A 144,179-nucleotide genomic window follows, 5' to 3' on the forward strand; every position below is an offset into this window, starting at 1 on the left:
TCCCTAATAAGGGAGGGGTTTGCTCCTTCCTCTCGTCCTGAAGCCCTGAGGATCGTCCAGCCCTGCTGAGCTCTCGATGGTTCCCTTGGCCTTGGCTTCACAGCCTATCACGTTTCCCACTTCTGGTTTGGAAGAAACGTGCCTGCGAACATACAGCCGGTCTGGGCTTGGCGAGATGCCGGGTGAGGCCAGTGCAGGGTCTCAGGAAAGGCCATTTTCCAGTTACATAATTTCGCAGAGTTTAATGGGACATTGGACCATCAAGTCTGACTTTGGGAGAGTCATTTGGCCTCTCTGTGCCTCAGTTTCACAGTCTGCAAAACACGCCTAATACAAATCCGGGGAAGTGTGCTTTATGGGTCAGGTCCCAGGCAGGAGAGGGGAGAGCCGCACTGAGAAGGCCAGAGGTTGCCGTTCTCTGCAGCAGAATCACGGGGCACAGCAGGGGCTTAGCGCTCTCCTTGGCCTACAGGACTCAGACCGGGGGTCATGCTGGCGTGTCTGAGAGCTGACGATGATCAGGAGCCACATGGCTCAGAGAAGCACAGAGATCTCATGGACCAGTTTCCAACTGGCCAGGCTGCGCCTTCACTCTCAGAGCCATGAGCCAGGCCCACTGTGTCATTAAGGCAGGGTGGGCAAACTTTTTGGCCCGAGGGCCACATGGGGTTGTAAAACGGTATGGAGGGCCGGGTAGGGAAGACTGGGCCTCCCCAAATAGCATGGCTCCCACCCCATCCACCCCCTCCCACTTCCCGCCCCCCAACTGCCCCCCTCAGAATCCCCAACCCATCCAACCCCCTGCTCCCTGTCCCCTGACCGCCCCCTCTGGAGACCTCCGCACCCTAACTGCCCCCAGGACCCCAACCCCCCCACTCCCTGTCCCGTATCCACACCCCGGGGGAGGGGAGGCAGCGGGGGAGGGGCTGGGGATTGGACAGGACGGTCCTGCGGGCCAGACGTCGTTTGCCCACGTCCTGTCCGGCCGCCTGAGCTCCCGGCCGGGGAGCGAACCCCGGCCCCTCCCCCGCAGCCGCTCGCCCTCTGCCCGGGACCGGTTCCGGCGAGCGGGGAGGCAGGATTGGATGAGGGGCAGGGGTTTGCAGAGAGAGTCAGGGAGCCGGGGGAGTTCGATGGGGCGGAAATGGGGGGAGGGCGGTCGGGGGAGGGGCCGGGGCTCGCCTCCTTGGCTGGGAGCTCAGGCGGGCCGGACAGGACGTTTGCGCGTGTTGGTCGCAGGCCGGGACTCAGAAGTGAGGGTTCCGGGTGCAGGGGGAATGGGACTGTGCAGGGGGTCCAGATGAAGGTGGTTGGGGGTCAGCAGGGGAGGCTGGGTGCTGAGGACTCAGCATGGGGATCCAGGTGCTGGGGGGTTCAGTGGGATGGAGGACTCATTTGGGATAGTCCAGGTGCAGGGGGCTAGTCAGGGCATGGGTCTGGATGCAGGAAGGAGGAGCTCAGCACAGATCCAGACGCAGAGGGGGCTCTGTTGGGGTAGGTCTGGATGCAGGGAGTCTCCATCCCTGCTGAAGGCAGCACAGAAGTAAGGGTGTCAATCCTGCAATGCCCCTAGAGCAGCCTTGGAACACTCCCCCATCCCCAGTAATAACAGAAAGTTTATCACTGCTGTACTCAGTCTCATAGTGTGCTCCATCGCAAACGTGACAAAACCCAATACAAGGATACACCACCAATTATGGGTTTTGCTCACAAGAGTGAAACAAGCCTAATCGAGGAAAGCATACACTCATGCCCACACAGCAGTCTCAAATAGATAGATTACTCTGCGCTTCATCCCACATGTAGTGAAGGTTGACGGACATGTTCCATCCAAGGGCTGGCTGCAATTCAGCAAAGGATAAAATAATACCATGTGTAAAGCACTGAAATCCTTCTGGATAAAAGGCACCAGATGATCATAAAGTGTTATCAATAGTCACAACCACACATCTAATAACCAGAGGACTAAACCTACCAACCAGAGTTTGCTTCAAATAATTCCTTTCCTACTCAGTGGAGTCCAAGGGCTGTGTTATGGTGGGAACGCCAAATCCCACCCCCTTTACTTCACTACTGATGGAGGAGAAGGGCTTCCTGCTCAGGTATTGTCCCTGAATGTTATTTGAGACTCATGCATTTTTCTGTTAGACTTGGCTACAAAGTGCCTCTTTAATTTGATGGTTTCCCAGTCTGCTGAGAAGAATGGAAACCGTCTTCTCTCCAGGACACAAACCCATCCCTGCTGTCTAGTTAGAGGGAACCAATACCATTCTCTCCATCCGTCCATCCCCATTCTCTCCCATCCCTATCAGCTGCTTCTTCCCTTCTCTCTGAGTTTTCTTTTTCAGGCTATAGATACATTACAGCTTAGTGCAGATGGGCAGAGTCCTTGCGTGTTTCTGGAGAGGCTCAGCCCTGGCACTGTGTCAGGGTCGGGTGCAGCCTCACCTCTGAGTCCATGTCTCAGGGGAGGCGGGGGGCTTCAGGGTGATCTCCCACCTCCATACAGCCAGTGCGCGACTCTTGCCCCTGTTGCTGCACCCACACTGCAAAAATGTGGGAATGACACAAGCAGCTGTGGGGAAGCCGTGGGAGCCTTGGCCAGGACTGCCATTTAGGGAGGGTGGAGGGGCACCCCCATCTCGAGTTCCATACCAGAGGTCTGTTCGTGGTACATAGTCAGAGCTCTTACCTGCTGCGCCATGCAGGTGCCCTCCTCCAGCTCCTGCGGTCTATTTCCTCCACTGCACGAGGGTGTCTGGGGGTGGGCAGGCAAGGAAGAGGTCAGATGCTGAAGGAGTGGGGATCAGTGAGTTAGATACAATTGTTGTTATTGGGTCTCTGCATGAGAATAAAATATATGCATAGACTGTAACCCAGTTCTTCCTCTCCTTGAACTTGAGCCTGCTATGGTGTCATTATCCTGCGTTTGTGGCATCACACTATGGTCATGGAAAAGCAACTGGAGTAAATTCAGCATTATTGTGTAACGGCAGCTTCTACCTCTTCTACCGCCACCTCTTCAATTCGTTCTTACTGCCTGTGACGGTCGTTGGAGCTGTGTGTCTCTCTTGCCTCCGCAAGCAGTTTCCCCAGTGATTGGACTTTCTGTTAACCTGTAAATAGTTAATTAGTTAGGGTTAGTTTTCAGTAATTAGTTTGATAGAAGTGGGGGGTTCCCCCAAGCCCAATTCCCTCCCCTCTTGGGGTTTGGCACATGCCTCCATCCCAAGAGTTTAAGCCATGCGGGACCTGCTACAAGCTCATGTCAATGGGTGACCCCCAGGACTCCTGCCTAAAGTGTCTGGGGGAGGCACATCAAACAGCTCGCTTCAAGAGCTGCAAAGTTCTCCGCCCGAGAACAAAGAAAGAAAGGGACTTCAGGCTCAAAGAACTCCTTATGGAGGCAGCCCTCCGTCCCCTGCCGGCTCTGGGCGAGCAGGACTTGGCATTAAGCACCTCTGTGCGCAGCGCTCTGGCCTCTGTTAGAGAAACTACGGCTCGCACTCACCGATGCCACCTAAGCAGCACAAGAAGACGACTAGAGGGCACTCACCCATGGTCAGAGCACTGAGTCTGACAGCATAAGCGGTATGCGTCCTACGCAGGGATCAGCACTGTCGACTCTGGGCCTGCCGAGGGATCCGTCAAGTCTGGTGCCACTGGACCCTCCTGCTAGAGAGTGCCAGGTGGAGGAGCAGGAGCTCCCTTCCATCCTGGACACGTTTGAGGTGGCCAGGGACTTGATTGCCATGATGGCACCGCAGTTTCCCACCAGGCAAGATAGACCTCCGGCACCACAAGGCACGGCGCCGTCCAGAAGCAAGCCCATGATGATGAAGCTCTGCTCGCCTTCCCCACGACACCATCCTCCGACACTGTCCTGCTTGGACCACCCTGCCAGATTGGCTGAAGAAGTTAGCTGTCTGGTTCTTAAACTCAGCAGCAGCAGTCGCTCGCTGGGTGCTCAGTGATTCTCTGCCTCCCTGGGCTCAGTTCTGGCCAAGCCCTGCTTCTGCTCTGTTCCTCCACAGCTTCAGCCCAGATCCTGTCCTACACCTAGCCTTGCTCCTGCCTCAGAACCAGCCCTGCTCCCTTCTTCCCTGCCCCCGGTGATCCGGTTCTGACCCTTGGCTCTGATTCCTGACTCCAACTCTCTCTTGATTCTAGAATGACCAGGTATCCCCATTTGATAGGAACAGTCCTGATCTGGGGGTCTTTTTCTTATATAGGTTCCTATTACCCCACCCCCATCCCAATTGTTCACATTTGCTGTCTGGTCACCCTACTTGATTCTTGGCTCTGGCATTTGGATTCTGACTCTAGTTCTAATCTTTGGACCTGCTTCTTGGTTTTGGCCCTGTCTCAATCCCTGCTTTTGGCATTTGGACACTCACCACGAGGCATGACTCCCAGTCTGACCACTATGCCTGACCACCTACAACCCGGTCTCCTGACATGTGCTCAGTCTGGTTTGTGGTTTAACCATCTGATGAGTTCCATGTAACCTTGTGCATGTCTTTGTGAGGAAACCAAGTATCACCAATAATCAGTGCATGTTACTGCACAGCGATTCTCAAACTGTGGGTCGGGATCCCTTTTTAATAGGGTCACCAGGGCTGGAGTTAGGCTTGGCTGGGCCCAGGGCTGAAGCCCAAGCCTGAGCCCTGGGCAGCAGGGCTGAGACTTGGGCTTCAGCCCTGGAATCAGGTTACAGCTCCCCCCACCCCCTGCCTGGGCCTGAAGCCCTTGGGTTTTGACTTTGGCCCCTTCTGGCCCGGGGGAGCTAGGGCTTGGGCGGGCTCAGGGTTTGGTTCTCCCTCCTGGGGTCGCGTAGTAATTTTTGTTGTCAGAAGGGGGTCGTGGTTCAATGAAGTTTGAGAACCCCTGTTATAGCAAGTTCTCATCTTTCTCTATTAGCGTTTGCCATCCTAATGCCATGTGGGAAGTGGTTTTGTTTTGCTGTATGGGGTGGCTTGCTGCATCAGGGCCTCTAATGGTGGAGCACGTACGGGCTCTGGCTGGGAGTTCAGATGTGGGAGGTCAGTGGGGACACTGGGGCACGGCCACTAGGTATCTCGAGGGGATGGAAGACCACGAGTGTCGATGAAGCCCCCTCGCACTACGCCCAGGTGTCCTTGCCCCCCCGACTCCGGCCTGGAGGCACTCGCAGCAGCTCTGTGTACTAGGCCCAAGTGTCCTTGGGCCCCGGCCTGGAGGCACTCGCAGCAGTTATGCTGAGGATCTGCAACAATATGTTGCAGAGTCAGACTGCCTGAAACTAAACAAGGCCAAACAGGGCAGATATGGAAGACCAATGCTGAATAAAGCAGCTTTATGTATGGTTTAACAAATGATACAGAGAACAAGGGAACTAGCTGGGAACTGGATTGGCTGGCTATATGGATACTTAGGGCAGCTTGCTATTGGATAGGTATGCTGGGAAAAAGGACGTATAAAAGCCGGTGTAACTTCCTGCTCTGGGTGCAGGATTGGAGATTTTATTCTCCCTGTACCTTTTTGCAGCTGCAAATAAACTTTTCTGCTTCTTCACCCCGTTGTGATTATTGGGTGTAGCACACCGGGTAGCGAACCAACCTCAGCTGTTGTTTAGCCTCTCGGCACTGGGTGCCGGCAACAATAACAATTATCAAAAAGTGTCATGTTTTCTCTAGTGACGTGCTAACATATTTTGTCACCAGGATAAATATGGAATAAGTCTAATGAATTACCACAGATTTACATTGGTGTAACTGAAATTATGCATTCAATATCCTGTTTCAGGTTAGTAAAAATAAAAGAATGCTGTGGGTTTTGTGGACATGTACAAGATACAGATTTATAAAAACAACATGAAAACAGGTAGTTACGCTGGGGAAAGGGGAAGCCTTATTGAAGCTGTTGGGCATACCAGTTGTCCTTTATTCAGGATCAATGTAAAAACAATCAAGCTCTTTTGTGGAATAGATGGCTGACTTAATAGAAGTCACCATCAAGTAAAGCTGGAATAGGAGTTGAGCCATACAGTGGAAGGGGCTTTCACTGGGGTCTGAATGCAAATGCAGGGGGATGGGGTTCAGGGCGGGAGGGGGGAGGAAGAGAGGGAGTGTGACACCGCAGAAGCACAAAGGAGCCCCAGGGAAGTATTTGTAGTGTGATCTCAGAAAAAGTTGAGAGAGAGAGAGAGAGAGAGAGCATGCGCGCTTTATGATAGACTGCTGGATAGAAAGAGGCTTGGAATTGTGAGCCAAGAAACTATTCGTGCTGTCGTTAGGGAAATAGAACTTCGTGTACATTCTTTGTAAATAAGCAGGATTGTGTCAAAAAAATGCCTGACTCCATCATCCATTTCTCCCCCTAATGGAAACAACTCACAAGACCCAAAATATTCACTAATTGCTCAGGTCAAAAGGGATAACAATATTGTGAATTCTTTTGTTTTCCTGTTCTTAGATAAAGAATAGACCTGCTTCAGTAAAGAACCATAAACACTGAAAATACTGTTTTGTTCTCTCAGAGCTAGCTCACAGTAGATCTAGAAAATAAGAGTGTTTGTTGTTATACAATCCTTAGAATTCAATTATTTGCACAAATCATTTTAATTTTTCTCTGATTAGGATTCAAAAATAAGCAATTAGATATTCTGTATAGTGTTTAGGACATTTGTAGGATTAAAATCAGCATGTATTCTGTATACATGGCTTTACCATATGTGCAACCTCACATCTACACTTCTAAGAGGACCACATTTCCTGAAGCAGTTTCAAACCACTTCAAGCTAGGACAGTTTGAAGCTACTTTATGTTTCAAATGTGAATGGTGTCCGCTGTGTCCATTAATTTTTTTAAATTATGACCATGATCTAAGATCCACATTTTCAAAATTTTCTTACATCATTCATATGCTTGGATGAATAAGGCTGCTTTCCTGAACTGCGGTCCATATTTGGAACTGTCTTTATAGTTTAGACTCAACCACCCTCCTTATACAGTTTGGAAGTTGTTCGATACACTCTCGGGACCAGATTTACTCTTCTTTACATAGATTTGGGCCCTAGTCGGGGAGCGACGTACTCATGTAACCGAGCAGCAGAATTTGGCCCTCCTATGGGTTCAGTCTCTCAGTTAGGCCTGTCTTTTTATCTTATCTATTGATATAGCATCCATCCCGAGAGTAGAAGAGCAGCTGTCCCATTTCAGACAAGATACATCAATACCTATATTGATTGTTCCTTTTGAGAAATAAGAAAATAGAGTAAAAGTAAAATGTACTTTTTCTCCCAAATCTATGTGCCATTCCTGATCTTGATTGAACAGGGGAGAGCGTCTTTCCTCTGGATTAAGAATCCAGCTGAGACAACTACCCCAGCCCCACACATTCTACAAGGGAATCCAAAGTCAGAGCAGTGGCATTCAGTGAAGGGTAGCTGCTCTCTTTGAACATCCTGATAGATGAAATAAAGGACTGGGGGTCATCATTAAAAGTACCTTAAATGGGAGCTCAATCCCCAGAGCTAGGATTGCCGAATCAGGAAAAGACAAGAAAGTACGTCCTCTCAGGGATTGGCATATTCAAGTTTACAAGAGAGACGATAAAGACTGGCCATGACGTAGAAAAATCAAAATTCAAGTTCGCCAGTAAGAAAAGAGCCTGAGTAATAGTCAGCTAAAGAATGGAAGGGACCAGTTGACCCAGGAAGTTACAAGAGCCTTTATTAAAATGGAGAGCTACTTTTGTCCTTCTGTCTGCTTGCTTCTGGCCAAGGTTGGCTCAGGAATAGAGGGGGAATCTCTTGGGGTCCAGCAACTCTGCTGGCTTGGGAAAGTGTGCACTGCATCACCCACTCCTCCCTGTGTGAGACAATCTCTGTGCCTCTGTTTCGATAGTTCAAACCCCTTAAAAATACCTTTCTTTACAGCTCAATACAGAAATTGCCAGAACCTAGTCCTGTACTTTTTTCTTGAAAAACAAACAATGAAATGGGGATGTTTGCACGACAATGATATGAATCCATGTCTGTATTTTTATATCTTTAGACGCCCAACAAATATACAAAAATCTGCATTAAAATAACAATTAGTAAGTTTGCAAAACTGAGCAATGGAAAGTTTGGAAATGCCAGGATTCAGGGAGTCTGAGTACTGTGCACGTGCATTTTGACACAGTCTTTAATTGCACAATTGTACTATTTTTTTTTCCACAGGCCCCTCATTCAGTGACCATTGAAGTGTTGTTTGTTGCTTGCCTTCAGATGCTGTGTACATACTTCTGCAACGTGAACACATCAAGTCAGGTTCCAGGTCGCAGTCCTTCTCTTCCAGGGGCTCAGTGGCCAGGGCCCAGTATATCTAAAATATCAGGTAAATCCCTGGGATTAGGGTTGTGGCTGACAGGGCCTATTTCTCAGGCACCATGAAGTTTTCTACTCGAAGGATGAGGCTTGTCTGTGCAGTAGATAGAGCTTTCTCAGGGGACAGTCTGTGACAGGAGAACAAACTCCCATGTCATTCCGAGGCTATTAGAGAGACAAGGTGGGTGAGGGAGAGGGTGACCAGATAGTAAGTATGAAAAATCATGATGGGGGTGGGGTGGGATTGATAGGCGCCTAAACCCCGAATATCTGGACTGTCCCTATAAACTTAGGACATCTGGTCACCCTAGCTGAGGTAATATCTTCTGTTGGACCAACGTCTGTTGGTGAAAGAAATAACCTTTCAAGGACCTGAAGGAGAACTCTGTGCAGTCCTTTCACCAACAGGAGTTAGTCCAATAAAAGATATTACCATGACAGATGTGAGTCATATTATTAATGTACTAGAGGAAGCTGCTCAGATACTTCATTGATGAGAACAGTAGAAAAACCTAGATAGAATAAAGTGAAGGAGAAAGAGAGAGCCTCTTTCTGAGATTATCCTTTTCCTTCTCCCTAATTTGCTAACAATTTTCCTTCTCCCTATTTGCTAACAAAGATATACATTCTTAGTGCTGTTGTGGCTTTGTGCAGAAGTGTGAATTGTCTCAGTAGATTCGGATGTATTTTATCTTTTAGGCAAAGATATCGAAAACAGGGAATACAAACAACACATGTTATGCAAACCCGCACCACTAGGTGGAAGCAGATATTTTGAGTTGTCATTAATTGAGAAACCATTTCAAAAAGCGAAGTAATGTTCTTGGAATTCTGCTTTAAGCCACAAGGCACACAGCTAAGCAGAGTCATCTTCTGAGTGCTGGATCTTTAATTTTTTTTCCATACGAGAACCTGCTTAAAATCCCATTAATGAACTGTGTTCTCTTCACTCTCCTATTTGTCTGTGCTGTGACGGAAAAAGATAATTGTCTGTCAATAATGGCTTTTATTTGAAGCAGAGAGTGAGAAAACATGTGTGTAAAATGCTTTGAAGAAGAAAATCTCTCTAGAAATGCAAATTGTTATTATTATTGTTGTTATTGGGTCAAATTCTACAGTAGGTATTTAGACTGATTTCAGTGGAAGTTAGGAGTCTAAAGACCTTTGAGGAGCTGGGCCTCATACCCTACTCAGACAAAACTTTGACTGACTTTAATTCAGCCTAGCCCTGCGTTGGGTTAAGCCCAATATCTTACTGTACATTGTACAGAAGCTTCTTGCTAGCAGGAGTCAATCTGCAGCTGTTTTTTCAGTAATGCTGTCAAGGTTCCTTCCCCACTCTGAACTCTAGGGTACAGATGTGGGGACCTGCATGAAAACCTCCTAAGCTTACTTTTACCAGCTTAGGTTAAAACTTCCCCAAGGTACAAATTAATTTGACCCTTTGCCCTTGGAATTTCCACTGCCACCACCAAACTTTAACTGGGTTTACTGGGAAACGTAGTTTGGATACGTCTTTCCCCCCCAAATCCTCCCAACTCTTGCACCCCACTTCCTGGGGAAGGTTTGGTAAAAATCCTCACCAATTTGCATAGGTGACCACAGACCCACACCCTTGGATCTTAGAACAATGAAAAAGCTTTCAGTTTTCTTACAAGAAGACTTTTAATAGAAGGAAAGGAATACCTCTGTAAAATCAGGATGGTAGATACCTTACAGGGTAATTAGATTCAAAACATAGAGAATCCCTCCAGGCAAAACCTTAAGTTACAAAAAAGACACACAGACAAGAATAGTCATTCTATTCAGTACAACTCTTCTCAGCCATTTAAAGAAATCATTATCTAACACATACCTAGCTAGATTACTTACTAAAAGTTCTCAGACTCCAGTCCTGTTCTGTCCCCAGCAGCACACAGGCAGGCAGACAGAGAGACCCTTTGTTTTTTCTCCCTCCTCCCAGCTTTTGAAAGGATCTTGTCTCCTCATTGGTCATTTTGGTCAGGTGCCAACGAGGTTACCTTTAGCTTCTTAACCCTTTATGGGTGAGAGGATTTTTCCTCTGGCCAGGAGGGATTTTAAAGGGGTTTACCCTTCCCTTTATATTTATGACAAATGCATTTTCTGTATTTACCAGCTTTGTTTTCTTGCACCCTCAGTCATTTTGGGCCTTGTACATAATGTGTATAAATGGAATATTTATCATCCTCTCTGACTGTAATGTGTTTTAAGTGATGGTATATTGTCAAGCTGCATTCAGTATGGGTTGATCTGTTGATCCTCATTAGTGAGAGAAGTGTATGAATTACGAGCCCAAGCAGGATCCCGCTGCTCATTGCTGCAGCTCAACTTGCACTGCTGCAGAACACTATTTGTGTGTGTGCACAAGGCTTGTGTTGTGAAAACCTTGCCCCCTGTAAATACACTCAAAGTCAACCTCTGATCCAGCTCTTGTCAAATGCAGCCAGTTAACATCACAGTGACCACGGGTGTAAAGCTGTGGCCTCCTCCTTTTGAGGGTCTACTGTTGCCCAAGCTCTAAGTCAAGCTGAGGCAGTGTTGGGGTGATGAGGTGCTAATTTATGAGCTCCTTGATGCCTGCACAGTGTTTGTCATGGCTTTGCCACACATACTCTTGTTCTGTTCTTGATCTTAATTTATTCTGTGGCATTACATAGTTCATGGTGTTACTTGTCACATGCATGAACACTCTTCCCATCACTGGTCCATCCGTAGTGGACTTATATGTGGATGCCTTGCCCGGATGGTAACAGCTGCAATGAGCAAGCATTGTTACAATTACCTGTGCTCCTACCTGATGCTGCATTTTTGAAAGGCCCGACTTTATGGAGCCAGGTGTAGACAGTGAGGGGTGCAGAACACCAGCACAGAGACAGGCAAACTCTCTGTGCTGACCATGCCCTTAGCTTCTTGCAGAGTGGCCTGCTGTTTATGTACTAAAACTGGAGTAGGCCTCAACGGTGTGCCACTGGATACTTTCCATCTTGTGCAAATGTACGAGTCCCCAGTTTACACAATGGCATGGAACAGGGGCTGAGTCACATCAAACCCTGAATCAGGAAGAAAGTTCCCGAAATAGGTAGCTCTATATTAGTTATTTGCTGGTACCTGGTCAAAGGGGGCTTTTTTGCTTGCTTTATTATCCTCTTGTCTGTTTGTTGTGCTGTTAAGATGTGTTAATTAATTAATGACAGTTAAGGACCATCTTGTTCTCTGTTTCTACAGGTCCGAGCGCAATGGGATCCTACTCTGTGACTGGGACTGTGAGGCAGTACTGCAATACAAATAATCACATGCTGATCTCCAGAAATATTTTTATACCGTGGCCATCCTCACTAGCTTAAGAGATTAGTCACGGAAAATGGAAGTTTGTGAACCTGACATCTGCAGTTTAACTCAGTCCCCTTGTCTCCTGCACTGAGTGTTCTTTCTGCTCAATACACACTCAATGGTAGGCATGCCCACAGAATAGGGTTATGAAGATGGGTCTCTGGGAGGCTTTGACTTCCTCTACCATGGGATGCTATTGCAGGAAGGAGGTTTGCTGGGAAGAGATGGGGTCCGTCTGACCAAGAAGGAGAAGAACATCTTCATGCACTGACTCACCAACCTTAGGAGAAGAGCTTAAAACTAAGTTCAGAGGGGGCAGGTGAAAAAAGCCACCAGGTAAAAAAAGGTGGCCTTAATAGAGGACTAGCTGTGTGGGGAGAAGTAGATGTGGAAAATTGCAGTAGAATTATAGGAGAAACAAGAGGGAAATCCATGGGGGCATCTGCTTAACATCTTAGATGTCTGTACACACAAGCAAGGAGGAATACTAATGGGGAATAAACAGTAAGAACTGGGAGTTTTAGAACATAAATCTTAACTGAGCTTAACTGCATCACGGATACTTGATGGGATAAATCTCATGACTGGACTATTGGTATAGAGGGCTATAGCTTGTTGAGGAAGGACAGGCAGAAAAAAAAAGAGAGGACATATTGCATTGTAAACCTGTTCTGAGGTCCAGAAGGAGGTGAGAAGCAGACCAGTTGAAAGTCTCTGAGTAAAGATAAAAGAGGGAATAAACAGGGGTGAGGTCCTGGTAGGGGTCTATTACAGACCACCAAATCAGGAAGAGGAGGGAGAGGAGGCATTTCTAGAACAAACAACAGAAATATGCAAAACAGAAATCCTGATTGTAATGGGGGACTTTACCTACCCAGACATCAGCTGAAAAAGGAATATGGTAAAACCCCAAATTACCCAATAAGTTCCTGGAATGTACTGGGGACAATGCTTTGTTTCAGAAAATGGAGGAAGAAACCGGGGGGACAGCCACTGTAGACTTGATTCTGACCAGCAGGGAGGAGCTGGTTGTGAATGTGAAGGTGGAAGGTGATTTGGGTGAAAGGGATCATGAAGGATAGATTTCATGATTCTAAGGAAAGGAAGGAATGAGAATGACAGGAGAAGGACTGCCAAAAGCAGACTTTAACATCCTCAGAGAATTGGTAGGTAGCGACCCATGGAGAAAACGTCTAAGGCATAAAGGAGTTCAGGAAAGCTGGCAGTTTCTCCAGGAGACAATATTAAAGGCACAACTGCCAATGCAAAGGAAAGAGAGGAAGAATAGTAAGAGGCCAATGGCTCCATCAGAAGTTTTGTAATGACCTGAAAATCAAAAAGAAATCCTACAAAATGGGGAAACATGGATGAATTACTAAGGAGGAGTACAAAAGAATAGTTTGTCCGTGTAAGGGCAAAATCAGAAAGGGTAAGGCACCAAATCAGTTATACATAGCAAAGGACACATGTAATTGTAATTCTTTTTCCATATGGTTTACTGCAAAGAGTGTCATCACTCTGAATGCTTTAAAGGCAACATCATCTCCAAAATCAAGTGTGGGCTCTACATATGGCCATACAGATGACACCACACTGTATTAAACACAACAAAAAATAATTTAGTTGATTTGTTTGGCAGGACATGGAAATGAAGAATAAATTTCAATTCATTGTAAAACAATATAAAAATCAAGATTTGTAATACAGTCCAATAAGATTTCATCAAGCTTTTTAATCAACCGAATTAAAAAGCAAAAGAAACCAACCACCCACACTCAAGTGTCACTGTGCATTCTCCAAGGCAGTTTCTTCTCTTTCTTTGTTCGGTGCTTTTATTTTCTATCCATTCAACCAGGAGCAGATTTTCCAATAAAACCAATATTGGAAAGTGTGGCAAACTGAGAGAGGGACGGAACCAAAATTCAAAATGATTTAGAGCGAATGAGAAATTCTACACTGGAGCAAATTTAGCCACCTATTGGACTGCGTACATGGATGGGCCCAGATATTGAAATGTATTTAGGTTCCTCACATCTATTGATTTCAGTGCGAGTTAGGAGCCTAAATACCTTTGAGGCTCTTGTCCATGTCATCACAGCACCTACCTGATCAGCAGCAGTTTATGTGTTATGTCACAGTCACAGTGATGTCATAATAGTGCTTGCATAATCTTAACTGGCTATTCCGGACAGGACAGCCTGAGAGGCCAGCTGCCTATCAGTACTGGAGCTCTTTGGAGAAAGGACTGGAGGAAGTGTTGAGGAAAGATTAAAAGATGAATAAATTTGTGAGTGATCAGGAGGTAACCGACAGAGGTAAGGGTCAGCATTGTATTCTGTATATCCATTCTATATTCACACACACATTTAGAAAGCATAGGCATACAGATGAGCTGTAATGTTCTCCATTTGTATGAGCAGAACCTCAGCTGCTGTAAACCAGTGTCCCTCTGTTGACTTCCTTGTAGCTGTGTTGATTTACACCAGTTGAGGAGTTGGCCTACAGCCTCTGGACCTGGAAACTTTCCTGAGAATCTGAGTTTCTAGGGAATGTTATGGGGGAGGTCTTCCTTCTTTTCTCCCAGTTGTTTTATGTTTGTTATGGGTCCTCATTTTGTGTTTTCTGCATCCATGGAGCCAACTCCATCAGCGATAGGGGAAATTAGAACAAAAAAGGCAGAAGGACTTCTCCTCTAGCTGTCTAAATGAAGCTCTGCTAATATCTTAAATGCAAGAGAACAAAGCATGGGGTCACATTTCTTAGCAACACTAGTGCTCCTCATCCCACACAGATGGGCAGAGTAGGTTACAGTTATGATTCCGTTTGCATCTGGGTGTTACAACTGAAGGATGCAATTTGCATAACGGATGGGCAATCACCTAACCTCAAGTAGTCTTTCCTGGGAAGGGGAAATCTTGTTAGTTCCTCCTTCATGCTTGGAATGCTGTTACAATGGAGACAGATAAATACGGCATTTCAGATTTCTTGTGAAATATTAAGTCTCCTGGAGAATTTCTGCCCAGAGCGAAGAGATACATGGGAGATCAAATCCTGATTTTTTTCATACACCAGCTATTTCATTGTTTCCTAGAGTTTAAGGCCAGAAGGGACCATTAGATCATCTAGTCTGACTTCCTGTATTTCACAGGCCACTAAATTTCACCTAGCAACCCTACACTGAACCCCAAAACTTGTCTTGGACAAAAACATTTCAGTCTGTAGGAGACAAAACTGTTGTGTGCCGTCGGCAGAGGACAGGAGAGACTGAGGTTCCACCAACGCCTGAGGCCCTTGCAATGGTCGAGAATTGATTGGGTCAGATATACTCAGATTATCCTAGCAGGTGATCAGTGCCCCATCCTGCCACTCAAAGGTCCCTGCCAATCCGACCAGGGGGAAATTCCTTCCCACCCACAACTCTGGAGATCAGTTGGACCCTGAGCATGTGAGCAGGACAGCTAAGGAAACAGATTCTCTGAACCATTTTAGAGCACTGGTCCACCCTACCAGGTGTCCCATCTCCTGCTATGGTCAATCCCTGATGCTTCAGATGAAGGTTGGAGGGACCCACCCCACCCCACTCACAGCGTACACCCCGCCAATTGTGCATGGGGGTGGGGGTGGGGCTTGGGGGCGGGGGAATTCCTTTATGACCTCTACAGGCAACTGTACAGGGGGGAGGGATAGCTCAGTGGTTTGAGCATTGGCCTGCTAAACCCAGGGTTGTGAGTTCAATCCTTGAGGGGGCCATTTAGGGATCTGGGGCAAAAGTTGGGGATTGGTCCTGCTTTGAGCAGGGGGTCAGACTAGATGACCTCCTGAGGTCCCTTCCAATCCTGATATTCTATGAACTGGATGAACTCCGTTCCATGAGTCTTCTCTGCAAGTATTTAAACGACAATAAAAGAAGATTAAAGGCTTTCTTCAAAACAAGGGGCCTAAAGTTAAGCTTCTAAATTCATACTGAGGTCTCCAACAGTGGCCTGATTTTCAAGAGATACCAAGCCCCAAAAGTTCCCAGCATAGCTAACAGGTACATCTGGGTGCTCAGGATTTTTGAAAATGGGGCCCTGACTAAGCAAAACTCTTCAGCATGTGCTTAACTTTAGCTCTATTTCTTGGCTTAGAGTTAAATTATTATTCTGTATGCTATCAAAACTCATCAATTGACAGTAAAGAGGGAAAGGAAGATTATTTTACGTGGGGACCTACTTGAAAGGAGCAAATTTGCTTCATTATGATTTCCCCCCAAGCACACTGGGCAGTTCAGCAAACAAACCTGGTCATGAGGAGGAAGGAAGAGGATTTCCAGGATTCCCAGGTCTACTTCTCACAGTGTTTGGGCTCCTGCAGAATCTTGACTGGATAGTGAATTAAAGAGGCCAGCACCAATTTCTGCTATCAGTGGTAACCAGCTGAATCCTTTTATTTAATTTCAGGTGTTTATAATGAGGTTGTTTCCCTCCTGGCACATATGGATGACCAAGATAAGGGCAAAATTGCCCTCAGGATTGCCTTTATAGCCGAGACCAAGTTGGCTATCGTTCTGACAGTTCTGCTCGAGAAACTGCAAAAGGATGAGGTAGGGCAGTTTCATGAAATTACATCCGCTTTCCAGGTGTCCACACCAAATTCTGCCTGACTTCATGGGGGTACAAGGGACTGCACGGGGGTAATTCAGTGTAGAACTTGGCCTGGCGCACCATCAGGAGAATCAGTATTCGCCCTTCTGTCCTCAGGCGTAAACTCATCATGCAAAATGCTGTTCTTACAGATCAGGATGATATAATGCTCTATAAAGAGAGCATTGTCCTTTTACACACAGTGGAGTACATGGGCTGTAGACAGTAAAAGTACACGATCGGACTAGCAGTAATCTCTTCTAATAATACTTTGCCCTTCTTTCACATCTTCATCCAAAAATCTCAAAGCACTTCCCTAATACTAATGAATTAAGACTCACAGCACCCTTGTGAGAATGGGAAGCATTATCCCCATTTACGGATGACTTGTGTCACAGGGAATTAAGTAACTTGCTCAACACCACTTAGCAAGTTAGTCAAAGAATGTGAATAAAACCCAAGTGAACTGACTCCCTGCTCTAAATCCTAGCCAACACTCCTTTGTTATGATGACATATTATTGAGATTATAGCATTGAAGGGACCCTTATCTATATATTTTCTACTGGGGGAATTCTGCAAGAAAAAAATAAAAATGATGCATACAATATTTTAGAAGTTCTGCAAAATTCTGCATATTTTGTTTGTCAAAATAATACAATATAATTACACCCGTTAAAATGATTTTTGGTTATTTATTTCAAAATACCTGTCAGCAAGTATGTCTGTATGAATACAGTCAACAAAAAGGATTCAGGAAATGTTTTTTGACAAACCAATTCCTTAGTCTGCATGTTAATACAGAACTCTGAGTAATAATTCATTTAAACTCAATACAGAACCATATTTCTTGCACCCCTTAGGCACAGTGCAAAGGCTTGGTAGAGTCAGGGGTAATGGAGGGAAGTAAATTGCTGGGAAGGAGCCTGGGTGTGAACTTGGAGCGTTGCTGGGTATGGGTGGGAAAAGTATGGAACAGTTTTTTTGGGAGGGGCAGGGAGGAATTGTTAGGCAGCTCCCCCCATGCAGACCCTGTCTGACCCCTAACCTCTCCCATTCAGTAAGGCACATCTGCCCCTGTCTCCATGTGTTCCTGCACACCCATGGGTCCTTGCACCCCCGTCCACATGTGTCCCTCCACCCCCACTCAGAAACCCACTCCCCCCATCCCCATGTGTGTTAGGGGGCTTATTCCTTCACCCACTCACTTCCCTGGTCCTTCTCGCATGAACAGAGAGCAACAATACCCGAAGTCCAAAGGTGCAAACAATTCCATGTTTATTGGGTGAACTTCCAGCAAGCATGATTTCAGTTTCCTTCCTTAGTGTCCCCCTTCCCAGCTCTGACACCACAGAGCCTTATAGCTGTGTCCCTGTTCCCATTCCTGCCCTTAGCCAAACATGATTCCAATTTCCCCAGCCCCATTCCCTGTTCCCATTTCCCCCACCCGCACACCCACCCCCTCACTTCCTGATTGACTGCAGACTATATAGTAAAACTTGACTTCTGCTTAGCTGTACCTTAACCAATCCTTTTCCTGAAATTTAACTAACCAATCCTAACATATTGTAACATGATTATGTAACCAATTATATCCCACCACCTTAATTAGTTTACAGCCAGCAAAATTAATGATACAGCAGAGAGAAACAATCACAGAACCAGACAGAGATTATACAGACAAACAATGGGGAAATGGGGACTACAGTGATAGAACAAACCCAGAAATGAGGATTTCACATCCCTGCTAGTGATAAGTGAGTTCTTGCCAGACAGGATGCTATCAAACTAAGTTTCCTTTTACATCTTCTAGGCCCTTCCCTTTCTCTGGAGGCAATAGGCATTATCAGGACAGGATTGTGTTCCGAACAGCCCAATAGCACCTTATTTCAATGTGACTAGTTGGGAATGTGAAGAGGTGACTGGTCGCTTCCCAGCTTATGGCTGCCTCTGCTGCTTAGCCAGAGGCCTTAGCCTAAGAACAGGGCCTCAGACTGTCACAGTAAGAGAAGGACCTTACACTGGCAGACAGTGATTTTCATTCTTTCTTTTATACCTCTAGAACTAGCCAAGTGATAAGAATACACCTAAATTCTTAGCTGATAGGCCTTTACAGACAGGCCTGAACATCTATATCCTAACAATGTGTCCCTGTCCCCCCTCCCCCTGTCCCCATGTGTCTCTGTGCCCCCAGCCAACCGGCCCCTGTCCTTATGTAGCTCTGCACCTCCTCCCCCATCACTATGGAGCCCTGAACCTCCCTCCTCCTCTAACTCTGTGCCTCCACTCCCATTCAGCCCCTGCCCCAGTCTGTCCTCCCCCACTAGCCCTTATGAGCCCCTGATTGACCCCACCCCAGCATCCCACACTGTCTGTCTCCCCATAGCCCCTGTCTCCTGACCTGGCCTGCTGTGAAGAAGACAGGCTCTCTCTCTTCCTTCGCTGATAGGGAGTTGCTGCTTTGTTCTATTGCCACAGCACCCTTTGGTGGGCAAGAGATGGAACGGCAGCAGCATTTCAGCAGAAGCTTTTTACTGTGCAAAAAAATAAAACTATGCGGGGCTCATTAATTATGCACGTGTCTGCAGTAGTGCAGAATTGCCCCAGGAGGAATATTCAGACCCCTTTTTTTCCATTGATTAATACTTGCATCCAACAAAGTCCATTTCCCTATTAAGGGCCAACACAGAAGGCATTTTAGTTTCCATTAAAGTACTAGGAGGCCAACTGAACCGCTTGTCTTGGCCTCCGACTCCTTTAATTATTTGAATTACTTGATTAATTATAAAAAGAAAAGGAGTACTTGTAAGATCTTGTTTTCATAGAATATCAGGGTTGGAAGGGACCTCAGAGGTCATCTAGTCCAACCCCCTGCTCAAAGCAGGACCAATCCCCAATTTTTGCCCCAGATCCCTAAATGGCCCCCTCAAGGATTGAACTCACAACCCTGGGTTTAGCAGGCCAATGCTCAAACCACTTGTGGCACCTTAGACACTAACCAATTTCTTTGAGCGTAAGCTTTCATGAGCTACAGCTCACTTCATCGGATTCATTCAGTGGAAAATACAGTGAGGAGATTTAGATACACACAGAACATGAAAAAATGGGTGTTATCATACTCACTGTAAGGAGAGTGATTAATTATGTTAATTCATGTGATTAATTACTTGAATTACTTGAATTATGTAGTGCTTATGTATTGATAAGTTGTCAGTGACAATTTTCAATTAAAAAAATCCTCCTTACATTTAAAAATGAATGGAAGGGCTTCTCCCCAGTGGAGCTGTCTGTTATGATTGCAGTTTGCAGAAGCATGCCTTTTAAAGCAGAACCACTGGAACGTATAGCCAGTCAAGAGATCTGATGCAGACCCTGTCTGACCCCTAAGCTCTCCCATTCAGAGATCTGATTGGCTTTGAACCTTCCAAAGTGGGTTATGACCTTGGCATGCAGGTCACACAGATGTCTAGACTCACAGGAGACCGAGACGGAAAAGACCTATTGGATCATCCAGTCCATTTCCCTGCTAATGCAGGAGCATTCCCAGCAGCCATTTTCCACTGTTTTGGCCAAACTAATTTGAAAAGCCCCTAAGGACCGAACTTCCGCCTCTTTCCTAGGAAGACTATGTCATAACCTAATAGCCCTGTCTTACAGTTGGGGCATTTTTCCTGTTATCAAAGTCTAAATTGAATGTCCTTTTTTAGCTTAATCCCATTACTCCTACTTTTACCAAAATGTATTATCCTAAAAAATTCCTCTCCCTCCTTGGTGTTCACACCCTCCAGGTAGTTGTATGGTATTATCCTCTCTCCTTCAGAGTCATCCCTTGGCCGCATCAGACACAGACAGCTCTTTCCGTCTGTCTGCAGAAGCAGGGGTCTGCTCGGGCCCAATTTTTAAGCCCGACCTGAACTGGCCCCCGGCCCACTCACCTCACCCTGAGAGGGCTGAATCATTTTCCATCCTGGTCCCAACCTTTCCCCCCAAACCGGATCCTGCCGCTGCATCCTGCTCATGGGGCTGGTGCAGCGGCCACTGTGTGCAGCAATGGCTCCATCCTCTGACACGGCCCCTGCTGCGCTGGGTCTGTGCTGCAGAGAGAGGGAGATGCTGTGACTCCTCCTTGCTCCACAGCGCATGCAGCGCAGGAAGGAGGTGGTGGCTGGCAGGAACACGCAGTCCCGGTTGTGCCGATCCCAGGGGCTAAAGGAGGAGAGCCGACCTGACCCCACCCCAAGAGGGTCCAGTTGTTTTCTCACCCAACCTGACCCGGACGCCTGTGGTCAGGTCCCCTAGGATTTGGGTCAGGTTGCAGGGCTCTATCCAGAAGTCACTTCTGCCAGCCCCCTGCATTCTTTTTTGCTCTCCCAGGAATGACTTCCATTTGTTGATCTCTCTGGGAATGTGGTGCTAGAAAAGGCACTCCTCCAGATGCAGTCACAGCTCAGCTGAACAGAGAGGAACTGTTATCTTCCTGCTTTGTGCCATGATCCCTGTGTGTAAAAGACCCGACCCACATGGCTCTTTGTGGTAGCCATCACACCTTGCATATACCTCTTGACTTTGTTTTCCACTCTCACCCCCAGGGCACTTGTTGCTTCCCACTTTTCTCCCTCCCATTCTGTCAGTTACTTCTACCTCCTTTCCAGGGGTGCTAGTTTGCAGTTTTCTGAAATGAATCTTGGTCTCTCCTCAGGCTTTTAATTTCTCAGTGTCCCGCTTTATTTTTTCTCGGTCCCAACTGATCCTACAACTCCTCCATAGTTAGTCTCATCTGTGAAGTTCTACACTGATGGGCCACATAAAAGACACCTTCACGCGTGCTACTGTCCGTGTAGATCTAAGGGCTGAGCTCATTGCCCCCGGGAGCGGTTGAGGACTCACTGCAGGAGTTGGGTATTTTATATTCCACATTTACAAATTCTGCCTGGAGTGGCTAGAGCAAGGGCAAGGTGCTCATTTTTATTGTTTGTTCTGAATAAATGAAACTAGAGAAGGGGGCAGTGAAGGGCGCTTCCTCTGGCTCTTTTCTCTCCAGGAAGATTAAACAATGTCAGTTGCTCGGCTGCTTCTGAAGCGCTGCTGAATGCGGTGCTTGTGGAGGGCAGGGCATGTTTTACGCCAATTAAGCCACCAATTAGGGCAGGGGCTTATTAGCTACAGTACTGTCTGGTCGGCAAGAAAAACTTTTCCCAATTCTTCTCCTTTATGTTTTGTCCCCAGCAAAACAGAATAGACATTTACTATGTCCTGGAGAAACTCTTACAGCAGGACACCCAAGGCCTAGAGAGACGGCTTCTGAAGAAAATAATAACCCTAGCCTCAAACCACATGACAGAGACTCAGGTAAGTTAGTTCTCCCGAGATACCAATCAAAGGATCCAAAGCTTTAACTCATTCAAACTCTCTTTTGGGGGGATAAACTATATACTGAAATGAAAATGTATTCTTCTGTTAGAGGTCCACACCTTCCTCCAGACCAAAGCCCAGGTCCTAGACAGCACTTGTGCACATGCATAAGATGGGACAACCCACATGCTGAAAGTTACACATGTGCTGACGAAGCAGCTTGCCAGCAACTCAAAGGCTGAAAACTGTTTAGCCAAGTGACTCAAGTGACTCAAGGAATATTTATGACGAATGACTCTACCCTCAGAAAGTTGGGTTGGTTCATTCACAACTCGTGCACAGAAATAAGGACTTGACTCATGTAAACAACTCTGGCTAGTGCAACCGGCTTCAGTCACCTCAGTCTCTCTCTTTTGGTTTTTGGTTTTAGGAAGCAAGAAATGAAGTAAAAGTGGCAGCTAGCAACACCTTAGTGACTCTGGCACGCTGCTATTTCAGTGATGTCATGTTAGAGCTGGTGTATCATCTGGAGCTGCCTGAAGAGTTTATTTTCATGACATTGGGCAACCTGTCATCCGCCTATGGTATGGTCACTTCCCTCTTTTCTTTCAAAGTGATTGTTTTTCATTTAAGGACAGGGGATTATCTCTCTACCTAAAAATGTTACCGCTAAACAGAGCTCTGTTTGAGTGTGTGTGTGTAGAAACACAAGATTAACTGCTGTTGCTAGTTCTGGCCTCCAGATCATGAGCAATCCAGCTGGAGGTGCAAGCTCTAACCTATGCCCCTGAGTGAAGTACCTTAAGGATGGGAATGAGTGGAAGATCAGGTCTAGTGGAGCTCTTCTCCACCCCACTTGCCATCCCGCCCCAGTGCTCTCTCCCCTTGCTCTGGGAGTGAGTTGGGCATTGGGCACAGCTGTACACCTGCGGAGGATTCCCCTCTTCAGGGTGAATCCCCCACTAGCTTTCAATGGCTGCTTTAAAGCCATTCTGCTCTGCTTACGCAGCGCCAATGGCCTCGGAACCCATAGCATCCTGCCCCACAGTGTTTCTACGTGTGTTGTAAGAAGGCAGAGAGCAGCTGATTGTCTGTCTTCCTTCTCTTCTGGCCTTTCTCTGCAGCACTTAAGTGTATCCCTTTTGTGGGAATGATCCTGAAGGACATGATCTCCATGTTGGCGTTAGTCAAGGACAGCAGGATGAGACAAGCATTTTGCGGTGGTAAGTGCCAGCACTTCCTGTAAGTGCCCCAAATGGATATTTAGGGGGTCTTGGTACAGATTTAAGTGACTGACCAAGTTTGCAAACAGGCCCTGAACTGTGCTCCCTTCCCTGGATTGCACCAGGTGCTGCATTCCTTGGCTCCCGTAGCACTCAGTGAAGTTGAGAGTGCTCCTTCCTTTGCAGGAGGTGCTGAGCATTTGTAAGTTCAGGCCCTTTATGACTCATGCATATCGTTTAAAATAAACAGACACAAAGGCTGAAGCTGCCCCTCTGCCAGGAGGCTCCTGGGGGAGGAGGTGAAGGGAGCAGATTTCATTACTGTACATTTAAAAATCCCCTGTTTCCCACTCCTCCACCCATTCTCTCTCCTCAGTTTCTTCATCATCATCATCATCATCATCTCCTTTCACCCTCTTTCTCTGTCTACTCCACTTCTCTCTTCCTTTGCTTTTCAGGTGATGCTCAGTAAGGGGTTAATCCTGCGCCCTTGAGGGAAATGGGAATTTTGCCATCCACTTCATAGAGAACAGGATTGGGCCCTAATTCGTCTTAGCAAGGACACTAGATGCACCTACTTTTAGGGCAAAGTGCTCCCCACTACCTTCAAATCCCACTAAAGCCAATGGCAGTGAGGAGCACTGAACATCTTTCAGACAAACTGTAACTCAGGATGAAATCATACAGTGTTCGGGTTCAATAAACAATAACTGCAGGGGACGAGAGTCTTCAAATGATGGTAATTGAAAAAAGATGGAGAGATGTACAAAGAAAAAAGCCTTTTAAGAAACAAGAAATGGAATGGGGAAAAGAGAAATAGCTCCCAATTGAGATGGGATTTCAGCATCTAGTCCTGATAGTAGCTGCCATGGTACTGGAGTAAACGATAGGCCTGGGTGTCTTCTCTGAGAAAGCAACTTCTCCTCATTATTACTATGTCCTTTTCACATGGCCTGTCTTCTCTCCTTCTGTGCAGTTCTGGAAAAATGCTCAAGGGCAGTGAATGTATATTTTATGAACTGGGAAAAGTGCCCATTCCCCAGAATGGGTGAATCACAATTCTGCAAGAACATTCTTCCCTTATATAGTCATGTGACCAGCAAGTGGCTGAGCTGTGAGGAGCTGGAGGTGAGAATTGCTGGCTTTCTAAACCTTTAGCGGAAATTGTGATGTTACATTCTGTGTGTCTGGCACTCTTTGTGATGATGGCATTTAATGGTAGGTCCTTTTGGATGGAACAGATTGTCATGTAAAACATCGAAAACCCATACGTTTCTAATGTCACCACATCATGGAAATTCGGTCTGTACCCAGTGTACATGGAGTCTAGTTTTGTGCACCTAATGTGCAGATGAACCCGGGATAGTGGGCTAAATTAATTCCTGGTCTAAGTCCATTCAGCCCCAGTGGAGTTACAGCAGGGATGAGTTGGCCTAGAATGCATACTAATCTGGGGAAATATTTTACCTGGTCTAGTTGTGAGGTGCATTAGAATATAATCCTGACACCAACCCTACGAGTCCTGGTTCTTTACCAGGAAATATTGGGATAGGACCGTTCCGACAGTGGAACAAGGGAAACTGCACTCATTAGAAGTAGGAAAGGTGTGCCTATTGGAAGATATTGAATGAATTCATAGGAACATAAATTCTGTGTCTCATCTATGCAGCTCAAGAAGGCCGTCATCAAAGCCCTTGGTCCCATGATGGGCATCCTGCTACACAAAAAGGAGCCGCAAAATCCAATATTTAAAGAGATCTCATGGCTCCTTGAGCAATATAAGGAGGAAATTGATGTTTTTCACGTCACCAAGGTGAGGTACCACTCATGAAGGTAACTGTCTCTGTGTGTGCCTGTATGACCTGCAGGAGGAATTTGCTGCCAGTGGGGTTTCCTGGTCTAGATAGTGACTTGTTAGATAATAAATATGCACACAAGTTCTGGGTTTATACACATGGTGACCCAGGCAACAAGATTTGTAGGTAACTGCCTCTTCTGAAAAGCATCCTCTGTTTCCTGGGGAGGAGGAGAAGGAGATAAAAAACAAAACACCTGCACAACAAGATACTCCCTCCTTGTGATTTCCCAAAACATCCTGTCAACTCTGTGTCTCTCTTTTAGATCATAAGCTCCTCAGAGCAGGGACTACCATATGTTGTCTCTGGTCGATACCAAGCCAACTGTCAACGGTTGAAAATTAATAATAAGGAGGCTTGAGGGTCATTGCTTTGCATTGCATAACTCAATAGATATAAAATCATTGCCTGTCTGTTTCATCTACCATTCTATGCAGTGCTGTTGTAGCCATGTTGGTCCAAGATATTGGAGCGACAAGGTGGGTGTGATAATCTAATTGAAGATATTGTCTCACTCACCTTGTCTCTCTATTTCATCCCCCCTCAGTACCACATGAGCAAGAAGTAAGGGGCCATATTCTGTCTTCAGTGGGGCTACACAGTTGTAAATGAAGTCATGAGACAGCTCTAACTTCTTGGTAGTGATATTTACTCACCGTCTATGTTGGTTGAAGCTTTCTAGTACGAAGTATATGGTCACTTTGGGGGTTGAAATACCCATGATTTGGAGGGAACCAATGCATCATGGACTTCTTTGATAGCATCAGGGCACTACACAACTGTGTAAACATAGTAAAATATGTAGATGGCATCCGAGACATTCTGGAAGCTTCAAGCAGCAAAGGAGAAAAGTGTGTTAGATGCAGGAAGGAATTCGATTTTCATCTTTTTTTTAATCAATAACCTGGCAGAGGACATAAAATCATCACTGATAAAGTTGGCAGATGAGATAAAAATGGGGGAGTGGTAAATAATGGAGAGGAGAGCTCATGGATTCAGAGTGATCTAGATCACTTAGCAAACTGGGCGCAAAGAAACAATATGCCTTTAAATACGGCTGAATGTAAATGTATGTGTCTAGGCACAAGGGATTTAGGCCACACATACCTGATGGGGGATGCTGTCCTGGGAAGCAGTGACTCTGAAAAAGATTTTGGGGGTCATGGGGCATAATCAGCTGAACATGAACTCATGCTGTGGCCAAAAAAGCTAAAGCTGGGGTGCATCAAAAGGGGAATCTCAAGGAGGAGCACAGTGGTTATTTTACCTCTAAATCTGGCACTTGTCTGACGACTGTTGGAATCCTGTGTCCAGTTCTAGTGCCCACAATTCAAAAAGGGTGTTGATAAATTGACAGAAGAGCCACAGTGACGAAAGGATTAGAAAATGTGCCTTACAGAGGGAGAATCAAGGAAGTCAATCTCTTTAGTTTAATACACAGAAAGTAAAAGGCTGTGTGATGGGGTTTACCTACCCCGCATTGGTTCAGCAGGGGTTAATCCTGCTTTGTGGGCCGAGGAGGCCATGCCCCCTCATCTCTGCTCGGCATGCTTCAGCTGGACCCAGGATACAAAAGAGAGCCGCTCAGCTCAGGCTGGGATGGCTGCCGAAGGGAGCAGAGGCGCATTGCAGGCTCCTGCAGAGAGACTGCCAGTGCTCCAGGATTCAGAGGCCAGCTGGACTGTGGCTGCAGCTGACCCCCAGCCACCCAATGCCAGAGATGGAGGAGAGACCCCAGAATCCCTGAGAGTCCCAGCTGCGGAAGAACGGGTGGGAAGCAGCCTAGGTGGACGAAGCATTGATCCAGTTGAGGTAGCGGGCTTGACTCAGCATGCTTTGGAAGGATCCCCGCTGAGTTGCTGGCAGATACCCCTGCGCCCTGGGCTGGGACCCTGTGGAATAGGTAGGACCCAGTGGAGAAGGGCTCACCACTAGGTAACACTTCCCTGCCACAAAAGGTGGTTCTATCGACTCTGGCCACTAGGCCACATTGCCCTGCAGCCAAGGGTGGGTCTACTGACTTTGGCCACTAGGCCGCACTGCCATCCCTAGAAGGGCAGCCCAAGTGACTCAGGCTGTTGGGCCGCGGTCCCTCACCCAAGGGCTGCTGCACTGATCCCGACCATTAGGTGATGCTGCCCTAGGAGCCTGGACTGCTGTGGTGGCTAGGGAGACTAGGCCAGTTGGGCCACTCCAGATCTACTTCAATTCCTCCTCAACCTGATACCACCCTGATGGGGTGGACCTATCCTGTGACAGGGTGACTTAATTACAGTCTATAATATCTTACATGAGGGACTCCTATTATCTAATGGGCTCTTCTGTCTAGCAGAGAAAGGTGTCACTTGATCCAATGGCTAGAAACTGAAGCTAGACACTTTCAGACTGGAAATACGGCGTACATTTTTAATGGTGAGATAATTAACCATTAGAGCCATTTATCAAGGGCCGAGGCGGATTCTGACGATTTTTCAATCAGGATTGGTATGTTTTTCTAAAAGCTCTGCTCTGGGAATGATTCTGGGCAAGGTCTATGGCCTGTGTCATACCGACCGGAGGTCAGACTAGATGATGGCAAGAATCCGGTCCGGCCTTGGAATCTAGGAATCCCCTGAATCTGCTTCAGTCACTACATATGGCTCCTTTGTGTGCCCACCATCTGACTTTCGCCCTCTGTTGCAGAGTCTGAGCCAGCTCTTGGAGGTCTCTGGTGAATATAAGATCCCTCTACCTAAAGCGAAGTTTCAAGCCATCTGCAGAGCTCTGCACAACCAGGTGAGGGGTGGTTTTGCTTGGATCCCTTGAGCTTAGGCACAGCAGATCTGAAGCATATTAACACTGAAAAATCGATGGAATGATCGTGGAGAGCCTGGGGACCTCCTCATGCCTTACTGATTTCTGCAGGCTCAAGAGTAAGCAGGGAGCGCTCTCATTTTCTTAGCTACTATCCAGCTCAGTTTGTAAAGCAATTTCACCATAAGCCGATTACCAGGGGGAGTCAGAGTTGTAAAGTAAAAACTGTGGCTGTGTCTTGATTAGGTCAGCTCTGCTGCTCAAAACACTTTAGCTTCTCTTATCTAATGTATTGGTCATTGTCTTTGAGTCTTGCTGTGCATGCAGGACCATCTCCCTAGGGTTCAGACCTCTAGTTGGACAAGCAGGAAGCAGAAGCTTAGAAATTCATTGAACATTTTTCTTTTCCATTGCTTCTGATTAGCTTTTCTTTGACCATTTCCCTTCTTCCCACAGATCTGTTCTCCAGCTAAGCAGCTCAGCATTGAAAACCACAAAGAGCTGTTCCATTGTGTACTTCTGCTAGGTAAGGGGAAGACACTCTGAGTGACACTGTGGTTTCTTTGTAACTTCCTTACCTTTGTGAGGTACGGTAAGAAGAAGAGTTCTGCAGGCAGTGAGGATGTGATTTCTTCCCTTGCAGCCCGTTCTTCTCCTGATGACATGCTAGCATTTCTACACAAGCAGCAGGAGATTGAGCATGAGGCCGTTCGTGTGATGTCTTTAGAGCTCCTGAGGGCTATTGTTGGGGCTGACTGTAAGTAACACAGGAGCAACTGTGCCAGCTGCCCTCTTGGCCGACATGCTGAGGGTTGAGTTGAGGACATCCAGAGCTAATAGCTTGAGCTACTAGAGATTGAGCTAAAGAACCAAGGCTGTGTAGGCCCGGCAGGGCTGCAACAGACTCATCACCTCTGCAACTGGGGCACAGAGGCTCTAGAACACACAGTCACCAGTGGTTTGGAGATCCACTAAGGGACCAAATGCTGCCCTAAGTTACCCCCATATGGCCCCATATGGAAATCAACAGGTTCAACTAAGTGCTGAATGTAGCCCAAGATATTTGTCAAGGTCTTTTTCAACTTCAAATACAGAAGTTAACTTGGGGCTAATGCACGTTAACAATAATCAGATAAAAATAGAATAATACTCCTGACTCGAGAATCCTAAGTATTATACACTCTAGACTAGATTCTGAGTCCTGTTATGCCGGTGTAAACACAGATTAACTTCAGGTTTCAGAGTAACAGCCGTGTTAGTCTGTATTCGCAAAAAGAAAAGGAGCACGAAAGCTCATGCTCAAATAAATTGGTTAGTCTCTAAGGTGCCACAAGTACTCCTTTTCTTTTTGCAGATTAACTTCAGTCACCTCAGTCTATCAAACTCCTTTATAATATTTCCATCATGGTAGTAGGATGGCACTATTTAGAGAAATGGAATTACTTTAGATTTACACTGGTGCAACTGAGACCAGAATCTGGTCCTATGTTTTCCCCACTGATTCTGTAGAGGAGAGAAGCTTGGTACTATTCTTAACTAGGGCCCTTTGAAATCCAGGATTAATTCCAGTGTGGAAAGTGAGTGTGTGTGGAACAAAGAAGTACTGTACACCTCTCCTTATCTTTCAGTGCCTGAGACAAGAGTTAAAAAGCTTCTGATTGTGAAATCCACTCTCAGTGATCAGAATGCTACGGTAAGATTGTGTGTGCAACAGTGAACTATTTCAATTTTTTCAGTGTTATGGGATGAATGGATATCTGGGTGGAGCTTTCATTCAGATCCAGATGGGAGACTGCAGAATAGAGAAGGCATGTCATTCTCCTGCCGGTGTTAAATGTATCCATGTTTCTAATCCAAGGAGACAAAATCAAAAGCATAATGGCCCAACTTGACTACCATACACATTGTAAGGAGAGTGATCACTTTAGATAAGCTATTACCAGCAGGAGAGTGGGATGGGAGGAGGTATTGTTTCATGGTCTCTGTGTATATAATGTCTTCTGCAGTTTCCACAGTATGCATCTGATGAAGTGAGCTGTAGCTCACGAAAGCTTACGCTCAAATAAATTGGTTAGTCTCTAAGGTGCCACAAGTACTCCTTTTCTTTTTGTCTTGATACAGTGGAAGTGCCTCTCGTTAAGTTATTATGGGTCATACACAGGTTGCCTGGTCTGCCAGTGTCACAAATGCATTCTTGGTTCTTATGCTCCCAGGGTGGTAAAGGAAAATTTCTATTTAACCAGCTAAGAACATAAAACATAAGACTGGCTAACCTGCCTCCCGCAAAAGAATGGTTCATCTGGTCCAGTATCCTGGCTTCTGACTGCATTGTGTGAAGAAATGCTTCCTTTGGTTTGTTTTAAACCTGCTGCCTATTAATTTCATTGGGGGACCCCTTGGTCTTGTGTTAGGTGAAGGGCTAAATAACACTTCCTTATTGACTTTCTCTACACCAGTCATGATTTTATAGACCTCTAGCATATTCCCTCTTCGTCGTCTCTTTTCCAAGCTGAAACGTCGCTCTTTTTTTAATCTCCCTTGGGTGAGAAGTTATCCCATAGGCCTAATTTGTGTTGCACTTCTCCGTATTTCTTCCCATTCTAACACATCTTTTTTGAGATGAGATGACCAAAACTGCATGCAGTATTCAAGGTGTGGGGGTCCTGTAGATTCATATTGTGGCATAATGATAGTTGCTGTCTTCTTATCGATCCTTTTCCTAAGGGTTCCTAACATGTTGTTAACTTTTTTGACTGCATGTTGAGCGGATGCTTTCAGAGAACTGTACACAATGACTCTGAGGTCTCTTTCTTGAGTGATAACAGCTAATTTAGACCCCATCCATTTGTATGTACAATTGGGATTATCTTTTCCAAAGTGCATTACCCAGTACAGTACAGGAATCAGGGGCACAATGTTACCAGATGTGTCTGTTACTTTGGGGTAGGCTCATTGATTAGGGTTACTCTTCTTGGGGGAGGGGGGGAGGGTCTGTCATTCTATTAATGTGCTGCTTATGTCACTTGTGTGGAGCTCTCCTCCTTCCTTCTGCAAGTCCCCTCCCAGTGTAGCTACCCTGCAGGACCTCGGTTCCCCAGGGCTGGGTCCCTCCAGCCTAGAACGAGATGAACACGCACGCACGCACGCACTAGCAGAGCGAGTCTGAGCGGACCAGGTCCATCAGCCCTCTCCAGCTGATCCTCTCATATGGCCCTGTACTCAATGGGCTGGGTTAAGCAGCACTTTCAGCTGCTCCCCTCTGACGTGCCCCAAGTTTAACACATCCCTGTCCCACTTTCACGTTACAATTGTACTGGTAGTAACCCACTTCATGAGCAAACCCCACAGTATTTTTGGGCACTACTGGGATCTTTAGCTTAGGTAAAAGAAGGGTTGCTGCAGAGTAAATGGGGGAAGCGGAAAATACAGAGTATAATTTGGAGGGAGAGGGAGAGAGAGAGAGAGAAGCAGCCAGCTGAACCATAAAAGTTATTTGCTGAATAATAGTGATAACTACACAAGGAGGGCTAAACAAACATAATGGTTACATTTGAAAGGCTAATACCTGAGGAAGAAAAGAAAATGGAGGGGCGGGGGTGGGGGGGGGGATATCTCACCCACTCCATGAGGCTTGAACTGGTTGGGGTTCCCAGGTGGTGGTGGTAGCTCAGGGTCCTGAGTGCTGGAGACAGGCAGAGCCCCCCGCACGATCAGTCAGGAGATGGAATCCCAGTGGAACTGAAGCAGAGGTTGGGTCTATACATCAGAACCCTTACTTGGGCATAGGTAGGGGGTTTTGTAGAGAAAATACAATGGTTCAAGGGAGAACACTAGATTTGTTTATGGGTAAACTGATGGGTTTTCAAGGGTTTTCTTTAGGCTAGACAATAGGAGCTGATCACTCTTGGCTATGGGTGGTGGTTTTTTCCAGGCAGCTCACAAGGCAACTAGGCTGCTTCAGTATTTTAGGATAATAAAGATTTATTACTAGAATTGGTCTGATAATTGCTGAGCTAGGTGTGTGCAGGTGTAGGTTCATTAGCATCTGGAGCAGGGATTCCCATGATGCAGTGTGTGCCTGCTTTTCTGGTCCCAGAGTTCAGTGCGGTTCTCTGTTCCTCATTCTTCATGCTAATTCCTATCCCATCTTTCATGCAGATGACGCTAGGGGAGTTGTCTCTGTTCTTCATTTTGTATGCAAATGGAGATGTCTTAATCTTGTCACCCTTCTCAGGAGGGGTCTAGGTGTGACTCCCAACACCCTTCATTGTTCTCTGCAAGCCTTTTCTCTGATGGGTTTTGGTTCAAACAGAGACTGGTGGGGGCGGGGGGTGTCTTTCATGAGTCAGACAGGCTAGATACTGCGCCCTGGTTCCCCAAAAACAGAGCTGACTGGTCTCAACAATAAGGATGGCAAGTGAAGTCTAGTCCAACTGGAAACCATTCATTCTTTGTTCTTTCTTCTTTTTTCATTGGACTCAGGGAACTTTTGATCGGTTTGGATCTCTGATTGGACGAATAGCACCATACAGCTGTGATTCGCTGGCCACGTCCCGTCAGTGGGTGGTTGACTGTATCAGCTGCCTTCTCTGTATACAAGGTGAGGAGACCATTAGCAGGCATAAGGAATTCTTCACCTTCTTTCACTGTTGTAATGTCCATTTGTCTGCCTATCTAGTTCTTTCTGTCCTGTCTGTTGTCGCTTAGATAACAGAATGGTGGGCATCTTGTAAATACCTCATTAGAAGAGAAGATTCTGACGTGTAAAGAGCCTAGCACACTTTTGGGAACTGTACAACTAATAAATGGATACCTGCATACAGGTAGATAAGCACTAAATTCCTTAGGGCTTTTCTACACAGGGACACTAAGGAAAGTTAATCCAAATGAACTAAAGGTGTACATTTAAAGTGCATGAGGTAAATGGCATTAAACACATGTGTGGATGCTCGGATTCTGAATTAAAATGGGCCTTATTAATTGTAGTGAATTCCGTGGATGAAACTAACCTGAATGAAGGCCACTTTAATTCTAAATAAGTGTGTCCCCATAGGTGTTTAATGAAGTTTAACTCATGCTTTTTGAAAATGAATGGGGATTAGCTTTCTTGAATATCTCCATGGAGACAAGCCCTTCGTACTCAACATTTTCATTCTCTTTACCCTGCCACTGGCTGTACTGGAGGGGTTTCCTGGAATAATTCTGTAAACAAAAAGTTCTTCCAGCAGCCCTCTGGCATGAGCCTTCAGAGCTATTGGAGTAAGTAGAGGCCATTTTTCCCCTTTGTGAAAGAGTAGGATATTCTTTTCACCTAAGGGTTAGATGATAAGGGATAGAGCTTGGTTATCGTTTAAAGCCATTTCGAATGAGGGTGACCAGACAGCAAATGTGAAACCTCGGGACAGGGGGTGGGGGGGAATAGGAGTCTATATAAGAAAAAGACCCCCAAATGGGGACTGTCCCTATAAAATTGGGACCCCTGGTCACCCTATTTCCAATTATTATTAATCAGTCCTAAAAACAGTGTGGGTGATTCAGAAACAGAATAAGGGACTCCAGCCTTTGAATGTACGACATAGTAATCCTAGCATTGTTTAGAAGTGACTGATGAGCCTGGGTTTCTTGCCGAAGTTTTTTGTCTATCCCAGTCTCTTTTACAAGGAGAGTTTGGTGGAGGGATTCACCTCTAAACTGGAACCTCTGATCTACCTGCATGAGTTGTACTTGAATAGGAGCTTAGATGTAAATAGTGAGAGCAGAGAGACTACTGAAACCGGACACACACAGAAAGACTAGGGACCGAATGGCTAGGCAGCAGTTCTGCGGAAAAGGACCTAGGGGTGACAGTGGACGAGAAGCTGGATATGACCCAGCAGTGTGCCCTTGTTGCCAAGAAGGCCAATGGCATTTTGGGATGTATAAGTAGGGGCATAGCGAGCAGATCGAGGGACGTGATCGTCCCCCTCTATTCGACATTGGTGAGGCCTCATCTGGAATACTGTGTCCAGTTTTGGGCCCCACACTACAAGAAAGATGTGGATAAATTGGAGAGAGTCCAGCGAAGGGCAACAAAAATGATTAAGGGTCTGGAACACATGAGTTATGAGGAGAGGCTGAGGGAACTGGGATTGTTTAGTCTGCAGAAGAGAAGAATGAGGGGGGATTTGATAGCTGCTTTCAACTACCTGAGAGGTAGTTCCAGAGAGGATGGTTCTAGACTATTCTCAGTGGTGGAAGAGGACAGGACAAGGAGTAATGGTCTCAAGTTGCAGTGGGGGAGGTTTAGGTTGGATATTAGGAAAAACTTTTTCACTAGGAGGGTGGTGAAACACTGGAATGCGTTACCTAGGGAGGTGGTAGAATCTCCTTCCGTAGAAGTTTTTAAGGTCAGGCTTGACAAAGCCCTGGCTGGGATGATTTAGTTGGGGATTGGTCCTGCTTTGAGCAGGGGGTTGGACTAGATGACCTCTTGAGGTCCCTTCCAACCCTGAGATTCTATGATTCTATGATAGCACATGGATCCTCCCATATGAAGATCCATGCAGTAGGGGTTCAGTTTCCTTAATCGTTACAGTACTTTTTCTCCTTTTCTCCACTCCAGGCCAGTCCATAAACCTGGGCTCAGCAGAGGAGGAGCTGAGATGTCTCCGTGAAGCACTAAGAGCTCCAGACCCCGAGGCTCTGTTTCAGGCATCTTCCAAAATGGCCAGGGTAACTGACTCAAAAAGCTTGTGCGGATGTGCGAGTGACCGGGCACCGTTCATTTGACATTTGCTCTTTCATGATGCCTTTCCGTACTCGGAGGGAGCTGTGGGAGTGGGGCGTTGGTTGCTAGTAACCAGCAAGATGCTTTTCATAGATGTGTGCTCTGAATGCCACGTAAAAACCAGATTCCACAGAATGTTGCACGCCCATGAAAATGCGCACGCGGATGCACACGCATGTACCTATCCAGCAGGGCCGGCTCTTGCTTTTTCACTGATCCGGAGCGGTGAAGCACAAAAAATAATGAAATAAAAGACCCCCATGCCGCCCCAAGCTTGGCTGGAACACCGCCCCTTGCAATCTGCCGCCCCAAGCATGAGCTTCCTCGGCGGGTGCCTGGAGCCGGCCCTGCCATCCAGCCATCCAGGAGAAAAACTATGTTAGTGGAACATCAAGCTGAGAAACCACCCAGGATTCATTCTGTCACCTTGTGGGTTTGCCTTCGCCGATATTTGTGTGCACGCCTCTCTTGACTGACTTCTGTGTGCTGTAAAAAGATGCAGTGTATGTCAGAGACTACAAACGGGAAACTTACCTCCTGCGTATCCAGTACAATGTTGTGCTAACTGTGCAACAGAGTCTTTGCCTCTAACCTGATATCATTAGTGTAGAAGACAAAAATGTAGTCTAGAGACTAGAGAGAGAATTGTAATCCCAAATGGCGAGCTAGACAGGAGGCTAATTCACCATTTGCTGATGCATGTATCTTTTTTTCCATTTTTAAAAGTGCTGGAGCCAAACATCATGGCGGTCTCTCCTCTTTTTGATTTGTTCCCAGGTTGTTAGTGAGTACTTTCCTTCGGAACAGGCCACAGACTTTATTGAGGCCACATTGGGTGGTCTGCTGTCTGCTAGCCCCACCTGTGCCACGGCAGCTGGACTGTGGATGAAGATCATCCTGAAGGAGTGTGGAGGTGCCATGCTGGACGAGGTAAAACTGGGAACTGGAGAGCTTTTCTGCCTGAACTCTAGACTTTTTGATCTTTGCCCTCATGTGTAAGGAAGAAAAATCTTGCTGTTTCTCCCCCTCGGACATAGAGTCGATTCCATCTCTGTTTCTACCCTAAGATAGGCAATGGCAGAATCAATAGCAGTAGACCGAGATAATCCAAGGGAAAAGGAAGATGGTTGGTTGTTTATTGGTCTAGCTTGTTGCCAAAGTATTCAGCCAAGAAAGGCTTGAGAAAACAGACTCTGGGGAAAAGACAAGAAGACAGAATGACTGGCACTTGGAGGCCTCCAGGTATTAGGAGGCCTATGGTTAAGGGCTACATGGATTAAAAAGAGCACTGGGCTATTGCCAGCCTCTTGCCAGGTTTCTGAGCCTGGGCTCCAGCCCGAGCAGGAACAGCTCCACTTTTAGCCCCATGGTGCAAGCCCCACAGGCCCAGGTTGACCTGAGCTCTGAAACTCAGTGCTGTGGGATTTTTTTGCTGTGTAGACCTACCCTTTAAGAAGAGAAGGAGGGAGGGAGAAAACACTAGTGTCTTTGGGATCCACTATTTATATGCCTTATTCTGGCGCCCAGTGCATTAGGGCTAGATGAAAGGAGCACTCCACAAATCTTCTAACAAGGCCGGTGAAAGGCCTCGGGAACAGGGAACCCTCGCAGCAGAACTGCCATGTTTGCACAGTGTTTTGAAGATGTGAAGGGCTAGGAATGAATATGAGAGGTAGTCCCCTGTTCATAGTCCCAGGCATTTGCACACTGTCTTTAAAGCACTTGCATATTTTGTGCTTGTGGTTGTTGATGAGCTCTGCATTCTTCGAGGCAAATGCTCAGATTTGGCTGCTTAAATCACACCTGCAAAATCTGGGCAAGCAAAGCCGCCTTTTGTGCATGTGAACTGTTTATGTAATGCATAGCTGGGCACCACCACATTAAATTACCTGGTGTGTCTGTGTGTGTGTCAGTGTTAATTTTTACAGCCGTGTGTGGGCAATTTGTGTGGGTTCAAGTTACGCAGACGTATTTGAACATTTGCTTCTTGAAGTGAGGCATTTCTAAAAAAGCAGCAGATGGTTAAATAAAGGTTTTGATTCTGTAGAGTGAATGGAGAGAAAGAAAAAGGGACATTTCTTTCTGGTTTTGTTCCTTCCAGGTGCCAGATATCCTGGCTATACTATATCGCCACATGCCTACGATCCAGGAGGGCAGCTTGAGGCAGTTCCTGGTGGAGGCAGTGTCCATTCTAGCTCACCATCACCAAGAGGCAGTGATCTCCAGCCTCCTCAGCAAACGTCTGCCGATGGACAGGTATATACCGCTACCTGTTGCATTCATCTTGGTAAAACATGGATCCCACAGCTTTACTAGGAGATGTAGGGCTTCATTTAAGCCACAGACAGTTTGGGATCATTCTTAAGGGTTAAGAGCCTGGCTCTTTCTGCAGGAAGGTCCAAGAACACGTTAAGGTGGGGTGCGGAGAGAAATTAAGTGTCATTCTGTTTCCATTCATGAATAGCTGCTTTGACATCCTAAAGACCTATCTTTACTGGTATAACTGGAGTGTACTGTTGGAAACATCTACCTCTCTAGACGCCTGAATTGAGCTCACTCTGGAAATGAGCAGTGGCTGTTGGTTTCCTGGTAGCATGACAGCTTCAGGTGCAAATCCCTGGCTGATTGCAAAGACTAGGGCCAATATTATCATCAGACCTCTGCTTGGTATCAGTGAGGGTGGGGCTGCTAGAGCAGTGTTGCCATCCTTGGTACTTAAAAGTGGACTGGAAGCAGATCCACCATTTCATTTAAAGATCCCTAACTGAGTTATCAGTGATCAGTGCTGGAATCTAAGACCATAAGAACAGCCATACTGGGTCAGACCAAAAGGCCATCTAGCCCAGTAGTCTGTCTTGCGACCGTGACCAGTGCCACATGCCCCAGAGGAAATGAACACAACAGGTCGTTGTCAAGTGATCCATCCCCTGTTGCCCAGTCCCAGCTTTTGGCAAACAGAGGGTAGGGACACCATTTGTGAAGGGGACATAGGATGGCCATGAATATTCATTCTCATAGTTGTATGTCCATCGAGTAGGAATCTGGCTGTTCTTTCATCCACTTGCCTTCCAAACCCTAGATCTTTGGGAGCCACATGCTCATGATTCCAAATTGACTGGGAAGTGGAGAAAACAGGAAGCGAGGTTGGCGCTCTGTGTCCTGTCCTTCTGAAGTCTAGTATTAATGGTTAGGCTGCAGGAAGACTAGGTCACTTAACTTAGTTCTGTACCTGGAAACTCCATATTTAAACACAAGGAGAGTTAAAGGAGGACAGGACTCCTAACTCTCTCATCATAGGCAAGGAGAACATTTGGTCTTTACTAAAATATGACGCATTCAGGGTGAGCCACAAAAGTGTCCAGGGCTCACCTGTAACTTCTGTTAAACTGCAGTGACACCGCTGAGCTGTGGAGATCTCTGGGGGGAGACCCCTTGCTTGCCACTCAAGTCCTACGAGCCCTAATAGAGAAGATAAAGACTCCAGCAAGAACAGAAGGCAACATCACCTCAGAGACAGAAATTGACAGGCATTTGGCAGCTGCTGAACCTCTCTCAGTAAGTTAGATGACAGACACATCTTTCAGGCTTTCCTGTGCCCTGTGACAATCCTGCTGATGGAAAGCGGGAAGTGTGGTATAATATTGCTGTGTGGGCACTTCTCCTCTGATGGACTGTTTCCCTGAGTCCGGCTCTGCTGTCTGTGGAACAAATACGGCAGTTTTAGCTACGTTACTGATTTCCTTAATACTGTCTGGCCATTAGAAAGTCTTTGGAGCAGGTTTCTCACAGTGCTTTGCAAATCTTCCTTTGGACTCACAGCATGCCTTGGGAGGTCATACACATTTATACGGATGTGGGAAAGTGAGCCACGAGTTAAGCAAGTTGCTCGCTGTCATTCAAGTTACTGGCCGAAGGGAGAATTTAGTACAGCAGATATCAGAAGGGGAGAGAGGGAGTGATGGTGTTGGGAAGAGATCTCCTTTTTTACCATGCTCTCCTTTCAGGCAACATGTGCCATCTTTGAGGTGGTGTCAGCCCTGCAGTCGAGCAAAGCTGTGCGGGAACTGCTCCCAGAGTTGTTTCCTGTTCTCCTGCAGCAGGTCAGCCAAACCCTCGGACAAAAGCTGCCTTTGCCAACGAGAAGCAGCCCGAGCGAAATCCGAAAAGGGCTACAACTTCCTGAGGGCAACCCTTGCCGGTAATTAGAAGGAAGGGAGAGAAACAAAGAGAATTCCAGGAGAGTTGTGTGACGCTCCCCAGGAGTTCCCAGGGTTACGAGGCACCTTACCATCACATGCCCTTCGAGTGAGGAAGTCTTGTCTGTGCCTGCTGTGGGTCAGTTCCCTGAAACTACCAGGCTCTGGCAAAACAAACCCTGCCACCCAGGCCTCCTCAGACCTCAGTCTCTTTGTACAGGTTAATGACAGGCACCCACCCACCCCCGAGTCTTCTGACCATTCCGTATAGTGTCCAGCCCTTTATCCACTGAACTCCCACAGAATTGTCAGGCCTGCTGTTCCCAATGGAACAGTACACACCAGTTTATTACTTCTTCTTTAGACTCTGTACTCGATACTTATACTCTGTACTGCAAAACACACAGCACTTAGATATATTTCTAGTGAAAAGAAGAACCGAGATTATCAAAGAACAGAGATTCCAGTGACCATGAGTAAGAATGCAAGCAAAAAATGGTTACATTTCAAATGAAATCATAACCTGCTCCTAGAAACTAAACTTAACCAACAGGTTAACCTCCTGTCTCAAGATGTTTCTCACCCAAAGTTCTCAACCAAGCCTGATCGCGACCCCTCTTTCATGAAGCAAACTCGCGGTCCATCTACTTCCTAAGTGAAAGATGTCCCCCAAATAGACTAGAGCAAACCTTTGATGTGTACCCCAAAATTGGGTCCCCACCCCCTGTCTACTTCCTGCTACTTTTCTTTCTTTGAAGTTCTCACAGTCCTTCTCAACTGAATGTACATTAAGCATGTAGGGTTCACATGTAAACAAACAGATGGATAAACATTTCTTGCCTGAAAGAAAACCATTTTGTCACCTTTCCTGGTGACTAGTTCCGAGACACAGATCCGAAGAATGTAATTTTCAATGCATATCCATGACTCTTGACACAGCATCTGTACATGCGTTTCACAATGATATTGGTGACATGGGCTTTTATTTGAGACTCATGGGGCAATCTTTTAGTGAGCTAGAATGTATGTACCAGGCCCTTCGGCACCCACTCTGTGCCCCTCGCCAGTTAACACTAAGATTCCTGAGTCCTCAGTTGACTTCAGCTCTGGTAGCACATTAATGTACATTTCCCACCAATCTCGCAACATTATTAGTTTCTCTTCTTGTTGTGTTTCTTTATTCCATGCCAACAAGGTGCTCAAATTACAGACTTCATGGTTTTATAATGTCTCTGAATTTTCCTAGGAAACCAGGATCTCAGCTCTGTTCACGGATGGGCAGCAGGTATCAAATAAACATAAGGAAGTACTACTTCACACAACACACGGTCAACCTGTGGAACTCATTGCCAAGGGGTGTTGTGAAGGCCAAAAGTATAACTGGGTTTAAAAAAAAAAAGAATTAGATAAGTTCATGGAGAACAGGTCCATCAATGGGTATTAGGCAAGATGGTCAGGGATGCAACCCCAAGCTCTGGGTGTCCCTAGGCCTCTGACCGCCAGAAACTGAGACTGGACAACAGGGATTGGATCATTTCATGATTGCCCTGTTCTGTTCATTCCTGCTGAAGAAGCTGGCATTGACCACTGTTGGAAGACAGTGTACTGGACTAGATGGACCATTGGACTGACCCAGTAAGGCTGATCTTATGTAGTGGCCACAGTGGGTCAGGTTTGCAAGATGGGTGCCTCAGTTTTGTCCACAAAACTTGAATTTGTTCAGATGGATGGGTACCTAGTTATGTGATTGCTGGCGCTGCAGACACGAGTATATATTCTGCTCATGCTGTTGGCCCATGTGCAGGCCCATTTTAGGTACCTATGTGACAGGGTGGTAGGCTGTGCCCCGGCCTCTTCCATGGACACAGACTGCTCTGAGTCCCTCCAAAGTGTTCTAGGGATGCCTGCTCCTGAGATCCTGGTGGTAAGGGCTCTGATGACTGTTTGACCCCACTGGATGATCTTAAGTCACCTTTACACTTGACCTTTGTTTTCTTTCTCCTCCCTCTTGTCTCTACTTTCGTGTCTAGGTTCCTCCAGCCCCTTTACATATATTTCCTCTTTACCTGGCCCTTCAGGTTTTATTTACACCCTCCTGGGCCTCCATACCTGCCTTGGTGTCCCTGTTAGAAAGGGATTCCAGTCCATGCCCAGTAGAAGGCAGTGGGGCAATCCATCCACTACCCCTACATGTTTCTGCCTAAACTTCCCCTTAATTTTCAGAGTCACCTCTGCCATTGGGCAGAATTTATTGTCCCCATGGACCTGGTATTCAGTTTTGATCCTACCTCTGGGAAGTATCCAGTGGGGTTTCCCTAACTCCTGCCTGATTAGCAAACAGGATGAAGCTGTGTCCATTAGTCCCTTTGGTGGCTCCTCCCTACCCAGACCGATACGGTAGGTACTTTCTTTTTTCTTCCCTGCCTGGGAGTCTTGTCCCAACCACAAAACTGGGCAAACCCACAGTCCATTTTCGGACAGTCTCTTTTTAGATGTCCTTCAGGTCCATGTCGGAAGCACGCCGTAGGCCAAGCTCCCACTACAGTTCCTTGAGGCTCCTCCCTCTTCTTCTTGCTGCCCTTCCCAGCTGTAGGCATTCTGGTCCTTCTCAAATCTAGTCCCTTAAGCCACTGACTCACTCTGGGAATGTCCGCCTCTGCAAATTCCTCTCACTTTAACTGTGGGGTCCAGATGAACTGGCTGGCGCCACAGAACCCATACTCGGGTATGCTCAGGGAGACTCTGAAGAAACTTCCAGAACCATGCAGTCCATGATCTCCCCCACAGTCTGAGTATCTGGCCTTACCAATGAGTGGCCCAATCTTTTAATTTCTGTCCAAATGCACAGAGGCATAATCCCTCAATCCATCTTTCAACTCTACATTTCTGGCAGTACTTTTCTGTAGACAGGCCCCACCTCGTCCAGCATGGCTGCCTTAATCATGTCATAATCTCTTGCCTGCTCATCACTAAAAGCCCTAGATGTGCTTCCCCGGTTAAATAGGGTGTCAGTTGAAGGGCCCACATTGTTCTGTCCCTAGGAGGTCTCACTGCTGCTCCTTGAAGAGTAACCAAAAACACATCGGGGTTGTTCACGGGTCCCATTTTACAGTCTGATCTCCTGTGCCTGGTTTCCATTTCCTGTCACGGGACTCACCAAACTTTGGGGGAGTTGTTGCTAGACCTGGGCTTGTTCCCATATAAATTCCTGCCGACTCCTTTGCTGTTAAACCTACCGGGCGAGGAAAGGCTGTTTTTCTGCCTGCTGGGATTGTTGGAAGGTCTGTCGGGTCTTCTACACCAGCGGTCTCCAAACTGGGGTGCGCGGGATGATCCCGGGGGGGGCGTGGCAGCAGTAGCGCCGCCGGACGGCACTCCACCGTTTTTTTCCTTCGGCGGCAGCTCTGCATGTCCACGGCTGGTGCTCCCCTCTGGCGGCCCGCCTGTGGCAGGTCTCCCATCGGTGGCGCGTCTGCGGCAGGTCACCCTGGGGGTGCGTGAGCCAAAACGTTTGGAGGCCACTGTTCTACACCAGCAGTTCTCAACCGGGCCGGTTTTAGGGGGTCTGCCAAGCAGGGTTGGCTTTAGACTAGCTGGGGCTCAGGGCAGAAAGCTGAAGCCTTGAGCCCAGCACCTGCACTAAAGCCTCAAGCCCCTGCACCCTGTGGGGTTAAAATCTGGAGCCAGGAGCCCCAAACTCTGATGCCTGGCAGGGCAGAGGCCTGGAACTGGGCCATGGAGTATTTCTAGCATGTTGAGGGTGGGGGGAGGCTCAGAAACAGAAAGGTTGAGAACCCCTGTTCTACACTTCTCTTTGCTGCTTCATCACCCATTTCAGTGTTCCCTCCATCGCCTGGACTGCCAAACCTCTACACCGGCTTCTCCAAGAGGCTCTCCATTTGCATAGATAACAGGGAAATCCCTGATGAGCCCCCAGCTGTGACAGAGAGGGGTGTTGCACCCCCACATCTTCCACAAACACAGACCGCGTTGAGACTTTTTTGCTTGTAAACACCAATGTATAGTCTATTTAATCCCCCTACCAATACATAGCACCTTTATATTGTATCTCAACTTTCTAAGCTCTTCTCCAAAAGTCAGGTGGGGGGTAAGGTGTTTCCACTCAGAGACCTCACTTTGTCAGGCTCTCCTAGCTTTTTGTTTTTCTGTTTCTCTTAGGGTGACCAGACAGCAAGTGTGAAAAATCAGGACAGGGGCGGGTGGGGGGATAGGCACCTGTATAAGATAAAGCCCCAAATATTGGGACATCTGGTCACCCAAGTTTCTTTCTCTGTCTGTTCCCCTCAAAGGGCTCCTGCCCATGTCCTTTTATACAGTTTCCCTGTTAATGGAATGATTGGTTCCTTGATTCACTAGCCCCAATCTGACCTCCTAATCAGGTACACCTCTATCCAATTAGGCCTTCTGTGAGGAACCGAATTAGTACGAATAGTGACCAGAGTGCTGACTCAAGTGCAAACCCTCAGCACTCTGTCACCTCATATCTGGAGATATGACCCCAAAATGTCCATTAGTGATCACCACACTCTATGCCCCCTGTTTCTGGGTCCTGATCATGTATCTTTTCCATATCACTGTACTCTGCTAGTGCCCATACTCCTTGCAGAAAGAGAAAAAGCCCTGGCTGGGATGATTTAATTGGGGATGGGTCCTGATTTTGAGCAGGGGGTTGGACTAGATGACCTTCTGAGCTCCCTTCCAACCCTGATATTCTATGATTCTATGATTCTATGAAAAAGAACTGCAAAATTTTGTCCCTAGCAAAACTAGTCCTATGAGATGTATGAGACTGAAACTTACCTCCCAGCATCAAGTCCTTCCAGGGACACTGGTGTCCAGGACATTGCCAATGGGTGAACTGCCGATTGAACAGCAGACCTGAGAAGTAACCGGGGCTTCCTGACTCTCTGTTCAAGCTGCACCTTCCTCCTGATTGCTGCAGTTCTGTGCCTCTCTTTCCCCAGGCTTTCTATCAAAGCATTAGAATCTGTGCTTTTCAAGGGTGGGAATGAGAGACTGGTGAGAGCGCTCAGGAAGCAGAGGACTTGGACTCTTGTGGAAAACCCCAAGACACACCATGAGGGAGTGTGTCTGCTGGTGAGGTAAGAGATCTAGGAGGCATCATTTTATCCTTGGGAATGAGTAGCCAATAGAGTGGCTGAGAGGGAACCTCCCGTTTATAGCTTTGTGGGCGGGGGGTGCGGGGGTGTCCTGGGTGGAAACACACAGCTCCCACTCCTAGATATCAGAGCTGTATGCTCAGAGCAGCTGAGTTTTTGAAGTGTGCAATCTAGCCCATGAGCGGTTTCTTTTGTCTTCCAGGCTTCTGCTAAGATCTGGACTTATAACACCTGAGATCATACAGAGCCTCCTCCCCTGGGTGAATTCCCCCTCAGAAAACCACCGAGTCACCAGCACAGCTTTCCTTGCCCAGGTAAGACACAGGGCTCTGAAGAGCAGTTTCACCATTAGACTCTTGTCTGCCTTTCTTTCGGGAGTTGTACAGTTCAGTTCATAGGAGTAATTGTCATTTTAGACAGTAGAATAGGTCCTCCTTTATATGGAAACCTCACCAGGAACTTCACGATACCTTTCTGAGTCCTTCTCTCTCTCTCTCTGTGGTTTTTATTGCCGTCATTGCCTATACTAGCTACACAACCACAGGTGCTGGCTGAGAGAGATACGGACAGAGTTTGGATGACTGGACCTCTTCTGCCAAGTCCTAGTGCTGATCCTAACCAACACCTCCTGAATTTGTTTTAGCTCAGCACATCATCTGAATGAACTGAGTGTCCTAATACTACCAACCAAGCAACCTACAACTACATTAATGTCTATCTTAGGTTCTCATTACTCTAGTATCGGAGTACCTCTAAACTCTTTAATGTCTGTATCCCCACCACACTCCTGCGAGGTAGGGAAGCACTATGTTTCCTATTTTACAGGCAGGGAACTGATGCACAGAAGGGCTAAGTGACTTGCCCAAGGTCACACAGGAAGTCTTTGAGGGAGCAGGAAATGAAACCTGGGTCTCCTAAGTCCTAGGCTAGTGTGGGGATACCTGCTGGAGCATCCTCCCTTTCCACAGTCTTCCTCCAACATCTGCATCATATTTCCCACTTATGCTAAGCAACTATCTTCGGGGCTTATCCGGTTCTAAGAAAAACAACCTCTCTGTGCCTGTGATGGGCTGTACCTGGGCTTTAAGGCTCCTTACAAGAGGCCCCATGGTCCTACTACACCCTGCCCCAGGAAAAGAGCCCCCAGTCTGGGTCTGTCTAGAGAGGCCTCATGAAAGCAGCCAATCCGAGCCCATCAGGCTTGGCTAAAAGGAGCTGAAGGGCTTTAGCAGGTCAGTTCCTGGCAGGAACTGGAGGGGCAAGAAAGGGCGCTGCTCTCTGGCCACAGAAATTCAGGGGACAGCCAGAGTTTGATTCTGGCAGCCTTTACTTAAGCTGGGTTTTCAGGAAGAGAGTCCCGAAGAACTTTAACTCTGAGGTGAGGGTGAAGCTAAAAGTGGCCGGTAGGAAGAAGCGACAATGACCTGAAATCAAGCAGTGCCTAGCTCCTGTTTATAGGATCCATGGTTTGGAACCCAGAGTTAGGGGCAGGCCCAGGTTCCCCTACCACCAACAGTGGCATAAGCCCCATGGAGGGGACAATGCTAATGGAGAGCTTGAACAAAGGGCAGAATGTAAAGGACCCAGAGTTGGGGCTGGAGACCCTAGTGAGGACAATGGGACTGTTCTTGACTACCCCAGAAGGGGTTCCTTTGGACTTTGGGACTCAGCCAGAGGCCTGAGCCACAGAAGACTCACTGAGGACGGCTGGCAGGATGCACCCGGGGTGAGAAAAGGACTGTGATACCATACCCAGCCACTAAGAGGCTCTCAATAGGTGAGTGGATCCCTATTCTAGTGCCCAAAAGGAAAGCTCCATGTTTTGTAGACCTTTCTCATTTGTGTGGAATTTCTCATTTGTGTTACAGTGTATTATGTGCCAAGTATCAGAGGGGTAGCCATATTTGTCTGTATCCTCAAGACTGGGGCTGTAGGAGGACTCCTTGTTGTTTTTAGTGTATGACATGTCTGCTCAGATTCTATTCCCAATCTTAATGATCATACTGGGGCTAATGGACAGGTTGATTTTCTTTCAGCTAATGAGTGATCCCATGCTCAGGGAGAAGAAGTTCCTTAAGCCAGTCTTACACATCTTAGAAGAAAAGTCACATGATAGGAACAGCATTGTCCGGCAGATGGCTGTAAGAGGCCTGGGAAATTTAGTCTATGGGGCGCCTGAGAAGGTAAGAGAGAATACTGACTAGAATGCAGCATAACGAGAGAAACCAAGGAAAATAGTTGTTCGGAGTTTACAGAGGCTGCACACAATGCACTAGGCCAAATTCTGCTCTCTCACATACCCGAGTAACCTCTTTGCAGTCAATACAGAGCAAGCTAGATCCTTTGCTAAACTGGGCATAAGCAAACAATCTGTGCACTTTAATATGACCATGTGTAAATGTCTCCATCTAGGAACAAAAAAAAATGCAGGCCATACTTACAGGATGAGAGACTCTATCCCAAAAAGCAATGATGCTGAAAACCACTTGAGTCATGGCAGAGAATCAGTTGAACATAAGGTGTCCCAATGCGAAGTTGTGGCCAAAAGGGCTGAAATGATCCTTAGAGGCATAAAGAGAGGAATCTTGACTAAGAGTAAAGAAGTTCTTTTCCCTCTGAATATGACACTCATGTGAGCACTGCTGGAATGCTGTGTCCAGATCAGGTGTCCACAATTCAAGAAGGATGCTGATAAATTAGAGAGGATTCAGAGAAGAGTCCCAAGAATTCTCAAAGGATTGGCAAAGATACCTCTAGTGATAGACTCAAGGAGCTCAATCTATTTAGCTGTACAAAGAGAAGGTTAAGGAGTGACTTGAGGACAGTCTAGAACTACTCACATGAGGAACACATTTTGAGAATGGGTTCTTCCCATTAGCAAACAAAGGTATAAGAAGATTCAATGGGGGAAAATGAAGCTAGACTAATTCAGACTGGTAATAAGGCATTGATTTTTAATGGTAATTTTAATTAACCATTGGAACAATTTACCAAGGGTTGTAGTGGATTCTCTGTCACTAGCAATTTTAAAATCAAGATTGAACGTTTTTCTAAAAGATACACTCTAGTTCCAACAGAGACTATTTCGGGGAAGTTCAATGTTATGCAGGAGGTCAGACTGGATAATCACAAGGGTTTCTTTTGGCCTTGGAATCTAAGTAACTAGGAATCTAATAATAGGATGACACAGGTGTATTATGGCACCAAGTTTGGCTCATTGTAGCTCGAACCTGGTCTGAAATATAGCTATAGGTCTCCAGGGAGAGGGATGGGGGGGTGGGAGGGGGAGATGAAATTCCCACAGCTTCATAACTGCTAAAGAAAATGTATTAGAAGTGTGATCAGTGATCAGTGTTCTTTTATGTCGTATGTTTGTCCAGCTGAAAAAGCACAAGAAGTTTCTTATGGTCATCCTGATCAGGGCCTTAAGTGACCCTTTCAGTTCTGAAGTCATTGGCGAGAGCATGAAAGCAGTGGCCAAAGTCCTGAAGGAGCTGAAAGAGAAGGACATAGGTTCTTCCTTCAGAGACCTCACCCAAGAGATCCAGACCTACTTTGACAACGTATGTGACCAGAACTCTCCAGCCCCAGTTCAAGCGATCTTGATTAGACTCCATTTACTCCCTGGGCATTGCTCATGTCAGAGTGAAGAGATGTTTCGGCCCCAGGGAAGAGAGGTGTTTTTCGGAGGAGGAGAACATTAGGAGGATGGGGATGACATCCCTGCTCCCACAGTCTCCCCCTTCTGTTCTTCTTTCTTGCCACTGAGAAGCTCAAAGAAAGTCTGAATACTAGATTAGGTAGCTAGATAACCATGAAAAGGGGGTTCCAAGGTACAATAGAGAGCGTTGGGCCTGCTCTATACCATTTCTACGTGAGAGGGTTGGAATGATTCCGTTTTGCAGAGAATTTTGAGATGTCAAATTTTGGTTTTGTTCCTATTTGTGGCAATCCCTCTCCCCAAACTTCAAAACTCTTTGTGAAACAGAATTCCTATTCTCAGCTGAGCTCTATTGAAAGCCTTGGGTCCGGGCAGTCTGTTCTCAGACTATCCCGGTGCTGGGAACCCAGGAAACTGTGGGAGCTAGAAGTGCCAGGGAGTTGCAAATTTGAGAGCCAGGGTCCCAGACGCTGGGGGTTTGGAAGCCCACGATCCCAGTCAGCCTGCTAGATCGGCTTCCAGGGAGCTGAATGGGTGCACTGGCAAGACAGCAGGCAGGTTTCTAAGGACCCCTGCCTAGCTTCTGGAGGAATTTCATCAAAATGGAACTGTCGCTAAAATAGTTTGATGAATCAGCAAATTCGAAACAAAAATTAGTTCATGAAAGTGTTCCCGACTAGCTGTAGTTGGAATCCCTCGACTTTAGCGTAGAAGAGATGGCTGTGCGAGGTTCGTGATGCGATTGTCCCTTAGTTACTAACTTGTGGGGCTTTCTTGGCTGTAGGAGGATGATGCTCTTCGTTTATGGTCCTTTGTCCTATTTGGCATCCTGGCCCGCCTGACCAAAAGAAAATGGAAGGGCTATTTCGCCGAGCAGGTTCGACAGAGCTGGGTCACACTTCTGCTGCACCTGCAAGACCCGAACCCCAGGGTTTCAGTGGTAAGACCGAGAGTGACTTATTTACTAAGCCAAAGGAATCTTCCTCCCAATGACAGGGGAGCTCTGCTATTCCTGCCTGCTCTGGAGGCCCAAATTCCCCCCTCAGTTCATTGCCCTCCTGCTGAGTCAGTTCCCACCAGGTTGGTCCATGGCTGCCTCACCAGAATCCAGGATAGGTCATGGGTCTGAGCCCGACAGCTCTCTCTTCCTGTCTGTCTCTGCACCCCAGGCCCCTGCCTCCCCAGAACAGAAGAGAGACCTGGTGAAGCAGCTTTCGTAGGTAGATCTGTTCCAAAAAGACATTGATGCTACCTCCAGGTTGCAGTGGAAGCTCTCCCCTCTATTAGTCATTCCTGCATGTTTTCTGCCAATTACATCCAGATGAATCCCTTTTTATCCCGGAATAGATGAGCAGTCAAGCAGATGAGTTCCCTTTGAATGACCAAAGCACTCAGTAGGGAACAATTAAATGGTGTGACACGCTTCCTTTTTTTCAGGAATGCAGAGCTACGTTTCACCTCTGTGTCCCGTTTTTGGGACTGAAGAGGCTCCAAACTGCCGTGAATGAACACCTTGATGGCACAGCCGAGCTGAAGCCTGAAGAGCTCCAGGTGGACATTTGCAGACACCTTGTGAGTGAGCTGTTGAAGTGTCTGAGATTCTTGACTGGAGTGGTATGTGGTGGTGTAGAGGTGTGGGGGGGATGTGTGATGGGTAATGGAAATAGCGGTCAGAGTGGGATATATGACTGAGGGTGATGGGAAATGTAAATCTGCCACAGATCCCCATTTTTCCCACGTCCACCCAGTCACCTGTTCTTTCTCTGATTTATCTGTGGCTCGTAAAAGCATGTGCTGGCAGTCAAAGGGCACTTCTAGCCAGAGAGAGCTCATGTGTCCTTGATTTCCTCTAGGCCAAAGAGAATGCCGAGCTGCTGGAGAACTTGTACAAAAGCACCATCATGTACTTCTTTAGCAGATGGGAAGAGATCCGGGCAGTTGCAGTCAAGTTAGCTGGTGAGAGATGATGCCCAGTGTCCCTTTTGGTATTCCCATTGAGGGAGAGAGAAAAAAATCCCACTGTGCAGCACTGAGCTGCCATTAATCTCTCTATGCCTCAGCTTCCCATACATAAATGGGGATGTTAATATCCCTACCTCTCCAGTGTGGTGGTCGGAGGAAATCATGACTCGCTATAAAGTGCTTTGGGATTGTTGCAGGGAAAGCACGGTGCAGTCATTTAGTAGTAGAGGCTGGGACACTGTCTCATAGGGCATGTTTACACTTGGAGCTGGGGGGCTAATTCCCAGCTTGATGAAACATACCCGCACTAGCCCTGAGTGCTAAAAATAGAGAGTAGCTGCGATGGCAGGAGCAGGAGGAAGTTTAACCACCCCAAGTATGATCCCATCCAAACCCCAAAGTCGATTCTCAAGGTGGCTAGCTCCTCCCACTGCTCGTGCTGCTTTTGCTACATTCTAATTTTAGCATGCGAGCGCTGTCCGAGGTAGTGTGGGCCTGTCCCATTGAACTGGGAGTGATCCCCCTTGCTCAAAGTGCAGACCCACCCACAGTGTTGCTCAGTGCTCTTCACTACGACTTCATCATTGGGAGGCATGCAGCCCACCTGCCCTCAGCACCTGCTCTTTCAGGTTCCTGGCTACACCACCTTGTCAAGGAGGCAAAAGGTTCCTCCGCTTTGGCCCTGTGCCCTCTTCTCCCAAGCATACCCAGGTGAGACAGGCAGGCATTGTGGCCTAAGTCCCACCTGTCAGTCACCTTGTGGGATCCCTGCTTAGAACTCGCTTATTCCTGGCCCCAGGCCTTTGCTCAGACCACTAGACCAAGACACTAGCATAGTATGTCTCCAATAACTGACAGCAGTGGCAAGAGGAACACAGACTCTTTAAAGCAAATGGGTTTTGTGTAAACATTCTTTAAAAAAAAGTCTTTCTCATTCTCTTCAGTGTGGACTCTAAACTGCACTAGCATCCTCTTGCCCACAGCTCACCCTTAGGTCCACAGTAGGAGAGGCCAAAGACCTGTCTAGGGGCTGCTAATATCACTTTGCACTCAACAAGGGAAGGTTTTATTGTTGTTGTTTGTTTTCCATTGTGTATTTAGGCATCATCCTGGAACACACAGACAGGCAGCGTATGAAATGGCCAAACCTGGACCATCTGCTGATGTGTAAGTAATAAATACAGCTGAAGTTCTGCTCATCCGTGAGTTCTAAAGGAATTTAGCTGACAAGCAGCAGTAACCGATACCACTGGTGCAAAGTGCATCAGCCACACATCCAAGGACAAATTCAGTCTTGCCCAGTAGAAAGTCAGCTTTAATTTCCCCTGAAGGAGGCAGCTGCAGGAGGTGTGATGTGAGTCCGTGCATCTCCTGGTTGTCCTGGCAAGGCCCCCTCCGCAGCCAGTGCTATCCACTCTTTGGGCGTTATTGGCTCTCTGTGGACTGCCCAGGTGAGGAGAAATTGTAGCCACTTTCTGCTCCCCCAAATTTCCCACCAGCAATTTTTCTTCCAGTAGGTGCCCTGCATCCTGCACAAACCAGCTTGGACCTGGTCTCTGTTCAATTCCAGGGTTATTGGAGCTCAGACCGTGGCTCCTGAATAGAGATGGAAAATAAACTTAAAAGTGGAAGCTATTGAAACAATGGACCTTCTTCCATTTACAGCAGAGTGGATGACTTTCTGGTCGAGTCAGGGCCTCCCCACTTGTTGGGAGCATGGAAGGGAGCCAATGGAGGAACCTAAAGCTTTCTTTGTATTGGAGAGCTTCTGTTGCGTGCTATTCAGAGATAGTAAGTCTCCAGCTAGTTCAGGCACATGTGACAATATGAAAAGTGAGGCAGATTCATCTCTCATGTATTTTCCATCCCAATAGAAGGACTGAGCCCAGTTTCACATTTTACAATGTGATCATTCAGCTCTGGTAGTTCAAGATTCTGTGATCACGCTTAGCTGTGATTTGACAGTCTGTACACTAGCATGTTGTCCTCTGTCATTTCAGCTCTCCAGTTCCTCAAGAAAGACCCAAGTCCCTCTGTCCAGCTGGTGGCAACTGAGGTCCTAAATGACATCTGTCCTGGCCGAGTGCTTGGGGAATGAAGCGGGAGACAAACAGAAGAAGGCGCTCCAGTAGTATAACGGCCGTACCATCAATCAAACGTTAACCCCACCCTTGGCCCTCGTAAGCCTTGCCCACCGGTCACTGGAAGTCCCAAGCCATGAGGTATTACTTCCAGGGTCAAGGCAGACAAATGACCGGAAGCAATGTGTGTCATGTGACCCCTCTAAGAACTCCTCCCTTTGTCCTCTACCAATCGGGATGGGTTTCGCCCTGATAGGAACGCCCCAAGAGAAGATTTGACCAATCAGGGGGAGTTCCGGGGCAGGATGACCTGTCTGGAAGTGGTTCGTGTGACCCCTCTAAGAATACCCCTCACCACCGTCTACCAATCAGTAGGGGTTTGAGCCACTGGGGACCACCCCGAGAGGAGGTTTGACGAATCATGGGGAGTTCCGGGGCAGGATGACCTGTCTGGAAGTGGTTTGTGTGACCCCTCTAAGAATACCTCCCACCACCATCTACCAATCAGTAGGGGTTTGAGCCACTGGGGACCACCCCGAGAGGAGGTTTGACCAATCATGGGGAGTTCCGGGGTGGGGTGATCTGTGTGGAAGTGGTTTGTGTGACCCCTCTAAGAATTCCTCCCACCGCCCTCTACCAATCAGGAGGGGTTTCAGCCACTGGGGACCACCCCGAGAGGAGATTTGACCAACTGGGGGGAGTTCCAGGGTGGGGTGACCCGTCCGGAAGTGCTTCGTGTGACCCCTCTAAGAACTCCTCCCACCACCTTCTACCAATCGCGATGGGTTTCGGCTGCAGAGGACCGCCCTGAGAAGAGATTTGACCAAAATGGGGCAGGTTCTCGGATTGGGTGAACCGTCCAGAAGAGGGTCCTGTGACCCCTCTAAGAACTCCTCCCAACGCCCTCTGCCAATCAGAGTGCAGCACCATCACCCCATAAGTCCCAGCGCTGGGCAGAGGAAGCCATCTCTCACCAAGAAGACATGTTTTAGAAATTGTGGAAAGGCTGAGAGGAAACATGGACTCCTTTACCACCCCCGTGAGACCTTCAGATTTTGTTTTAGCTCCGAGGACCTTTGGAGTTGTGTGGAGAAAGCGCTACGGCAGTGACAGTTCCGAGGAGGGCCCTTTGACTCAACCGTTGATGGATACGTCGGAACCCGACCCCAAAATCCAAACCTTTGTGAGGCATCCCGATGAGTGTGACAGCCTCTCATTGTCCAGGCCCTAAAGTTGGAAGGCGATTGTGGCTTGGGGGAGTCACAAGGTGAACGGGAAAGACGGCGCTCAGGTAAATGAATGATTAAGAAGCGACGGTCGATCATGGGGGTGTAATGGGGTTAGGAATCGACCTGGCATTACATAAATGTAAAAACAGGCAGTGGGGTGCTTACACTGTTTTTTGTCTGAAAATCTCTCAACAGCTCGACGATGCCTTTCTAGAGGCCTTTGAGAAGTTACACATCGGTAGCCCTGTGGGAGTAAATCCATCGCGCATCAGCTGTTTTTGCTCCTGTCTGAGACCCAGATCTCAAGAGGAAAATCCAGAAAAGGACAAAAATGGAAGAATGAACCAGCTCAGACTCCCTCATGGTAGGGATCATGACGTCCTTTGTTTCAGGCGGCTGTAAAAGATTGTGTTAAACCAGGCGATTAATAAAACTTATTTAAATGTGCCAGAATGAACGTGTCCTCCTCCATACTTGTGTTCGTAAAAGACGGTCCCAGGAACAGCCATGTCTCCACAGACGGCTCTGTTAAAGAAAATCTGTTAAACCCCCAGGAAAGTTGGGGGCTTTGACGGGGTCAATCTTCTTTTTCAAGTGGCCAAAAAGCATCATAAAACTTTAAATTGAAGACAGGTCAGAGCTTGGCTTTCACACCAGGATGCTTACGCTTTACACAAACCAGCTCAAATACGTTTTAAAAGAACCAGGACCGTTGTTTCAGATGTGGACGTGCAATGGCAGGCAGATTTGGTCCGTATGCACCGCTTCTCCAAGCACAACAGCGGTTTTAAATACATCTTAACAGTGATAGACATTCTATCCAAATATGCCTGGGCCTTAGGCCTAAAAGACAAGATGAGCGGTGAGGAATCCAAGGCCTTGGAAGCTATTTTTAGCCAAGGTCGCGTGCCTCAAAAATGACAAACTAATCGGTGGAAAGAATTTTGAAACAAACCTTTTAGCAGATTGTTGAAACGGCACAGCGTTAACGCTTTTTGTTACTGATAATGAAGTCAAAGCAGGGGTTGTGGAGCGATTTTAACAGAACTTGAAAAAGATGTGGAGGATGTGGCAATATTTTACAGCCCATAACGCCTTTCGCCACATTGACCTGTTACCTGACTTTATGAAGAGTTACAACCAGAGCTTTTACAGAACTCTACGTACCAGACCCGCCGATGTTAACCCTTCCAATTCTCTGAAGATATGGAAACCGGTTGATAGAGACGGTTTTAAAATAAAACCGGTTGTTGCCCCTTTTAGAAAAGGCGACCACGTGAGACTATCTAAAACCAAAGGAGCTTTTGAAAAAGGTTGTGAACAGACGTTTACCAATGAGATATTTATAGTGGATGAAGCCTGAACCAGGAGCCTGAGACCTGTATACCGATTAAAAGATTACGAGAGTGAGACAGTTACTGGATATTTTTACCCTGAAGATTTACAAAAAGTAAACCCCAAACAAGACAAGATTTGCAGGATCGAAAAAGTTCTAGCAGAGAAAGGAAAAGGGAGAAAAAAGCAGCTACTGGTGAAATGGTTTGCGGGGGGGGGGGGGCGGGGGGGAGAAATTTACCAGCTGGGTGCAAGCTTCTCAATTCTGACGTTTAGACACAAACAAACAAAAAGATTCCTCCTGCAAAGACTGAGGGAGCGAAAAATGAGCGACAGCGGGTTTTACATGACTTTGCCCAGCAATGCCAGCTCTGCAGTTTTTCCTCAAAACACCAGCTCGAACTTTACAATACAGCTAATTAAGCCCTTGGATCTCCCGGGTGCCTGGGAGGTGGGGTTAGTGGAAATACAACACCCGCACAGCTGGAACGCTATCAACGAGGACACCCCTTTTGAAATCACCTTTGAAGATACGGCATAGAGTTTTATCCTACGACGAGGTTATTACTCGTCCATACCCAAATGATTGGATCATATGAACAGTACCGTGGCTCGTCATCCCCCACCACCTGAGGTGGTCATGAACGATGACCCTGTGGGTAGAAAAGTTAGCCTTAAATCCGCTGATTTTACTTTTATGTTTTCTACCAGCAGGGAGCTAGCTAACATTCTAGGTTTGGGCCCCAAGCGCAGCGTCCAAAAATTCCCCTTCTGGGCAGACATCACAGGGGGAGTTAATTCCCTGTATCTGCACACAGATATTGTAGTTTGTGAGGGACTTTTCTGTTCCCCTGTTACACTGTGTCCCTGTCTGAGGAAGGAACAATGAGTTTGTCACCATCACCTACGATAAACCTCATCACCTTCCTGTCAGAAAACACCACATCGATACCATTACCATTGAAATAAAGACAGATCAGAACAGATACATCTCATTTGTTGAACGGAGTGGATGTGAAAATTTAAACTGACGCGCAGATAAGATGCTTTCTGTTTAATGGGCAGTGCAGCCGAAGGCTTTAAATTGCGCATTGTATCAGCATCCCATTTTATGAAGAAAGTACATAGAAAGAGTGGCCCTGAGCGTTCGTCTGGGGCACGCGGAGTCCCTGCTTGCCACAAATGGTAAATATCCCGTGGACCGTGTGGGAATGAAAGTGTTTAGCATCCCCGTGGGCAGCAGGGTCAATAACCAGGAGAACCTGTTTTTTGGGACAGTTACCCAAAATGCTTGTCCTAGGGTTTGTCTTATGACTTGAGTGGAAGTTACACTAAAAATCCCTTTCATTTTAAACATTATGATATTAATTTTGTGGCCTTGTATGTGGATGGTGAACAGATACCAACCAAGCCTCTGCAACCAGACTTGGAGGCAGGATGCTGCGTGAGAGAATACATGAATCTGGTACAGACACTGGTAAACACATGACAGATCGTTCTCTGTTAATCGACCGTGAGGAGTTTCCACAGGGTTACACCTTGTTTGCCTTTGACCTGTCTCCCGACCAGGAATGCACCGATGACTATTCCCTGCCTAGCCTTGCTCATTATGTGTTTCAACAAGCCCAGACATGTGTATCTTGCAATGCTTTTTATAGCCATGTTATCCAATATTCTCAGGCATAACAGACAATGTTTTGTTTGGCATTATCCAACACATTTTTTATAAAGTAACTTTTCCCACAGTTGCTAGGCCCCGCGAGAATTGCAGAAAAGGGGTGTTTCCACCTCGTATCCATTTTAAAATCCGTGGGGCAGGGTTTTAAACCCTTCTCCTAGGACCCTCTTGTTGTAAATGACTTTCTGTGTTTTCTTAAGGGTTTTGGTCTCTATTTACCACTGATTTTTGCTCCTTACGATAGAGGGCTGCTGCACCTCTCTCTCTTTTGAGGTGTTTTCTCGCAGGCCCGTGCAATAGTCCAGGACGAGATCTTTCAAACTGTCAAAGTTGATCTTTTGACAGTTTGCCAAGTTCAGGGTAATACCTTTGACTTTCATACAGGCCTTTCCTCCCGACAGCTTATACCCGTATGTTTTCGGGCCTGCCGACACAAACTCGGTGATGTGTTGATCTGGCGGGATCTCGCTCGTGAGGGAATTTAGAAAGAGTTTAGCGATTTGGCGTTTAGCGGGGTTAAACCTGATCTCATGTTGGCACAAACGCATGCCTTCTTTCTGGTGGAAATCGTTCATGTACTTATTTTGTTTTTCTTCGTCTGTGCACCAGCTGGGATACCCTGAAGCCTCTTGTTTCTGGCGGAGGTGTCATTTGATGTACTCTGAAAAGAGTTCATCAGATTTTTCATTAAAAAGCCAGATTTCATATATTTTTGCCACCGCGTACCCCTTCGTTATGGCCGCGTTCAATTCCACCGTGCACCAAGTCCCCAGGATTGCCCTCTCCTTGTCAGTATGGATGCACATCTCCCGCTGCTCGGTTTCCGCACATGTTCGGCATAGCGGGAACATAAGCTTGCCACCCACTCTGACAGGTAAGAATGGGAAAAAGAAGCCTTGTGTGGGGTACACTTTAAGTTTTGCAATTCCAAAATAATTTGCAAGGGGTCCAAATTTGTCATAAACTATATCGGGGTGTCCGATAGGGTATTCTTTGGTTTTCTTTACAAAAGGGTAGAAGCTGGTAAAATCATAATAGTGGATTTCTTCCCCGGAGTTAAGTTTGTAATATAGACAGATCGCGTTTGTCCTCCCCCCAAAAAGAGCATCCCTAGGCACGAGAGGCTAGGGCAACTGGGCTCATTTTCAATACCTGCAAGCTCCCTGTCTGTTTCTTTCATCACTTCCCACTCTTGCTCCCAAAGAGTCCTCACTACAAAACCAAGTTATTTCAGATAGTCGGTCTTGAGCTGCGTCTTGTAATAAGGAAACCCAAAAGTTGTCCCCGTCATAGGGTTTTGTGCTTTTTCACAATGACAGGTGGCACAACCGTGGAAAAGAACACCCATTAAACTCTAAGGCTGTGTATACCCTGTCAACACTGGCATAACCCTCTAAAGAGTAGGAGCCTACCTGTAGTTCCCCACCCTGTAAAGCATGCCCTATTTGTATAGTTTCTTGGTGAGAGGTATACAACAGCCACTGAATAGATGGGGTCGAATATCTTTTTCTGCCTGTGATCATTGTCTGGAGGGAGAAGAGCTACCGTGTTAGGCTCCAAAAACATAAACCTGTACATAGCCATGCAGGCAGATGCTAGTGTTATGTACCAGAATGGATCTATACACAGTTTTATCTTTTATCTATTAGGCACCCCTCCCTAACATTCCCTTTTGTGATCTGGGGTGGGGGAATTTGTTATACCAATAAAATAAAAACCAGAAGGATCTTATTAAAAGGGAAAAGGCAAAATGCCACATTTATTGTGAATACAGAAAGAATCATAGTAAGCAGTTAGTTATAGCTATAACATTCCATTCAATTTCATATTTATTCACACATTCATTCATACACACACACAGAGAAAGGTTCTGCAAGGTTGTTATCATAGTTACCAGCCTTAGAGTTGCTCATGCCAAGCCACTGGCCAGGTGGCCTGGACACGAGGAGGGAGCAGAGCCTTGTCAGATGCACATCTGACATGCCTGGAAGTTGGTTTGCAGAATCAGACCCTAAAGTTTTCCATTTCTAGAGTCCATTTTTATAGGAATTTATTCCTATGCCACCCTATGGGAATTGCTTCATCATGCTGTTGCTGAATCAATCAGCAGATGGCACATTCCTGACGGCTCCGTCTTGTTCTTCGGTTCTCCCATCCTTGAGGCTGTTGGGTGGATTCCAGTCTGCCCTCCGGGGGTCCTCTGGTTGATGCCGACATTGACGTCCTCTGGTTGACGTCCTCTGGCCGATGGACACTGGATTCTTAGGCTGGCACCTCCCTGATCATTCAGTTATTATCCACACCAAGCATCCATCCACATACATCCTCTATCTCTATTTTAAAGCACAATTGTTAACAAAGCCAGATAAATACAACAAAAGGGCGGGGAGTCTCTGTGTGCTGTTTCTGTTGTTACAAAGTGTTGCTTTGAGAACAGACTCTGTCTAGGATGTACTAACACAATTAGCAGCTTGCAACTTTCACACGGAGAGGGAGAGAAACAGCACCAAAACCCAAGAGACCTCTTAATTAGTAATACCCTGGAATTTAAACTATGGGGAATCAAACTCATTTGTGATTTTAATACAGACCTTCTTTAGTATGATCCAACAAATTAAGCTGTCTGCACAACCGAGCTGCTTTTGGCCACATTTTTTTTCCTTTTAGTTAAAATACATTTTTCTGTAGGGCCTTCTTACAGTATTAAACAGTAAATCACCAATCCGTAATGTAACTGTACCCATTTCCAAGTGGGGACCCTTTGCAGATCTCAGTAAATGTCTTTGGGGCTTGTTTTTTAAACATGTTTCTTTCATGCTTAAAGTTTGGGGTGGGGGGTTGAAATAAAATGGTTGTATCACAACCATAATAAGCACCCACAGCTTTTAAAAATTTGTCTTTCGAGCAAATGATTGTTCTAAAGCATGGTGAAGATTTGTGAACCCTTCAAACATTTCAGTTTTGGGTTAGACCCGTGTGTGTGTGTGTGGTGGGATTTTTTGGTTGGTTGTTTTGGGCTTTTTGGGTAAATAGAGTATTTTAAACTTTTAATGGCTTTGAATTGCTAGAAAGAGTGACCCATAGCATTCAAACAACTCCTGGGTCATATTTAAACTGTCCAGTAGAGTTCTGCCAGTTCCTGGGTCATTTTCACTGTCCAATAGTGCTCTACCAACTCCAGGGATTATATTTAAACTGCCCAATAGCATCTGCGAATTCCTGAGGTTTTATTTCATTTCATATTAATCCGAACTCACCCACCCACCTCCCTTACTATGGGTGCACACCCATCACATTTATCCCTCTAGCAACAAGGGTAAGTAATCACAGTTACCTTCGCTAGTCAGTGGGGGTGTGGTTAAAACCATTCAGTTCAACAGGATGAGTCAACTCTATTGTACTCAAACACATGTCTGAACCATCCCTGTTTTGTTTTCGTGTTGTAAGCAGAGGCAGGATGAGCTCTACCCTGACATCTGGTGGTGAGTTGTGGAAAAGGACTTCAGGGGCTGATCTCCTTTGCACAGGACACTCACCCCACCTAGCATGAGCCCACAGGAGCCCAAATGGTCACTTTGGCGGCTGTGGGATCCCCAGTTTCTCTGTTATTGGGGCAGGAAGAATAAAGTGTTGTTATCCTGATTATGTGAATCAAGGACAGTGGAACTGTCCTTGGCCTTTTATGACGGAGGGACTCGCCATCAACTAAGTAGCACTCGCTAGGCAAGGGACAAGGATTCCAAAACCCAGTGAATTGAGAGAGTTTGGAGGTTTGTGCCTGGTGATGTGAGCCCCCTTCTGAGGGCCCCAAACACCAATTGCACTTTCTCTCCATGGTGTAATGTCAGAGGTAATTTTGATTCTATTAGGAGTTTGGTTACAGACTGCAGAGCTGACGTCACTTTGGGTTCATTGGTGCCCCAGCTCTGAGACCCCACTACTACTTAACACAGTATTCAGTGATTTCAACTTGTCATAGGGAAGCTTCAGTGCCCCGCTGGTGGGGGCTTGACCCGGTTTTGCATTGTGTTACTGGGAGGGAACTCCTAGATACTGAATCCAGCCCCTGTTGTGGCCAACTCTGATGGGCAGAAGGGTTACACTGTAAACACATTTTTAGGATTTGTTCCCCTCCCACTTCCCAGCTTTTTGCTGTAAATGGGTCTCTTTTACACAAAGACACAAGACCTAGGTTCTCACAAACCATTTTTTTTCATTTAAAAGTCATACAGCTTCTTGAAAACAAACCCAGATGCTCCATTCAAACTTTTAGCTCACTTAAGGGCCAGAGACCTTCTAACAGAAACACAGATAATCACAAAGCCCTTTTCATTCGATTTTTTAAAATGTACAGCGACCAAGTTTTATATTGCATGTTTGTCCCTTCATCATTCTCTCAATTAATCCTTTTAGATTTCTTACAAATAGACTTTTTCTTAAGCAGGGTTCTGTCACTTTTTGTGTGGACCAGACGGTCAATGTAACGCTGTAAGCAGGCATCTTCCAGTTTGGACATTTTCTTTAAAACACGGTCAGGGTCTCCACTGAATTGCACGGCATTTCTCAAGGTCACCCCTTGCGCTAAATGTTCTTGGGTTAGGCACAGACGTTGCATAACATAACCTATGGCAATAATAGTGTTCAATAAGCTTTCCAAACATAGCTCAGCACACAGGTCCCAGAGCTTGCAGTTTCTATCCATTGAAGTCCAAGTCACACAGTCATGGTGCCATTGGGCTGGGGCATCTATGACACAGCCCTCACCATTTTCAAAAAGCTTTTCCCTAAGACAGTGATGAAGAACAGCATAAACAGCAACGCGGACAATAGTCCGCATAACATTTTTACGCTCGTGATGTGGCACTGGCTCAGCGAGTTCCATGCCAAGCCTCCTCCTAAACTCCTCGTAGCCGTCCTCCTCGGAGTCATCTTCAACAATTTCTAGCGGCGTTGAGCAAAAACAAGGCGGGCCTGGTTCACCTTCGCTGCTTGATGCAACGCCGTCCAGGGCCTCTGGGTCCTCTGGAAAGGCATCGTCAAGCTGTCGAGAGATTTTCAGACAAGAAACAAGCGTAAGTTCCCACTCCTTGTTTTTAGATTTACACAACCCCTGGTTCCTAACCTCATTACACCCAATCATCGACCGTCGCTTCTTAATCATTCATGTACCTGAGCTATGTCTTTTCCATTCACCTTGTCTGCCAGTGCCTCCCCCAAGCCATGATCGCCTTCCTCCTGCAGGGTGGCGGATGACGAGAGGCCACCATGCTCATGGGGGTGTCTCATGAGCAGTTGGGCTTCAGGTTCGGATACTGGCATATCCATCAATGGCTGGGCCAAAGGAATCCCCTTGGCTTCTCTCTCATCCTCTTCAGAACTGTCGCTGCTGTAGCGCTTTCTCCACACAACTCCAAAGGTCCTCGGGGCTAAAACAAAGTCTGAAGTTCTCACAGGGGTGGTAAAGGAGTCCACGTTTCCTCTCAGCCTTTCCACAATTTCTAAAACACGTCTTCTTGGTAAGAGATGGCCTCCTCTTCCCAGCGCTGGGACTTATGAGGTGATGGTTCTGCACTCTGATTGGCAGAGGACATTGGAAGGAGTCCTTCGAGGGGTCACATGACCCTCTTCTGGGTGGTTGAGCCCGTCCCAGAACCCACCCTATTTTGGTCGAATCTCCTTTTGGGGCTGTCCTCTGTGGCCAAAACCCATCGCGATTGGTAGAGGGTGGTGGGAGGAGTTCTTAGAGGGGTCACATGAGCCACCTCCTGACAGGTCACCCTGCCCCAGAATTCCCCCCAATTGGGCAAATCTCCTCTCGGGGTGGTCCCCAGCGGCTGAAACCCCTGCTGATTGGTAGAGGGCAGTGGGAGGAGTTCTTCGAGGGGTCACACAAACCCCGGAACTCCCCCTGATTGGTCAAATCTTCTCTCGAAGCGTTCCTGTGGGGGCAGAATCCATCCTGATCAGCAGAGGACAGTGGGAGGAGTTCTTACAGGGGTCACATGACACACCTTGCTTCCGGACATGTGTCCACCTTGACCCTGGAAGTAATACTCCCAAGAGGTGGGACTTCCAGTGACCTGTGTGCAGGGCTTACGGGGTCAAGGGGTGGGGTTAATGTTTGATTGATGGTAGGGCTCTTATACTACTCGCTCCCGCTACCCAAAATTGGAACAAAAGACACGAAAATACTGGAGAGAAAGAAAGGAATGTTTTAAATGTTTTAAATTCTTGTATTGTGCTGTAAATTCTTTTCCCCAAATTAATTCAAAACATTAAATTGTATTTTTTATTTTTCTATGTTTTGTTCTTGTTTTATAACAGAATACAGCAACTATAATACTGGCCAGTATTATGCTTTTATAAATAGAATACAACAACCATAACAGTGGCCCGTATTAGCCATTCTCCTACTGCTCAGATGCTGCCAGGGAGAGAAGGCTCAGGCCCTGTAAAGTAGGCTGGGTTGATTTTTTATGACTCCAAGTGTTTTTATTACACATCAGGACATCTAGTCATTCTGATGGACGTGCAGCCTCTGGACAAGCTCAGTGATAAGCATGTACATTACACTGCTTGCTCAGGGGTCATTACTATAGAAACAGCCAAGTACTGGCCCAGATCCTCAAATACACCTGAGGTTTAGACTCTGGGATGTTCTAAATTATGCTGTCTTGTAACAGCCATTGCTGTGCGGGAGATTGCTGTAGCACCGGGGTCGGCAACGTTTGGCATGCAGCCCCCCAGGGTAAGCCCCCTGGCGGGCCAGGCCAGTTTGTTTACCTGTCGCGTCCACAGCTTTGGCCGATCGCGGATCCCACTGGCCGCAGTTCCCCACTGCAGGCCAACGGGGGCTGCAGGAAGCCGTGGCCAGCACATCCCTCACCCCGCGCTGCTTCCCGCAGTAAAACAGAAGGTTTATTAGACGACAGGAACATGGTCTAATACAGAGCTTGTAGGTGTCGAGAACCGGACCCTTCAGCTGGGTCCATTTTGGGGGGCAGTGAGCCAGACAACCACATCTGCCCTTCACTCCATGTCCCAGCCAGCCCCAAACTGAAATTCCCTCCAGCCCCTCCTCCTCTGGGCTTTGTCCCTTTCCCCGGCCAGGAGGGCACCTGATTCCCTTGTTCTCCAACCCTTAGGTCTCACCTTGCAGGGGGGAAGGGCCCAGGCCCTCAGTTGCCAGGAAACAGGGTGTCGGCCATTCTCTGTGTCCAGACCCCTGCACGCACCTGCCCTCTAGGGATCTAGATCTAGGGATCAGTCCAGCCAGCCTTGACGTCCCTCTCCGCGGAGCTGGGAATGCACCTGGAGCTGCCAGCCCAGTCCTGTCTACTCAGCGAACAGCTTGCTGCTGCTCTTTCCCGGGTCTCCTCCTCCCTCCCTAGCCCTGGAGCCAGACGAACACCCACACACAGGCCTACTGTGCCCATGGCTGTACAGCGGCTGCAGGGCTGCAGCCATCGCGTCCTGGACATATTCAAGGGGAGCCCGATGGGATTGGCCAGGCAAGGAGGGCGTGAGCCCTGCCCAGCTAGGATGGGGCACCATCCCCAGGCTGCTGCATCAAAGCCAGCCCTGGCTAGGAGCAATTCTGCAACCCAGGAGAGATTCTGCAACCATCCGCCCGCTGGAGAAAGACATCAAGGTGAACTTGTCCTAGCTTGGAACTCCCTGTAGCCAATGGGATACATTTGGGTTAGGAAAAAGAAAAGGAGGACTTGTGGCACCTTAGAGACTAACCAATTTATTTGAGCATAAGCTAAAGCTCACTTCATCGGATGCTTATGCTCAAATAAATTGGTTAGTCTCTACGGTGCCATAAGTACGCCTTTTTTTTTTGCGAATACAGACTAACACGGCTGCTACTCTGAAACCTGTCATGATTTGGGTTAGGGTGAATATATGTCAAGAAGACAAAACCACTCCTTGAGAGGGGCATGGCAGTGAGCTAGGCCCAGCCTGAGGGCCTCAGAGACCCCCTTGTCCCACCCTCTCTGCCTAGCTTCGGAACAGTCTAGGGGGGTCTCTGTGTGTGAAATTCCTCTCACTCTGCCTTCATTACCGGGGCTGGAGGGGGGCTGGACTATTTAGCTGCATGCAGCACATTGGCTTCTTGGGGTGAAGTCCCATCACAGAGAGGTGCACACAGGGCTAGGGAATGGGCAGCTCCCTCAGACAGTCATAGTAGTCCCTGAATCACACATGCAACAGGAAGGGCCCATGAGAGTGCTGAGTCCTGAGAGCACCACGGCTCCAGCTGGACTGGATCTCCTAGCTCTCCCCCTTCCCCCAGAAGGTGGGGGTGCGCAGCTCTCAGATCACAAGGGATGCTTTGCCAGCTTATACAAGGCTATTGGAATGCATGGTTTATTGGTGGGAGAAAATGACCTAGAGAGCTGAGGTTGATGGGCCAACAGGCTTTGCAGTCTGCACTGGGTTTGCGTGCTGACGCACACCGTCAGTGAGACCAGGGACAGCACACGCACAGGGCTGTGGACAGCTCTGGCCCATGGGCTGGACTGGGCTAAGAAGCATCCAGCGGAAGGAAGGCTTCGGTATTTCACTAGAAGGGGGAATAGGTCAGAGGTGAATTGCCGATTGGAGCTGGCTCGCTCGTGTTGGCAAGCCCCGCCCTTTACAGACACGCGACTCCATCCTCGTGTCCATGCTCCCCGAGCCCTTTAAAACAAGGGTAGCCAAAGGCAATGTTTCCATGGCTGCCCCAAGGAGCTTGGCTGCTGGAGGTTACAGGACACAGGCAGCAATGCTCTACCTTGAACCAAGCGGCTAGGCCAGGAGCATGACATGCCAGAGACCCAAGGTCTCCACCAGCCACACCACCTACGAAAGATGATGCAGCTGGATTCTTTGCAAACTGAGCAAGGCCCTCAGGTCTTCTCACCCATCCCCTCCTGCTCCCTGGGCCTCCCTGCAGATGCTGCTGACTCTGCATTCCAGTGCTGGGGAATGGCAATGCTGGATGGAGACTCCCCTACGGGGGCTGTGCAGGAAGGTCTAGCAGTGTGGGGACATTTATCGTGGGTCAGTGCTCCTGCTCTGTGCCTGATTATCAGCTTCAGTGACCAATTTCTTGCTCTCACAGCACCCAGAGAGCACAGGATTTGCTGTGCTAGCTCCCTGCAGCGCCCAAAAGCCAGTATCCTGTCTCCATAGTCAGAGGCTTCGAGGAAGGTACCAGAGACCCTGCAGTGTGTAATTATGGAATAACCTTCTCTTTGGGGAATGTGCCCCCCTGTAGTCAGTGGCTGGCTCCTGCCCTGTGGAGATGGTTTTATAGTCCTGGTGTCTCCTGCCCTCTCTAGCTGGTGATATTTGGATCATCCATATATATGTCTCATCCTTTTTTGAATCCCACTAGACATTTGGCCCCCTCAATATCCTGTGGCAGTAAGTTCCGCTGGTGAATTATGTGTTGTTAAGAAAGCCTTTCATTGGTAAGTCCTGAAAGCCCAAGGTATGAATATGGCCGCAGGGGCTCCAAGAAGATGCCACTGAAGGTGTAGATGTGACAGCTGCCAGTCACGTTGTAGAAGGACACCTCTCCGGCCTCAAAGTCCAGGAGGATGCCAATCTGCCGAGGCTTCGCTCTCAGCATAAGCTCGGGCAGGGGGGAAGTGAGCGCTGCATACTCATCCCCATTGTGCAGCCACACCGTCCCGAAACCAGTCGCTGGTGAGGGCGTGAATATTCCCTGCCTGCTCACACACTCTTCACAGACCCCCAGTGTCCAACATGGCTTGTCCCCCACTTCCACCTCCCAGTAGTGCATCCCGGCTGTGAACCGCTGCCGGCCCAGGATGCAGGTGCACGTGTCAAACCGCTTGGGGTTACTGGGGACGTCCCGCCTCTTGTTGCCCACCCTCACGCTCCGCTGATCCCGGGACAAGAGCAGGTAGCCATTGGCTGTGTTGGGGTCCACAGTCACATGCGCTAGGGACAGAAAGAGAATCACATGGTGCATCCCATTAGTGTCTGTTGGTTACTTATGTCCTGCCCTTTCCTAGCACCTCCCTCAGAGGTGCTGTATAGACTGGAATGAATCCAGCCCCAACCCCCAGGAGCTGGGTCGGTGTCATTATCCCCGTATGACTGAGGCACGGGGGGGTGCGGGGAATTGCCCTCAGTCACACAAGGAGTCAGCTGAAAAGCCAGGAGGAGTCCTGACTCTCCATCTCCTGATCTAAACAGTAGACAACCCTCCCTCACAGATCCAGGAATAGAACCCAGGAGTGCTGACTCCCACCCCCAGCCCCCGCACTCATACCCACAAGTTTGTTTACTCATACCCACAAGTTTGTTTACATTGACGGGAGATACTGCTGCCTGCTTCTTATTTACAATGTCACCTGAAAGTGAGAACGCATGAAACTTTTGTAGCCAGCGTTGCAAGGTATTTACATGCTATATATGCTAAACATTCATATTCCCCTTCATGCTTCAGCCACGATTCCAGAGGACATGCTTCCATGCTGATGATGCTCATTAAAAAAATAATGCATCAATTACATTTGTGACTGGACTCCATGGGGAGAGAATTGTATGTTTCCTACTCTGTTTTACCCACATTCTGCACATATTTCATGTTATAGCAGTCTCGGATGATGACCCAGCACATGTTCGTTTTAAGATTTCACTGCAGATTTGACAAAACGCAAAGAAGGTACTGATGTGAGATTTCTAAAATAGCTACAGCACTCGACCCAAGGTTTAAAATTCTGAAGTGCCTTCCAAAATCTGAGAGGGACAAGGTATGGAGTATGCTTTTAGAAGCCTTAAAAGAGCAACACTCTGATACAGAAACTACAGAACCCAAACCACCAAAAAAGAAAATCAACCTCCTGGTGGCATCTGACTCAGATGATGAAAATGAACATGTATCAGTCCACGCTGCTTTGGATTGTTATCAAAAGCAGAGCCCATCATCAGCATGGAAGCATGTCCTCTGGAATGGTGATTGCAACATGAAGGGACATATGAATCTTTAGCGTATCTGGCACGAAAATATCTTTCAACGCCAGCGACAACAGTGCCATGCGAACACCTGTTCTCACTTTCGGGTGTCATTGTAAACAAGAAGCAGGCAGCATTATTTTCTGCAAATTGTAACCAACCTTGTTTGTCTGAGCGATTGGCTGATCAAGAAGTAGGACTGAGTGGACTTGTAAACGCTAAAGTTTTACATTGTTTTATTTTTGAACGCAGTTTTTTTTTATATATATATATAATTCTACATTTGTAAGCTCAACTTTCATGGTAAAGAGACCGCACTACAGTACTTGTATGAGGTGAATTGAAAAATAGGGGTTTTTTTGTTTTTTACAGTGCAATTATTTGTAATCAAAAATAAATATACAGTGAGCACTGTACACTCTTTATTCTGTGTTGTAATTGAAATTAATAGATTTGAAAATGTAGTAAACATCCAAAAATATTTAAAAGAAATGGTATTCTATTGTTGTTTAACAGCACAATTAATGGCGTAATTCTTTTTTGAATCGCGCGGTTAATTTTTTGAATCGCGCAGTTAATCGCAATTAATTGTTTTAATTGCTTGACAGCCCTAATTTTAATATGGCTATTGTAAACATATACATCCAGGAACAAAACCTGTAGGCCTTAGTTAGAGGATGGGGGACTCTATCGTGGGAAGCAGTGACTCTGAAAAAGATTTGGGGGTAGAAGTGAATAAGTAGCTGAACATGAGCTCCCAGTGTGATACAGTGACCAAAATAGCTAGAGTGATCCTGGGATGCCTAAATAGGGGAATTTCGAGTAGGAGTAAAGAGGTTACTGTACCTCAGTAGTGGCACCAGTGTGATCCCTACTGTGTCCAGTTGTGGTATCCACAATTCAAAAAGGATGTTTATAAATTGGAGGGTTCAGAAAAGAGCCACAAGCATGATTAAAGGACTGGAAAACATGACTTATAGCGATACAGGCAAGGAGCTCAATCTATTTATCTTAACAAAGAGAAGGTTAAGGGGTGATTTGATTACAGTCTCCAAGTACCTACATGGGGAACAAATATTTAATAATGGGCTCTTCAATCTACCGGCGATTGGTATAACATGGAAGTTGAAGCTAAACAAATTCAGACTGGAAAAAAGGTGTAAATGATTGACAGTGAGGGTAATTAACCATTGGAATAATTTACCAAGGATTGTAAATTTACCAAGGATTCTCCATCACTGACCATTTTAAAATCCAGATTGGGTGTTTTCCGGCAAGATCTGCTCTAGGGATTATTTTTGGGAAGCTCTCTGGCCTGTGCTATCCAGAAGACCAGACTAGATGATCCCTTCTGTCACTGGAATCTATGATTTGCCTAATTTTGAGACAAAGCCGGAGCCAGTAGCCCTGGGGATGATGGAGAAAGGAAGGGAGAATTGAGGCTGTGCAGCTCAAGCCAACAACCCTAATCCAATGACTGCTTCATCTTGAGCAGATACTTTTGAATAACAAATTCCCTTCCAAACTGAGGTGGCACCCCCTCTTCTCTCCCCCAGCTGATACACTGGAAAGGGCCCAGGATGTCTGGCTGCAACAGGCCCGAGGATCACAGCCCTTCAACAGCTGCACCAGGTCCGGGGCTCGCAGCCCTTCAGCCTCTAGGCTGGGCCCGGGACACGCAGCCCTTCACCCTCTAGGCTGGGCCTAGGGCTCGCAACCCTTCAGCCTCTAGGCTGGGCCCAGGGCTCGCAGCCCTTCAGCGTCTGCGCCGGGTCTGGGGCTCGCAGCCCTTCAGCATCTCCACCTGCCTGCAACTCACAGCCCTTCTGCTCAGCTCTTTGGGACTCAGCCCCAGCCCCTGAAAAGTTGGAATTCTTTTTTAAGCAGAAAGTGGATTTGTGCCCATGACTCAAAAGCTGCAGGACAGATTCTGGCCCCGAGCACAGATTCCCCTGGGATTTGGCTGAGATGGGAGAGGAGGAACGTCAGTGTCTGAGGGGATCTGGAGAGCAGCGCAGGACAGGGGTTGAGAGAGATGCTCTCTCTCAGCTTTGCTGCCAGGACTCTGAGTTGTCTGTAGCTCATATCTGGAGGCTGGGCACTGCCTGACTGCGGGACAGGCTGATGGCACTGCTCTACTCACCCGAGACAGGCTGTGTTCTTGGAGCAGGGCTCTTCCCTGCACAGGATCAGACTCCGCCTCACGGTGTCCTTACCTTTCCTGAGTTGGCATTTATATTCCCTAGCCCTGGGCATGTTTCACTGGCCCTCATTTTCCCTAATAAGGGAGGGGTTTGCTCCTTCCTCTCTTCCTGAAGCCCTGAGGATCGTCCAGCCCTGCTGAGCTCTCGATGGTTCCCTTGGCCTTGGCTTCACAGCCTATCACGTTTCCCACTTCTGGTTTGGAAGAAACGTGCCTGCGAACATACAGCCGGTCTGGGCTTGGCGAGATGCCGGGTGAGGCCAGTGCAGGGTCTCAGGAAAGGCCATTTTCCAGTTACATAATTTCGCAGAGTTTAATGGGACATTGGACCATCAAGTCTGACTTTGGGAGAGTCATTTGGCCTCTCTGTGCCTCAGTTTCACAGTCTGCAAAACACGCCTAATACAAATCCGGGGAAGTGTGCTTTATGGGTCAGGTCCCAGGCAGGAGAGGGGAGAGCCGCACTGAGAAGGCCAGAGGTTGCCGTTCTCTGCAGCAGAATCACGGGGCACAGCAGGGGCTTAGCGCTCTCCTCGGCCTACAGGACTCAGACCGGGGGTCATGCTGGCGTGTCTGAGAGCTGACGATGATCAGGAGCCACATGGCTCAGAGAAGCACAGCGATCTCATGGACCAGTTTCCAACTGGCCAGGCTGCGCCTTCACTCTCAGAGCCATGAGCCAGGCCCACTGTGTCACTAAGGCAGGGTGGGCAAACTTTTTGGCCCGAGGGCCACATGGGGTTGTAAAACGGTATTGAGGGCCGGGTAGGGAAGACTGGGCCTCCCCAAATAGCATGGCTCCCACCCCATCCACCCCCTCCCACTTCCCGCCCCCCAACTGCCCCCCTCAGAATCCCCGACCCATCCAACCCCCTGCTCCCTGTCCCCTGACCGCCCCCTCTGGAGACCTCCGCACCCTAACTGCCCCCAGGACCCCAACCCCCCCCACTCCCTGTCCCGTATCCACACCCCGGGGGAGGGGAGGCAGCGGGGGAGGGGCTGGGGATTGGACAGGACGGTCCTGCGGGCCAGACGTCGTTTGCCCACGTCCTGTCCGGTCGCCTGAGCTCCCGGCCGGGGAACGAACCCCGGCCCCTCCCCCGCAGCCGCTCGCCCTCTGCCCGGGACCGGCTCCGGCGAGCGGGGGGCAGGATTGGATGAGGGGCAGGGGTTTGCAGAGAGAGTCAGGGAGCCGGGGGAGTTCGATGGGGCGGAAATGGGGGGAGGGCGGTCGGGGGAGGGGCCGGGGCTCGCCTCCTTGGCTGGGAGCTCAGGCGGGCCGGACAGGACGTTTGCGCGTGTTGGTCGCAGGCCGGGACTCAGAAGTGAGGGTTCCGGGTGCAGGGGGAATGGGACTGTGCAGGGGGTCCAGATGAAGGTGGTTGGGGGTCAGCAGGGGAGGCTGGGTGCTGAGGACTCAGCATGGGGATCCAGGTGCTGGGGGGTTCAGTGGGATGGAGGACTCATTTGGGATAGTCCAGGTGCAGGGGGCTAGTCAGGGCATGGGTCTGGATGCAGGAAGGAGGAGCTCAGCACAGATCCAGACGCAGAGGGGGCTCTGTGGGGGTAGGTCTGGATGCAGGGAGTCTCCATCCCTGCTGAAGGCAGCACAGAAGTAAGGGTGTCAATCCTGCAATGCCCCTAGAGCAGCCTTGGAACACTCCCCCATCCCCAGTAATAACAGAAAGTTTATCACTGCTGTACTCAGTCTCATAGTGTGCTCCATCGCAAACGTGACAAAACCCAATACAAGAATACACCACCAATTATGGGTTTTGCTCACAAGAGTGAAACAAGCCTAATCGAGGAAAGCATACACTCATGCCCACACAGCAGTCTCAAATAGATAGATTACTCTGCGCTTCATCCCACATGTAGTGAAGGTTGACGGACATGTTCCATCCAAGGGCTGGCTGCAATTCAGCAAAGGATAAAATAATACCATGTGTAAAGCACTGAAATCCTTCTGGATAAAAGGCACCAGATGATCATAAAGTGTTATCAATAGTCACAACCACACATCTAATAACCAGAGGACTAAACCTACCAACCAGAGTTTGCTTCAAATAATTCCTTTCCTACTCAGTGGAGTCCAAGGGCTGTGTTATGGTGGGAACGCCAAATCCCACCCCCTTTACTTCACTACTGATGGAGGAGAAGGGCTTCCTGCTCAGGTATTGTCCCTGAATGTTATTTGAGACTCATGCATTTTTCTGTTAGACTTGGCTACAAAGTGCCTCTTTAATTTGATGGTTTCCCAGTCTGCTGAGAAGAATGGAAACCGTCTTCTCTCCAAGACACAAACCCATCCCTGCTGTCTAGTTAGAGGGAACCAATACCATTCTCTCCATCCGTCCATCCCCATTCTCTCCCATCCCTATCAGCTGCTTCTTCCCTTCTCTCTGAGTTTTCTTTTTCAGGCTATAGATACATTACAGCTTAGTGCAGATGGGCAGAGTCCTTGCGTGTTTCTGGAGAGGCTCAGCCCTGGCACTGTGTCAGGGTCGGGTGCAGCCTCACCTCTGAGTCCATGTCTCAGGGGAGGCGGGGGGCTTCAGGGTGATCTCCCACCTCCATACAGCCAGTGCGCGACTCTTGCCCCTGTTGCTGCACCCACACTGCAAAAATGTGGGAATGACACAAGCAGCTGTGGGGAAGCCGTGGGAGCCTTGGCCAGGACTGCCATTTAGGGAGGGTGGAGGGGCACCCCCATCTCGAGTTCCATACCAGAGGTCTGTTCGTGGTACATAGTCAGAGCTCTTACCTGCTGCGCCATGCAGGTGCCCTCCTCCAGCTCCTGCGGTCTATTTCCTCCACTGCACGAGGGTGTCTGGGGGTGGGCAGGCAAGGAAGAGGTCAGATGCTGAAGGAGTGGGGATCAGTGAGTTAGATACAATTGTTGTTATTGGGTCTCTGCATGAGAATAAAATATCTGCATAGACTGTAACCCAGTTCTTCCTCTCCTTGAACTTGAGCCTGCTATGGTGTCATTATCCTGCGTTTGTGGCATCACACTATGGTCATGGAAAAGCAACTGGAGTAAATTCAGCATTATTGTGTAACGGCAGCTTCTACCTCTTCTACCGCCACCTCTTCAATTCGTTCTTACTGCCTGTGACGGTCGTTGGAGCTGTGTGTCTCTCTTGCCTCCGCAAGCAGTTTCCCCAGTGATTGGACTTTCTGTTAACCTGTAAATAGTTAATTAGTTAGGGTTAGTTTTCAGTAATTAGTTTGATAGAAGTGGGGGGTTCCCCCAAGCCCAATTCCCTCCCCTCTTGGGGTTTGGCACATGCCTCCATCCCAAGAGTTTAAGCCATGCGGGACCTGCTACAAGCTCATGTCAATGGGTGACCCCCAGGACTCCTGCCTAAAGTGTCTGGGGGAGGCACATCAAACAGCTCGCTTCAAGAGCTGCAAAGTTCTCCGCCCGAGAACAAAGAAAGAAAGGGACTTCAGGCTCAAAGAACTCCTTATGGAGGCAGCCCTCCGTCCCCTGCCGGCTCTGGGCGAGCAGGACTTGGCATTAAGCACCTCTGTGCGCAGCGCTCTGGCCTCTGTTAGAGAAACTACGGCTCGCACTCACCGATGCCACCTAAGCAGCACAAGAAGACGACTAGAGGGCACTCACCCATGGTCAGAGCACTGAGTCTGACAGCATAAGCGGTATGCGTCCTACGCAGGGATCAGCACTGTCGACTCTGGGCCTGCCGAGGGATCCGTCAAGTCTGGTGCCACTGGACCCTCCTGCTAGAGAGTGCCAGGTGGAGGAGCAGGAGCTCCCTTCCATCCTGGACACGTTTGAGGTGGCCAGGGACTTGATTGCCATGATGGCACCGCAGTTTCCCACCAGGCAAGATAGACCTCCGGCACCACAAGGCACGGCGTCGTCCAGAAGCAAGCCCATGATGATGAAGCTCTGCTCGCCTTCCCCACGACACCATCCTCCGACACTGTCCTGCTTGGACCACCCTGCCAGATTGGCTGAAGAAGTTAGCTGTCTGGTTCTTAAACTCAGCAGCAGCAGTCGCTCGCTGGGTGCTCAGTGATTCTCTGCCTCCCTGGGCTCAGTTCTGGCCAAGCCCTGCTTCTGCTCTGTTCCTCCACAGCTTCAGCCCAGATCCTGTCCTACACCTAGCCTTGCTCCTGCCTCAGAACCAGCCCTGCTCCCTTCTTCCCTGCCCCCGGTGATCCGGTTCTGACCCTTGGCTCTGATTCCTGACTCCGACTCTCTCTTGATTCTAGAATGACCAGGTATCCCCATTTGATAGGAACAGTCCTGATCTGGGGGTCTTTTTCTTATATAGGTTCCTATTACCCCACCCCCATCCCAATTGTTCACATTTGCTGTCTGGTCACCCTACTTGATTCTTGGCTCTGGCATTTGGATTCTGACTCTAGTTCTAATCTTTGGACCTGCTTCTTGGTTTTGGCCCTGTCTCAATCCCTGCTTTTGGCATTTGGACACTCACCACGAGGCATGACTCCCAGTCTGACCACTATGCCTGACCACCTACAACCCGGTCTCCTGACATGTGCTCAGTCTGGTTTGTGGTTTAACCATCTGATGAGTTCCATGTAACCTTGTGCATGTCTTTGTGAGGAAACCAAGTATCACCAATAATCAGTGCATGTTACTGCACAGCGATTCTCAAACTGTGGGTCGGGATCCCTTTTTAATAGGGTCACCAGGGCTGGACTTAGACTTGCCTGGGCCCAGGGCTGAAGCCCAAGCCTGAGCCCTGGGCAGCAGGGCTGAGACTTGGGCTTCAGCCCTGGGATCAGGTTACAGCTCCCCCACCCCCTGCCTGGGCCTGAAGCCCTTGGGTTTTGACTTTGGCCCCTTCTGGCCCGGGGGAGCTAGGGCTTGGGCGGGCTCAGGGTTTGGTTCTCCCTCCTGGGGTCGCGTAGTAATTTTTGTTGTCAGAAGGGGGTCGTGGTGCAATGAAGTTTGAGAACCCCTGTTATAGCAAGTTCTTATCTTTCTCTATTAGCGTTTGCCATCCTAATGCCATGTGGGAAGTGGTTTTGTTTTGCTGTATGGGGGTGGCTTGCTGCATCAGGGCCTCTAGTGGTTGAGCACGTACAGGCTCTGGCTGGGAGTTCAGATGTGGGAGGTCAGTGGGGACACTGGGGCATGGCCACTAGGTATCTCGAGGGGATGGAAGACCACGAGTGTCAATGAAGCCCCCTCGCACTAGGCCCAGGTGTCCTTGCCCCCCCGACTCCGGCCTGGAGGCACTCGCAGCAGCTCTGTGTACTAGGCCCAAGTGTCCTTGGGCCCCGGCCTGGAGGCACTCGCAGCAGTTATGCTGAGGATCTGCAACAATATGTTGCAGAGTCAGACTGCCTGAAACTAAACAAGGCCAAACAGGGCAGATATGGAAGACCAATGCTGAATAAAGCAGCTTTATGTATGGTTTAACAAATGATACAGAGAACAAGGGAAATAGCTGGGAACTGGATTGGCTGGCTATATGGATACTTAGGGCAGCTTGCTATTGGATAGGTATGCTGGGAAAAAGGACGTATAAAAGCCGGTGTAACTTCCTGCTCTGGGTGCAGGATTGGAGATTTTATTCTCCCTGTACCTTTTTGCAGCTACAAATAAACTTTTCTGCTTCTTCACCCCGTTGTGATTATTGGGTGTAGCACACCGGGTAGCGAACCAACCTCAGCTGTTGTTTAGCCTCTCGGCATTGGGTGCCGGCAACAATAACAATTATCAAAAAGTGTCATGTTTTCTCTAGTGACGTGCTAACATATTTTGTCACCAGGATAAATATGGAATAAGTCTAATGAATTACCACAGATTTACATTGGTGTAACTGAAATTATGCATTCAATATCCTGTTTCAGGTTAGTAAAAATAAAAGAATGCTGTGGGTTTTGTGGACATGTACAAGATACAGATTTATAAAAACAAGATGAAAACAGGTAGTTACGCTGGGGAAAGGGGAAGCCTTATTGAAGCTGTTGGGCATACCAGTTGTCCTTTATTCAGGATCAATGTAAAAACAATCAAGCTCTTTTGTGGAATAGATGGCTGACTTAATAGAAGTCACCGTCAAGTAAAGCTGGAATAGGAGTTGAGCCATACAGTGGAAGGGGCTTTCACTGGGGTCTGAATGCAAATGCAGGGGGATGGGGTTCGGGGCGGGAGGGGGGAGGAAGAGAGGGAGTGTGACACCGCAGAAGCACAAAGGAGCCCCAGGGAAGTATTTGTAGTGTGATCTCAGAAAAAGTTGAGAGAGAGAGAGAGAGAGAGAGCATGCGCGCTTTATGATAGACTGCTGGATAGAAAGAGGCTTGGAATTGTGAGCCAAGAAACTATTCGTGCTGTCGTTAGGGAAATAGAACTTCGTGTACATTCTTTGTAAATAAGCAGGATTGTGTCAAAAAAATACCTGACTCCATCATCCATTTCTCCCCCTAATGGAAACAACTCACAAGACCCAAAATATTCACTAATTGCTCAGGTCAAAAGGGATAACAATATTGTGAATTCTTTTGTTTTCCTGTTCTTAGATAAAGAATAGACCTGCTTCAGTAAAGAACCATAAACACTGAAAATACTGTTTTGTTCTCTCAGAGCTAGCTCTCAGTAGATCTAGAAAATAAGAGTGTTTGTTGTTACACAATCCTTAGAATTCAATTACTTGCACAAATCATTTTAATTTTTCTCTGATTAGGATTCAAAAATAAGCAATTAGATATTCTGTATAGTGTTTAGGAAATTTGTAGGATTAAAATCAGCATGTATTCTGTATACATGGCTTTACCATATATGCAACCTCACATCTACACTTGTAAGAGGACCACATTTCATGAAGGAGTTTCAAACCACTTCAAGCTAGGACAGTTTGAAGCTACTTTATGTTTCAAATGTGAATGGTGTCCGCTGTGTCAATTAATGTTTTTAAATTATGACCATGATCTAAGATCCACATTTTCAGAATTTTCTTACATCATTCATATGCTTGGATGAATAAGGCTGCTTTCCTGAACTGCGGTCCATATTTGGAACTGTCTTTATAGTGTAGACTCAACCACCCTCCTTATACAGTTTGGAAGTTGTTCGATACTCCCTCGGGACCAGATTTACTCTTCTTTACACAGATTTGGGCCCTAGTCGGGGAGCGACGTACTCATGTAACCGAGGAGCAGAATTTGGCCCTCCTATGGGTTCAGTCTCTCAGTTAGGCCTGTCTTTTTATCTTATCTATTGATATAGCATCCATCCCGAGAGTAGAAGAGCAGCTGTCCCATTTCAGACAAGATACATCAATACCTATATTGATTATTCACAATGGAGTTTTTATCTTTGTTGTACTGTTCCTTTTGAGAAATAAGAAAACAGAGTAAAAGTAAAATGTACTTTTTCTCCCAAATCTATGTGCCATTCCTGATCTTGATTGAACAGGGGAGAGCGTCTTTCCTCTGGATTAAGAATCCAGCTGAGACAACTACCCCAGCCCCACACATTCTACAAGGGAATCCAAAGTCAGAGCAGTGGCATTCAGTGAAGGGTAGCTGCTCTCTTTGAACATCCTGATAGATGAAATAAAGGACTGGGGGTCATCATTAAAAGTAGCTTAAATGGGAGCTCAATCCCCAGAGCTATGATTGCCGAATCAGGAAAAAACAAGAAAGTACGTCCTCTCAGGGATTGGCATATTCAAGTTTACAAGAGAGACGATAAAGACTGGCCATGACGTAGAAAAATCAAAATTCAAGTTCGCCAGTAAGAAAAGAGCCTGAGTAATAGTCAGCTAAAGAATGGAAGGGACCAGTTGACCTAGGAAGTTACAAGAGCCTTTATTAAAATGGAGAGCTACTTTTGTCCTTCTGTCTGCTTGCTTCTGGCCAAGGTTGGCTCAGGAATAGAGGGGGAATCTCTTGGGGTCCAGCAACTCTGCTGGCTTGGGAAAGTGTGCACTGCATCACCCACTCCTCCCTGTGTGAGACAATCTCTGTGCCTCTGTTTCGACAGTTCAAAACCCTTAAAAATACCTTTCTTTACAGCTCAATACAGAAATTGCCAGAACCTAGTCCTGTACTTTTTTCTTTAAAAACAAACAATGAAATGGGGATGTTTGCACGACAATGATATGAATCCATGTCTGTATTTTTATATCTTTAGACGCTCAACAAATATACAAAAATCTGCATTAAAATAACAATTAGTAAGTTTGCAAAACTGAGCAATGGAAAGTTTGGAAATGCCAGGATTCAGGGAGTCTGAGTCCTGTGCACGTGCATTTTGACACAGCCTTTAATTGCACAATTGTCCTATTTTTTTCCACAGGCCCCTCATTCAGTGACCATTGAAGTGTTGTTTGTTGCTTGCCTTCAGATGCTGTGTACATACTTCTGCAACGTGAACACATCAAATCAGGTTCCAGGTCGCAGTCCTTCTCTTCCAGGGGCTCAGTGGCCAGGGCCCAGTATATCTAAAATATCAGGTAAATCCCTGGGATTAGGGTTGTGGCTGACAGGGCCTATTTCTCAGGCACCATGAAGTTTTCTACTCGAAGGATGAGGCTTGTCTGTGCAGTAGATAGAGCTTTCTCAGGGGACAGTCTGTGACAGGAGAACAAACTCCCATGTCATTCTGAGGCTATTAGAGAGACAAGGTGGGTGAGGGAGAGGGTGACCAGATAGTAAGTATGAAAAATCGTGATGGGGGTGGGGTGGGATTGATAGGCGCCTAAACCCCGAATATCTGGATTGTCCCTATAAACTTAGGACATCTGGTCACCCTAGCTGAGGTAATATCTTCTGTTGGACCAACTTCTGTTGGTGAAAGAAATAACCTTTCAAGGACCTGAAGGAGAACTCTGTGCAGTCCTTTCACCAACAGAAGTTAGTCCAATAAAAGATATTACCATGACAGATGTGAGTCATATTATTAATGTACTAGAGGAAGCTGCTCAGATACTTCATTGATGAGAACAGTAGAAAAACCTAGATAGAATAAAGTGAAGGAGAAAGAGAGAGCCTCTTTCTGAGATTATCCTTTTCCTTCTCCCTAATGATCCTATTTGCTAACAAAGATATACATTCTTAGTGCTGTTGTGGCTTTGTGCAGAAGTGTGAATTGTCTCAGTAGATTCGGATGTATTTTATCTTTTAGGCAAAGATATCGAAAACAGGGAATACAAACAATTCATGTTATGCAAACCCGCACCACTAGGTGGAAGCAGATATGTTGAGTTGTCATTAGCTGAGAAACCATTTCAAAAAGCGAAGTAATGTTCTTGGAATTCTGCTTTAAGCCACAAGGCACACAGCTAAGCAGAGTCATCTTCTGAGTGCTGGAGCTTTAATTTTTTTTCCATACGAGAACCTGCTTAAAATCCCATTAATGAACTGTGTTCTCTTCACTCTCCTATTTGTCTGTGCTGTGACGGAAAAATATAATTGTTTGTCAATAATGGCTTTTATTTGAAGCAGAGTGAGAAAACATGTGTGTAAAATGCTTTGAAGAAGAAAATCTCTCTAGAAATGCAAATTATTATTATTATTGTTATTGGGTCAAATTCTACAGTAGGTATTTAGGCTCCTAGCTTCCACTGATTTCAGTGGAAGTTAGGAGTCTAAAGACCTTTGAGGAGCTGGGCCTCATACCCTACTCAGACAAAACTTTGACTGACTTTAATTCAGCCTAGCCCTGCGCTGGGTTAAGCCCAATATCTTACTGTACATTGTACAGAAGCTTCTTGCTAGCAGGAGTCAATCTGCAGCTGTTTTTTCAGTAATGCTGTCAAGGTTCCTTCCCCACTCTGAACTCTAGGGTACAGATGTGGGGACCTGCATGAAAACCTCCTAAGCTTACTTTTACCAGCATAGGTTAAAACTTCCCCAAGGTACAAATTAATTTGACCCTTTGCCCTTGGAATTTCCACTGCTACCACCAAACTTTAACTGGGTTTACTAGGAAACATAGTTTGGACACGTCTTTCCCCCCCAAATCCTCCCAACTCTTGCACCCCACTTCCTGGGGAAGGTTTGGTAAAAATCCTCACCAATTTGCATAGGTGACCACAGACCCACACCCTTGGATCTTAGAACAATGAAAAAGCATTCAGTTTTCTTACAAGAAGACTTTTAATAGAAGGAAAGGAATAGCTCTGTAAAATCAGGATGGTAGATACCTTACAGGGTAATTCCATTCAAAACATAGAGAATCCCTCTAGGCAAAACCTTAAGTTACAAAAAAGACACACAGACAAGAATAGTCATTCTATTCAGTACAACTCTTCTCAGCCATTTAAAGAAATCATTATCTAACACATACCTAGCTAGATTACTTACTAAAAGTTCTCAGACTCCAGTCCTGTTCTGTCCCCAGCAGCACACAGGCAGGCAGACAGAGAGACCCTTTGTTTTTTCTCCCTCCTCCCAGCTTTTGAAAGGATCTTGTCTCCTCATTGGTCATTTTGGTCAGGTGCCAACGAGGTTACCTTTAGCTTCTTAACCCTTTGCGGGTGAGAGGATGTTTCCTCTGGCCAGGAGGGATTTTAAAGGGGTTTACCCTTCCCTTTATATTTATGACAAATGCATTTTCTGTATTTACCAGCTTTGTTTTCTTGCACCCTCAGTCATTTTGGGCCTTGTACATAATGTGTATAAATGGAATATTTATCATCCTCTCTGACTGTAATGTGTTTTAAGTGATGGTATATTGTCAAGCTGCATTCAGTATGGGTTGATCTGTTGATCCTCATTAGTGAGAGAAGTGTATGAATTACGAGCCCAAGCAGGATCCCGCTGCTCATTGCTGCAGCTCAACTTGCACTGCTGCAGAACACTATTTGTGTGTGTGCACAAGGCTTGTGTTGTGAAAACCTTGCCCCCTGTAAATACACTCAAAGTCAACCTCTGATCCAGCTCTTGTCAAATGCAGCCAGTTAACATCACAGTGACCACGGGTGTAAAGCTGTGGCCTCCTCCTTTTGAGGGTCTACTGTTGCCCAAGCTCTAAGTCAAGCTGAGGCAGTGTTAGGGTGATGAGGTGCTAATTTATGAGCTCCTTGATGCCTGCACAGTGTTTGTCATGGCTTTGCCACACATACTCTTGTTCTGTTCTTGATCTTAATCTATTCTGTGGCATTACATAGTTCATGGTGTTACTTGTCACATGCATGAACACTCTTCCCATCACTGGTCCATCCGTAGTGGACTTATATGTGGATGCCTTGCCCAGGTGGTAACAGCTGCAATGAGCAAGCATTCTTACAATTACCTGTGCTTCTACCTGATGCTGCATTTTTGAAAGGCCCGACTTTATGGAGCCAGGTGTAGACAGTGAGGGGTGCAGAACACCAGCACAGAGACAGGCAAACTCTCTGTGCTGACCATGCCCTTAGCTTCTTGCAGAGTGGCCTGCTGTTTATGTACTAAAAATGGAGTAGGCCTCAACGGTGTGCCACTGGATACTTTCCATCTTGTGCAAATGTACGAGTCCCCAGTTTACACAATGGCATGGAACAGGGGCTGAGTCACATCAAACCCTGAATCAGGAAGAAAGTTCCCGAAATAGGTAGCTCTATATTAGTTATTTGCTGGTACCTGGTCAAAGGGGGCTTTTTTGCTTGCTTTATTATCCTCTTGTCTGTTTGTTGTGCTGTTAAGATGTGTTAATTAATTAATGACAGTTAAGGACCATCTTGTTCTCTGTTTCTACAGGTCCGAGCGCAATGGGATCCTACTCTGTGACTGGGACTGTGAGGCAGTACTGCAATACAAATAATCACATGCTGATCTCCAGAAATATTTTTATACCGTGGCCATCCTCACTAGCTTAAGAGATTAGTCACGGAAAATGGAAGTTTGTGAACCTGACATCTGCAGTTTAACTCAGTCCCCTTGTCTCCTGCACTGAGTGTTCTTTCTGCTCAATACACACTCAATGGTAGGCATGCCCACAGAATAGGGTTATGAAGATGGGTCTCTGGGAGGATTTGACTTCCTCTACCATGGGATGCTATTGCAGGAAGGAGGTTTGCTGGGAAGAGATGGGGTCCGTCTGACCAAGAAGGAGAAGAACATCTTCATGCACTGACTCACCAACCTTAGGAGAAGAGCTTAAAACTAAGTTCAGAGGGGGCAGGTGAAAAAAGCCACCAGGTAAAAAAAGGTGGCCTTAATAGAGGACTAGCTGTGTGGGGAGAAGTAGATGTGGAAAATTGCAGTAGAATTATAGGAGAAACAAGAGGGAAATCCATGGGGGCATCTGCTTAACATCTTAGATGTCTGTACACACAAGCAAGGAGGAATACTAATGGGGAATAAACAGTAAGAACTGGGAGTTTTAGAACATAAATCTTAACTGAGCTTAACTGCATCACGGATACTTGATGGGATAAATCTCATGACTGGACTATTGGTATAGAGGGCTATAGCTTGTTGAGGAAGGACAGGCAGAAAAAAAAAGAGAGGACATATTGCATTGTAAACCTGTTCTGAGGTCCAGAAGGAGGTGAGAAGCAGACCAGTTGAAAGTCTCTGAGTAAAGATAAAAGAGGGAATAAACAGGGGTGAGGTCCTGGTAGGGGTCTATTACAGACCACCAAATCAGGAAGAGGAGGGAGAGGAGGCATTTCTAGAACAAACAACAGAAATATGCAAAACACAAATCCTGATTGTAATGGGGGACTTTACCTACCCAGACATCCGCTGAAAAAGGAATATGGTAAAACCCCAAATTACCCAATAAGTTTCTGGAATGTACTGGGGACAATGCTTTGTTTCAGAAAATGGAGGAAGAAACCGGGGGGACAGCCACTGTAGACTTGATTCTGACCAGCAGGGAGGAGCTGGTTGTGAATGTGAAGGTGGAAGGTGATTTGGGTGAAAGGGATCATGAAGGATAGATTTCATGATTCTAAGGAAAGGAAGGAGTGAGAATGACAGGAGAAGGACTGCCAAAAGCAGACTTTAACATCCTCAGAGAATTGGTAGGTAGCGACCCATGGGGAAAACGTCTAAGGCATAAAGGAGTTCAGGAAAGCTGGCAGTTTCTCCAGGAGACAATATTAAAGGCACAACTGCCAATGCAAAGGAAAGAGAGGAAGAATAGTAAGAGGCCAATGGCTCCATCAGAAGTTTTGTAATGACCTGAAAATCAAAAAGAAATCCTACAAAATGGGGAAACATGGACGAATTACTAAGGAGGAGTACAAAAGAATAGTGTGTCCGTGTAAGGGCAAAATCAGAAAGGGTAAGGCACCAAATCAGTTATACATAGCAAAGGACACATGTCATTGTAATTCTTTTTCCATATGGTTTACTGCAAAGAGTGTCATCACTCTGAATGCTTTAAAGGCAACATCATCTCCAAAATCAAGTGTGGGCTCTACATATGGCCATACAGATGACACCACACTGTATTAAACACAACAAAAAATAATTTAGTTGATTTGTTTGGCAGGACATGGAAATGAAGAATAAATTTCAATTCATTTTAAAACAATATAAAAATCAAGATTTGTAATACAGTCCAATAAGATTTCATCAAGCTTTTTAATCAACCAAATTAAAAAGCAAAAGAAACCAACCACCCACACTCAAGTGTCACTGTGCATTCCAACCAACCACCCACACTCAAGTGTCACTGTGCATTCTCCAAGGCAGTTTCTTCTCTTTCTTTGTTCGGTGCTTTTATTTTCTATCCATTCAACCAGGAGCAGATTTTCCAGTAAAACCAATATTGGAAAGTGTGGCAAACTGAGAGAGGGACGGAACCAAAATTCAAAACGATTTCGAGCGAATGAGAAATTCTACACTGGAGCAAATTTAGCCACCTATTGGACTGCGTACATGGATGGGCCCAGATATTGAAATGTATTTAGGTTCCTCACATCTATTGATTTCAGTGCGAGTTAGGAGCCTAAATACCTTTGAGACTCTTGTCCATGTCATCACAGCACCTACCTGGTCAGCAGCAGTTTATGTGCTATGTCACAGTCACAGCGATGTCATAATAGTGCTTGCATAATCTTAACTGGCTATTCCGGACAGGACAGCCTGAGAGGCCAGCTGCCTATCAGTACTGGAGCTCTTTGGAGAAAGGACTGGAGGAAGTGTTGAGGAAAGATTAAAAGATGAATAAATTTGTGAGTGATCAGGAGGTAACCGACAGAGGTAAGGGTCAGCATTGTATTCTCTATATCCATTCTATATTCACACACACATTTAGAAAGCATAGGCATACAGATGAGCTGTAATGTTCTCCATTTGTGTGAGCAGAACCTCAGCTGCTGTAAACCAGTGTCCCTCCTTTGACTTCCTTGTAGCTGTGTTGATTTACACCAGTTGAGGAGTTGGCCTACAGCCTCTGGACCTGGAAACTTTCCTGAGAATCTGAGTTTCTAGGGAATGTTATGGGGGAGGTCTTCCTTCTTTTCTCCCAGTTGTTTTATGTTTGTTATGGGTCCTCATTTTGTGTCTTCTGCATCCATAGAGCCAACTCCATCAGCGATAGGGGAAATTAGAACAAAAAAGGCAGAAGGACTTCTCCTCTAGCTGTCTAAATGAAGCTCTGCTACTATCTTAAATGCAAGAGAACAAAGCATGGGGTCACATTTCTTAGCAACACTAGTGCTCCTCATCCCACACAGATGGGCAGAGTAGGTTACAGTCATGATTCCGTTTGCATCTGGGTGTTACAACTGAAGGATGCAATTTGCATAACGGATGGGCAATCACCTAACCTCAAGTAGTCTTTCCTGGGAAGGGGAAATCTTGTTAGTTCCTCCTTCATGCTTGGAATGCTGTTACAATGGAGACAGATAAATACGGCATTTCAGATTTCTTGTGAAATATTAAGTCTCCTGGAGAATTTCTGCCCTGAGGGAAGAGATACATGGGAGATCAAATCCTGGTTTTTTTCATACACCAGCTATTTCATTGTTTCCTAGAGTTTAAGGCCAGAAGGGACCATTAGATCATCTAGTCTGACTTCCTGTATTTCACAGGCCACTAAATTTCACCTAGCAACCCTACACTGAACCCCAAAACTTGTCTTGGACAGAAACATTTCAGTCTGTAGGAGACAAAACTGTTGTGTGCCGTCGGCAGAGGACAGGAGAGACTGAGGTTCCACCAATGCCTGAGGCCCTTGCAATGGCCGAGAATTGATTGGGTCAGATATACTCAGATTATCCTAGCAGGTGATCAGTGCCCCATCCTGCCACTCAAAGGTCCCTGCCAATCCGACCAGGGGGAAATTCCTTCCCACCCACAACTCTGGAGATCAGTTGGACCCTGAGCATGTGAGCAGGACAGCTAAGGAAACAGATTCTCTGAACCATTTTAGAGCACTAGTCCACCCTACCAGGTGTCCCATCTCCTGCTATGGTCAATCCCTGATGCTTCAGATGAAGGTTGGAGGGACCCACCCCACCCCACCCCACCCCACTCACAGCGTACACCTCGCCAATTGTGCATGGGGGTGGGGGTGGGGGGCGGGGGAATTCCTTTATGACCTCTACAGGCAACTGTACAGGGGGGAGGGATAGCTCAGTGGTTTGAGCTGTGAGTTCAATCCTTGAGGGGGCCATTTAGGGATCTGGGGCAAAAGTTGGGGATTGGTCCTGCTTTCAGCAGGGGGTCGGACTAGATGACCTCCTGAGGTCCCTTCCAACCCTGATATTCTATGAACTGGATGAACTCCGTTCCATGAGTCTTCTCTGCAAGTATTTAAACGACCATAAAAGAAGATTAAAGGCTTTCTTCAAAACAAGGGGCCTAAAGTTAAGCTTCTAAATTCATACTGAGGTCTCCAACAGTGGCCTGATTTTCAAGAGATACCGAGCCCCAAAAGTTCCCAGCATAGCTAATAGGTACATCTGGGTGCTCAGGATTTTTGAAAATGAGGCCCTGACTAAGCAAAACTCCTCAGCATGTGCTTAACTTTAGCTCTATTTCTTGGCTTAGAGTTAAATTATTATTCTGTATGCTATCAAAACTCATCAATTGACAGTAAAGAGGGAAAGGAAGATTATTTTACGTGGGGACCTACTTGAAAGGAGCAAATTTGCTTCATTATGATTTCCCCCCAAGCACACTGGGGAGTTCAGCAAACAAACCTGGTCATGAGGAGGAAGGAAGAGGATTTCCAGGATTCCCAGGTCTACATCTCACAGTGTTTGGGCTCCTGCAGAATCTTGACTGGATAGTGAATTAAAGAGGCCAGCACCAATTTCTGCTGTCAGTGGTAACCAGCCGAATCCTTTTATTTAATTTCAGGTGTTTATAATGAGGTTGTTTCCCTCCTGGCACATATGGATGACCAAGATAAGGGCAAAATTGCCCTCAGGATTGCCTTTATAGCCGAGACCAAGCTGGCTATCGTTCTGACAGTTCTGCTCGAGAAACTGCAAAAGGATGAGGTAGGGCAGGTTCATGAAATTGCATCCGCTTTCCAGGTGTCCACACCAAATTCTGCCTGACTTCATGGGGGTACAAGGGACTGCACGGGGGTAATTCAGTGTAGAACTTGGCCTGGCGCACCATCAGGAGAATCAGTATTCGCCCTTCTGTCCTCAGGCGTAAACTCATCATGCAAAATGCTGTTCTTACAGATCAGGATGATACAATGCTCTATAAAGAGAGCATTGCCCTTTTACACACAGTGGAGTACATGGGCTGTAGACAGTAAAAGTACACCATCGGACTAGCAGTAATCTCTTCTAATAATACTTTGCCCTTCTTTAGCATCTTCGTCCAAAAATCTCAAAGCACTTCCCTAATACTAATGAATTAAGACTCACAGCACCCTTGTGAGAATGGGAAGCATTATCCCCATTTACGGATGACTTGTGTCACAGGGAATTAAGTAACTTGCTCAACACCACTTAGCAAGTTAGTCAAAGAATGTGAATAAAACCCAAGTGAACTGACTCCCTGCTCTAAAGCCTAGCCAACACTCCTTTGTAATGATGACATATTATTGAGATTATAGCATTGAAGGGACCCTTATCTATATATTTTCTACTGGGGGAATTCTGCAAGAAAAAAATAAAAATGATGCGTACAATATTTTAGAGGTTCTGCAAAATTCTGCATATTTTGTTTGTCAAAATAATGCAATATAATTACACCCGTTAAAATGATTTTTGGTTATTTATTTCAAAATACCTGTCAGCAAGTATGTCTGTATGAATACAGACAACAAAAAGGATTCAGGAAATGTTTTTTGACAAACCAATTCCTTACTCTGCATGTTAATACAGAACTCTGAGTAATAATTCATTTAAACTCAATACAGAACCATATTTCTTGCACCCCTTAGGCGCAGTGCAAAGGCTTGGTAGAGTCAAGGGTAATGGAGGGAAGTAAATTGCTGGGAAGGAGCCTGGGTGTGAACTTGGAGCGTTGCTGGGTATGGGTGGGAAAAGTATGGAACAGTTTTTTTGGGAGGGGCAGGGAGGAATTGTTAGGCAGCTCCCCCCATGCAGACCCTGTCTGACCCCTAACCTCTCCCATTCAGTAAGGCACATCTGCCCCTGTCTCCATGTGTTCCTGCACACCCATGGGTCCTTGCACCCCCGTCCACATGTGTCCCTCCACCCCCACTCAGAAACCCACTCCCCCCATCCCCATGTGTGTTAGGGGGCTTATTCATTCACCCACTCACTTCCCTGGTCCTTCTCAGATGAACAGAGAGCAACAATACCCGAAGTCCAAAGGTGCAAACAATTCCATGTTTATTGGGTGAACTTCCAGCAAGCATGATTTCAGTTTCCTTCCTTAGTGTCCCCCTTCCCAGCTCTGACACCACAGAGCCTTACAGCTGTGTCCCTGTTCCCATTCCTGCCCTTAGCCAAACATGATTCCAATTTCCCCAGCCCCATTCCCTGTTCCCATTTCCCCCTTTAGCAAAACATGATTCCAATTTCCCCACCCCCATTCCCTGTTCCCATTTCCCCCACCCACACACCCACCCCCTCACTTCCTGATTGACTGCAGACTATATAGTAAAACTTGACTTCTGCTTAGCTGTACCTTAACCAATCCTTTTCCTGAAATTTAACTAACCAATCCTAACATATTGTAACATGATTATGTAACCAATTATATCCCACCACCTTAATTAGTTTACAGCCAGCAAAATTAATTATACAGCAGAGAGAAACAATCACAGAACCAGACAGAGATTATACAGACAAACAATGGGGAAATGGGGACTACAGTGATAGAACAAACCCAGAAATGAGGATTTCACATCCCTGCTAGTGATAAGTGAGTTCTTGCCAGACAGGATGCTTTCAAACTAAGTTTCCTTTTACATCTTCTAGGCCCTTCCCTTTCTCTGGAGGCAATAGGCATTATCAGGACAGGATTGTGTTCCTAACAGCCCAATAGCACCTTATTTCAATGTGACTAGTTGGGAATGTGAAGAGGTGACTGGTCGCTTCCCAGCTTATGGCTGCCTCTGCTGCTTAGCCAGAGGCCTTAGCCTAAGAACAGGGCCTCAGACTGTCACAGTAAGAGAAGGACCTTACACTGGCAGACAGTGATTTTCATTCTTTCTTTTATACCTCTAGAACTAGCCAAGTGATAAGAATACACCTAAATTCTTAGCTGATAGGCCTTTACAGACAGGCCTGAACATCTATATCCTAACAATGTGTCCCTGTCCCCCCTCCCCCTGTCCCCATGTGTCTCTGTGCCCCCAGCCAACCGGCCCCTGTCCTTAGGTAGCTCTGCACCTCCTCCCCCATCACTATGGAGCCCTGAACCTCCCTCCTCCTCTAACTCTGTGCCTCCACTCCCATTCAGCCCCTGCCCCAGTCTGTCCTCCCCCACTAGCCCTTATGAGCCCCTGATTGACCCCACCCCAGCATCCCACACTGTCTGTCTCCCCATAGCCCCTGTCTGCTGACCTGGCCTGCTGTGAAGAAGACAGGCTCTCTCTCTTCCTTCGCTGATAGGGAGTTGCTGCTTTGTTCTATTGCCACAGCACCCTTTGGTGGGCAAGAGATGGAACGGCAGCAGCATTTCAGCAGAAGCTTTTTACTGTGCAAAAAAATAAAACTATGCGGGGCTCATTAATTATGCACGTGTCTGCAGTAGTGCAGAATTGCCCCAGGAGGAATATTCAGACCCCTTTTTTTCCATTGATTAATACTTGCATCCAACAAAGTCCATTTCCCTATTAAGGGCCAACACAGAAGGCATTTTAGTTTCCATTAAAGTACTAGGAGGCCAACTGAACCGCTTGTCTTGGCCTCCGACTCCTTTAATTATTTGAATTACTTGATTAATTATAAAAAGAAAAGGAGTACTTGTGGCACCTTAGAGACTAACCAATTTATTTGAGCGTAAGCTTTCATGAGCTACAGCTCACTTCATCGGATTCATTCAGTGGAAAATACAGTGAGGAGATTTAGATACACACAGAACATGAAAAAATGGGTGTTATCATACTCACTGTAAGGAGAGTGATTAATTATGTTAATTCATGTGATTAATTACTTGAATTACTTGAATTATGTAGTGCTTATGTATTGATAAGTTGTCAGTGACAATTTTCAATTAAAAAAATCCTCCTTACATTTAAAAATGAATGGAAGGGGCTTCTCCCCAGTGGAGCTGTCTGTTATGATTGCAGTTTGCAGAAGCATGCCTTTTAAAGCAGAACCACTGGAACGTATAGCCAACCAAGAGATCTGATGCAGACCCTGTCTGACCCCTAAGCTCTCCCATTCAGAGATCTGATTGGCTTTGAACCTTCCAAAGTGGGTTATGACCTTGGCATGCAGGTCACACAGATGTCTAGACTCACAGGAGACCGAGACGGAAAAGACCTATTGGATCATCCAGTCCATTTCCCTGCTAATGCAGGAGCATTCCCAGCAGCCATTTTCCACTGTTTTGGCCAAACTAATTTGAAAAGCCCCTAAGGACCGAACTTCCGCCTCTTTCCTAGGAAGACTATGTCATAACCTAATAGCCCTGTCTTACAGTTGGGGCATTTTTCCTGTTATCAAAGTCTAAATTGAATGTCCTTTTTTAGCTTAATCCCATTACTCCTACTTTTACCAAAATGTATTATCCTAAAAAATTCCTCTCCCTCCTTGGTGTTCACACCCTCCAGGTAGTTGTATGGTATTATCCTCTCTCCTTCAGAGTCATCCCTTGGCCGCATCAGACACAGACAGCTCTTTCCGTCCGTCTGCAGAAGCAGGGGTCTGCTCGGGCCCAATTTTTAAGCCCGACCTGAACTGGCCCCCGGCCCACTCACCTCACCCTGAGAGGGCTGAATCATTTTCCATCCTGGTCCCAACCTTTCCCCCCAAACCGGATCCTGCCGCTGCATCCTGCTCATGGGGCTGGTGCAGCGGCCCCTGTGTGCAGCAATGGCTCCATCCTCTGACACGGCCCCTGCTGCGCTGGGTCTGTGCTGCAGAGAGAGGGAGATGCTGTGACTCCTCGGCATCCTTGCTCCACAGCGCGTGCAGCGCAGGAAGGAGGTGGTGGCTGGCAGGAACACGCAGTCCCGGTTGTGCCGATCCCAGGGGCTAAAGGAGGAGAGCCGACCTGACCCCACCCCAAGAGGGTCCAGTTGTTTTCTCACCCAACCTGACCCGGATGCCTGTGGTCAGGTCCCCTAGGATTTGGGTCAGGTTGCAGGGCTCTATCCAGAAGTCACTTCTGCCAGCCCCCTGCATTCTTTTTGCTCTCCCAGGAATGACTTCCATTTGTTGATCTCTCTGGGAATGTGGTGCTAGAAAAGGCACTCATCCAGATGCAGTCACAGCTCAGCTGAACAGAGAGGAACTGTTATCTTCCTGCTTTGTGCCATGATCCCTGTGTGTAAAAGACCCGACCCACATGGCTCTTTGTGGTAGCCATCACACCTTGCATATACCTCTTGACTTTGTTTTCCACTCTCACCCCCAGGGCACTTGTTGCTTCCCACTTTTCTCCCTCCCATTCTGTCAGTTACTTCTACCTCCTTTCCAGGGGTGCTAGTTTGCAGTTTTCTGAAATGAATCTTGGTCTCTCCTCAGGCTTTTAATTTCTCAGTGTCCCGCTTTATTTTTTCTCGGTCCCAACTGATCCTACAACTCCTCCATAGTTAGTCTCATCTGTGAAGTTCTACACTGATGGGCCACATAAAAGACACCTTCACGCGTGCTACTGTCCGTGTAGATCTAAGGGCTGAGCTCATTGCCCCCGGGAGCGGTTGAGGACTCACTGCAGGAGTTGGGTATTTTATATTCCACATTTACAAATTCTGCCTGGAGTGGCTAGAGCAAGGGCAAGGTGCTCATTTTTATTGTTTGTTCTGAATAAATGAAACTAGAGAAGGGGGCAGTGAAGGGCGCTTCCTCTGGCTCTTTTCTCTCCAGGAAGATTAAACAATGTCAGTTGCTCGGCTGCTTCTGAAGCGCTGCTGAATGCGGTGCTTGTGGAGGGCAGGGCATGTTTTACGCCAATTAAGCCACCAATTAGGGCAGGGGCTTATTAGCTACAGTACTGTCTGGTCGGCAAGAAAAACTTTTCCCAATTCTTCTCCTTTATGTTTTGTCCCCAGCAAAACAGAATAGACATTTACTATGTCCTGGAGAAACTCTTACAGCAGGACACCCAGGGCCTAGAGAGACGGCTTCTGAAGAAAATAATAACCCTAGCCTCAAACCACATGACAGAGACTCAGGTAAGTTAGTTCTCCCGAGATACCAATCAAAGGATCCAAAGCTTTAACTCATTCAAACTCTCTTTTGGGGGGATAAACTATATACTGAAATGAAAATGTATTCTTCTGTTAGAGGTCCACACCTTCCTCCAGACCAAAGCCCAGGTCCTAGACAGCACTTGTGCACATGCATAAGATGGGACAACTCACATGCTGAAAGTTACACATGTGCTGACGAAGCAGCTTGCAAGCAACTCAAAGGCTGAAAACTGTTTAGCCAAGTGACTCAAGTGACTCAAGGAATATTTATGACGAATGACTCTACCCTCAGAAAGTTGGGTTGGTTCATTCACAACTCGTGCACAGAAATAAGGACTTGACTCATGTAAACAACTCTGGCTAGTGCAACCGGCTTCAGTCACCTCAGTCTCTCTCTTTTGGTTTTTGGTTTTAGGAAGCAAGAAATGAAGTAAAAGTGGCAGCTAGCAACACCTTAGTGACTCTGGCACGCTGCTATTTCAGTGATGTCATGTTAGAGCTGGTGTATCATCTGGAGCTGCCTGAAGAGTTTATTTTCATGACATTGGGCAACCTGTCATCCACCTATGGTATGGTCACTTCCCTCTTTTCTTTCAAAGTGATTGTTTTTCATTTAAGGACAGGGGATTATCTCTCTACCTAAAAATGTTACCCCTAAACAGAGCTCTGTTTGAGTGTGTGTGTGTAGAAACACAAGATTAACTGCTGTTGCTAGTTCTGGCCTCCAGATCATGAGCGATCCAGCTGGAGGTGCAAGCTCTAACCTATGCCCCTGAGTGAAGTACCTTAAGGATGGGAATGAGTGGAAGATCAGGTCTAGTGGAGCTCTTCTCCACCCCACTTGCCATCCCGCCCCAGTGCTCTCTCCCCTTGCTCTGGGAGTGAGTTGGGCATTGGGCACAGCTGTACACCTGTGGAGGATTCCCCTCTTCAGGGTGAATCCCCCACTGGCTTTCAATGGCGGCTTTAAAGCCATTCTGCTCTGCTTACGCAGCGCCAATGGCCTCGGAACCCATAGCATCCTGCCCCACAGTGTTTCTACGTGTGTTGTAAGAAGGCAGAGAGCAGCTGATTGTCTGTCTTCCTTCTCTTCTGGCCTTTCTCTGCAGCACTTAAGTGTATCCCTTTTGTGGGAATGATCCTGAAGGACATGATCTCCATGTTGGCGTTAGTCAAGGACAGCAGGATGAGACAAGCATTTTGCGGTGGTAAGTGCCAGCACTTCCTGTAGGTGCCCCAAATGGATATTTAGGGGGTCTTGGTACAGATTTAAGTGACTGACCAAGTTTGCAAACAGGCCCTGAACTGTGCTCCCTTCCCTGGATTGCACCAGGTGCTGCATTCCTTGGCTCCCGTAGCACTCAGTGAAGTTGAGAGTGCTCCTTCCTTTGCAGGAGGTGCTGAGCATTTGTAAGTTCAGGCCCTTTATGACTCACGCATATCGTTTAAAATAAACAGACACAAAGGCTGAAGCTGCCCCTCTGCCAGGAGGCTCCTGGGGGAGGAGGTGAAGGGAGCAGATTTCATTACTGTACATTTAAAAATCCCCTGTTTCCCACTCCTCCACCCATTCTCTCTCCTCAGTTTCTTCATCATCATCATCATCATCTCCTTTCACCCTCTTTCTCTGTCTACTCCACTTCTCTCTTCCTTTGCTTTTCAGGTGATGCTCAGTAAGGGGTTAATCCTGCGCCCTTGAGGGAAATGGGAATTTTGCCATCCACTTCATAGAGAACAGGATTGGGCCCTAATTCGTCTTAGCAAGGACACTAGATGCACCTACTTTTAGGGCAAAGTGCTCCCCACTACCTTCAAATCCCACTAAAGCCAATGGCAGTGAGGAGCACTGAACATCTTTCAGACAAACTGTAACTCAGGATGAAATCATACAGTGTTCGGGTTCAATAAACAATAACTGCAGGGGACGAGAGTCTTCAAATGATGGTAATTGAAAAAAGATGGAGAGATGTACAAAGAAAAAAGCCTTTTAAGAAACAAGAAATGGAATGGGGAAAAGAGAAATAGCTCCCAATTGAGATGGGATTTCAGCATCTAGTCCTGATAGTAGCTGCCATGGTACTGGAGTAAACGATAGGCCTGGGTGTCTTCTCTGAGAAAGCAACTTCTCCTCATTATTACTATGTCCTTTTCACATGGCCTGTCTTCTCTCCTTCTGTGCAGTTCTGGAAAAATGCTCAAGGGCAGTGAATGTATATTTTATGAACTGGGAAAAGTGCCCATTCCCCAGAATGGGTGAATCACAATTCTGCAAGAACATTCTTCCCTTATATAGTCATGTGACCAGCAAGTGGCTGAGCTGTGAGGAGCTGGAGGTGAGAATTGCTGGCTTTCTAAACCTTTAGCGGAAATTGTGATGTTACATTCTGTGTGTCTGGCACTCTTTGTGATGATGGCATTTAATGGTAGGTCCTTTTGGATGGAACAGATTGTCATGTAAAACATCGAAAACCCATACGTTTCTAATGTCACCACATCATGGAAATTCGGTCTGTACCCAGTGTACATGGAGTCTAGTTTTGTGCACCTAATGTGCAGATGAACCCGGGATAGTGGGCTAAATTAATTCCTGGTCTAAGTCCATTCAGCCCCAGTGGAGTTACAGCAGGGATGAGTTGGCCTAGAATGCATACTAATCTGGGGAAATATTTTACCTGGTCTAGTTGTGAGGTGCATTAGAATATAATCCTGACACCAACCCTACGAGTCCTGGTTCTTTACCAGGAAATATTGGGATAGGACCGTTCCGACAGTGGAACAAGGGAAACTGCACTCATTAGAAGTAGGAAAGGTGTGCCTATTGGAAGATATTGAATGAATTCATAGGAACATAAATTCTGTGTCTCATCTATGCAGCTCAAGAAGGCCGTCATCAAAGCCCTTGGTCCCATGATGGGCATCCTGCTACACAAAAAGGAGCCGCAAAATCCAATATTTAAAGAGATCTCATGGCTCCTTGAGCAATATAAGGAGGAAATTGATGTTTTTCACGTCACCAAGGTGAGGTACCACTCATGAAGGTAACTGTCTCTGTGTGTGCCTGTATGACCTGCAGGAGGAATTTGCTGCCAGTGGGGTTTCCTGGTCTAGATAGTGACTTGTTAGATAATAAATATGCACACAAGTTCTGGGTTTATACACATGGTGACCCAGGCAACAAGATTTGTAGGTAACTGCCTCTTCTGAAAAGCATCCTCTGTTTCCTGGGGAGGAGGAGAAGGAGATAAAAAACAAAACACCTGCACAACAAGATACTCCCTCCTTGTGATTTCCCAAAACATCCTGTCAACTCTGTGTCTCTCTTTTAGATCATAAGCTCCTCAGAGCAGGGGCTACCATATGTTGTCTCTGGTCGATACCAAGCCAACTGTCAACGGTTGAAAATTAATAATAAGGAGGCTTGAGGGTCATTGCTTTGCATTGCATAACTCAATAGATATAAAATCATTGCCTGTCTGTTTCATCTACCATTCTATGCAGTGCTGTTGTAGCCATGTTGGTCCAAGATATTGGAGCGACAAGGTGGGTGTGATAATCTAATTGAAGATATTGTCTCACTCACCTTGTCTCTCTATTTCATCCCCCCTCAGTACCACATGAGCAAGAAGTAAGGGGCCATATTCTGTCTTCAGTGGGGCTACACAGTTGTAAATGAAGTCATGAGACAGCTCTAACTTCTTGGTAGTGATATTTACTCACCGTCTATGTTGGTTGAAGCTTTCTAGTACGGAGTATGTGGTCACTTTGGGGGTTGAAATACCCATGATTTGGAGGGAACCAATGCATCATGGACTTCTTTGATAGCATCAGGGCACTACACAACTGTGTAAACATAGTAAAATATGTAGATGGCATCCGAGACATTCTGGAAGCTTCAAGCAGCAAAGGAGAAAAGTGTGTTAGATGCAGGAAGGAATTCGATTTTCATCTTTTTTTTAATCAATAACCTGGCAGAGGACATAAAATCATCACTGATAAAGTTGGCAGATGAGATAAAAATGGGGGAGTGGTAAATAATGGAGAGGAGAGCTCATGGATTCAGAGTGATCTAGATCACTTAGCAAACTGGGCGCAAAGAAACAATATGCCTTTAAATACGGCTGAATGTAAATGTATGTGTCTAGGCACAAGGGATTTAGGCCACACATACCTGATGGGGGATGCTGTCCTGGGAAGCAGTGACTCTGAAAAAGATTTTGGGGGTCATGGGGCATAATCAGCTGAACATGAACTCATGCTGTGGCCAAAAAAGCTAAAGCTGGGGTGCATCAAAAGGGGAATCTCAAGGAGGAGCACAGTGGTTATTTTACCTCTAAATCTGGCACTTGTCTGACGACTGTTGGAATCCTGTGTCCAGTTCTAGTGCCCACAATTCAAAAAGGGTGTTGATAAATTGACAGAAGAGCCACAGTGACGAAAGGATTAGAAAATGTGCCTTACAGAGGGAGAATCAAGGAAGTCAATCTCTTTAGTTTAATACACAGAAAGTAAAAGGGTGTGTGATGGGGTTTACCTACCCCGCATTGGTTCAGCAGGGGTTAATCCTGCTTTGTGGGCCGAGGAGGCCATGCCCCCTCATCTCTGCTCGGCATGCTTCAGCTGGACCCAGGATACAAAAGAGAGCCGCTCAGCTCAGGCTGGGATGGCTGCCGAAGGGAGCAGAGGCGCATTGCAGGCTCCTGCAGAGAGACTGCCAGTGCTCCAGGATTCAGAGGCCAGCTGGACTGTGGCTGCAGCTGACCCCCAGCCACCCAATGCCAGAGATGGAGGAGAGACCCCAGAATCCCTGAGAGTCCCAGCTGCGGAAGAACGGGTGGGAAGCAGCCTAGGTGGACGAAGCATTGATCCAGTTGAGGTAGCGGGCTTGACTCAGCATGCTTTGGAAGGATCCCCGCTGAGTTGGTGGCAGATACCCCTGCGCCCTGGGCTGGGACCCTGTGGAATAGGTAGGACCCAGTGGAGAAGGGCTCACCACTAGGTAACACTTCCCTGCCACAAAAGGTGGTTCTATCGACTCTGGCCACTAGGCCGCATTGCCCTGCAGCCAAGGGTGGGTCTACTGACTTTGGCCACTAGGCCGCACTGCCATCCCTAGAAGGGCAGCCCAAGTGACTCAGGCTGTTGGGCTGCGGTCCCTCACCCAAGGGCTGCTGCACTGATCCCGACCATTAGGCGATGCTGCCCTAGGAGCCTGGACTGCTGTGGTGGCTAGGGAGACTAGGCCAGTTGGGCCACTCCAGATCTACTTCAATTCCTCCTCAACCTGATACCACCCTGATGGGGTGGACCTATCCTGTGACAGGGTGACTTAATTACAGTCTATAATATCTTACATGAGGGACTCCTATTATCTAATGGGCTCTTCTGTCTAGCAGAGAAAGGTGTCACTTGATCCAATGGCTAGAAACTGAAGCTAGACACTTTCAGACTGGAAATACGGCGTACATTTTTAATGGTGAGATAATTAACCATTAGAGCCATTTATCAAGGGCCGAGGCGGATTCTGACGATTTTTCAATCAGGATTGGTATGTTTTTCTAAAAGCTCTGCTCTGGGAATGATTCTGGGCAAGGTCTATGGCCTGTGTCATACCGACCGGAGGTCAGACTAGATGATGGCAAGAATCCGGTCCGGCCTTGGAATCTAGGAATCCCCTGAATCTGCTCCAGTCACTACATATGGCTCCTTTGTGTGCCCACCATCTGACTTTCGCCCTCTGTTGCAGAGTCTGAGCCAGCTCTTGGAGGTCTCTGGTGAATATAAGATCCCTCTACCTAAAGCGAAGTTTCAAGCCATCTGCAGAGCTCTGCACAACCAGGTGAGGGGTGGTTTTGCTTGGATCCCTTGAGCTTAGGCACAGCAGATCTGAAGCATATTAACACTGAAAAATCGATGGAATGATCGTGGAGAGCCTGGGGACCTCCTCATGCCTTACTGATTTCTGCAGGCTCAAGAGTAAGCAGGGAGCGCTCTCATTTTCTTAGCTACTATCCAGCTCAGTTTGTAAAGCAATTTCACCATAAGCCGATTACCAGGGGGAGTCAGAGTTGTAAAGTAAAAACTGTGGCTGTGTCTTGATTAGGTCAGCTCTGCTGCTCAAAACACTTTAGCTTCTCTTATCTAATGTATTGGTCATTGTCTTTGAGTCTTGCTGTGCATGCAGGACCATCTCCCTAGGGTTCAGACCTCTAGTTGGACAAGCAGGAAGCAGGAAGCAGGAAGCAGGAAGCCGGTGTTAAATGTATCCATGTTTCTAATCCAAGGAGCCAAAATCAAAAGCATAATGGCCCAACTTGACTATCATACACATTGTAAGGAGAGTGATCCCTTTAGATAAGCTATTACCAGCAGGAGAGTGGGATGGGAGGAGGTATTGTTTCATGGTCTCTGTGTATATAATGTCTTCTGCAGTTTCCACAGTATGCATCTGATGAAGTGAGCTGTAGCTCACGAAAGCTTATGCTCAAATAAATTGGTTAGTCTCTAAGGTGCCACAAGTACTCCTTTTCTTTTTGTCTTGATACAGTGGAAGTGCCTCTTGTTAAGTTATTATGGGTCATACACAGGTTGCCTGGTCTGCCAGTGTCACAAATGCATTCTTGGTTCTTATGCTCCCAGAGTGGTAAAGGAAAATTTCTATTTAACCAGCTAAGAACATAAAACATAAGAATGGCGAACCTGCCTCCCGCAAAAGAATGGTTCATCTGGTCCAGTATCCTGGCTTCTGACTGCATTGTGTGAAGAAATGCTTCCTTTGGTTTGTTTTAAACCTGCTGCCTATTAATTTCATTGGGGGACCCCTTGGTCTTGTGTTAGGTGAAGGGCTAAATAACACTTCCTTATTGACTTTCTCTACACCAGTCATGATTTTATAGACCTCTAGCATATTCCCTCTTCGTCGTCTCTTTTCTAAGCTGAAACGTCGCTCTTTTTTTAATCTCCCTTGGGTGAGAAGTTATCTCATAGGCCTAATTTGTGTTGCACTTCTCCGTATTTCTTCCCGTTCTAACACATCTTTTTTGAGATGAGATGACCAAAACTGCATGCAGTATTCAAGGTGTGGGGGTCCTGTAGATTCATATCGTGGCATAATGATAGTTGCTGTCTTCTTATCGATCCTTTTCCTAAGGGTTCCTAACATGTTGTTAACTTTTTTGACTGCATGTTGAGCAGATGCTTTCAGAGAACTGTACACAATGACTCTGAGGTCTCTTTCTTGAGTGATAACAGCTAATTTAGACCCCATCCATTTGTATGTACAATTGGGATTATCTTTTCCAAAGTGCATTACCCAGTACAGTACAGGAATCAGGGGCACAATGTTACCAGATGTGCCTGTTACTTTGGGGTAGGCTCATTGATTAGGGTTACTCTTCTTGGGGGAGGGGGGGAGGGTCTGTAATTCTATTAATGTGCTGCTTATGTCACTTGTGTGGAGCTCTCCTCCTTCCTTCTGCAAGTCCCCTCCCAGTGGAGCTACCCTGCAGGACCTCGGTTCCCCAGGGCTGGGTCCCTCCAGCCTAGAACGAGATGAACACGCACGCATGCACGCTCACACTAGCAGAGCAAGTCTGAGCGGACCAGGTCCATCAGCCCTCTCCAGCTGATCCTCTCATATGGCCCTGTACTCAATGGGCTGGGTTAAGCAGCACTTTCAGCTGCTCCCCTCTTACGTGCCCCAAGTTTAACACATCCCTGTCCCACTTTCACGTTACAATTGTACTGGTCGTAACCCACTTCATGAGCAAACCCCACAGTATTTTTGGGCACTACCGGGATCTTTAGCTTAGGTAAAAGAAGGGTTGCTGCAGAGTAAATGGGGGAAGCGGAAAATACAGAGTAAAATTGGGAGGGAGAGAGAGAGAGAGAGAAGCAACCAGCTGTACCATAAAAGTTATTTGTTGAATAATAGTGATAACTACACAAGGAGGGCTAAACAAACATAATGGTTACATTTGAAAGGTTAATACCTGAGGAAGAAAAGAAAATGAAGGGGCGGGGGTGGGGGGGATATCTCACCCACTCCATGAGGCTTGAACTGGTTGGGGTTCCCAGGTGGTGGTGGTTGCTCAGGGTCCTGAGTGCTGGAGACAGGAAGAGCCCCCCGCACGGTCAGTCAGGAGATGGAATCCCAGTGGAACTGAAGCAGAGGTTGGGTCTATACATCAGAACCCTTACTTGGGCATAGGTAGGGGGTTTTGTAGAGAAAATACAATGGTTCAAGGGAGAACACTAGATTTGTTTAAGGGTAAACTGATGGGTTTTCAAGGGTTTTCTTTAGGCTAGACAATAGGAGCTGATCACTCTTGGCTATGGGTGGTGGTTTTTTCCAGGGAGCTCACAAGGTAACGAGGCTGCTTCAGTATTTTAGGATAATAAAGATTTATTACTAGAATTGGTCTGATAATTGCTGAGCTAGGTGTGTGCAGGCGTAGGTTCATTAGCATCTGGAGCAGGGATTCCCATGATGCAGTGCGTCCCTGCTTTTCTGGTCCCAGAGTTCAGTGCGGTTCTCTGTTCCTCATTCTTCATGCTAATTCCTATCCCATCTTTCATGCAGATGAGGCTAGGGGAGTTGTCTCTGTTCTTCATTTTGTATGCAAATGGAGATGTCTTAATCTTGTCACCCTTCTCAGGAAGGGTCTAGGTGTGACTCCCAACACTCTTCATTGTTCTCTGCAAGCCTTTTCTCTGATGGGTTTTGGTTCAAACAGAGACTGGTGGGGGCGGGGGGTGTCTTTCATGAGTCAGACAGGCTAGATACTGCGCCCTGGTTCCCCAAAAACACAGAGCTGACTGGTCTCAACAATAAGGATGGCAAGTGAAGTCTAGTCCAACTGGAAACCATTCATTCTTCGTTCTTTCTTCTTTTTTCATTGGACTCAGGGAACTTTTGATCGGTTTGGATCTCTGATTGGACGAATAGCACCATACAGCTGTGATTCGCTGGCCACGTCCCGTCAGTGGGTGGTTGACTGTATCAGCTGCCTTCTCTGTATACAAGGTGAGGAGACCATTAGCAGGTATAAGGAATTCTTCACCTTCTTTCACTGTTGTAATGTCCATTTGTCTGCCTATCTAGTTCTTTCTGTCCTGTCTGTTGTCGCTTAGATAACAGAATGGTGGGCATCTTGTAAATACCTCATTAGAAGAGAAGATTCTGACGTGTAAAGAGCCTAGCACACTTTTGGGAACTGTACAACTAATAAATGGTCTGCATACAGGTAGATAAGCACTAAATTCCTTAGGGCTTGTCTACACAGGGACACTAAGGAAAGTTAATCCAAATGAACTAAAAGTGTACATTTAAAGTGCATGAGGTAAATGGCATTAAACACATGTGTGGATGCTCGGATTCTGAATTAAAATGGGCCTTATTAATTGTAGTGAATTCCATGGATGAAACTAACCTGAATGAAGGCCACTTTAATTCTAAATAAGTGTGTCCCCATAGGTGTTTAATGAAGTTTAACTCATGCTTTTTGAAAATGAATGGGGATTAGCTTTCTTGAATATCGCCATGGAGACAAGCCCTTCGTACTCAACATTTTCATTCTCTTTACCCTGCCACTGGCTGTACTGGAGGGGTTTCCTGGAATAATTCTGTAAACAAAAAGTTCTTCCAGCAGCCCTCTGGCATGAGCCTTCAGAGCTATTGGAGTAAGTAGAGGCCATTTTTCCCCTTTGTGAAAGAGTAGGATATTCTTTTCACCTAAGGGTTAGATGATAAGGGATAGAGCTTGGTTATCGTTTAAGGCCATTTCCAATGAGGGTGACCAGACAGCAAATGTGAAACCTCGGGACAGGGGGTGGCGGGGAGTAGGAGTCTATATAAGAAAAAGACCCCAAAATGGGGACTGTCCCTATAAAATTGGGACCCCTGGTCACCCTATTTCCAATTATTATTAATCAGTCCTAAAAACAGTGTGGGTGATTCAGAAACAGAATAAGGGACTCCAGCCTTTGAATGTACGACATAGTAATCCCAGCATTGTTTAGAAGTGACTGATGAGCCTGGGTTTCTTGCCGAAGTTTTTTGTCTATCCCAGTCTCTTTTACAAGGAGAGTTTGGTGGAGGGATTCACCTCTAAACTGGAACCTCTGATCTACCTGCATGAGTTGTACTTGAATAGGAGCTTAGATGTAAATAGTGAGAGCAGAGAGACTACTGAAACCGGACACACACAGAAAGACTAGGGACCGAATGGCTAGGCAGCAGTTCTGCGGAAAAGGACCTTGGGGTGACAGTGGACGAGAAGCTGGATATGACCCAGCAGTGTGCCCTTGTTGCCAAGAAGGCCAATGGCATTTTGGGATGTATAAGTAGGGGCATAGCGAGCAGATCGAGGGACGTGATCGTCCCCCTCTATTCGACATTGGTGAGGCCTCATCTGGAATACTGTGTCCAGTTTTGGGCCCCACACTACAAGAAAGATGTGGATAAATTGGAGAGAGTCCAGCGAAGGGCAACAAAAATGATTAAGGGTCTGGAACACATGAGTTATGAGGAGAGGCTGAGGGAACTGGGATTGTTTAGTCTGCAGAAGAGAAGAATGAGGGGGGATTTGATAGCTGCTTTCAACTACCTGAGAGGTAGTTCCAGAGAGGATGGTTCTAGACTATTCTCAGTGGTGGAAGAGGACAGGACAAGGAGTAATGGTCTCAAGTTGCAGTGGGGGAGGTTTAGGTTGGATATTAGGAAAAACTTTTTCACTAGGAGGGTGGTGAAACACTGGAATGCGTTACCTAGGGAGGTGGTAGAATCTCCTTCCGTAGAAGTTTTTAAGGTCAGGCTTGACAAAGCCCTGGCTGGGATGATTTAGTTGGGGATTGGTCCTGCTTTGAGCAGGGGGTTGGACTAGATGACCTCTTGAGGTCCCTTCCAACCCTGAGATTCTATGATTCTATGATAGCACATGGATCCTCCCATATGAAGATCCATGCAGTAGGGGTTCAGTTTCCTTAATCGTTACAGTACTTTTTCTCCTTTTCTCCACTCCAGGCCAGTCCATAAACCTGGGCTCAGCAGAGGAGGAGCTGAGATGTCTCCGTGAAGCACTAAGAGCTCCAGACCCCGAGGCTCTGTTTCAGGCATCTTCCAAAATGGCCAGGGTAACTGACTCAAAAAGCTTGTGCGGATGTGCGAGTGACCGGGCACCGTTCATTTGACATTTGCTCTTTCATGATGCCTTTCCGTACTCGGAGGGAGCTGTGGGAGTGGGGCGTTGGTTGCTAGTAACCAGCAAGATGCTTTTCATAGATGTGTGCTCTGAATGCCACGTAAAAACCAGATTCCACAGAATGTTGCACGCCCATGAAAATGCGCACGCGGATGCACACGCATGTACCTATCCAGCAGGGCCGGCTCTTGCTTTTTCACTGATCCGGAGCGGTGAAGCACAAAAAATAATGAAATAAAAGACCCCCATGCCGCCCCAAGCTTGGCTGGAACACCGCCCCTTGCAATCTGCCGCCCCAAGCATGAGCTTCCTCGGCGGGTGCCTGGAGCCGGCCCTGCCATCCAGCCATGCAGGAGAAAAACTATGTTAGTGGAACATCAAGCTGAGAAACCACCCAGGATTCATTCTGTCACCTTGTGGGTTTGCCTTCGCCGATATTTGTGTGCACGCCTCTCTTGACTGACTTCTGTGTGCTGTAAAAAGATGCAGTGTATGTCAGAGACTACAAACGGGAAACTTACCTCCTGCGTATCCAGTACAATGTTGTGCTAACTGTGCAACAGAGTCTTTGCCTCTAACCTGATATCATTAGTGTAGAAGACAAAAATGTAGTCTAGAGACTAGAGAGAGAATTGTAATCCCAAATGGCGAGCTAGACAGGAGGCTAATTCACCATTTGCTGATGCATGTATCTTTTTTTCCATTTTTAAAAGTGCTGGAGCCAAACATCATGGCGGTCTCTCCTCTTTTTGATTTGTTCCCAGGTTGTTAGTGAGTACTTTCCTTCGGAACAGGCCACAGACTTTATTGAGGCCACATTGGGTGGTCTGCTGTCTGCTAGCCCCACCTGTGCCACGGCAGCTGGACTGTGGATGAAGATCATCCTGAAGGAGTGTGGAGGTGCCATGCTGGACGAGGTAAAACTGGGAACTGGAGAGCTTTTCTGCCTGAACTCTAGACTTTTTGATCTTTGCCCTCATGTGTAAGGAAGAAAAATCTTGCTGTTTCTCCCCCTCGGACATAGAGTCGATTCCATCTCTGTTTCTACCCTAAGATAGGCAATGGCAGAATCAATAGCAGTAGACCGAGATAATCCAAGGGAAAAGGAAGATGGTTGGTTGTTTATTGGTCTAGCTTGTTGCCAAAGTATTCAGCCAAGAAAGGCTTGAGAAAACAGACTCTGGGGAAAAGACAAGAAGACAGAATGACTGGCACTTGGAGGCCTCCAGGTATTAGGAGGCCTATGGTTAAGGGCTACATGGATTAAAAAGAGCACTGGGCTATTGCCAGCCTCTTGCCAGGTTTCTGAGCCTGGGCTCCAGCCCGAGCAGGAACAGCTCCACTTTTAGCCCCATGGTGCAAGCCCCACAGGCCCAGGTTGACCTGAGCTCTGAAACTCAGTGCTGTGGGATTTTTTTGCTGTGTAGACCTACCCTTTAAGAAGAGAAGGAGGGAGGGAGAAAACACTAGTGTCTTTGGGATCCACTATTTATATGCCTTATTCTGGCGCCCAGTGCATTAGGGCTAGATGAAAGGAGCACTCCACAAATCTTCTAACAAGGCCGGTGAAAGGCCTCGGGAACAGGGAACCCTCGCAGCAGAACTGCCATGTTTGCACAGTGTTTTGAAGATGTGAAGGGCTAGGAATGAATATGAGAGGTAGTCCCCTGTTCATAGTCCCAGGCATTTGCACACTGTCTTTAAAGCACTTGCATATTTTGTGCTTGTGGTTGTTGATGAGCTCTGCATTCTTCGAGGCAAATGCTCAGATTTGGCTGCTTAAATCACACCTGCAAAATCTGGGCAAGCAAAGCCGCCTTTTGTGCATGTGAACTGTTTATGTAATGCATAGCTGGGCACCACCACATTAAATTACCTGGTGTGTCTGTGTGTGTGTCAGTGTTAATTTTTACAGCCGTGTGTGGGCAATTTGTGTGGGTTCAAGTTACGCAGACGTATTTGAACATTTGCTTCTTGAAGTGAGGCATTTCTAAAAAAGCAGCAGATGGTTAAATAAAGGTTTTGATTCTGTAGAGTGAATGGAGAGAAAGAAAAAGGGACATTTCTTTCTGGTTTTGTTCCTTCCAGGTGCCAGATATCCTGGCTATACTATATCGCCACATGCCTACGATCCAGGAGGGCAGCTTGAGGCAGTTCCTGGTGGAGGCAGTGTCCATTCTAGCTCACCATCACCAAGAGGCAGTGATCTCCAGCCTCCTCAGCAAACGTCTGCCGATGGACAGGTATATACCGCTACCTCTTGCATTCATCTTGGTAAAACATGGATCCCACAGCTTTACTAGGAGATGTAGGGCTTCATTTAAGCCACAGACAGTTTGGGATCATTCCTAAGGGTTAAGAGCCTGGCTCTTTCTGCAGGAAGGTCCAAGAACACGTTAAGGTGGGGTGCGGAGAGAAATTAAGTGTCATTCTGTTTCCATTCATGAATAGCTGCTTTGACATCCTAAAGACCTATCTTTACTGGTATAACTGGAGTGTACTGTTGGAAACATCTACCTCTCTAGACGCCTGAATTGAGCTCACTCTGGAAATGAGCAGTGGCTGTTGGTTTCCTGGTAGCATGACAGCTTCAGGTGCAAATCCCTGGCTGATTGCAAAGACTAGGGCCAATATTATCATCAGACCTCTGCTTGGTATCAGTGAGGGTGGGGCTGCTAGAGCAGTGTTGCCATCCTTGGTACTTAAAAGTGGACTGGAAGCAGATCCACCATTTCATTTAAAGATCCCTAACTGAGTTATCAGTGGTCAGTGCTGGAATCTAAGACCATAAGAACAGCCATACTGGGTCAGACCAAAAGGCCATCTAGCCCAGTAGTCTGTCTTGCGACCGTGACCAGTGCCACATGCCCCAGAGGAAATGAACACAACAGGTCGTTGTCAAGTGATCCATCCCCTGTTGCCCAGTCCCAGCTTTTGGCAAACAGAGGGTAGGGACACCATTTGTGAAGGGGACATAGGATGGCCATGAATATTCATTCTCATAGTTGTATGTCCATCGAGTAGGAATCTGGCTGTTCTTTCATCCACTTGCCTTCCAAACCCTAGATCTTTGGGAGCCACATGCTCATGATTCCAAATTGACTGGGAAGTGGAGAAAACAGGAAGCGAGGTTGGCGCTCTGTGTCCTGTCCTTCTGAAGTCTAGTATTAATGGTTAGGCTGCAGGAAGACTAGGTCACTTAACTTAGTTCTGTACCTGGAAACTCCATATTTAAACACAAGGAGAGTTAAAGGAGGACAGGACTCCTAACTCTCTCATCATAGGCAAGGAGAACATTTGGTCTTTACTAAAATATGACGCATTCAGGGTGAGCCACAAAAGTGTCCAGGGCTCACCTGTAACTTCTGTTAAACTGCAGTGACACCGCTGAGCTGTGGAGATCTCTGGGGGGAGACCCCTTGCTTGCCACTCAAGTCCTACGAGCCCTAATAGAGAAGATAAAGACTCCAGCAAGAACAGAAGGCAACATCACCTCAGAGACAGAAATTGACAGGCATTTGGCAGCTGCTGAACCTCTCTCAGTAAGTTAGATGACAGACACATCTTTCAGGCTTTCCTGTGCCCTGTGACAATCCTGCTGATGGAAAGCGGGAAGTGTGGTATAATATTGCTGTGTGGGCACTTCTCCTCTGATGGACTGTTTCCCTGAGTCCGGCTCTGCTGTCTGTGGAACAAATACGGCAGTTTTAGCTACGTTACTGATTTCCTTAATACTCTCTGGCCATTAGAAAGTCTTTGGAGCAGGTTTCTCACAGTGCTTTGCAAATCTTCCTTTGGACTCACAGCATGCCTTGGGAGGTCATACACATTTATACGGATGTGGGAAAGTGAGCCACGAGTTAAGCAAGTTGCTCGCTGTCATTCAAGTTACTGGCCGAAGGGAGAATTTAGTACAGCAGATATCAGAAGGGGAGAGAGGGAGTGATGGTGTTGGGAAGAGATCTCCTTTTTTACCATGCTCTCCTTTCAGGCAACATGTGCCATCTTTGAGGTGGTGTCAGCCCTGCAGTCGAGCAAAGCTGTGCGGGAACTGCTCCCAGAGTTGTTTCCTCTTCTCCTGCAGCAGGTCAGCCAAACCCTCGGACAAAAGCTGCCTTTGCCAACGAGAAGCAGCCCGAGCGAAATCCGAGAAGGGCTACAACTTCCTGAGGGCAACCCTTGCCGGTAATTAGAAGGAAGGGAGAGAAACAAAGAGAATTCCAGGAGAGTTGTGTGACGCTCCCCAGGAGTTCCCAGGGTTACGAGGCACCTTACCATCACATGCCCTTCGAGTGAGGAAGTCTTGTCTGTGCCTGCTGTGGGTCAGTTCCCTGAAACTACCAGGCTCTGGCAAAACAAACCCTGCCACCCAGGCCTCCTCAGACCTCAGTCTCTTTGTACAGCTTAATGACAGGCACCCACCCACCCCCGAGTCTTCTGACCATTCCGTATAGTGTCCAGCCCTTTATCCACTGAACTCCCACAGAATTGTCAGGCCTGCTGTTCCCAATGGAACAGTACACACCAGTTTATTACTTCTTCTTTAGACTCTGTACTCGATACTTATACTCTGTACTGCAAAACACACAGCACTTAGATATATTTCTAGTGAAAAGAAGAACCGAGATTATCAAAGAACAGAGATTCCAGTGACCATGAGTAAGAATGCAAGCAAAAAATGGTTACATTTCAAATGAAATCATAACCTGCTCCTAGAAACTAAACTTAACCAACAGGTTAACCTCCTGTCTCAAGATGTTTCTCACCCAAAGTTCTCAACCAAGCCTGATCGCGACCCCTCTTTCATGAAGCAAACTCGCGGTCCATCTACTTCCTAAGTGAAAGATGTCCCCCAAATAGACTAGAGCAAACCTTTGATGTGTACCCCAAAATTGGGTCCCCACCCCCTGTCTACTTCCTGCTACTTTTCTTTCTTTGAAGTTCTCACAGTCCTTCTCAACTGAATGTACATTAAGCATGTAGGGTTCACATGTAAACAAACAGATGGATAAACATTTCTTGCCTGAAAGAAAACCATTTTGTCACCTTTCCTGGTGACTAGTTCCGAGACACAGATCCTAAGAATGTAATTTTCAATGCATATCCATGACTCTTGACACAGCATCTGTACATGCGTTTCACAATGATATTGGTGACATGGGCTTTTATTTGAGACTCATGGGGCAATCTTTTAGTGAGCTAGAATGTATGTACCAGGCCCTTCGGCACCCACTCTGTGCCCCTCGCCAGTTAACACTAAGATTCCTGAGTCCTCAGTTGACTTCAGCTCTGGAAGCACATTAATGTACATTTCCCACCAATCTCGCAACATTATTAGTTTCTCTTCTTGTTGTGTTTCTTTATTCCATGCCAACAAGGTGCTCAAATTACAGACTTCATGGTTTTATAATGTCTCTGAATTTTCCTAGGAAACCAGGATCTCAGCTCTGTTCACGGATGGGCAGCAGGTATCAAATAAACATAAGGAAGTACTACTTCACACAACACACGGTCAACCTGTGGAACTCATTGCCAAGGGGTGTTGTGAAGGCCAAAAGTATAACTGGGTTTAAAAAAAAAGAGAATTAGATAAGTTCATGGAGAACAGGTCCATCAATGGGTATTAGGCAAGATGGTCAGGGATGCAACCCCAAGCTCTGGGTGTCCCTAGGCCTCTGACCGCCAGAAACTGAGACTGGACAACAGGGATTGGATCATTTCATGATTGCCCTGTTCTGTTCATTCCTGCTGAAGAAGCTGGCATTGACCACTGTTGGAAGACAGTGTACTGGACTAGATGGACCATTGGACTGACCCAGTAAGGCTGATCTTATGTAGTGGCCACAGTGGGTCAGGTTTGCAAGATGGGTGCCTCAGTTTTGTCCACAAAACTTGAATTTGTTCAGATGGATGGGTACCTAGTTATGTGATTGCTGGCGCTGCAGACACGAGTATATATTCTGCTCATGCTGTTGGCCCATGTGCAGGCCCATTTTAGGTACCTATGTGACAGGGTGGTAGGCTGTGCCCCGGCCTCTTCCATGGACACAGACTGCTCTGAGTCCCTCCAAAGTGTTCTAGGGATGCCTGCTCCTGAGATCCTGGTGGTAAGGGCTCTGATGACTGTTTGACCCCACTGGATGATCTTAAGTCACCTTTACACTTGACCTTTGTTTTCTTTCTCCTCCCTCTTGTCTCTACTTTCGTGTCTAGGTTCCTCCAGCCCCTTTACATATATTTCCTCTTTACCTGGCCCTTCAGGTTTTATTTACACCCTCCTGGGCCTCCATACCTGCCTTGGTGTCCCTGTTAGAAAGGGATTCCAGTCCATGCCCAGTAGAAGGCAGTGGGGCAATCCATCCACTACCCCTACATGTTTCTGCCTAAACTTCCCCTTAATTTTCAGAGTCACCTCTGCCATTGGGCAGAATTTATTGTCCCCATGGACCTGGTATTCAGTTTTGATCCTACCTCTGGGAAGTATCCAGTGGGGTTTCCCTAACTCCTGCCTGATTAGCAAACAGGATGAAGCTGTGTCCATTAGTCCCTTTGGTGGCTCCTCCCTACCCAGACCGATACGGTAGGTACTTTCTTTTTTCTTCCCTGCCTGGGAGTCTTGTCCCAACCACAAAACTGGGCAAACCCACAGTCCATTTTCGGACAGTCTCTTTTTAGATGTCCTTCAGGTCCATGTCGGAAGCACGCCGTAGGCCAAGCTCCCACTACAGTTCCTTGAGGCTCCTCCCTCTTCTTCTTGCTGCCCTTCCCAGCTGTAGGCATTCTGGTCCTTCTCAAATCTAGTCCCTTAAGCCACTGACTCACTCTGGGAATGTCCGCCTCTGCAAATTCCTCTCACTTTAACTGTGGGGTCCAGATGAACTGGCTGGCGCCACAGAACCCATACTCGGGTATGCTCAGGGAGACTCTGAAGAAACTTCCAGAACCATGCAGTCCGTGATCTCCCCCACAGTCTGAGTATCTGGCCTTACCAATGAGTGGCCCAATCTTTTAATTTCTGTCCAAATGCACAGAGGCATAATCCCTCAATCCATCTTTCAACTCTACATTTCTGGCAGTACTTTTCTGTAGACAGGCCCCACCTCGTCCAGCATGGCTGCCTTAATCATGTCATAATCTCTTGCCTGCTCATCACTAAAAGCCCTAGATGTGCTTCCCCGGTTAAATAGGGTGTCAGTTGAAGGGCCCACATTGTTCTGTCCCTAGGAGGTCTCACTGCTGCTCCTTGAAGAGTAACCAAAAACACATCGGGGTTGTTCACGGGTCCCATTTTACAGTCTGATCTCCTGTGCCTGGTTTCCATTTCCTGTCACGGGACTCACCAAACTTTGGGGGAGTTGTTGCTAGACCTGGGCTTGTTCCCATATAAATTCCTGCCGACTCCTTTGCTGTTAAACCTACCGGGCGAGGAAAGGCTGTTTTTCTGCCTGCTGGGATTGTTGGAAGGTCTGTCGGGTCTTCTACACCAGCGGTCTCCAAACTGGGGTGCGCGGGATGATCCCGGGGGGGGCGTGGCAGCAGTAGCGCCGCCGGACGGCACTCCGCCGTTTTTTTCCTTCGGCGGCAGCTCTGCATGTCCACGGCTGGTGCTCCCCTCTGGCGGCCCGCCTGTGGCAGGTCTCCCATCGGTGGCGCGTCTGCGGCAGGTCACCCTGGGGGTGCGTGAGCCAAAACGTTTGGAGGCCACTGTTCTACACCAGCAGTTCTCAACCGGGCCGGTTTTAGGGGGTCTGCCAAGCAGGGTTGGCTTTAGACTAGCTGGGGCTCAGGGCAGAAAGCTGAAGCCTTGAGCCCCTGCACCCTGTGGGGTTAAAATCTGGAGCCAGGAGCCCCAAACTCTGATGCCTGGCAGGGCAGAGGCCTGGAACTGGGCCATGGAGTATTTCTAGCATGTTGAGGGTGGGGGGAGGCTCAGAAACAGAAAGGTTGAGAACCCCTGTTCTACACTTCTCTTTGCTGCTTCATCACCCATTTCAGTGTTCCCTCCATCACCTGGACTGCCAAACCTCTACACCGGCTTCTCCAAGAGGCTCTCCATTTGCATAGATAACAGGGAAATCCCTGATGAGCCCCCAGCTGTGACAGAGAGGGGTGTTGCACCCCCACATCTTCCACAAACACAGACCGCGTTGAGACTTTTTTGCTTGTAAACACCAATGTATAGTCTATTTAATCCCCCTACCAATACATAGCACCTTTATATTGTATCTCAACTTTCTAAGCTCTTCTCCAAAAGTCAGGTGGGGGGTAAGGTGTTTCCACTCAGAGACCTCACTTTGTCAGGCTCTCCTAGCTTTTTGTTTTTCTGTTTCTCTTAGGGTGACCAGACAGCAAGTGTGAAAAATCAGGACAGGGGCGGGTGGGGGGATAGGCACCTGTATAAGATAAAGCCCCAAATATTGGGACATCTGGTCACCCAAGTTTCTTTCTCTGTCTGTTCCCCTCAAAGGGCTCCTGCCCATGTCCTTTTATACAGTTTCCCTGTTAATGGAATGATTGGTTCCTTGATTCACTAGCCCCAATCTGACCTCCTAATCAGGTACACCTCTATCCAATTAGGCCTTCTGTGAGGAACCGAATTAGTACGAATAGTGACCAGAGTGCTGACTCAAGTGCAAACCCTCAGCACTCTGTCACCTCATATCTGGAGATATGACCCCAAAATGTCCATTAGTGATCACCACACTCTATGCCCCCTGTTTCTGGGTCCTGATCATGTATCTTTTCCATATCACTGTACTCTGCTAGTGCCCATACTCCTTGCAGAAAGAGAAAAAGCCCTGGCTGGGATGATTTAATTGGGGATGGGTCCTGATTTTGAGCAGGGGGTTGGACTAGATGACCTTCTGAGCTCCCTTCCAACCCTGATATTCTATGATTCTATGATTCTATGAAAAAGAACTGCAAAATTTTGTCCCTAGCAAAACTAGTCCTATGAGATGTATGAGACTGAAACTTACCTCCCAGCATCAAGTCCTTCCAGGGACACTGGTGTCCAGGACATTGCCAATGGGTGAACTGCCGATTGAACAGCAGACCTGAGAAGTAACCGGGGCTTCCTGACTCTCTGTTCAAGCTGCACCTTCCTCCTGATTGCTGCAGTTCTGTGCCTCTCTTTCCCCAGGCTTTCTATCAAAGCATTAGAATCTGTGCTTTTCAAGGGTGGGAATGAGAGACTGGTGAGAGCGCTCAGGAAGCAGAGGACTTGGACTCTTGTGGAAAACCCCAAGACACACCATGAGGGAGTGTGTCTGCTGGTGAGGTAAGAGATCTAGGAGGCATCATTTTATCCTTGGGAATGAGTAGCCAATAGAGTGGCTGAGAGGGAACCTCCCGTTTATAGCTTTGTGGGCGGGGAGTGCGGGGGTGTCCTGGGTGGAAACACACAGCTCCCACTCCTAGATATCAGAGCTGTATGCTCAGAGCAGCTGAGTTTTTGAAGTGTGCAATCTAGCCCATGAGCGGTTTCTTTTGTCTTCCAGGCTTCTGCTAAGATCTGGACTTATAACACCTGAGATCATACAGAGCCTCCTCCCCTGGGTGAATTCCCCCTCAGAAAACCACCGAGTCACCAGCACAGCTTTCCTTGCCCAGGTAAGACACAGGGCTCTGAAGAGCAGTTTCACCATTAGACTCTTGTCTGCCTTTCTTTCGGGAGTTGTACAGTTCAGTTCATAGGAGTAATTGTCATTTTAGACAGTAGAATAGGTCCTCCTTTATATGGAAACCTCACCAGGAACTTCACGATACCTTTCTGAGTCCTTCTCTCTCTCTCTCTGTGGTTTTTATTGCCGTCATTGCCTATACTAGCTACACAACCACAGGTGCTGGCTGAGAGAGATACGGACAGAGTTTGGATGACTGGACCTCTTCTGCCAAGTCCTAGTGCTGATCCTAACCAACACCTCCTGAATTTGTTTTAGCTCAGCACATCATCTGAATGAACTGAGTGTCCTAATACTACCAACCAAGCAACCTACAACTACATTAATGTCTATCTTAGGTTCTCATTACTCTAGTATCGGAGTACCTCTAAACTCTTTAATGTCTGTATCCCCACCACACTCCTGTGAGGTAGGGAAGCACTATGTTTCCTATTTTACAGGCAGGGAACTGATGCACAGAAGGGCTAAGTGACTTGCCCAAGGTCACACAGGAAGTCTTTGAGGGAGCAGGAAATGAAACCTGGGTCTCCTAAGTCCTAGGCTAGTGTGGGGATACCTGCTGGAGCATCCTCCCTTTCCACAGTCTTCCTCCAACATCTGCATCATATTTCCCACTTATGCTAAGCAACTATCTTCGGGGCTTATCCGGTTCTAAGAAAAACAACCTCTCTGTGCCTGTGATGGGCTGTACCTGGGCTTTAAGGCTCCTTACAAGAGGCCCCATGGTCCTACTACACCCTGCCCCAGGAAAAGAGCCCCCAGTCTGGGTCTGTCTAGAGAGGCCTCATGAAAGCAGCCAATCCGAGCCCATCAGGCTTGGCTAAAAGGAGCTGAAGGGCTTTAGCAGGTCAGTTCCTGGCAGGAACTGGAGGGGCAAGAAAGGGCGCTGCTCTCTGGCCACAGAAATTCAGGGGACAGCCAGAGTTTGATTCTGGCAGCCTTTACTTAAGCTGGGTTTTCAGGAAGAGAGTCCCGAAGAACTTTAACTCTGAGGTGAGGGTGAAGCTAAAAGTGGCCGGTAGGAAGAAGCGACAATGACCTGAAATCAAGCAGTGCCTAGCTCCTGTTTATAGGATCCATGGTTTGGAACCCAGAGTTAGGGGCAGGCCCAGGTTCCCCTACCACCAACAGTGGCATAAGCCCCATGGAGGGGACAATGCTAATGGAGAGCTTGAACAAAGGGCAGAATGTAAAGGACCCAGAGTTGGGGCTGGAGACCCTAGTGAGGACAATGGGACTGTTCTTGACTACCCCAGAAGGGGTTCCTTTGGACTTTGGGACTCAGCCAGAGGCCTGAGCCACAGAAGACTCACTGAGGACGGCTGGCAGAATGCACCAGGGGTGAGAAAAGGACTGTGATACCATACCCAGCCACTAAGAGGCTCTCAATAGGTGAGTGGATCCCTATTCTAGTGCCCAAAAGGAAAGCTCCATGTTTTGTAGACCTTTCTCATTTGTGTGGAATTTCTCATTTGTGTTACAGTGTATTATGTGCCAAGTATCAGAGGGGTAGCCATATTTGTCTGTATCCTCAAGACTGGGGCTGTAGGAGGACTCCTTGTTGTTTTTAGTGTATGACATGTCTGCTCAGATTCTATTCCCAATCTTAATGATCATATTGGGGCTAATGGACAGGTTGATTTTCTTTCAGCTAATGAGTGATCCCATGCTCAGGGAGAAGAAGTTCCTTAAGCCAGTCTTACACATCTTAGAAGAAAAGTCACATGATAGGAACAGCATTGTCCGGCAGATGGCTGTAAGAGGCCTGGGAAATTTAGTCTATGGGGCGCCTGAGAAGGTAAGAGAGAATACTGACTAGAATGCAGCATAACGAGAGAAACCAAGGAAAATAGTTGTTCGGAGTTTACAGAGGCTGCACACAATGCACTAGGCCAAATTCTGCTCTCTCACATACCCGAGTAACCTCTTTGCAGTCAATACAGAGCAAGCTAGATCCTTTGCTAAACTGGGCATAAGCAAACAATCTGTGCACTTTAATATGACCATGTGTAAATGTCTCCATCTAGGAACAAAAAAAAATGCAGGCCATACTTACAGGATGAGAGACTCTATCCCAAAAAGCAATGATGCTGAAAACCACTTGAGTCATGGCAGAGAATCAGTTGAACATAAGGTGTCCCAATGCGAAGTTGTGGCCAAAAGGGCTGAAATGATCCTTAGAGGCATAAAGAGAGGAATCTTGACTAAGAGTAAAGAAGTTCTTTTCCCTCTGAATATGACACTCATGTGAGCACTGCTGGAATGCTGTGTCCAGATCAGGTGTCCACAATTCAAGAAGGATGCTGATAAATTAGAGAGGATTCAGAGAAGAGTCCCAAGAATTCTCAAAGGATTGGCAAAGATACCTCTAGTGATAGACTCAAGGAGCTCAATCTATTTAGCTGTACAAAGAGAAGGTTAAGGAGTGACTTGAGGACAGTCTAGAACTACTCACATGAGGAACACATTTTGAGAATGGGTTCTTCCCATTAGCAAACAAAGGTATAAGAAGATTCAATGGGGGAAAATGAAGCTAGACTAATTCAGACTGGTAATAAGGCATTGATTTTTAATGGTAATTTTAATTAACCATTGGAACAATTTACCAAGGGTTGTAGTGGATTCTCTGTCACTAGCAATTTTAAAATCAAGATTGAACGTTTTTCTAAAAGATACACTCTAGTTCCAACAGAGACTATTTCGGGGAAGTTCAATGTTATGCAGGAGGTCAGACTGGATAATCACAAGGGTTTCTTTTGGCCTTGGAATCTAAGTAACTAGGAATCTAATAATAGGATGACACAGGTGTATTATGGCACCAAGTTTGGCTCATTGTAGCTCGAACCTGGTCTGAAATATAGCTATAGGTCTCCAGGGAGAGGGATGGGGGGGTGGGAGGGGGAGATGAAATTCCCACAGCTTCATAACTGCTAAAGAAAATGTATTAGAAGTGTGATCAGTGATCAGTGTTCTTTTATGTCGTATGTTTGTCCAGCTGAAAAAGCACAAGAAGTTTCTTATGGTCATCCTGATCAGGGCCTTAAGTGACCCTTTCAGTTCTGAAGTCATTGGCGAGAGCATGAAAGCAGTGGCCAAAGTCCTGAAGGAGCTGAAAGAGAAGGACATAGGTTCTTCCTTCAGAGACCTCACCCAAGAGATCCGGACCTACTTTGACAACGTATGTGACCAGAACTCTCCAGCCCCAGTTCAAGCGATCTTGATTAGACTCCATTTACTCCCTGGGCATTGCTCATGTCAGAGTGAAGAGATGTTTCGGCCCCAGGGAAGAGAGGTGTTTTTCGGAGGAGGAGAACATTAGGAGGATGGGGATGACATCCCTGCTCCCACAGTCTCCCCCTTCTGTTCTTCTTTCTTGCCACTGAGAAGCTCAAAGAAAGTCTGAATACTAGATTAGGTAGCTAGATAACCATGAAAAGGGGGTTCCAAGGTACAATAGAGAGCGTTGGGCCTGCTCTATACCATTTCTACGTGAGAGGGTTGGAATGATTCCGTTTTGCAGAGAATTTTGAGATGTCAAATTTTGGTTTTGTTCCTATTTGTGGCAATCCCTCTCCCCAAACTTCAAAACTCTTTGTGAAACAGAATTCCTATTCTCAGCTGAGCTCTATTGAAAGCCTTGGGTCCGGGCAGTCTGTTCTCAGACTATCCCGGTGCTGGGAACCCAGGAAACTGTGGGAGCTAGAAGTGCCAGGGAGTTGCAAATTTGAGAGCCAGGGTCCCAGACGCTGGGGGTTTGGAAGCCCACGATCCCAGTCAGCCTGCTAGATCGGCTTCCAGGGAGCTGAATGGGTGCACTGGCAAGACAGCAGGCAGGTTTCTAAGGACCCCTGCCTAGCTTCTGGAGGAATTTCATCAAAATGGAACTGTCGCTAAAATAGTTTGATGAATCAGCAAATTCGAAACAAAAATTAGTTCATGAAAGTGTTCCCGACTAGCTGTAGTTGGAATCCCTCGACTTTAGCGTAGAAGAGATGGCTGTGCGAGGTTCGTGATGTGATTGTCCCTTAGTTACTAACTTGTGGGGCTTTCTTGGCTGTAGGAGGATGATGCTCTTCGTTTATGGTCCTTTGTCCTATTTGGCATCCTGGCCCGCCTGACCAAAAGAAAATGGAAGGGCTATTTCGCCGAGCAGGTTCGACAGAGCTGGGTCACACTTCTGCTGCACCTGCAAGACCCGAACCCCAGGGTTTCAGTGGTAAGACCGAGAGTGACTTATTTACTAAGCCAAAGGAATCTTCCTCCCAATGACAGGGGAGCTCTGCTATTCCTGCCTGCTCTGGAGGCCCAAATTCCCCCCTCAGTTCATTGCCCTCCTGCTGAGTCAGTTCCCACCAGGTTGGTCCATGGCTGCCTCACCAGAATCCAGGATAGGTCATGGGTCTGAGCCCGACAGCTCTCTCTTCCTGTCTGTCTCTGCACCCCAGGCCCCTGCCTCCCCAGAACAGAAGAGAGACCTGGTGAAGCAGCTTTCGTAGGTAGATCTGTTCCAAAAAGACATTGATGCTACCTCCAGGTTGCAGTGGAAGCTCTCCCCTCTATTAGTCATTCCTGCATGTTTTCTGCCAATTACATCCAGATGAATCCCTTTTTATCCCGGAATAGATGAGCAGTCAAGCAGATGAGTTCCCTTTGAATGACCAAAGCACTCAGTAGGGAACAATTAAATGGTGTGACACGCTTCCTTTTTTTCAGGAATGCAGAGCTACGTTTCACCTCTGTGTCCCGTTTTTGGGACTGAAGAGGCTCCAAACTGCCGTGAATGAACACCTTGATGGCACAGCCGAGCTGAAGCCTGAAGAGCTCCAGGTGGACATTTGCAGACACCTTGTGAGTGAGCTGTTGAAGTGTCTGAGATTCTTGACTGGAGTGGTATGTGGTGGTGTAGAGGTGTGGGGGGGATGTGTGATGGGTAATGGAAATAGCGGTCAGAGTGGGATATATGACTGAGGGTGATGGGAAATGTAAATCTGCCACAGATCCCCATTTTTCCCACGTCCACCCAGTCACCTGTTCTTTCTCTGATTTATCTGTGGCTCGTAAAAGCATGTGCTGGCAGTCAAAGGGCACTTCTAGCCAGAGAGAGCTCATGTGTCCTTGATTTCCTCTAGGCCAAAGAGAATGCCGAGCTGCTGGAGAACTTGTACAAAAGCACCATCATGTACTTCTTTAGCAGATGGGAAGAGATCCGGGCAGTTGCAGTCAAGTTAGCTGGTGAGAGATGATGCCCAGTGTCCCTTTTGGTATTCCCATTGAGGGAGAGAGAAAAAAATCCCACTGTGCAGCACTGAGCTGCCATTAATCTCTCTATGCCTCAGCTTCCCATACATAAATGGGGATGTTAATATCCCTACCTCTCCAGTGTGGTGGTCGGAGGAAATCATGACTTGCTATAAAGTGCTTTGGGATTGTTGCAGGGAAAGCACGGTGCAGTCATTTAGTAGTAGAGGCTGGGACACTGTCTCATAGGGCATGTTTACACTTGGAGCTGGGGGGCTAATTCCCAGCTTGATGAAACATACCCGCACTAGCCCTGAGTGCTAAAAATAGAGAGTAGCTGCGATGGCAGGAGCAGGAGGAAGTTTAACCACCCCAAGTATGATCCCATCCAAACCCCAAAGTCGATTCTCAAGGTGGCTAGCTCCTCCCACTGCTCGTGCTGCTTTTGCTACATTCTAATTTTAGCATGCGAGCGCTGTCCGAGGTAGTGTGGGCCTGTCCCATTGAACTGGGAGTGATCCCCCTTGCTCAAAGTGCAGACCCACCCACAGTGTTGCTCAGTGCTCTTCACTACGACTTCATCATTGGGAGGCATGCAGCCCACCTGCCCTCAGCACCTGCTCTTTCAGGTTCCTGGCTACACCACCTTGTCAAGGAGGCAAAAGGTTCCTCCGCTTTGGCCCTGTGCCCTCTTCTCCCAAGCATACCCAGGTGAGACAGGCAGGCATTGTGGCCTAAGTCCCACCTGTCAGTCACCTTGTGGGATCCCTGCTTAGAACTCGCTTATTCCTGGCCCCAGGCCTTTGCTCAGACCACTAGACCAAGACACTAGCATAGTATGTCTCCAATAACTGACAGCAGTGGCAAGAGGAACACAGACTCTTTAAAGCAAATGGGTTTTGTGTAAACATTCTTAAAAAAAAAGTCTTTCTCATTCTCTTCAGTGTGGACTCTAAACTGCACTAGCATCCTCTTGCCCACAGCTCACCCTTAGGTCCACAGTAGGAGAGGCCAAAGACCTGTCTAGGGGCTGCTAATATCACTTTGCACTCAACAAGGGAAGGTTTTATTGTTGTTGTTTGTTTTCCATTGTGTATTTAGGCATCATCCTGGAACACACAGACAGGCAGCGTATGAAATGGCCGAACCTGGACCATCTGCTGATGTGTAAGTAATAAATACAGCTGAAGTTCTGCTCATCCGTGAGTTCTAAAGGAATTTAGCTGACAAGCAGCAGTAACCGATACCACTGGTGCAAAGTGCATCAGCCACACATCCAAGGACAAATTCAGTCTTGCCCAGTAGAAAGTCAGCTTTAATTTCCCCTGAAGGGGGCAGCTGCAGGAGGTGTGATGTGAGTCCGTGCATCTCCTGGTTGTCCTGGCAAGGCCCCCTCCGCAGCCAGTGCTATCCACTCTTTGGGCGTTATTGGCTCTCTGTGGACTGCCCAGGTGAGGAGAAATTGTAGCCACTTTCTGCTCCCCCAAATTTCCCACCAGCAATTTTTCTTCCAGTAGGTGCCCTGCATCCTGCACAAACCAGCTTGGACCTGGTCTCTGTTCAATTCCAGGGTTATTGGAGCTCAGACCGTGGCTCCTGAATAGAGATGGAAAATAAACTTAAAAGTGGAAGCTATTGAAACAATGGACCTTCTTCCATTTACAGCAGAGTGGATGACTTTCTGGTCGAGTCAGGGCCTCCCCACTTGTTGGGAGCATGGAAGGGAGCCAATGGAGGAACCTAAAGCTTTCTTTGTATTGGAGAGCTTCTGTTGCGTGCTATTCAGAGATAGTAAGTCTCCAGCTAGTTCAGGCACAGGTGACAATATGAAAAGTGAGGCAGATTCATCTCTCATGTATTTTCCATCCCAATAGAAGGACTGAGCCCAGTTTCACATTTTACAATGTGATCATTCAGCTCTGGTAGTTCAAGATTCTGTGATCACGCTTAGCTGTGATTTGACAGTCTGTACACTAGCATGTTGTCCTCTGTCATTTCAGCTCTCCAGTTCCTCAAGAAAGACCCAAGTCCCTCTGTCCAGCTGGTGGCAACTGAGGTCCTAAATGACATCTGTCCTGGCCGAGTGCTTGGGGAATGAAGCGGGAGACAAACAGAAGAAGGCGCTCCAGTAGTATAACGGCCGTACCATCAATCAAACGTTAACCCCACCCTTGGCCCTCGTAAGCCTTGCCCACCGGTCACTGGAAGTCCCAAGCCATGAGGTATTACTTCCAGGGTCAAGGCAGACAAATGACCGGAAGCAATGTGTGTCATGTGACCCCTCTAAGAACTCCTCCCTTTGTCCTCTACCAATCGGGATGGGTTTCGCCCTGATAGGAACGCCCCAAGAGAAGATTTGACCAATCAGGGGGAGTTCCGGGGCAGGATGACCTGTCTGGAAGTGGTTCGTGTGACCCCTCTAAGAATACCCCTCACCACCATCTACCAATCAGTAGGGGTTTGAGCCACTGGGGACCACCCCGAGAGGAGGTTTGACCAATCATGGGGAGTTCCGGGGCAGGATGACCTGTCTGGAAGTGGTTTGTGTGACCCCTCTAAGAATACCTCCCACCACCATCTACCAATCAGTAGGGGTTTGAGCCACTGGGGACCACCCCGAGAGGAGGTTTGACCAATCATGGGGAGTTCCGGGGTGGGGTGATCTGTGTGGAAGTGGTTTGTGTGACCCCTCTAAGAATTCCTCCCACCGCCCTCTACCAATCAGGAGGGGTTTCAGCCACTGGGGACCACCCCGAGAGGAGATTTGACCAACTGGGGGGAGTTCCAGGGTGGGGTGACCCGTCCGGAAGTGCTTCGTGTGACCCCTCTAAGAACTCCTCCCACCACCTTCTACCAATCGCGATGGGTTTCGGCTGCAGAGGACCGCCCTGAGAAGAGATTTGACCAAAATGGGGCAGGTTCTCGGATTGGGTGAACCGTCCAGAAGAGGGTCCTGTGACCCCTCTAAGAACTCCTCCCAACGCCCTCTGCCAATCAGAGTGCAGCACCATCACCCCATAAGTCCCAGCGCTGGGCAGAGGAAGCCATCTCTCACCAAGAAGACATGTTTTAGAAATTGTGGAAAGGCTGAGAGGAAACATGGACTCCTTTACCACCCCCGTGAGACCTTCAGATTTTGTTTTAGCTCCGAGGACCTTTGGAGTTGTGTGGAGAAAGCGCTACGGCAGTGACAGTTCCGAGGAGGGCCCTTTGACTCAACCGTTGACGGATACGTCGGAACCCGACCCCAAAATCCAAACCTTTGTGAGGCACCCCGATGAGTGTGACAGCCTCTCATTGTCCAGGCCCTAAAGTTGGAAGGCGATTGTGGCTTGGGGGAGTCACAAGGTGAACGGGAAAGACGGCGCTCAGGTAAATGAATGATTAAGAAGCGACGGTCGATCATGGGGGTGTAATGGGGTTAGGAATCGACCTGGCATTACATAAATGTAAAAACAGGCAGTGGGGTGCTTACACTGTTTTTTGTCTGAAAATCTCTCAACAGCTCGACGATGCCTTTCTAGAGGCCTTTGAGAAGTTACACATCGGTAGCCCTGTGGGAGTAAATCCATCGCGCATCAGCTGTTTTTGCTCCTGTCTGAGACCCAGATCTCAAGAGGAAAATCCAGAAAAGGACAAAAATGGAAGAATGAACCAGCTCAGACTCCCTCATGGTAGGGATCATGACGTCCTTTGTTTCAGGCGGCTGTAAAAGATTGTGTTAAACCAGGCGATTAATAAAACTTATTTAAATGTGCCAGAATGAACGTGTCCTCCTCCATACTTGTGTTCGTAAAAGACGGTCCCAGGAACAGCCATGTCTCCACAGACGGCTCTGTTAAAGAAAATCTGTTAAACCCCCAGGAAAGTTGGGGGCTTTGACGGGGTCAATCTTCTTTTTCAAGTGGCCAAAAAGCATCATAAAACTTTAAATAGAAGACAGGTCAGAGCTTGGCTTTCACACCAGGATGCTTACGCTTTACACAAACCAGCTCAAATACGTTTTAAAAGAACCAGGACCGTTGTTTCAGATGTGGACGTGCAATGGCAGGCAGATTTGGTCCGTATGCACCGCTTCTCCAAACACAACAGCGGTTTTAAATACATCTTAACAGTGATAGACATTCTATCCAAATATGCCTGCGCCTTAGGCCTAAAAGACAAGATGAGCGGTGAGGAATCCAAGGCCTTGGAAGCTATTTTTAGCCAAGGTCGCGTGCCTCAAAAATGACAAACTAATCGGTGGAAAGAATTTTGAAACAAACCTTTTAGCAGATTGTTGAAACGGCACAGCGTTAACGCTTTTTGTTACTGATAATGAAGTCAAAGCAGGGGTTGTGGAGTGATTTTAACAGAACTTGAAAAAGATGTGGAGGATGTGGCGATATTTTACAGCCCATAACGCCTTTCGCCACATTGACCTGTTACCTGACTTTATGAAGAGTTACAACCAGAGCTTTTACAGAACTCTACGTACCAGACCCGCCGATGTTAACCCTTCCAATTCTCTGAAGATATGGAAACCGGTTGATAGAAACGGTTTTAAAATAAAACCGGTTGTTGCCCCTTTTAGAAAAGGCGACCACGTGAGACTATCTAAAACCAAAGGAGCTTTTGAAAAAGGTTGTGAACAGACGTTTACCAATGAGATATTTATAGTGGATGAAGCCTGAACCAGGAGCCTGAGACCTGTATACCGATTAAAAGATTACGAGAGTGAGACAGTTACTGGATATTTTTACCCTGAAGATTTACAAAAAGTAAACCCCAAACAAGACAAGATTTGCAGGATCGAAAAAGTTCTAGCAGAGAAAGGAAAAGGGAGAAAAAAGCAGCTACTGGTGAAATGGTTTGCGGGGGGGAGGAGAAATTTACCAGCTGGGTGCAAGCTTCTCAATTCTGACGTTTAGACACAAACAAACAAAAAGATTCCTCCTGCAAAGACTGAGGGAGCGAAAAATGAGCGACAGCGGGTTTTACATGACTTTGCCCAGCAATGCCAGCTCTGCAGTTTTTCCTCAAAACACCAGCTCGAACTTTACAATACAGCTAATTAAGCCCTTGGATCTCCCGGGTGCCTGGGAGGTGGGGTTAGTGGAAATACAACACCCGCACAGCTGGAACGCTATCAACGAGGACACCCCTTTTGAAATCACCTTTGAAGATACGGCATAGAGTTTTATCCTACGACGAGGTTATTACTCGTCCATACCCAAATGATTGGATCATATGAACAGTACCGTGGCTCGTCATCCCCCACCACCTGAGGTGGTCATGAACGATGACCCTGTGGGTAGAAAAGTTAGCCTTAAATCCGCTGATTTTACTTTTATGTTTTCTACCAGCAGGGAGCTAGCTAACATTCTAGGTTTGGGCCCCAAGCGCAGCGTCCAAAAATTCCCCTTCTGGGCAGACATCACAGGGGGAGTTAATTCCCTGTATCTGCACACAGATATTGTAGTTTGTGAGGGACTTTTCTGTTCCCCTCTTACACTGTGTCCCTGTCTGAGGAAGGAACAATGAGTTTGTCACCATCACCTACGATAAACCTCATCACCTTCCTGTCAGAAAACACCACATCGATACCATTACCATTGAAATAAAGACAGATCAGAACAGATACATCTCATTTGTTGAACGGAGTGGATGTGAAAATTTAAACTGACGCGCAGATAAGATGCTTTCTGTTTAATGGGCAGTGCAGCCGAAGGCTTTAAATTGCGCATTGTATCAGCATCCCATTTTATGAAGAAAGTACATAGAAAGAGTGGCCCTGAGCGTTCGTCTGGGGCACGCGGAGTCCCTGCTTGCCACAAATGGTAAATATCCCGTGGACCGTGTGGGAATGAAAGTGTTTAGCATCCCCATGGGCAGCAGGGTCAATAACCAGGAGAACCTGTTTTTTGGGACAGTTACCCAAAATGCTTGTCCTAGGGTTTGTCTTATGACTTGAGTGGAAGTTACACTAAAAATCCCTTTCATTTTAAACATTATGATATTAATTTTGTGGCCTTGTATGTGGATGGTGAACAGATACCAACCAAGCCTCTGCAACCAGACTTCGAGGCAGGATGCTGCGTGAGAGAATACATGAATCTGGTACAGACACTGGTAAACACATGACAGATCGTTCTCTGTTAATCGACCGTGAGGAGTTTCCACAGGGTTACACCTTGTTTGCCTTTGACCTGTCTCCCGACCAGGAATGCACCGATGACTATTCCCTGCCTAGCCTTGCTCAAAATGTGTTTCAACAAGCCCAGACATGTGTATCTTGCAATGCTTTTTATAGCCATGTTATCCAATATTCTCAGGCATAACAGACAATGTTTTGTTTGGCATTATCCAACACATTTTTTATAAAGTAACTTTTCCCACAGTTGCTAGGCCCCGCGAGAATTGCAGAAAAGGGGTGTTTCCACCTCGTATCCATTTTAAAATCCGTGGGGCAGGGTTTTAAACCCTTCTCCTAGGACCCTCTTGTTGTAAATGACTTTCTGTGTTTTCTTAAGGGTTTTGGTCTCTATTTACCACTGATTTTTGCTCCTTACGATAGAGGGCTGCTGCACCTCTCTCTCTTTTGAGGTGTTTTCTCGCAGGCCCGTGCAATAGTCCAGGACGAGATCTTTCAAACTGTCAAAGTTGATCTTTTGACAGTTTGCCAAGTTCAGGGTAATACCTTTGACTTTCATACAGGCCTTTCCTCCCGACAGCTTATACCCGTATGTTTTCGGGCCTGCCGACACAAACTCGGTGATGTGTTGATCTGGCGGGATCTCGCTCGTGAGGGAATTTAGAAAGAGTTTAGCGATTTGGCGTTTAGCGGGGTTAAACCTGATCTCATGTTGGCACAAACGCATGCCTTCTTTCTGGTGGAAATCGTTCATGTACTTATTTTGTTTTTCTTCGTCTGTGCACCAGCTGGGATACCCTGAAGCCTCTTGTTTCTGGCGGAGGTGTCATTTGATGTACTCTGAAAAGAGTTCATCAGATTTTTCATTAAAAAGCCAGATTTCATATATTTTTGCCACCGCGTACCCCTTCGTTATGGCCGCGTTCAATTCCACCGTGCACCAAGTCCCCAGGATTGCCCTCTCCTTGTCAGTATGGATGCACATCTCCCGCTGCTCGGTTTCCGCACAGGTTCGGCATAGCGGGAACATAAGCTTGCCACCCACTCTGACAGGTAAGAATGGGAAAAAGAAGCCTTGTGTGGGGTACACTTTAAGTTTTGCAATTCCAAAATAATTTGCAAGGGGTCCAAATTTGTCATAAACTATATCGGGGTGTCCGATAGGGTATTCTTTGGTTTTCTTTACAAAAGGGTAGAAGCTGGTAAAATCATAATAGTGGATTTCTTCCCCGGAGTTAAGTTTGTAATATAGACAGATCGCGTTTGTCCTCCCCCCAAAAAGAGCATCCCTAGGCACGAGAGGCTAGGGCAACTGGGCTCATTTTCAATACCTGCAAGCTCCCTGTCTGTTTCTTTCATCACTTCCCACTCTTGCTCCCAAAGAGTCCTCACTACAAAACCAAGTTATTTCAGATAGTCGGTCTTGAGCTGCGTCTTGTAATAAGGAAACCCAAAAGTTGTCCCCGTCATAGGGTTTTGTGCTTTTTCACAATGACAGGTGGCACAACCGTGGAAAAGAACACCCATTAAACTCTAAGGCTGTGTGTACCCTGTCAACACTGGCATAACCCTCTAAAGAGTAGGAGCCTACCTGTAGTTCCCCACCCTGTAAAGCATGCCCTATTTGTATAGTTTCTTGGTGAGAGGTATACAACAGCCACTGAATAGATGGGGTCGAATATCTTTTTCTGCCTGTGATCATTGTCTGGAGGGAGAAGAGCTACCGTGTTAGGCTCCAAAAACATAAACCTGTACATAGCCATGCAGGCAGATGCTAGTGTTATGTACCAGAATGGATCTATACACAGATTTATCTTTTATCTATTAGGCACCCCTCCCTAACATTCCCTTTTGTGATCTGGGGTGGGGGAATTTGTTATACCAATAAAATAAAAACCAGAAGGATCTTATTAAAAGGGAAAAGGCAAAATGCCACATTTATTGTGAATACAGAAAGAATCATAGTAAGCAGTTAGTTATAGCTATAACATTCCATTCAATTTCATATTTATTCACACATTCATTCATACACACACACAGAGAAAGGTTCTGCAAGGTTGTTATCATAGTTACCAGCCTTAGAGTTGCTCATGCCAAGCCACTGGCCAGGTGGCCTGGACACGAGGAGGGAGCAGAGCCTTGTCAGATGCACATCTGACATGCCTGGAAGTTGGTTTGCAGAATCAGACCCCAAAGTTTTCCATTTCTACAGTCCATTTTTATAGGAATTTATTCCTATGCCACCCTATGGGAATTGCTTCATCATGCTGTTGCTGAATCAATCAGCAGATGGCACATTCCTGACGGCTCCGTCTTGTTCTTCGGTTCTCCCATCCTTGAGGCTGTTGGGTGGATTCCAGTCTGCCCTCCGGGGGTCCTCTGGTTGACGCCTTCTTTGGCCGACGGACACTGGATTCTTAGGCTGGCACCTCCCTGATCATTCAGTTATTATCCACACCAAGCATCCATCCACATACATCCTCTATCTCTATTTTAAAGCACAATTGTTAACAAAGCCAGATAAATACAACAAAAGGGCGGGGAGTCTCTGTGTGCTGTTTCTGTTGTTACAAAGTGTTGCTTTGAGAACAGACTCTGTCTAGGATGTACTAACACAATTAGCAGCTTGCAACTTTCACACGGAGAGGGAGAGAAACAGCACCAAAACCCAAGAGACCTCTTAATTAGCAAGACCCTGGAATTTAAACTATGGGGAATCAAACTCATTTGTGATTTTAATACAGAACTTCTTTAGTATGATCCAACAAATTAAGCTGTCTGCACAACCGAGCTGCTTTTGGCCACATTTTTTTTCCTTTTAGTTAAAATACATTTTTCTGTAGGGCCTTCTTAAAGTATTAAACAGTAAATCACCAATCCGTAATGTAACTGTACCCATTTCCAAGTGGGGACCCTTTGCAGATCTCAGTAAATGTCTTTGGGGCTTGTTTTTTAAACATGTTTCTTTCATGCTTAAAGTTTGGGGTGGGGGGTTGAAATAAAATGGTTGTATCACAACCATAATAAGCACCCACAGCTTTTAAAAATTTGTCTTTCGAGCAAATGATTGTTCTAAAGCATGGTGAAGATTTGTGAACCCTTCAAACATTTCAGTTTTGGGTTAGACCCGTGTGTGTGTGTGTGTGTGTGTGTGGTGGGATTTTTTGGTTGGTTGTTTTGGGTTTTTTGGGTAAATAGAGTATTTTAAACTTTTAATGGCTTTGAATTGCTAGAAAGAGTGACCCATAGCATTCAAACAACTCCTGGGTCATATTTAAACTGTCCAGTAGAATTCTGCCAGTTCCTGGGTCATTTTCACTGTCCAATAGTGCTCTACCAACTCCAGGGATTATATTTAAACTGCCCAATAGCATCTGCGAATTCCTGAGGTTTTATTTCATTTCATATTAATCCGAACTCACCCACCCACCTCCCTTACTATGGGTGCACACCCATCAAATTTATCCCTCTAGCAACAAGGGTAAGTAATCACAGTTACCTTCGCTAGTCAGTGGGGGTGTGGTTAAAACCATTCAGTTCAACAGGATGAGTCAACTCTATTGTACTCAAACACATGTCTGAACCATCCCTGTTTTGTTTTCGTGTTGTAAGCAGAGGCAGGATGAGCTCTACCCTGACATCTGGTGGTGAGTTGTGGAAAAGGACTTCAGGGGCTGATCTCCTTTGCACAGGACACTCACCCCACCTAGCATGAGCCCACAGGAGCCCAAATGGTCACTTTGGCGGCTGTGGGATCCCCAGTTTCTCTGTTATTGGGGCAGGAAGAATAAAGTGCTGTTATCCTGATTATGTGAATCAAGGACAGTGGAACTGTCCTTGGCCTTTTATGACGGAGGGACTCGCCATCAACTAAGTAGCACTCGCTAGGCAAGGGACAAGGATTCCAAAACCCAGTGAATTGAGAGAGTTTGGAGGTTTGTGCCTGGTGATGTGAGCCCCCTTCTGAGGGCCCCAAACACCAATTGCACTTTCTCTCCATGGTGTAATGTCAGAGGTAATTTTGATTCTATTAGGAGTTTGGTTACAGACTGCAGAGCTGACGTCACTTTGGGTTCATGGTGCCCCAGCTCTGAGGCCCCACTACTACTTAACACAGTATTCAGTGATTTCAACTTGTCATAGGGAAGCTTCAGTGCCCCGCTGGTGGGGGCTTGACCCGGTTTTGCATTGTGTTACTGGGAGGGAACTCCTAGACACTGAATCCAGCCCCTGTTGTGGCCAACTCTGATGGGCAGAAGGGTTACACTGTAAACACATTTTTAGGATTTGGTCCCCTCCCACTTCCCAGCTTTTTGCTGTAAATGGGTCTCTTTTACACAAAGACACAAGACCTAGGTTCTCACAAACCATTTTTTTTCATTTAAAAGTCATACAGCTTCTTGAAAACAAACCCAGATGCTCCATTCAAACTTTTAGCTCACTTAAGGGCCAGAGACCTTCTAACAGAAACACAGATAATCACAAAGCCCTTTTCATTCGATTTTTTAAAATGTACAGCGACCAAGTTTTATATTGCATGTTTGTCCCTTCATCATTCTCTCAATTAATCCTTTTAGATTTCTTACAAATAGACTTTTTCTTAAGCAGGGTTCTGTCACTTTTTGTGTGGACCAGACGGTCAATGTAACGCTGTAAGCAGGCATCTTCCAGTTTGGACATTTTCTTTAAAACACGGTCAGGGTCTCCACTGAATTGCACGGCATTTCTCAAGGTCACCCCTTGCGCTAAATGTTCTTGGGTTAGGCACAGACGTTGCATAACATAACCTATGGCAATAATAGTGTTCAATAAGCTTTCCAAACATAGCTCAGCACACAGGTCCCAGAGCTTGCAGTTTCTATCCATTGAAGTCCAAGTCACACAGTCATGGTGCCATTGGGCTGGGGCATCTATGACACAGCCCTCACCATTTTCAAAAAGCTTTTCCCTAAGACAGTGATGAAGAACAGCATAAACAGCAACGCGTACAATAGTCCGCATAACATTTTTACGCTCGTGATGTGGCACTGGCTCAGCGAGTTCCATGCCAAGCCTCCTCCTAAACTCCTCGTAGCCGTCCTCCTCGGAGTCATCTTCAACAATTTCTAGCGGCGTTGAGCAAAAACAAGGCGGGCCTGGTTCACCTTTGCTGCTTGATGCAACGCCGTCCAGGGCCTCCGGGTCCTCTGGAAAGGCATCGTCAAGCTGTCGAGAGATTTTCAGACAAGAAACAAGCGTAAGTTCCCACTCCTTGTTTTTAGATTTACACAACCCCTGGTTCCTAACCTCATTACACCCAATCATCGACCGTCGCTTCTTAATCATTCATGTACCTGAGCTATGTCTTTTCCATTCACCTTGTCTGCCAGTGCCTCCCCCAAGCCATGATCGCCTTCCTCCTCCAGGGTGGAGGATGACGAGAGGCCACCATGCTCATGGGGGTGTCTCATGAGCAGTTGGGCTTCAGGTTCGGATTCTGGCATCTCCATCAATGGCTGGGCCAAAGGAATCCCCTTGGCTTCTCTCTCATCCTCTTCAGAACTGTCGCTGCTGTAGCGCTTTCTCCACACAACTCCAAAGGTCCTCGGGGCTAAAACAAAGTCTGAAGTTCTCACAGGGGTGGTAAAGGAGTCCACGTTTCCTCTCAGCCTTTCCACAATTTCTAAAACACGTCTTCTTGGTAAGAGATGGCCTCCTCTTCCCAGCGCTGGGACTTATGAGGTGATGGTTCTGCACTCTGATTGGCAGAGGACGTTGGAAGGAGTCCTTCGAGGGGTCACATGACCCTCTTCTGGGTGGTTGAGCCCGTCCCAGAACCCACCCTATTTTGGTCGAATCTCCTTTTGGGGCTGTCCTCTGTGGCCAAAACTAATCGCGATTGGTAGAGGGTGGTGGGAGGAGTTCTTAGAGGGGTCACACGAGCCACCTCCTGACGGGTCACCCTGCCCCAGAATTCCCCCCAATTGGGCAAATCTCCTCTCGGGGTGGTCCCCAGCGGCTGAAACCCCTGCTGATTGGTAGAGGGCAGTGGGAGGAGTTCTTAGAGGGGTCACACAAACCCCGGAACTCCCCCTGATTGGTCAAATCTTCTCTCGAAGCGTTCCTGTGGGGGCAGAATCCATCCTGATCAGCAGAGGACAGTGGGAGGAGTTCTTACAGGGGTCACATGACACACCTTGCTTCCGGACATGTGTCCACCTTTACCCTGGAAGTAATACTCCCAAGAGGTGGGACTTCCAGTGACCTGTGTGCAGGGCTTACGGAGTCAAGGGGTGGGGTTAATGTTTGATTGATGGTAGGGCTCTTATACTACTCGCTCCCGCTACCCAAAATTGGAACAAAAGACACGAAAATACTGGAGAGAAAGAAAGGAATGTTTTAAATGTTTTAAATTCTTGTATTGTGCTGTAAATTCTTTTCCCCAAATTAATTCAAAACATTAAATTGTATTTTTTATTTTTCTATGTTTTGTTCTTGTTTTATAACAGAATACAGCAACTATAATACTGGCCAGTATTATGCTTTTATAAATAGAATACAACAACCAGAACAGTGGCCCGTATTAGCCATTCTCCTACTGCTCAGATGCTGTCAGGGAGAGAAGGCTCAGGCCCTGTAAAGTAGGCTGGGTTGATTTTTTATGACTCCAAGTGTTTTTATTACACATCAGGACATCTAGTCATTCTGCTGGACGTGCAGCCTCTGGACAAGCTCAGTGATAAGCATGTACATTACACTGCTTGCTCAGGGGTCATTACTATAGAAACAGCCAAGTACTGGCCCAGATCCTCAAATACACCTGAGCTTTAGACTCTGGGATGTTCTAAATTATGCTGTCTTGTAACAGCCATTGCTGTATGGGAGATTGCTGTAGCACCGGGGTCGGCAACGTTTGGCATGCAGCGCCCCAGGGTAAGCCCCCTGGCGGGCCAGGCCAGTTTGTTTACCTGTCGCGTCCACAGCTTTGGCCGATCGCAGATCCCACTGGCCGCAGTTCCCCACTGCAGGCCAACGGGGGCTGCAGGAAGCCGTGGCCAGCACATCCCTCACCCCGCGCTGCTTCCCGCAGTAAAACAGAAGGTTTATTAGACGACAGGAACATGGTCTAATACAGAGCTTGTAGGTGTCGAGAACCGGACCCTTCAGCTGGGTCCATTTTGGGGGGCAGTGAGCCAGACAACCACGTCTGCCCTTCACTCCATGTCCCAGCCAGCCCCAAACTGAAACTCCCTCCAGCCCCTCCTCCTCTGGGCTTTGTCCCTTTCCCCGGCCAGGAGGGCACCTGATTCCCTTGTTCTCCAACCCTTAGGTCTCACCTTGCAGGGGGGAAGGGCCCAGGCCATCAGTTGCCAGGAAACAGGGTGTCGGCCATTCTCTGTGTCCAGACCCCTGCACGCACCTGCCCTCTAGGGATCTAGATCTAGGGATCAGTCCAGCCAGCCTTGACGTCCCTCTCCGCGGAGCTGGGAATGCACCTGGAGCTGCCAGCCCAGTCCTGTCTACTCAGTGAACGGCTTGCTGCTGCTCTTTCCCGGGTCTCCTCTTCCCTCCCCAGCCCTGGAGCCAGACGAACACCCACACACAGGCCTACTGTGCCCATGGCTGTACAGCGGCTGCAGGGCTGCAGCCATCGCGTCCTGGACATATTCAAGGGGAGCCCGATGGGATTGGCCAGGCAAGGAGGGCGTGAGCCCTGCCCAGCTAGGATGGGGCACCATCCCCAGGCTGCTGCATCAAAGCCAGCCCTGGCTAGGAGCAATTCTGCAACCCAGGAGAGATTCTGCAACCATCCGCCCGCTGGAGAAAGACATCAAGGTGAACTTGTCCTAGCTTGGAACTCTCTGTAGCCAATGGGATACATTTGGGTTTGGAAAAAGAAAAGGAGGACTTGTGGCACCTTAGAGACTAACCAATTTATTTGTGCATAAGCTAAAGCTCACTTCATCGGATGCTTATGCTCAAATAAATTGGTTAGTCTCTACGGTGCCATAAGTACGCCTTTTCTTTTTGTGAATACAGACTAACACGGCTGCTACTCTGAAACCTGTCATGATTTGGGTTAGGGTGAATATATGTCAAGAAGACAAAACCACTCCTTGAGAGGGGCATGGCAGTGAGCTAGGCCCAGCCTGAGGGCCTCAGAGACCCCCTTGTCCCACCCTCTCTGCCTAGCTTCGGAACAGTCTAGGGGGTTCTCTGTGTGTGAAATTCCTCTCACTCTGCCTTCATTACCGGGGCTGGAGGGGGGCTGGACTATTTAGCTGCATGCAGCACATTGGCTTCTTGGGGTGAAGTCCCATCACAGAGAGGTGCACACAGGGCTAGGGAATGGGCAGCTCCCTCAGACAGTCATAGTAGTCCCTGAATCACACATGCAACACGAAGGGCCCATGAGAGTGCTGAGTCCTGAGAGCACCACGGCTCCAGCTGGACTGGATCTCCTAGCTCTCCCCCTTCCCCCAGAAGGTGGGGGTGCGCAGCTCTCAGATCACAATGGATGCTTTGCCAGCTTATACAAGGCTATTGGAATGCATGGTTTATTGGTGGGAGAAAATGACCTAGAGAGCTGAGGTTTATGGGTCAACAGGCTTTGCAGTCTGCACTGGGTTTGCATGCTGACGCACACCGTCAGTGAGACCAGGGACAGCACACGCACAGGGCTGTGGACAGCTCTGGCCCATGGGCTGGACTGGGCTAAGAAGCATCCAGCGGAAGGAAGGCTTCGGTATTTCACTAGAAGGGGGAATAGGTCAGAGGCGAATTGCCGATTGGAGCTGGCTTGCTCGTGTTGGCAGGCCCCGCCCTTTACAGACACACGACTCCATCCTCGTGTCCATGCTCCCCGAGCCCTTTAAAACAAGGGTAGCCAAAGGTAATGTTTCCATGGCTGCCCCAACGAGCTTGGCTGCTGGAGGTTACAGGACACAGGCAGCACTGCTCTACCTTGAACCAAGCGGCTAGGCCAGGAGCATGACATGCCGGAGACCCAAGGTCTCCACCAGCCACACCACCTACGAAAGATGATGCAGCTGGATTCTTTGCAAACTGAGCAAGGCCCTCAGGTCCTCTCACCCATCCCCTCCTGCTCCCTGGGCCTCCCTGCAGATGCTGCTGACTCTGCATTCCAGTGCTGGGGAATGGCAATGCTGGATGGAGACTCCCCTACTGGGGCTGTGCAGGAAGGTCTAGCAGTGTGGGGGCATATATCGTGGGTCAGTGCTCCTGCTCTGTGCCTGATTATCAGCTTCAGTGACAAATTTCTTGCTCTAACAGCACCCAGAGAGCACAGGATTTGCTGTGCTAGCTCCCTGCAGCGCCCGAAAGCCAGTATCCCGTCTCCATAGTCAGAGGCTTCGAGGAAGGTACCAGAGACCCTGCAGTGTGTAATTATGGAATAACCTTCTCTTTGGGGAATGTGCCCCCCTGTAGTCAGTGGCTGGCTCCTGCCCTGTGGAGATGGTTTTATAGTCCTGGTGTCTCCTGCCCTCTCTAGCTGGTGATATTTGGATCATCCATATATATGTCTCATCCTTTTTTGAATCCCACTAGACATTTGGCCCCCTCAATATCCTGTGGCAGTAAGTTCCGCTGGTGAATTATGTGTTGTTAAGAAAGCCTTTCATTGGTAAGTCCTGAAAGCCCAAGGTGCCAAGGCGGCTGTGACTGGCTCATGGCTGCTGTGTTCCCTGTGGGAGGGTCAGAGGGGCATCATTCAGGCTGCCTGCCCGCACCCTCGGGTAGAAGTATGGCCGCAGGGGCTCCAAGAAGATGCCACTGAAGGTGTAGATGTGACAGCTGCCAGTCACGTTGTAGAAGGACACCTCTCCGGCCTCAAAGTCCAGGAGGATGCCAATCTGCCGAGGCTTCGCTCTCAGCATAAGCTCGGGCAGGGGGGAAGTGAGCGCTGCATACTCATCCCCATTGTGCAGCCACACCGTCCCGAAACCAGTCGCTGGCGAGGGCGTGAATATTCCCTGCCTGCTCACACACTCCTCACAGACCCCCAGTGTCCAACATGGTTTGTCCCCCACTTCCACCTCCCAGTAGTGCATCCCGGCTGTGAACTGCTGCCGGCCCAGGATGCAGGTGCACGTGTCAAACCGCTTGGGGTTACTGGGGACGTCCCGCCTCTTGTTGCCCACCCTCACGCTCCGCTGATCCCGGGACAAGAGCAGGTAGGCATTGGCTGTGTTGGGGTCCACAGTCACATGCGCTAGGGACAGAAAGAGAATCACATGGTGCATCCCATTAGTGTCTGTTGGTTACTTATGTCCTGCCCTTTCCTAGCACCTCCCTCAGAGGTGCTGTATAGACTGGAATGAATCCAGCCCCAACCCCCAGGGGCTGGGTCGGTGTCATTATCCCCGTATGACTGAGGCACGGGGGGGGGGTGAGGGGAATTGCCCTCAGTCACACAGGGAGTCAGCTGCAAAGCCAGGAGGAGTCCTGACTCTCCATCTCCTGATCTAAACAGTAGACAACCCTCCCTCACAGATCCAGGAATAGAACCCAGGAGCGTTGACTCCCACCCCCAGCCCCCCCACTCATACCCACTAGACCTCGAAGTGTAACTTACAAATGCAGATTTTTTTTTGGTTACCTAACCTACTTCTTATTCTGCCAATCGCTCAGACAAACAAGTTTGTTTACATTGAGGGGAGATACTGCTGCCTGCTTCTTATTTACAATGTCACCTGAAAGTGAGAAGGCATGGAACTTTTGTAGCCAGCGTTGCAAGGTATTTACATGCTAAATATGCTAAACATTCATATTCCCCTTCATGCTTCAGCCACCATTCCAGAGGACATGCTTCCATGCTGATGATGCTCATTAAAAAAATAATGCATCAATTACATTTGTGACTGGACTCCTTGGGGGGAGAATTGTATGTTTCCTACTCTGTTTTACCCACATTCTGCACATATTTCATGTTATAGCAGTCTCGGATGATGACCCAGCACATGTTCGTTTTAAGATTGCACTGCAGATTTGACAAAACGCAAAGAAGGTACCGATGTGAGATTTCTAAAAATAGCTACAGCACTCGACCCAAGGTTTAACATTCTGAAGTGCCTTCCAAAATCTGAGAGGGACAAGGTATGGAGCATGCTTTTAGAAGCCTTAAAAGAGCAACACTCTGATACAGAAACTACAGAACCCAAACCACCAAAAAAGAAAATCAACCTCCTGGTGGCATCTGACTCAGATGATGAAAATGAACATGTATCAGTCCACGCTGCTTTGGATTGTTATCAAAAGCAGAGCCCATCATCAGCATGGAAGCATGTCCTCTGGAATGGTGATTGCAACATGAAGGGACATATGAATCTTTAGCGTATCTGGCACGAAAATATCTTTCAACGCCAGCGACAACAGTGCCATGCGAACACCTGTTCTCACTTTCGGGTGTCATTGTAAACAAGAAGCAGGCAGCATTATTTTCTGCAAATTGTAACCAACCTTGTTTGTCTGAGCGATTGGCTGACCAAGAAGTAGGACTGAGTGGACTTGTAAGCTCTAAACTTTTACATTGTTTTATTTTTGAACGCAGTTTTTTTTATATATATATAATTCTACATTTGTAAGCTCAACTTTCATGGTAAAGAGACTGCACTACAGTACTTGTATGAGGTGAATTGAAAAATAGGGTTTTTTTTGTTTTTTACAGTGCAATTATTTGTAATCAAAAATAAATATACAGTGAGCACTGTACACTCTTTATTCTGTGTTGTAATTGAAATTAATAGATTTGAAAATGTAGTAAACATCCAAAAATATTTAAAAGAAATGGTATTCTATTGTTGTTTAACAGCACAATTAATCGCGTAATTCTTTTTTGAATCGCGCGGTTAATTTTTTGAATCGCGCAGTTAATCGCAATTAATTGTTTTAATTGCTTGACAGCCCTAATTTTAATATGGCTAATGTAAACATATACATCCAGGAACAAAACCTGTAGGCCTTAGTTAGAGGATGGGGGACTCTATCCTGGGAAGCAGTGACTCTGAAAAAGATTTGGGGGTAGAAGTGAATAAGTAGCTGAACATGAGCTCCCAGTGTGATACAGTGACCAAAATAGCTAGAGTGACCCTAGGATGCCTAAATAGGGGAATCTCGAGTAGTAGTAAAGAGGTTACTGTACCTCAGTAGTGGCACCAGTGTGATCCCTACTGTGTCCAGTTGTGGTATCCACAATTCAAAAAGGATGTTTATAAATTGGAGGGTTCAGAAAAGAGCCACAAGCATGATTAAAGGACTGGAAAACATGACTTATAGCGATACAGGCAAGGAGCTCAATCTATTTATCTTAACAAAGAGAAGGTTAAGGGGTGATTTGATTACAGTCTCCAAGTACCTACATGGGGAACAAATATTTAATAATGGGCTCTTCAATCTACCGGCGATTGGTATAACATGGAAGTTGAAGCTAAACAAATTCAGACTGGAAAAAAGGTGTAAATGATTGACAGTGAGGGTAATTAACCATTGGAATAATTTACCAAGGATTGTAAATTTACCAAGGATTCTCCATCACGGACCATTTTAAAATCCAGATTGGGTGTTTTCCGACAAGATCTGCTCTAGGGATTATTTTTGGGAAGCTCTCTGGCCTGTGCTATCCAGAAGACCAGACTAGATGATCCCTTCTGTCACTGGAATCTATGAATCTATGATTTGCCTAATTTTGAGACAACGCCGGAGCCAGTAGCCCTGGGGATGATGGAGAAAGGAAGGGAGAATTGAGGCTGTGCAGCTCAAGCCAACAACCCTAATCCAATGACTGCTTCATCTTGAGCAGATACTTTTGAATAACAAATTCCCTTCCAAACTGAGGTGGCACCCCCTCTTCTCTCCCCCAGCTGATACACTGGAAAGGGCCCAGGATGTCTGGCTGCAACAGGCCCGAGGATCACAGCCCTTCAACAGCTGCACCAGGTCCGGGGCTCGCAGCCCTTCAGCCTCTAGGCTGGGCCCGGGACACGCAGCCCTTCACCCCCTAGGCTGGGCCTAGGGCTCGCAGCCCTTCAGCCTCTAGGCTGGGCCCGGGACACGTAGCCCTTCACCCTCTAGGCTGGGCCTAGGGCTCACAGCCCTTCACCCTCTAGGCTGGGCCTAGGGCTCGCAACCCTTCACCCTCTAGGCTGGGCCCAGGGCTCGCAGCCCTTCAGCGTCTGCGCCGGGTCTGGGGCTCGCAGCCCTTCAGCATCTCCACCTGCCTGCAACTCACAGCCCTTCTGCTCAGCTCTTTGGGACTGAGCCCCAGCCCCTGAAAAGTTAGAATTCTTTTTTAAGCAGAAAGTGGATTTGTGCCCATGACTCAAAAGCTGCAGGACAGATTCTGGCCCCGAGCACAGATTCCCCTGGGATTTGGCTGAGATGGGAGAGGAGGAACGTCAGTGTCTGAGGGGATCTGGAGAGCAGCGCAGGACAGGGGTTGAGAGAGATGCTCTCTCTCAGCTTTGCTGCCAGGACTCTGAGTTGTCTGTAGCTCATATCTGGAGGCTGGGCACTGCCTGACTGCGGGACAGGCTGACGGCACTGCTCTACTCACCCGAGACAGGCTGTGTTCTTGGAGCAGGGCTCTTCCCTGCACAGGATCAGACTCCGCCTCACGGTGTCCTTACCTTTCCTGAGTTGGCATTTATATTCCCTAGCCCTGGGCATGTTTCACTGGCCCTCATTTTCCCTAATAAGGGAGGGGTTTGCTCCTTCCTCTCTTCCTGAAGCCCTGAGGATCGTCCAGCCCTGCTGAGCTCTCGATGGTTCCCTTGGCCTTGGCTTCACAGCCTATCACGTTTCCCACTTCTGGTTTGGAAGAAACGTGCCTGCGAACATACAGCCGGTCTGGGCTTGGCGAGATGCCGGGTGAGGCCAGTGCAGGGTCTCAGGAAAGGCCATTTTCCAGTTACATAATTTCGCAGAGTTTAATGGGACATTGGACCATCAAGTCTGACTTTGGGAGAGTCATTTGGCCTCTCTGTGCCTCAGTTTCACAGTCTGCAAAACACGCCTAATACAAATCCGGGGAAGTGTGCTTTATGGGTCAGGTCCCAGGCAGGAGAGGGGAGAGCCGCACTGAGAAGGCCAGAGGTTGCCGTTCTCTGCAGCAGAATCACGGGGCACAGCAGGGGCTTAGCGCTCTCCTCGGCCTACAGGACTCAGACCGGGGGTCATGCTGGCGTGTCTGAGAGCTGACGATGATCAGGAGCCACATGGCTCAGAGAAGCACAGCGATCTCATGGACCAGTTTCCAACTGGCCAGGCTGCGCCTTCACTCTCAGAGCCATGAGCCAGGCCCACTGTGTCACTAAGGCAGGGTGGGCAAACTTTTTGGCCCGAGGGCCACATGGGGTTGTAAAACGGTATTGAGGGCCGGGTAGGGAAGACTGGGCCTCCCCAAATAGCATGGCTCCCACCCCATCCACCCCCTCCCACTTCCCGCCCCCCAACTGCCCCCCTCAGAATCCCCGACCCATCCAACCCCCTGCTCCCTGTCCCCTGACCGCCCCCTCTGGAGACCTCCGCACCCTAACTGCCCCCAGGACCCCAACCCCCCCCACTCCCTGTCCCGTATCCACACCCCGGGGGAGGGGAGGCAGCGGGGGAGGGGCTGGGGATTGGACAGGACGGTCCTGCGGGCCAGACGTCGTTTGCCCACGTCCTGTCCGGCCGCCTGAGCTCCCGGCCGGGGAGCGAACCCCGGCCCCTCCCCCGCAGCCGCTCGCCCTCTGCCCGGGACCGGCTCCGGCGAGCGGGGGGCAGGATTGGATGAGGGGCAGGGGTTTGCAGAGAGAGTCAGGGAGCCGGGGGAGTTCGATGGGGCGGAAATGGGGGGAGGGCGGTCGGGGGAGGGGCCGGGGCTCGCCTCCTTGGCTGGGAGCTCAGGCGGGCCGGACAGGACGTTTGCGCGTGTTGGTCGCAGGCCGGGACTCAGAAGTGAGGGTTCCGGGTGCAGGTGGAATGGGACTGTGCAGGGGGTCCAGATGAAGGTGGTTGGGGGTCAGCAGGGGAGGCTGGGTGCTGAGGACTCAGCATGGGGATCCAGGTGCTGGGGGGTTCAGTGGGATGGAGGACTCATTTGGGATAGTCCAGGTGCAGGGGGCTAGTCAGGGCATGGGTCTGGATGCAGGAAGGAGGAGCTCAGCACAGATCCAGACGCAGAGGGGGCTCTGTGGGGGTAGGTCTGGATGCAGGGAGTCTCCATCCCTGCTGAAGGCAGCACAGAAGTAAGGGTGTCAATCCTGCAATGCCCCTAGAGCAGCCTTGGAACACTCCCCCATCCCCAGTAATAACAGAAAGTTTATCACTGCTGTACTCAGTCTCATAGTGTGCTCCATCGCAAACGTGACAAAACCCAATACAAGGATACACCACCAATTATGGGTTTTGCTCACAAGAGTGAAACAAGCCTAATCGAGGAAAGCATACACTCATGCCCACACAGCAGTCTCAAATAGATAGATTACTCTGCGCTTCATCCCACATGTAGTGAAGGTTGACGGACATGTTCCATCCAAGGGCTGGCTGCAATTCAGCAAAGGATAAAATAATACCATGTGTAAAGCACTGAAATCCTTCTGGATAAAAGGCACCAGATGATCATAAAGTGTTATCAATAGTCACAACCACACATCTAATAACCAGAGGACTAAACCTACCAACCAGAGTTTGCTTCAAATAATTCCTTTCCTACTCAGTGGAGTCCAAGGGCTGTGTTATGGTGGGAACGCCAAATCCCACCCCCTTTACTTCACTACTGATGGAGGAGAAGGGCTTCCTGCTCAGGTATTGTCCCTGAATGTTATTTGAGACTCATGCATTTTTCTGTTAGACTTGGCTACAAAGTGCCTCTTTAATTTGATGGTTTCCCAGTCTGCTGAGAAGAATGGAAACCGTCTTCTCTCCAAGACACAAACCCATCCCTGCTGTCTAGTTAGAGGGAACCAATACCATTCTCTCCATCCGTCCATCCCCATTCTCTCCCATCCCTATCAGCTGCTTCTTCCCTTCTCTCTGAGTTTTCTTTTTCAGGCTATAGATACATTACAGCTTAGTGCAGATGGGCAGAGTCCTTGCGTGTTTCTGGAGAGGCTCAGCCCTGGCACTGTGTCAGGGTCGGGTGCAGCCTCACCTCTGAGTCCATGTCTCAGGGGAGGCGGGGGGCTTCAGGGTGATCTCCCACCTCCATACAGCCAGTGTGCGACTCTTGCCCCTGTTGCTGCACCCACACTGCAAAAATGTGGGAATGACACAAGCAGCTGTGGGGAAGCCGTGGGAGCCTTGGCCAGGACCGCCATTTAGGGAGGGTGGAGGGGCACCCCCATCTCGAGTTCCATACCAGAGGTCTGTTCGTGGTACATAGTCAGAGCTCTTACCTGCTGCGCCATGCAGGTGCCCTCCTCCAGCTCCTGCGGTCTATTTCCTCCACTGCACGAGGGTGTCTGGGGGTGGGCAGGCAAGGAAGAGGTCAGATGCTGAAGGAGTGGGGATCAGTGAGTTAGATACAATTGTTGTTATTGGGTCTCTGCATGAGAATAAAATATATGCATAGACTGTAACCCAGTTCTTCCTCTCCTTGAACTTGAGCCTGCTATGGTGTCATTATCCTGCGTTTGTGGCATCACACTATGGTCATGGAAAAGCAACTGGAGTAAATTCAGCATTATTGTGTAACGGCAGCTTCTACCTCTTCTACCGCCACCTCTTCAATTCGTTCTTACTGCCTGTGACGGTCGTTGGAGCTGTGTGTCTCTCTTGCCTCCGCAAGCAGTTTCCCCAGTGATTGGACTTTCTGTTAACCTGTAAATAGTTAATTAGTTAGGGTTAGTTTTCAGTAATTAGTTTGATAGAAGTGGGGGGTTCCCCCAAGCCCAATTCCCTCCCCTCTTGGGGTTTGGCACATGCCTCCATCCCAAGAGTTTAAGCCATGCGGGACCTGCTACAAGCTCATGTCAATGGGTGACCCCCAGGACTCCTGCCTAAAGTGTCTGGGGGAGGCACATCAAACAGCTCGCTTCAAGAGCTGCAAAGTTCTCCGCCCGAGAACAAAGAAAGAAAGGGACTTCAGGCTCAAAGAACTCCTTATGGAGGCAGCCCTCCGTCCCCTGCTGGCTCTGGGCGAGCAGGACTTGGCATTAAGCACCTCTGTGCGCAGCGCTCTGGCCTCTGTTAGAGAAACTACGGCTCGCACTCACCGATGCCACCTAAGCAGCACAAGAAGACGACTAGAGGGCACTCACCCATGGTCAGAGCACTGAGTCTGACAGCATAAGCGGTATGCGTCCTACGCAGGGATCAGCACTGTCGACTCTGGGCCTGCCGAGGGATCCGTCAAGTCTGGTGCCACTGGACCCTCCTGCTAGAGAGTGCCAGGTGGAGGAGCAGGAGCTCCCTTCCATCCTGGACACGTTTGAGGTGGCCAGGGACTTGATTGCCATGATGGCACCGCAGTTTCCCACCAGGCAAGATAGACCTCCGGCACCACAAGGCACGGCGTCGTCCAGAAGCAAGCCCATGATGATGAAGCTCTGCTCGCCTTCCCCACGACACCATCCTCCGACACTGTCCTGCTTGGACCACCCTGCCAGATTGGCTAAAGAAGTTAGCTGTCTGGTTCTTAAACTCAGCAGCAGCAGTCGCTCGCTGGGTGCTCAGTGATTCTCTGCCTCCCTGGGCTCAGTTCTGGCCAAGCCCTGCTTCTGCTCTGTTCCTCCACAGCTTCAGCCCAGATCCTGTCCTACACCTAGCCTTGCTCCTGCCTCAGAACCAGCCCTGCTCCCTTCTTCCCTGCCCCCGGTGATCCGGTTCTGACCCTTGGCTCTGATTCCTGACTCCGACTCTCTCTTGATTCTAGAATGACCAGGTATCCCCATTTGATAGGAACAGTCCTGATCTGGGGGTCTTTTTCTTATATAGGTTCCTATTACCCCACCCCCATCCCAATTGTTCACATTTGCTGTCTGGTCACCCTACTTGATTCTTGGCTCTGGCATTTGGATTCTGACTCTAGTTCTAATCTTTGGACCTGCTTCTTGGTTTTGGCCCTGTCTCAATCCCTGCTTTTGGCATTTGGACACTCACCACGAGGCATGACTCCCAGTCTGACCACTATGCCTGACCACCTACAACCCGGTCTCCTGACATGTGCTCAGTCTGGTTTGTGGTTTAACCATCTGATGAGTTCCATGTAACCTTGTGCATGTCTTTGTGAGGAAACCAAGTATCACCAATAATCAGTGCATGTTACTGCACAGCGATTCTCAAACTGTGGGTCGGGATCCTTTTTAATAGGGTCACCAGGGCTGGACTTAGACTTGCCTGGGCCCAGGGCTGAAGCCCAAGCCTGAGCCCTGGGAAGCAGGGCTGAGACTTGGGCTTCAGCCCTGGGATCAGGTTACAGCTCCCCCCACCCCCTGCCTGGGCCTGAAGCCCTTGGGTTTTGACTTTGGCCCCTTCTGGCCCGGGGGAGCTAGGGCTTGGGCGGGCTCAGGGTTTGGTTCTCCCTCCTGGGGTCGCGTAGTAATTTTTGTTGTCAGAAGGGGGTCGTGGTGCAATGAAGTTTGAGAACCCCTGTTATAGCAAGTTCTCATCTTTATTATCGTTTGCCATCCTAATGCCATGTGGGAAGTGGTTTTGTTTTGCTGTATGGGGTGGCTTGCTGCATCAGGGCCTCTAGTGGTGGAGCACGTACAGGCTCTGGCTGGGAGTTCAGATGTGGGAGGTCAGTGGGGACACTGGGGCATGGCCACTAGGTATCTCGAGGGGATGGAAGACCACGAGTGTCGATGAAGCCCCCTCGCACTAGGCCCAGGTGTCCTTGCCCCCCCGACTCCGGCCTGGAGGCACTCGCAGCAGCTCTGTGTACTAGGCCCAAGTGTCCTTGGGCCCCGGCCTGGAGGCACTCGCAGCAGTTATGCTGAGGATCTGCAACAATATGTTGCAGAGTCAGACTGCCTGAAACTAAACAAGGCCAAACAGGGCAGATATGGAAGACCAATGCTGAATAAAGCAGCTTTATGTATGGTTTAACAAATGATACAGAGAACAAGGGAACTAGCTGGGAACTGGATTGGCTGGCTATATGGATACTTAGGGCAGCTTGCTATTGGATAGGTATGCTGGGAAAAAGGACGTATAAAAGCCGGTGTAACTTCCTGCTCTGGGTGCAGGATTGGAGATTTTATTCTCCCTGTACCTTTTTGCAGCTGCAAATAAACTTTTCTGCTTCTTCACCCCGTTGTGATTATTGGGTGTAGCACACCGGGTAGCGAACCAACCTCAGCTGTTGTTTAGCCTCTCGGCACTGGGTGCCGGCAACAATAACAGTTATCAAAAAGTGTCATGTTTTCTCTAGTGACGTGCTAACATATTTTGTCACCAGGATAAATATGGAATAAGTCTAATGAATTACCACAGATTTACATTGGTGTAACTGAAATTATGCATTCAATATCCTGTTTCAGGTTAGTAAAAATAAAAGAATGCTGTGGGTTTTGTGGACATGTACAAGATACAGATTTATAAAAACAAGATGAAAACAGGTAGTTACGCTGGGGAAAGGGGAAGCCTTATTGAAGCTGTTGGGCATACCAGTTGTCCTTTATTCAGGATCAATGTAAAAACAATCAAGCTCTTTTGTGGAATAGATGGCTGACTTAATAGAAGTCACCATCAAGTAAAGCTGGAATAGGAGTTGAGCCATACAGTGGAAGGGGCTTTCACTGGGGTCTGAATGCAAATGCAGGGGGATGGGGTTCAGGGCGGGAGGGGGGAGGAAGAGAGGGAGTGTGACACCGCAGAAGCACAAAGGAGCCCCAGGGAAGTATTTGTAGTGTGATCTCAGAAAAAGTTGAGAGAGAGAGAGAGAGAGAGAGCATGCGCGCTTTATGATAGACTGCTGGATAGAAAGAGGCTTGGAATTGTGAGCCAAGAAACTATTCGTGCTGTCGTTAGGGAAATAGAACTTCGTGTACATTCTTTGTAAATAAGCAGGATTGTGTCAAAAAAATACCTGACTCCATCATCCATTTCTCCCCCTAATGGAAACAACTCACAAGACCCAAAATATTCACTAATTGCTCAGGTCAAAAGGGATAACAATATTGTGAATTCTTTTGTTTTCCTGTTCTTAGATAAAGAATAGAGCTGCTTCAGTAAAGAACCATAAACACTGAAAATACTGTTTTGTTCTCTCAGAGCTAGCTCTCAGTAGATCTAGAAAATAAGAGTGTTTGTTGTTACACAATCCTTAGAATTCAATTACTTGCACAAATCATTTTAATTTTTCTCTGATTAGGATTCAAAAATAAGCAATTAGATATTCTGTATAGTGTTTAGGAAATTTGTAGGATTAAAATCAGCATGTATTCTGTATACATGGCTTTACCATATATGCAACCTCACATCTACACTTGTAAGAGGACCACATTTCATGAAGGAGTTTCAAACCACTTCAAGCTAGGACAGTTTGAAGCTACTTTATGTTTCAAATGTGAATGGTGTCCGCTGTGTCAATTAATCTTTTTAAATTATGACCATGATCTAAGATCCACATTTTCAGAATTTTCTTACATCATTCATATGCTTGGATGAATAAGGCTGCTTTCCTGAACTGCGGTCCATATTTGGAACTGTCTTTATAGTGTAGACTCAACCACCCTCCTTATACAGTTTGGAAGTTGTTCGATACTCCCTCAGGACCAGATTTACTCTTCTTTACACAGATTTGGGCCCTAGTCGGGGAGCGACGTACTCATGTAACCGAGGAGCAGAATTTGGCCCTCCTATGGGTTCAGTCTCTCAGTTAGGCCTGTCTTTTTATCTTATCTATTGATATAGCATCCATCCCGAGAGTAGAAGAGCAGCTGTCCCATTTCAGACAAGATACATCAATACCTATATTGATTATTCACAATGGAGTTTTTATCTTTGTTGTACTGTTCCTTTTGAGAAATAAGAAAACAGAGTAAAAGTAAAATGTACTTTTTCTCCCAAATCTATGTGCCATTCCTGATCTTGATTGAACAGGGGAGAGCGTCTTTCCTCTGGATTAAGAATCCAGCTGAGACAACTACCCCAGCCCCACACATTCTACAAGGGAATCCAAAGTCAGAGCAGTGGCATTCAGTGAAGGGTAGCTGCTCTCTTTGAACATCCTGATAGATGAAATAAAGGACTGGGGGTCATCATTAAAAGTACCTTAAATGGGAGCTCAATCCCCAGAGCTAGGATTGCCGAATCAGGAAAAAACAAGAAAGTACGTCCTCTCAGGGATTGGCATATTCAAGTTTACAAGAGAGACGATAAAGACTGGCCATGACGTAGAAAAATCAAAATTCAAGTTCGCCAGTAAGAAAAGAGCCTGAGTAATAGTCAGCTAAAGAATGGAAGGGACCAGTTGACCCAGGAAGTTACAAGAGCCTTTATTAAAATGGAGAGCTACTTTTGTCCTTCTGTCTGCTTGC

This window comes from Lepidochelys kempii, chromosome 20 (genome assembly GCF_965140285.1).
Source record: "Lepidochelys kempii isolate rLepKem1 chromosome 20, rLepKem1.hap1, whole genome shotgun sequence".
In the NCBI taxonomy this organism is placed as follows: domain Eukaryota; kingdom Metazoa; phylum Chordata; order Testudines; family Cheloniidae; genus Lepidochelys; species Lepidochelys kempii.